Source organism: Diprion similis, chromosome 10, assembly GCF_021155765.1.
Source record: "Diprion similis isolate iyDipSimi1 chromosome 10, iyDipSimi1.1, whole genome shotgun sequence".
Taxonomy (NCBI): Eukaryota; Metazoa; Arthropoda; class Insecta; order Hymenoptera; family Diprionidae; genus Diprion; species Diprion similis.
The window spans coordinates 6,501,540-6,645,718 of NC_060114.1; the positions used below are offsets into that span (position 1 = coordinate 6,501,540).

At 36.8% G+C, this 144,179-nt stretch overlaps 2 protein-coding genes across 6 annotated transcripts in view; both read left to right on the forward strand.

Annotated features, from left to right (window-relative positions):
- The window catches only part of LOC124411082 (gamma-1-syntrophin), a 9,610-nt gene extending 7,259 nt beyond the window's left edge, over nucleotides 1-2,351 (forward strand). For all 3 annotated transcript variants that reach the window (XM_046889953.1, XM_046889954.1, XM_046889955.1), the window contains exons 8-10: nucleotides 277-501; nucleotides 1,839-2,042; nucleotides 2,153-2,351. In XM_046889953.1, the coding sequence (XP_046745909.1) occupies nucleotides 277-501; nucleotides 1,839-2,042; nucleotides 2,153-2,260 (537 nt within the window). In that variant the 3' untranslated portion in view covers nucleotides 2,261-2,351. The remainder of the gene's footprint in view (nucleotides 1-276; nucleotides 502-1,838; nucleotides 2,043-2,152) is intronic.
- A 14,671-nt stretch (nucleotides 2,352-17,022) lies between these two features.
- Nucleotides 17,023-98,606, forward strand: LOC124411081 (atrial natriuretic peptide-converting enzyme-like). 3 transcript variants are annotated; one of them, XM_046889950.1, is made up of 17 exons: nucleotides 17,023-17,094; nucleotides 74,931-74,991; nucleotides 78,002-78,119; nucleotides 83,864-84,608; nucleotides 85,326-85,453; nucleotides 88,651-88,783; nucleotides 89,471-89,625; nucleotides 90,309-90,507; nucleotides 90,584-90,736; nucleotides 93,873-94,127; nucleotides 94,816-94,960; nucleotides 95,064-95,245; nucleotides 95,547-95,736; nucleotides 96,506-96,680; nucleotides 96,924-97,047; nucleotides 97,173-97,321; nucleotides 98,291-98,606. In XM_046889950.1, the coding sequence occupies exons 2-17, from the start codon at nucleotides 74,939-74,941 to the stop codon at nucleotides 98,477-98,479; spliced, it is 3,093 nt and encodes a 1,030-aa protein (XP_046745906.1). In that variant the 5' UTR covers nucleotides 17,023-17,094; nucleotides 74,931-74,938; the 3' UTR covers nucleotides 98,480-98,606. The 3 variants fall into 3 exon arrangements, with proteins under 3 accessions (XP_046745906.1, XP_046745908.1, XP_046745907.1); XM_046889952.1 differs by having other exon boundaries at nucleotides 96,521-96,680; XM_046889951.1 differs by lacking the exon at nucleotides 17,023-17,094 and adding an exon at nucleotides 53,852-54,058.
- Nucleotides 98,607-144,179: the final 45,573 nt, after the last annotated feature.

Genomic DNA, 144,179 nt, shown 5'->3' on the forward strand with positions numbered 1-144,179 from the left:
ACAATTAGTATTATCCAAAATGTCATCTGGATCTTGTTGTACAGCCAGGAATGAAAATAACTTTAAAACAGTTGAAAATAAATTTCGCATCTCTGCACCTGGAGAAAAAATGTAATTCTGAAAATCCGATTATCTCTCGATCAAAACTCTGCAGAGAAAATTATTGTTAGCAAGAGATTTGCACAGAGTATAACAGAAAAATATGAATAAACCGAATTTCTTTGATGACCTAATAATTAGCGATTTTCTTCTTTTCTTTATAATTTTTCTATTCAGTGCAATATCGGCGACTGGTCTCGCTGCGCGTTGACGTTCAAAGTTTATCAGACGATGTTCAGGGTGATGAAAGAGTCCGAAAACGTCGACGAGAGACAGCATTGCTTCCTGGCTCAGAGTCCTGGAAAATCGCCGCGTTATCTGAGCGTTGAAACAAGGCAGGAACTCCTGAGGGTCGAAGCGGCTTGGCACACGGCAGTTTGCTCGGCCGTGACGCATCTCAAAGTGAGTAAAAGACAAAAAATAATTTCAAATTTTTATGAACGCCGTTTTAAAAAAAATTTGCGAAATCCCTTCAAGTTCGATTCTATTAAAAAAGTACGTACGGTGTCGGTGTCGGTGTCGGTGTCGTTGATGTCGGTGTCGTCGGTGTTGGTGTCGTCGGTGTCGTTGATGTTGGTGTCGTCGGTGTCGTCGGTTTGGTGTCGTCGGTGTCGGTGTCGTCGGTGTTGGTGTCGTCGGTGTCGTTGATGTTGGTGTTGGTGTCGGTTTTGGTGTCGGTGTCGTTGATGTCGGTGTTGGTGTCGGTGTTGGTGTTGGTGTTGTTGCTTCGAATGATGAAAGAATCGAGACATTTTCAGATCAACAGTAACCGTGGATAATGAAAAATGAGATTTTTTTAAAGTGTGAAAAGAGCACAGAAATTTCACTTCGTGGGAATACTTAATAGATAAAATGAAACATCTGACAATTTGATGTTATTGAAGAACTACTCGTTCTTTTTTTTTTTTTTTTTTTTTTTTTTGGATTGCTGGAAACTCAAAAAATGAAAACATTTTATTGATGAATATTTTTTTTATGAGAATATGGTAAGATTCGTTTACATTTGACCGTGGTATATAAATATATATTTTGTTTTCAAGCTTGTATAAAACTTGAAAAAATTTCAAGGCAATAATTGCATCAAATGACGAAAAAATGAGAGGTTTCGAATCTTGGAATGTACAGAAAGTGCAAAGTGATGAAGAGTAAAATATTTTTACACGAACGGGTATGTCGCGTGAATGAAATGAAAATATTTAGGAATTAATTCGAATTAGGTTCTATAGTGGAATAAACTTATTTTGTGAATTGTTGAGCGAATCACGGTGAATGAAATGATGCAATTACTTGAAATATATCGCAAAATACCACACCATGAAAAATAATAATTGCTTTAAACAAACACGTTTAGTCACGGAAATATCGATATGCTGTGAGTCCGTAAAAAAACCTTGAAATGAATAAATAAAGAATCATATCAACTGAAATTTAGGTGTTGATTTTCAATTCTTTGAAAACATAACGACATGAAAAATACAATTTCAAAATCGGTTCAAGGAACTCCGAATAAAAAGTAAAGTCTGAATCCTTGATTGTCGATTTTTCAGTCGCACAAAAATCAGATAACTTGTATTCTAACATTAAATAACTGCTGATAAAAAACAGTGACAAAAAGAAAAGAAAATCTCTGACGACGAATATTAGAAATTTGAAATTTTTGAATTTCAGCACTGAACAGAAAACAGAGAAAAAAAAACAACTCTGGACGTTTCATGTTTCATTCGACCCTTATTTTTCAGAGTCAGACTTTCCCGGTGACATTTAGCGGCAGAAGTTCAACCCTAACTTTAGAATGGACTCAGGGTTTCACCCTTGCCTACGAAAACGGAGGTGAAATTATATGGAAGTATAAATTCTCCCAGCTTCGAGGCTCCAGTGACGACGGCAAAAGTCGCCTGAAGCTCCACTTTCAGGAGCCAGAAACGATCGCGATCGAGACTAAGGTGATTATTAAACGCTGATTGGGTAGTTTGTTTGTTCAAAAATGTATAATTTTTTACTTTAACTACATTCTCACCTACTTATTTCTGAATTTCATTTTCATCAAACGCAGGAATTGGAATGCACTCAGCTGCAGAATCTCCTTTTCTGCATGCACGCGTTTTTGACAGCAAAAGTGGCAGCCGTAGATCCGACATTCCTAACATCCACGACTCCGTAACGCATCGAGAAACGTTAAAAACGGCGTCAGTAGCAGGAAAATCGGGCAAAGAAGATCGAAAACAAGGAGTCTTGACAGAGAAAATTAAGTTGGGGGAAAAAAAAATGCACGTGGAGAAATGAATATGCAACAAAGAGCATGAACTGACAAAATGTGAACAATTACCAAATATTAGATCGTAATTATTGATAACCGCGATAACGTATAATAAATTACAGGATGTAAGAGAAAAAAAAGTAAGACAGAGGAAAAAGAAGAAGAAACAGAGTTAAAAAAAGAATAAAGAAGAAAATTTACAATTATTATCCGTTGAATTGTAGTATATTTTATCAGGCTGATTATTCACGCTATTACTTGTATATCGTTAGAAACCTACTCGACAATTTTTGCTTTCGTGCCAAAAAATTGGCTTCTTTTATCACATTTTGTGTATCCAAGTTTTCGCTTAAAAATTTCAGAGTCTAAAACAGAAAATCCGAAATTCCGATAAAAGAATAAACAATCATTGATTATAATTTTGGCCCGAGAGCGAAAATTCTCATTAATTATTATTGATACCGGACCTGAGGAAATAAATAATAGAAACCTGCTGACTATTAGTATTAGAAAATAGATATCAGATTTAATTGAGAGTCGTTAAAGTTATTCTGTATGAATTATTATAATTATTATAGAATATATCTAAATGTATAAATATATGTGACGTCGTCGAAATATCTTGTTAAAGAAAAAGAAAAGAAAAAGAAACAAAAAAAAAACAACAACAACAACAACAGGGACAAAATAATTTTGTCGTTGACTGATTGTGTGCAATATTACGACATATTTTTAAAATAATTTAATCTCGTCTTGGTATAATATTAATTAATATTATTATGAGGAAGGAATTGCAGCTTCTTGTATTGCAAACAGTTAATTTGACGATGACGTTTTGACGCAGCTATTTGCAGAGAAACGATGAAATACAAACAGGGCGTCACATTTTTATTCTGACGACGTCATTTGATCTAAGAAACCGAAGAAAATTTTTCGTCAACCATCATTTCAGAAATTTTTTTACGAACAAGTTTTACGAAAATTGAAAAACCCTTTCAATTTTCTGTTAATTTTCATTCCAGCTGTATCTCAGGTGTGCTGTTTTTCAATTTAGGATTGAAATTTTGAAATTCAAAACATCAGATTCAACCGGAATTCATAAGTTATTATAGTCGAGGAAATTAATGAAAATTCCTGATTGAACGTTTCAATATTGGGTAAAACTTGTCTTACATTAAACGTTCAGTTGATAGATTATTCAAATTGAAGGAAAGCCTAGAAAATATCTGATACAAGAAAATGAAAAAAAAAAAAAAACCGATTTGCGAACATTTTTTTACCGCAATTCCCTCAGTTTCTCAAATAAAAATTGCTGAATAATGATAGACATTCCAGGTAAATACGAAAAAAAAATTTCTGGAATAACTTGTTTCGAAAATATTTTGCGATTTCTTGATACTTTCATTAATAATTATCATTGCTATTGGGATACCCTGCATTTTATGTCTTAATACATGGGTTTTCGAAAAGGCAAGGCTGCTTCTAATGTATGAAATCTCGCTTTTTACAAGCTCGGATTACTTTCAATTATTACCGATAGTTCATTACAATGTTATTATTATTATTATTATTATTATTATTATCTACATCAATAGATCATTATTTTATATTATCAATATACATCATTATATTTTATCATGATACAAATAAATCACGTACATCAGTTTCTCTGTACAGAAATGAAAAACAAAGAAGGAGAACAAAAAAAAACCTACTTTTTTTTTGACACTCTTCATTTCACTCTAAATAATAATTCGCAACTTTTGTCATCGTAATTTTCGCCTCTCTTAAGTCGACTCAGCATAAGATGTCAAGTTTTAAGTATGGTTAGAGAAACATACATCAATCGCTGATTTTTGCAATTTTGAAATAAATCAAATCGCAAATAATTATTGCTAATAATTTCGTGTATATGATACTCGCATACAATTTCGGTGATCGTAAGCAATGCAATTGTGAAGCTGACGAAGCAATCCATAATATCAATTGTTAGAGATTTAGAGAAATGCTCGATACATGTGGCATCACAATTTATTAAAAAAAAAAAAAAAAAAAAAAAAAGAAGAAGAATTAATTTTCTTTCTACAGCTTGTGTTTTTTTTTCGTCAGCTCGATCCTAACTGAAAATTACGAAGATTTTCAGTTTTGACGATTGAAAATAAGTAGTTTGATCAGTATATTCTTCGATAAATAATCTTTGCCATTTTTAAAATTACTAGAGTTTTGATGATAAACGGTAAAAGTAATAAAATTTCCCGCGTTTATTGTCCAAATTTCTGAGATTTCGGAATTGTTTGCAACGTTTAAAGTGAAATTACGTAGAGATTGAATTGAAAATCGTAAACGATTTTTAATTTTTCACTTACATACGTAGTCATAATTTCAGGGCAAAAATTTTGATGAGATATTTAATCCATGTCAGTGAAATTATTGAGCTCTTTAACAGAAAACAAAAAATTTGCCGAGTTTCGCATTTTAAATGTTAACAGAATTCTTAACTCGACACAATCACAAACGGCGAAGAAGTCACGAATAACAATTAGTAATCATAGGTATGTGATAGATATATATATATATATATTATATATTACAATATACATATATATATGTACGATAATACACAGTTCTATCAAATTCATGTCAATATATTATAACAATAATAATTTGTCTTTTAACTAACTTGTAGTAAAGTGCCTGTAATACGATTTAATTATAGAATACTAATATATTAATTATATAGTGTCTGTATAGAAATGAAAATTATCGACTTTCGAGTTGAGAAAAACAGGGAATTACATCAAGGCGAATGAAGAAATTGAAATAAGAGGAAAAAAAAAAAAAAATTGTTTATTAATCGATAATTTAAAAATCAAGATTTTCTAGTCCATGATGTAATTATTATTACGGTCAAGAGAAGGATAAACGTTTGGGAAAAATTAAACTATTATTTTCTTTCTATTTCCTCTTTAAAAATTTTTCACAATCCTATTCAACAATTATTATCGATGTCGATGTCAAGTCTAATCGTAACGCAAATGAAAAGGAAATATTGAAAAGAGCGACGGAAACAAAAAGAAATAAATTTAAATATTTGTAATCAGTTTTCGATACTTACGTAATGATTTGTTTAAATCAAATACTTGTGTCGGTAACACGATGGATGGATAATATTCTAACAATAATCATTCCATCATCATTACAGACTGCATAATTAACACTTGAAGAAATTAATAATATTAATTTTAACGTCAATAATAATAACAATATTGTATCAAGCATCATATGTCTATCAACATTGTATAGAATAATACACGTATTACATAATTATGAGAAAACCATGTAGTTAGGAGAATGGAATGAAGATAAACACGTTGAAAACGTGACGTGTCATAAGATTATGCTTTTAATAATATACATGAGTAATTAAACGTATGAGGCAGTCCACCCAAATCGACCAACTTCCGGTCAGTCACGATTTTTTCTGTTGTTGTCCTTGCTCTGAAATATTTTTCTGAATTTTTTCACATTTTTTAGAATAACTTTTTCTGCGTTACAATTTTTCAAATCCAAAAAAACTGAAAAATCGACCAATTTTAAAAAGCTGAAAAAATTCTGAAAAATCCTGCTTTATTTACAAAAATTTTCAAGCCCTGACCCAAAGTGAGCAGACGTTTGCTTCTAGTTTTATTCGATTTTTTTTTTTTTTTTTTTTTTTTTTTTTTTTTTGAAACAACGTTCAATAATAAAGAAGCAAACGTCCGCCGACTTTGGCTAAGAGCTTAAAAATCTTGACAAACGAAGCAGAATTTTTCAGAAATTATTCAAATTTTTCAATTGCGGCTATCGATTTGCTCATTTTTAAAAATCATAAGTAAATGAGATGATTTTGAAAAAATCTGAAAAAAATCCAGAATGTTTTTTTTAAGGTGAAATAGCATAAAAAATCATGACTCTAATCGGAACGGGTCAGGGTCAGACTTTGGTCGGTTTGGGGTGGATCGCCTCATACGTAAGTCATATAGTCAAAGGATGAAAGAAATTTGGAGAGATAAGAAACCAGAGAAATTAAATGCCTCATTAAAGTGATAAAATATGTAGTATAATACCTAGAGTAATACGTTATAATATTTATAATTATGAATTTAAAGATGATAATTCATGCTTAATGAAAGTGATTTGATTATCAATTTTTCCTTCTTTCGAAGTATCTTAAATACTATGAAAATCCGTCAAAATATGTTGTGTCACGTTTCATGTGATTTTAATCCATGCCTGCAACGCAATTATTATTTGACGTAGATATTTCATCACGCATTATAATATCGTCGATGTCCATATTACAATAATATAATGATTTAAAGGATTCATCGTCATGAGTACAATATAATTAAAAATATCATTATTATATATAAAAGAAACACATAGAGATGTACATAGTTTATCATCACCTGTAGTATATAACGGTAATAATAATAATGATAACAACAACAACAATGATGATTTCATACTAAAAAAAAGTTGTATTTACACGTGTTATGCATAATTTAATCGAGTTACAATTCTTGAAAATTTCTATATATTGTTATATTCATTAGTATCTTCATTGTTATTCTTATTGCTATTATCGTTACGGGCAGCATGCATTGCAGTTGTACGCATGAATAAATAATTGTCATTATGCAATAAGCGCGCAGTGCACCGACAGAAATAATGGTCAAATCAAATATATGAATTTCGAGGTGAAGATAGAGAGTAAAATGAATAAATTAATACATTATAGGTCGATGAACAATTGAAATTGAGCATCGCACACGCCTGCGTTACACGTGTACAAGAAGATCACTAATTGCTCCGTCAGCGCGTACGATTAATTCCAATTGTTGTAAAAATACGTTGCTTATTCAAAATTCCGGGCCAATCAGATCGATCATTGAACTCTGGAAATACACCAAACGAAAGTAGAAAATAGAAAATGAAAATCGCAGTAGCTCGGAACTGTGCCAGTGATGCAAAAAATGTTTGAACATAACCTGTGAAATTTGGGTTAAAATTGGCATGGAATGCTCCATATGTACACGTGAGAATGATTGAAGAATATACATAGTATATAAATACGCGAATAAGTACAGTTAATTATTTATTATAAATATCACGTTGTACATACACGGTGAAAAAGAGTTTTCGATCCAGCGGAAAGAAGTATGATCGATTAAAAAACGTGACGTTGGTTTTGAAATTTTTTTTTGACTCTCACAGATATAGAAATTTGGTTATTATCGTTTGTTTTATCGATGAAAATCAATTTCTCTTTACGAATCGGAGGCTCTTTTTTTCTGTGTAACGCGACTATACATATATAAGTATTATTGTCAAAATTCTTACATTTCAAAATATAGTTTATCTGTACAATGTCTATCCATCTCACCTCACCAACTTCCTTTTCCCAAATCCAAAAACTCTTTCAATCCTCCACTGACAATATGGTTCGAAATATATTATATCATTGTTAGAAGTTAACAATCTTGTCCGTCGTCATTTCGTGTTACTTGCCGTGAATTTTTAACCCAACCCGAGAGTGAATTCATCTTTTTTTTTATGTTTTGCTCTCTGATCATATTTTAATGATGAATTTTCAAGACTCGATCAACTTTATTTCGGCACTTCTCTGTCGGTTCGTGTAATAAAGAAATGAAAGTGTTCATTCAATACTTAAACGTGATTATCTTTCGACAAATATTCGGTTCGTGGCTGCATTTTAGTTTGCAGGGGTTTCTGGTCCTCTGAGAACTCAAATCTGAAGTGATTTTTGAGCTGCACAGCTGTGGTTTCAAGAAGACAGCCAAAATTAACGTTCTTCGTATTTTTCTTCAAAACTGCTGTTGGTAGATGAAAAGTGACTTGACCATCGTGTAGAGCGGAAAATTCTATATCGAATTATGTCCTCACAAGTTGAGAACGAGTGGGATTTACACAATAAGAAAACAGAAATTATATAGCAGATACCATCAATAGTTTTTGAGTCAAATACAAAAAACTTCTCGAATGTCTGTTTTCTCGACACCGCCAGCTGTGCGGCTAAATAATGACTTCAAATTTGAGTCACTCAGGGTTGAAATCCTGTACATTCAGATATCAGTACTGTATTAACTGGGCTACTGGGTTGGTACTAGCGGCGTGTAGTTACTTATTACTAATCCCTAAAGTTACTTTTTCCGCGAGAAAACGGCGGCACTTGGCGGCAAGCAGAGGAATTGAATCGATCACCCGCCATCTAGGGATTCAGCCGTAAAGTCTGTCGCCATTGACTCAGCTAATATAATGCTCACTGCTGTCTCTGAAGTTGCCTGCAACACCTGCAAACCGCGCAAATTACGTAGGTAAATATGCAAATACTAAAATTATTGCAAAACTACAAAACTTATTCCAATTTATTTGAGAAAATGTGCTATTCTCAAATACATCTTAGAATGATTCAAGAATTAGTAAACAAATAATTTACAAACTGACTGTAAACAAGATTTTTTTCGAAAATGTGTACTGAAACGTTAATTTTTTCGGGGAAAAAAAATTATTGTATTATACTTAATTAAAATGTTAATCAATTCAGAGCTGATTTCAATCACGATTTGGGTATGAAGATTGATGGTCAGCTGAATTATTGATGAGTTCATTCTTACGAGATAATTAGAGTGTGGCGTGATATATTTGTTTTGGCAAAATTATACGGATAAAAGGAAATTGGACAAAATCTGTGGGCTTGAGCAAAAGATCGAATATTCGTGTACACGAGATAATTACCAAGATTTTCCATTTCAGATTCTCAATAAGATAAACGGTCAGAAAGATAAACAAACCTGCAAGACGCAAGATTTAGGGGCAGATGAGACAGTCAGCGAGAAAAAGAGGGAGAAAGAGCTGAGCGGATTTCATATCTCATCAAGCCTTTTGTCCACACGGTATGAATGGTCCATTTAGTGTAACGATTGTATCGCTTCTATGGAGTGAAGCTGATATAAACCTCATTTTTCCTCTAAAAACGAAAAAAGCGAGGTAAGCTGCTTTCGAAATCGTTTGAGTAATAATATATGCCGCTCGTTCTGCGAATTTAATTAGTAAGGTGAAAATAAAAGGTTTTCTCATAGAATTATTACCACCAAATACGAAACTCGGTTTCTTTCTAACCTCTAGAAATAAACTTTGATCATGAACGAGCTTTTGTTTCAGTCAATTTCAGAGAAAAGCAAAAAAAGTCTTCCTCGCTACTCGATGTTTTCCGAAAATAAATACAGCTGGCTTCAACTTTTACTTTGTCAAATTTTTTTCACCTTATTAATGCTTTTGTTACTGCAAGGGAATTTTTTCTCACTCGACTTTATTCAGTCGAGACTTATTCCGAGGATTTTAATTAACTTTAGATGCGTTTTTATGCATCTTATACGAATTCCAACTCATGGTCTCTGTTTTCATCGCCAATTTTTTACTCGCAAATGAAAAGAATACTCTAAAAATAACAATATATAGAAAAAACAACCCACTTTAATAACTTTTCATCCTTTGAAAAGACTAAGATTCTCAGAAAAATGTTGACATACAGAAGCAAATTCAGATATAATTTAAGGAAAAACTATTAAACGAATTGTTCACTTTATTTAGTTTGTACGATGCCTAAATTTATAAACATTTTGGTTCATTTGAGTGAGAAATTGTAGAAATAAGTATAGGAATCGACTACTTCTAAATTTCAGTCGTTAATCTGTCTTTTGTTGTAGATTATTTTGTGTCTTATTTTTTTCATTAATTTTTTTCTTTTCTTGTTCTTTTTTGATTGTAGCCTGATGACGATGTGATAAATGTGAATAAGAAAATTGTAGCAGTGATGTGAGTGCCAGAAATTGATAAGTTCGTTGTTCGCAAACAGAAGGCGAAAGGAAAATCAGAAATAGCTACGATAATGTGAGGCAGGCTGATCAGAAAAGATGGAAGACAAATATTTGCCTCTTCTAATTCGTTTTCACATTTTTCCCATCAACGACGGATTTTTCTGCTTCTGCTTCTGCTTCTGAGTGACGCGAAATGGATCTACAGACAACAGCTTTCACTGATAGTGTATACGCGTAAGTATACATACCGTGTGTCCGTGAGAAAAGTGCGCACTTCATGCGCGTGCGTCGAGTCGATCGAATTTCATTGGCTCACAGTTGCCGCCTGATTGCGCAGCCGACGCAATACCAATCGTGAATGTCAGAAAATGTCCCTAGAATCCCGCGGTTTGCTATTAGCTGTGCGCTTCTAGGGACATTTTCTTGACATTGACTTGACGCATGCGCACAAAGTGCGCACTTTCCTCATGGACACCCGGTACAGATTCTGCCCGAGTACATGGAGACACGGAATTTTCTCAAACTCCTTCGCTTCTTGATTGAATAATGATCAAACACCTTCTTTGCTGATCCACGTTTGATTTTATCAATTTACACCATTTTAATGGTAAAAATTAATTTTTGATAAATAGTTACTATAAAAATTCTGGTTAAATCGGTATGTTGGAAGAATTACGGTTTATATGTTGTTCGAATTGCAAGACAAGTTATTCCACAAGTAACTAATGAGTGTAATTATAATTTCCGATGCCACATTTTCTGGTTGATTGCAGTTAGAGATCTGTTTGTTTGCCTGGGGAAAATTGTTTTTCAGTCGTACGAATCTTGGTGAACAATAATTATCGCTGCATCAACATTAAATTATCGCAATAATTGAAAAAAAAAAAAAAAAATTATAGTATGAATAAGCGGAATCAAAAAAAGCAGACAATAATTTGTCACATGTTTTAGTCAATTCTTCATATTAATGTTTATATAACTTCTACACTCCTAACCTTCAAAATAAAATTCATCAGATGTGTATAATCTCATCAATTGGAGTAACAAGACGAGCAAAGATTAGTAAAAGAAGTAAAATGATCTTTATCCAGTAATAATGATAATAAATATCAAGAACGTTGCGTAAAGATAAAAAATGGGTTAAGTGAGAAAAATTTCAAATTCGTAGCTCTTAGCTTTTTTGTAACATCTTATCTTCGTTCGTTTCATCCCTTTTTTTTAAATCGTACCAATTTCGTACACGTATTGCACCCTTAATGTTTTTTCAGTATAACAAAGCTGGAATAAAAGGATTCAGCGAATTTAGGACGGCTGAATCAGTAGAAACAGATAAAAACAATTTTCTGTGTATTACCTCCATTTTTCTCGTTTATTTCTTGGCTCATTTTTTTTCGCTACTCTGCTTTCTTTTTTTCTTCCCATTTTATAACAAGCTGCAAGCATACGCTCTGAATTAAAGTCTCTTGTTGTCTCTTTTCTCTTGCGCGCTCTCTCTCGAGCTGAACAGAGATTAAAACGATCATTTTCCTCGAACAACAACAACAACAACATCTAAGTACAGCTACAAACGAAAGAAAGTTAAGGATAAAAATATACTTAAAAAAATTTAATGTACAGCACTTTTTTGGAGGCAAATATACATCAATTGTGCTAGATTAGCCTAAGCATATTATTAGACTGTTACTATGGGTTTTGTTTCTTTCATTATCGGATTCGCAAATCTTGCCAGAATTGCTGTTGATTTAATTCCACAAACGTGTTGTCCATATATTCACCACAGAAGATGTAAGATGTAGAATCTTTTTCTTTCCGTGCACTTTCGCTAATACTTCTTACTCCAGTATTCTGAAGCGCTTTCTTCAAATCCTGCTCGAATAAGATTACGATACACAGCTCATAATGTGATCAAAGCGTTTTCGTTTCCTCGATATTTTTCCTTCTTTTCCTCATTAAAACAGGCTCATTTTCCTCGGTTCTCAATTTCTTTGAATTTAATTGATACTTGGAGTTATAAATAATCATGAGAGAAAGTTTACAGAAAAAAATAATGTGTCATTGGAGTGGTTCACCAAGAAAAGGAAAATTTTTACACTACGGATTCCTCATAACACTGTTTTTTTGTGATAAAGAAAAATTTCTAAATTTGAGCTCGATCAGATAAGATTTAAAGGACCCACTTTCGAGTTTTCGTTTTAAATACATACACGTAAAAAAATGCTTACTTTAAATCACCATCGATTTCGCGTAAAAATATCGACGAAAACGAAGAGTATCAAGAGACATTTTTTGTAGGTCCCTTCTGTTGCTTTTTTTTTTACGTGTTATTGCACAATGAGGACGAAAATTCGAAAGCGAGTTCAAATTTGCAGGATTTTTTTTACATCATAAACAACAGTTTTATAAGGAATCTGCGGTGAAAAAAAATTATTTTTTTTTGTGGTGAACCACTCTAGTATGTATATTATATATGCCTATGTACGTGAGGTGCAGGTTTTATGTAGTCGGTTTGAGTTAACTTGAGCCAAACGTTGCATGTCGTTTGCAGAATATAAACGAGGGGACATCTGAGATATGTATCGTGTGTGTATACATATACAATACATATACAGACTCAATTTCAAGCGACTAAAGACTTCGTCGTCTGCTAGAGTTTAATGTGCGAGAGCTAGAATCCGAGAGCAGCTGTCTAAGCTGTCAGAGCGATGTATATAACCTATAAAAACTTTGTAATCAATTAAGATTGAATAGTGAATTGAGTCTCAACATTTCGGCTGTTTAAACTATTCTTTTCTTTCAAATATACTGAGCTCAATGCGAATGATTTTATTCGTAAAAGTTTATTACAGAGAATATCAAACGGTCGAGTCGAGCGCAGGTGTAGAAATTTTTGAGGTTAGATACATCGCGACGAGTTTTGACGTACGAGTTTCAAACTTCCGGCAGTTGGTAGCCCTGACAGACGGCCATTCCGTGGTGTGAATATACACGGTGTGTCTAGGAGTGCAGTTTCTTTCTCCAAAACAGTTTCTCTCTCATGCTGGACTGGACTTAAGTAAGACGTGTACCAACGGCGCCAAAATACCCTAGATCGGTGGTAATTAATTGTTCTGACGTTGAATCTGCGTGGGAAAAAAATGAGGGGGACTTTGAATAACTCACACCGCAAATCTACATGATGATATTACCGAGCAGGGTAGCGTTCGTCAGAAAAATAATTCCCTAGCAATATAGGGATTTTTTTAGACGGCTGGTAAACATCGCACTTAAAGGCTTTAACCTCGAAGAAAGGGGCGTGTCGTAGAGGTTCTAGGCACACCATGTATACTCGCACCACGGGCCGTTCTCGGATTCCAGCCCACGCGCATTAAACTCTAGCAGACGACGGATTGCCTAGTCGTTAGGAACTCACTTTGCATACACAGACAAATACACGCATGTTTTCCCCAAAAGCGTACAGCTTCTGAAATAACAAATGATACAGGGTCACGATGATCTATGGAGTAAAGTAAATTGGTTGCTCTTTCTGTCTCCTTTTATTTCTCTCTTCAGTTCTTTCGCTGCACACGTAAAGAATCGTGTCATAGATATATGGTGTAATAATATAAAGGTGAAGGAAAGAACATGAATAATGGAATTTGAATAACTATAAATGTTTCGAAAAGTCTTCTTTTCATTCAAAGATGTCAAAAGTTTCAGGCTTGTTTTATAAAAAAAAATTCGCAAAAAGTATAGTCTCAAAACCAAATACGTAGTCATTTACACAATTTCATTCGTAATCGATGTTGTTTGCTATAAAGTTAGCCAGTAAAGTTAGACTTAATATATACTTTGTATACTTTCTGCTCGAGTGCATCCGGTCTAGTTCTATAATCCATTCCTTTTTTGAGTTTCTCGTTCCTCGAAAAACCTGGAAGTCCTGGAAATCTCAAGGAATTTCTTTCCTCCTGGATTATCCTAGAATTCTCAGAAAACTTTGCGTTTACACTGGGAATTTTTCCAAAAGTGATCGACTAAAAAAATTCATTTTTGCAATTTTAAAACCCGTATTAATTTGAGTAGACACCCTATTTTGCATTTTGGAGTAGACTCATTTTTCTGCTGTTATAATAAAAGTGATCAGCATCCAGAACCGTAGAACATCCTCATTGAAATTACCTCCACGCTCCTTAATTTTGACATTTTTTATCGCGAGCATTTAGCACCACACTTTTTACCACGACACGGTGTTAATTTGACTCCTTGCGGATCCTGGGCTGGCTGCAGAATCGCATCACCGAGTCAGAAACTCCCTTCTCTTTCATCCCTGCAGACGAACCACGCGGCAACGACGAGTGACGCTTTTCGAGGGTCGCCCACGCGCCTCGTTTCCGTTGCCGTTGGTTGTGGTCGACGGGATTTTAACCAGTGTGTCGAGAACCACCAGATAGGTAGTTTCCGTTATTTGAATAGTCCGCCTCTCGCCGCCGGGAAAAGCGCAGGATTTTTCCGAGCTCTCAAAAACAGCGCTTCGATTTCCTTTTGTGCATTTTTTCCTCCCCCCCCCCCCCCCACCGGCCGCCCTCTTTGCTCGATACTCTTCGGTTTTTATCTTCTAGTTCTGTTCTATTACGTCTCATTTTTGTGACTGTGTTGCTTGAAAGTTTTTACTCTAAACATTGTGAGAAAGTTATTTTATGACAAAAACGTTTGAGGGTTGTTTTCGTGAGAAATTTTATACAACCATGTATCCATCAATGAAAAAAAAATAATTAAGGAATTCCAGGAGCTTCGCCGATGATTAAATATCAGCGTGGAAATAACGGGAATATTGAAATCGCGTGTATTCGCTCACTGGATTGAAAGTTTCGTAGAAACTGAACCGGAAATTGTGCCGGAGTTGGGGGTTCGTTTAAATATACCGTCTTGGCTACCCAAACTTCGGGTAATTAACCGATTCAGAGTTTGTGGATATCGTGTGATGCGTGACGTGTGCAATGCGCGATTAGTGTTCGTCGAGTTTCGAGTTGACAAGATCCGTACATCGGTGGCTTTGATTCCGAAATTCAAGCTGGGGGATTAAGTTCGAGGATTACTCATTGGAGACAAGTAATTTATAAAATTATTATCCAATATTCTATACTGAATTACTACAAAGTATCATCATCAACTCTCTAAGAAATTCTTGTGCATGAGAGCATGTAATTCAATAAAACGAGTCATTAGAAATCGATTCGATTCATTTTAAGTTGTACAATTTCAACCATACAATATAGTTCAACAATTTGTAGAAAATTTATTTACGTATGAAATGAGATATTTTTCAATAAAATCAGACCAACTATACGCGTTTTTCGGTGAAAAAATAGTGGAATAAGGTGATTTCTGTAATGAAATTCTAAATTCAAAGTTGAAAAGCTTTAATCTCTATTGCAGAAACTTTTTTGAATCAGATTCGATTTCGTCAAATTTAGTTATGATCAGTTTAACTTTCGTTTTGTTACGTTTTTGATTAGACAAATTTTTTATCTGATTGTACCTGAGATACTGCATCCTTAGTGCGGATCAGGTTCTAAAAACCGAGAAATTTGCGTCACGATGTCTATTCACAATCGTAAGTTCCCTGGAGGACTTGAAAAAACTTAGACTTATAACTTAGTCACAAAGAATTCTTCTGACTTATGTTGTGTGAAAGAAAATCAAAAGGAGAATGAATGAAATATTCAAGCGATTGTTGAGAAAAAAAAAGTGTTTATTGGTTGCATCAGAATTATAGCGTCGTACACTTACAGGAACGAAAAAATTACGTCAAGACGAAAATGAAAATAGCATGCCTCGGTTAATTTTACGTTTGACCGATTTTTGAATCGCGTTGAAGGTCTAAAATTAGCCGTCTAGCGTTGTGGCGAGAAAACGGCCGAGCTTCGCATTAAGAATTCAATGCGCAATATGAAAAAGCTTAGAAATTTTGGAATGGCATTTTGTTCCGGCGAAAAGCTCCGTTCCCAGAGTTTTTGGAGTTTGCATACTAATCCATGGAATGAAATTGAAATAATAATTAATAAAATTGAAATATTACAAAGATAATCGTCAGCAATTCTCACGAGACAGTCTTTCTTGTAAAAAGAATCAATTGGTTTACGCAATACAAATTTAGTAGATTTTTTTTGTCTATGAAAAAAGCAATATTCCTGGTTTTGAAACTCGAAACGACGACAAAGTCAAACGCTTACGTAAAGTCCCCGTATCATCTACGAAATCTCGAATCTGTTACTTTCAGCTCCTTTTATATCTCCTCTTAATCTTCTGAAGTTTTCTTTGAGCAGGCAGTCCGGGTACCGCAAAGAAAAATCTCTCAATTTTTGCACAGAATTATGTACAGACTGTTTTATTCCCTTGATGATATATTTTTGACTGTTTTATTATCTAAATAACTCGAAATATTTTGAAAAAACATTTTAACAGATGATTTGAAATCGGTTTAAAAACATGGTGTTTTTCTTTCTTACGGTTCCGAAATTTTTGGCAAATTGTGCGTGAAAAATTGAATTCCTCAAATTCTTACCAAATCTTCGTAAGTGTTTGAATTTTTTACAAGTAATCGGGATATAATAACATTTTGTAAATATATTAGAGCTTATGAGGTACTGGGATGATAAATTTTGAGATTTTTTAAAAATATGTTTTTACAATAGTCGGAATATTATTTATAATTTTCTGATTAATTAACTGACGACAATTTTAATCAATCCTCCAAATCTCATATTTCTTGCATCGACTTTGTCGTTCAAATTTCTTTTTCTCTTTTCAGCTCACACTCGGATCTCACCGAAGTTTAATGTGCTCAGTCCTGATAACTTCAGCCCTAAAAATGACGCCAAGGTGAGTAACGCATATATAAAAAATCGACTATTTAACATCTAGCAACAAGAGTTTAAACACTGCGTAATGCCGACCAAAGAAATCTGCCCATTGCAAGCGTTTGTGCCACTTGAGTCATTTTTTTTGTAAGCCATGAGCAAAATTCTATCGTCCAAGGCGATTTTTGCTTGGTACAAAATTAGTGTGAGATTCTGGCGATTTTCGTTAGTGCAATTTTTTCACCCTTGTACCATTTTTTCTCCAGCATGATTTCTGCGTGATTGATTATTATGACTGGCATTGAAATTGGTGTCATTTTTTCCGTTAGTGTTATTCCGGGAATCGTTTCAATCTTCATGGTATTAAGTGTAATTTAAACCAGTTGAATCCGGCTTGTTTTCCATACCTGTGACATTTTTTTTTTTTCAGCAAAAGTGCAATTTTGAGCAAATGAGTACAATATTATAGTATAAGTGCAACTTCCTCTATGCTTCGAATTTTTCATCAAAAGTGCAATATTTTGTTATTTTCATAAACAATTTTGTTATTAGTTTGATTTCTTTGTCAATTCTGGCCATGGTTTCTAAATTTATCGTGTTGAATTGCGCATTGGTTTTCATTCGACTCAAAAAACTGATTGAACCAAGCCTCTAGCTAGCACTTACGATACTTTTCGTGATGGGATATATCCGTCCACCGTTTTAGCTCCCGGCTAAAGTATAATAATTTTGTAAATTCTCCCGTCGACAAATATCGCCGCAATATTAGCGAATAACGCATCGGCGGTTTTGAGGGTAAACAGCGATATAATTTAGGTTGATGTACGTTACGCAGATAAACTGAAACGTGAATTGCTTCATGCGAGATACACGGGGTGTGTATAACCTGCTCATAAACCGCCTGGAATGCAGACGCACTTGCGCATACGCATACGAAAACTAAAACACACACACGCATACTCATGTATTTAACAAGAACTATGGAACGAGCTTGTATTTTCGCCTGCATGGTCAGTCAGTATTGGTGATCGATTCAATTTCTCCGCTTGCCGCCAGGTGTCGCCTTTTTCTCGCGACAAAAGTATCTCCGAGGATTAGTAATATCTCACACCACTACTGAATCACTTCATAGTCAAGTCAAAATAAGTCTACATTGAAAATATTCTGCTCGTGGCTGGATTTTGGGACTACAGCAGTTGTCTTCGACCCTCAGGAACTAATATCTGAAGTCATTTTTGAGCTGCATAACCGGGGTTTTGAGAAAACAGCCAAATTTGACGGTCTTTACATTTTCCTCAAAACTGCTGGCGATATGTAGATGCAAAGTGAACTTGACCATCGTGTAAAGCGGAAAACTCTGCATCGAATTGTGTTTTCACATATCGAAAACGGAGTTGGATCGTCAAATTAAGTAAAAAGAAATGATTTCGCTAAAATTCTCCAAGTGCCGATGTTGAGTAGAATTTTCTTTCTCTGAATTTGTTAATCCGACTCCGCTTCCGACATATGAGGACATAATTCGATGCAGAATTTTCCGCTCTACACGATGGTCAAGTCAATATTTCATATTACGATAGCAATTTTTGAGGTAAAACGCAAAAACCGTCAAATTTGGCTGTTTTCTCGAAACCCCGATTAGGCGGCTCAAAAATGACTTCAGATTTGAGTTCCTTAGGGTCGATAATCCCTACAAACCAAAATGCACCCACGAGCCGAATATTCAACTGAATCTCCCTCGATATTTCGTCTTTTAAAATGTATCTCACATGAACATGTCAAGATTAAATTACTCAATCTCTAATCTAAGATTGTCAGGTCAGAGATTTTTTATTCGTATTTTCTCCTTTGAGTCCATGAATTCGTGTCTCTTCCTCAAAAAAATTGATTTACATTGCATCCGGATATTTTTCGCAATTTCACTTTGACGTGTCCATCATAAAAACAAATAAACTTGCAAAACAACGACGAAATTCTCGATTTCACCGAGTCTTCCGAGTATATTAATTTCATTCTTTCTTATTTCTGTTTTTCTAATTAATTTCATATCTTTTCTTTCGGGCTTTCTCCAAGCGTTTTTATCGTCCGCCCTTATTTCGTTTCTATGTCATCTTGTTTTTTTGTTGTTTTATGGGCTTATTTCTCATTCTTCTCTTGTCCCCCGACTCGTATATAAGTGAAGGCATAGAGTGTTGAATAAACAGACGTGAAGTTGCCTGGCATGTGCCGACACTTTTTATATCGAGTGCAATTTTCTCACCCCGTAAAAACCTTTCTCTATCCGCAAATAAATATTTATTTTATTCCAGATTAGACGGTTTATGAAAAAACAAGAAATTCGAGTTGATAACGATAATAACCTCCATGTAACGTCATTATTCAGTCATATTCGAATAATGCATTTAATTGATTTTGAAGTAGTAATAAGTTTTCAATGTTTTAGTTGACGAATAGATGCCCGTCTAAAACCTATTTCAATTCCGGCAGGGATGAAAAATTTTATTATGTTTAGACGGTCGAAGTTTGGAAGACGTGATCCTCTTTTCAAGTTTTCGGCTTTTCACATCTTCCGGTCCAACGATTTCAATTCTACGTGACAAATATTCATCAAAGATAAATTGATTCGGAATCTACGAGTTTCGATTCACTATTTAATTTTTTTATTTGAAATGTATAGGAATTTGTATGAATTGTGTCAAATTTTTAGATCAAAATTTACCCTTTTATAGTAGATATTGAATATATATTCAATATTGTTATTATTTATTATGATAAATAATTTAGTTTTATAATTTTCGAATTTCGTTGAATTTATTTATGAAACTTTGAAAACAAATAATCCACTGTAATTGTAAAATATTATTACAACCAATTAGTAAAAGTTTTCATACGATAAAGAAAAAAAATCGTCAAACGATTACCAATTTTCAAGCAATATAAAAAAAATTCAATCAAATCTTGTTGTTTTTGACGATGAGCAATGATATTAACGAATTTTTTCAAATTTAATTTAACTTTTGCACAGCTTGTTTATTGAAGATCTCGAGATTGACTTTGCTGTCCTGTTTCCGCGCTCTCCATCTCTGGTGTTTTTTCTTTCATTCGTACCTTTTTCTTTACTTTAATTTTTTTTCACCCTTTCCCCTGAGAACTGATAACTATTGGAAAAAAATCTTTTTACCCCACACCTATAACATCTCAATTCTTGGAGGCGTGAAGCGAAGGAAACTTTTTTAAGGCTACAAAAGAAGCGACCGGCTCTGGAATTTTATCCGTTCCTACCCTCACCGATGTCAAGCACCTAAGGGTTAATACTCACGGATCTTCGGGTATCCAGAATTTCAGCGTAGTCTTCGAATTTTGATGAATAGTGATTTTCCAATTTGAGTTTTTGGTTCTGGTCATCTTAATCGATAAAAAACTAAATGGCCTCGACTGAAAATAGTACTTTGATTCTAACCCGAGAAGATAAATGAAAATAGGAAAATGCAGAAACAAAAAAATGATAAATTCAAAATTTTTCATGAATTCGTTGAACAATTCTACGTTTTCCTGCGACTTTTACCCTTCCGGAGTGTTTTTTCCGAAATAATTTTTTGAAAATTTGGTACTGGAATTTTCGCTTATCGACGACAAGATTGGAAACTTTTGATTGTGTCGCCAAATTTTTAAGTCGTAGGTGGCTTAAAGAATTTTGTAAATAAAAAAATTCCGGAAGAGAAAATTTTTCCGGTGTGTTGTTATTAAAAAAACGTCTAATAAATCGGATACAAGATCCTTGAGCGATGATTCGGGTAACGAGGCGCTTAAATATCTCAAGGTTTGGGAATTCTTCCATATAAATTACACTGTAAAGCAAGGCGTGCGATGAACGGAGGGGAGAATTGTTATCCTGGCTGAGGCAAGCGAGCTTACATAAAACGGAGCTTTGCCGTCGTTTCGAGCACTCTGTTTTCGTCTCGTACATCCTTTACCTGTTTCTTCACTTAGTGGAAGTCTGTATACCTATTCTGCGGTTTGGTATACATGCGCAGCTCCAAAAGAGCTTCATGCTTGTATTTCAGTCCAAAGAAGGTGTTTCAATTTTCTCCAAATGATTTTCACAGTCAATTAAGGGCTGGAGATTCGTTGAAATGTTCCGGTATCAATTTAGGTCAGTTGTCACACGAGTTTGGTAGGCTAAAAAAATTCGAAACGAACCAAAGAAAAGAAGAAATAATCTAGAGGAAGAAACGTTTTACATTATCAAAATAATCGCTTACCTTAGTTTCGTGTGAAAAAACATATAAATTTTTGACTTGAAATTTATCCTGCATTCTCATTCTATTCATTTACCGATGAGAATCTTATCTTGCATACTGTTCGCATTGAAATTTTTTTTCACTTTCCGCTCACAAAGTGTATCAATATTTGAGAATTGTCTATGTCGCCAACCAAGCAGAGACCCCGATCAGCTTTCGCTTGATTCTGTCAAGATTTCGATTTTACTTTGTTTTTCTAGCTATAGAATTTTCTATTGCATCCTATCTTTCATCGAATAAAGACGTCTTCTGTTGCCTATTATATGTGCTATTGCATCTAATATGAACAATCTTCCCACAATCATATGACATGTTGAGCGCGGGAAGTCTGCGCGCTGTACATGAGATGGGAAGAAAGTGGGGGGAGTAAGCGAGTAGCGCGCATGCGCAGAAGGAGAAGCGAAAAGCGAGCGAGTATCGCGCGAGGGGGAGGGAGGCGAGAATAGTTCGACTCGAGCGGTCGCGGAGAAAGCGTGGTGTGAGTGCGCATCAAAGCCTTTGAGTAATTTTGTACCAACTGTCTAAAAAAATCCCTATATTTTTAGGGAATTATGCTCGGTAACGCCATCGTGTAGAGTACACAACACAGAACGATCATTACAGTTTGACGGTTATGTATTATGCAACATATAGGTTATTCGTGATGTGAATCGAAAATAGATTATTTCAAACGTTTTTTTGCAGATGAGTATGAAGTTTATGGTAGAAATGGCGCGTTCGTGTAATGTGCAATGTTATGGAAATGATCGTGCACAATGCGTAACATTCAATTTCCGTAATTTAATTTTTGCATTTCGCACTGATGTTCGAATTATTCAATGTATGAAAAAATAAGTACACTCTCCAGTACACGAAACCCCCAAAATTATCGCTACAACTGAGGACGCACTTAAAAGATCCGCTCATCTTTTCCTCGCGCAGATTCAACGTCACAATAATTAATCACCACCGATCTAGAGTATTTCGACGTCGTTGGTACCGAATTTACCTAAGTCCAGTCCAGTGCGAGAGAGAAACTTATTTAGAGAAAGATGCTGCACTTCTAGGAACAATAATATTTTTCATAGAATGTTAAGATCCGACATATTTTCAAATTCTATTTACGAAATACCGATATTCCAAAGATTTGTCAATGGAAACGTGACCTCATTTTCTCCAAATTCCATTAAAAACCTAAAATCTTCAGGTTTTTATGATTAAGGGTTGTAACGTCCTGAATCAGCGTTATCTGCAGACGTTGAGACGCACGTCTTCTGCCGTCTTTTCGTACTAGTTTAAGTGGTCACGTATTAAATGAGAAACGTCTCGACTCTCGAGCATTTTAGTTTTGATTCTTTAGATTCCGAAGATGCATGCAACAATTGATCACGGAGTGCCTCAGGCTGACGGTAGAGATCAGACGCCTGCACCTTGCATCAAGTAAGGGGGTATTCTGGCCTAGAGGCCCAAATTTCAGGCATTTTTCTTAGTGAGATAAATGAAAAATCACAAACATTTCTACCATTCATTTCTTACAAGACCTTTCTTGATGTTTCAATAATACGAAAATATTCAACCGCATCGAAAAAAGTAGTTTCGAGAAAAACACGGTCAAAGTTTCGTTCTGGCTAGACCGGTTTAGTTGGCGTGTCACAAAAATAACTGTAACATCGAAAATAATATGAATTTCCAAAAATCCTCTTGATAGAGGCTTATTTTTGAGGGTCTAAATTTTGAAAATATAGAGAAAATCAATCAATTCTTTAAAATGTCTACACCAGAATACCCCCTCCAGGTCCATTCCAAGTCGATCCTATGTATCTATATATCTAATCGAGAAAAAGCGTTGTGGGCGCCACGTAGCGGCGAAAAGAAGAGCTACTACTTTCTTGAGTTTTGCCACCACGTGTAGCGCCGCGTTGGCCGCCTTCTCTCTATCCTCCGTACCGCGTACCCCAAAAAAGGGGGTCGCGAGGGAGGCAGGCGTCCGAACCACCACGAAGTGCCGAGCCTCTACAGCAGACGACAGAGTCGGTCGAGACGACGCGTTTTGGACGCTAATAAGAGAGTCAAGTGTCACCTTGTGAGTGATAAAGAGTGAAGTGCGAGGTGAAGTGTGTGTGCCTGTGAGCCGGCAAGGATCTAGCAGCGAGCAGATTACAACTTCTAACTGTCAACATTAGAATAAGGTAAAATAAACAATCATTTGTTATAACCATGTAACACTGTGCGTCAAAATTTCTTTGCCAACAACTTAATGCACCCATTTTCTTAAGATTATCACAAAAACCTTGCTGCGGTAGCCGTGCTTAAGTCCGCGGACACACGACCTTCGGGCCGAAAGTCGTCAACGAGTTGACCGATATCTCCTAGTCTAGTTCGGGGCTAGGCGAGTAAAATCGCACCCAACTTGGGGCCTAGAAGAAGGACAGTGAGAGTAGCTTCCTGCCGGCGAGCGGTGCGACATTGGCTAACTATTTCGTAGTTTAGGCCCAATTTGTGCCCCTTTTAGCCCAGTCGAATAAGGATTTGACTCGATAAAAATTGTAAGTAGCGATTTTGTATCGGAAATCGTTCGGTCGGGGGGGGGGGGGGGGGGTTCTGGCAGTCTACATTTCGGTTTCAGGATTCGCACCACATTGGTTTAACCGCCATCTTGGATTTACTCAATAACTCGTTTATTTTCAATTTCACACGAAAAATGGTGATTGCCAAAGTTGTTTGGAATTAAATTTCTTTCAATTTCGGTCCTTATCGATTTTTTCCTAGGGTCGATATTTTTCGATTGAAGTCCGAAAAGAAGGGGTGAAATTGTATTATTGCATTATCACGTTTATTTTCTGTTTTATGTGAAAAATGATTATTACTGAAGTGGTTTGGGAAAAAAAAAAAAATCATTTCTGACGGAAAATCGCTACTTGAAATTTTTTCCGGGTCAGCCCCTTTTTTGGTCTATCGTCTCTCGATTGCGAGGAGGGTATTTTGTCACAATTTATAACAGCGTCCAAATCAACTATTACGACAACAATCTACAAGGGTAATGGGAAGTAAGGAGGAAAAAATATGACAGGAGAGACAAAATTGCGGAAGAAAATGCGCGGAATTTATTATAACACAAATAAGCGTGAAATTCGAAATGGTTGAAATTCTTTCAAAAGTCGAATGACAGCTGGATAGATAATTATGAGACGAGAAGTCGATTAGGTTCGAAAAATTCTTGTTATAAAACGAGAATTAATACCCGAGTCTGCGTCAAGTTTTTTTTCTTCCGCTTGTTTTCCTAACACTTTCGTCCTTTTGTTAATCTGATTGCGAGGGAGACGATCTGACTTCTCAAAAATCTCCGGAATTATCTTCGGATTCGTAATTTATCGCCACGTAGTATAGCTGTAATAATGATAATGATAATAACGCCATTCGGAGATCAAATCGTTGCATTCTTTTTATCTCTTCTATCTTTCGATTTAAGAATTTAATAATTCTCTTCCTTTTTAACATTTTGCTTTTCAAGATAAATGTGACGTGAATCAATTACATAAACTGTTAAAATTAGAGTCTGAAAACGATCAGAAGATGCGAAAAGATTAAAATAGAATTCAGAACGAATCTTTTCAAACATATCTAGTATCTGTTTGAAGCTTCAGTAATATTCTGCCAAATACTCAGCTGTTTTGGGAATTTGCGGTTCAAAGAACAAAAGAGAAAAATGAGTACTGAACCGGTAATGAAACTGATGATAGAAAAAAAATCTGACAGTTTCTTGAAGAGTATCATAATAAAATAATATAACAAAATCATAATTTTTAGATCACTGAAGTTTTTAATATAAGAAGCTCTGAGGCATTCAAAAAATATTGAAGCTAATCATTCGTGGCAAATTGAAAAAACTATCGTGACTTCGAAATATTTCATTTGACACTAGAAATGACTTGGTGGGCTTAGAAGACTCAAAAAGTGATGAAAAATGAAAAAAAAATCTAAAGCCACTCAAAAAATCCTATTGAAGAATTTTAAAAAACGTTTGCGAAGAACTTTAAGTAATTGAATAGCTTGGAAAAAATGAAAAAGGTGTCTGAATGCGAGTTGTTTCGCAGTAATTAAAACAATTAATTCTATCGTTTTGATGTACTTTAAAACACTTCAACACTCTTAACAAGGTTTGAAAGATCATCGAGAAGAGTCTTAAATCATTTGAAATTACGCTTAGAATTTTTTTAAACGAATTTTCTGTAATTTCAAATACTCGACATCACTGGACGGAATGAACTAAAAATACTGAAAATCGACTTGAAATTACTTTGTTGCAAATTCCTATACTGTGGTAATTTTTTAAAACACTTGAATTATGGATATTGTTCGATTTCGCAGTGTCATTGGATGGATTAAAAACCTCATTGAATCCATCTTATCACAGATAAATTCAGAGTGACGGTGAAAATATTACCGGTATTAACGTTGAACGATCCAAAAAGTTCCGAGCTTTTTGCCAGAGAAATGACAAACCGCACATCAAGGGTTCTGAAGGTTATTAATTCTCGAAAGTCTCGCGGGTGGGTTATCTGTCATACACTCTAAACAAACATCCATCAATTCGGATAAAAAAATGAAACCAAAGAGAAGAGAAACGACAATGAAAAACTCGAAACGAAACACTGTTCAGTATTCAATTAAGAATGAAAGAGACTTTGTTTCTTCGAATCGATAATCTCCAACTAACTATTACTATTTTAAAGAAAATTTTGGCCCGACAGTCGTTTTTGAACGCCAATGAAATGAGCTTGTATAAAAAACTGGTCAAAATGGCACTCGGATAACGATTGTTGGAAGGAATGTTAAAGAACCCAACCAGTAAAATGAGTTCAGTAACTTTTTGGGGGTTGTCTTCTGAAGACTAGATTCAATTTAGGATATAATTCATACGCACTTGCCGTTTCGGAACCCAAGATGACTAACCACAAACAACACTCATAATACCATTCCAAATTGAATAAAAATTTGTTGAACTATTCGAATTTGAAGAAAATTTTCGCCGATGACCTAAAAATTAGACTGACGCTTTATTTTTCTACTCGATCGTGGAATGGAAATCTTGAGTCAATATTTCACGCCACGTCAGAATTTCCCGCGCTCATGCTCAAGGCTCTCAAGACATCTTGAATTCGGGTGCTGATATCGATTTCCGATTTGTACAACCGAGGGTGTAATGCCATCGTGCGGTCTCGTTACGGTTTCCGATCCGCAATCCTCTCGACGCCGGCATCTGTGTACTTGTGTACACATGGCAAAGACGCATCGCGACCGCCGACGGATCCGCAATCAGCGTCTTTGAAGGTGACCCTTCAACGCCTGCGAGAACGTGGTTTTCTGTGAAATTGCTCAACAAATGACCGCAGGCATCGGCACGCGAGCCGATCGAGTCGCCTCGCATTCCTCTTTCCCTCCCATTTTCAAATTCCGATGCGTGAATGTTTGGTCTATTCAGAATAGGTCGGAATTCAAAATATTCAGGAACTCAAATCTGAAGCCATTTTTGAGCTGCATAGCCAGGGTCTCGAGAAAACCGTCAAATCTCAGGTTTTTTGCATTTTCCTCAAAAACTACTGTCGGTAGATGAAACATGACTTGAACATCGTGTGGAGCGGAAAATTATACATCGAATTATGGCGGAAACGGAGTCGGATTAGCAAATTAAGAAAGAAGAAATTCTACTTATCGACGGAACCTGGGGAATTTTTGTGAAATAATTTCTTTTTTCTTCATTTCTTAATACGACTCCGTTTCCGACATATGAGAAGATGATTCGATGTAGAATTTTCCGCTCTACACGATGGTCAAGTCATTTTTCATCTGCCGATATCAATTTTTGAAGAAAATGCAAAAAACGTCAAATTTTGCTGTTTTCTCAAAACCCTGGTTATGCAGCTCAAAAATGATTTCAGATTTGAGTTCCTGAAGGTCGAAAACCCCTAAAAACCAAAATGAAGCCACGAGCCGAATATTTTGAATTCAGACCTATTTTGACTAAACTATATTGCCACAATTTTCGTCGCTTCTTAGTGTGTTTCTAATTTCTCGCTCTTTTACATAATCAGCTTTTCAAACCCAAAGATTTACCGAGAAAAAAATATTATTCATGCATGGATGTATAAACACTCGAGTTTGATTGATGGGTTCACTTACCAAAAATATCATACAGTTTACCATTATTATTATGGTCATTGGGACCAGTCGATGGTCTCCACTTTTCAAACTAATCAACAAACATCAAACTTGTATTCTAATAATACCACGCATTTTTTTAACCCTACTCCTCAACTCCTCTGTTGTTATTAATTATATGTGCCCTAGTTGATTTGGACGTGTCGTATATATCTCTGAAAATCGGAGTTCACGTATCTTCAACGCAAAAACGGGTTCAACATCCCCATTCTATACGCAATTCTAAACAAAAACACTCGAATGAATTTTCATTTGATGCAGAAACAAAGAAATGGCATGGATTCTACGTATTGACTCTTGCCATTTTCTAGAATCCGTGACATCTCTTACCTTGTAACTGCCGGTAATTGGAATTTCCGGATTTCGTTTCGTCGACTTTTTGGTCTTTTACATTTTTCTACCCCACCCAAGAAGAAGAGAATTATTAAATTCCTAACTAAAAAGATAAAAGAGTAATAGAGAATGGAACGATTTGATGTCCGAATGGTGTTATTATCATTATCATTATTACAGCTATACTACGTGGCGATAAATTACGAATCCGAAGATAATTCCGGAGATTTTTGAGGAGTCAGATCGTCTCCCTCGCAATCAGATTAACAAAAGGACGAAAGTGTTAGGAAAACAAGCGGAAGAAAAAAAACTTGACGCAGACTCGGGTATTAATTCTCGTTTTATAACAAGAATTTTTCGAACCTAATCGACTTCTCGTCTCATAATTATCTATCCAGCTGTCATTCGACTTTTGAAAGAATTTCAACCATTTCGAATTTCACGCTTATTTGTGTTATAATAAATTCCGCGCATTTTCTTTCGCAATTTTGTCTCTCCCGCCATCTTGTTTCCTCCTTATTTCCCATTATCCTTGTATATAAGCTTGGATACTTATACATATATGTATATATATATATATATATATATATATATATATATATATATATATATATATCTACAAGGGTAATAGGAAATATATACGTATATATGTATATATTACCTTGTTTTTCACCCCTGAAGCTGACTTGCGGCGCCATTATCGAATGACTTCGGAGTTCTTCTCCCCGTATTCGATTCGATTCGATTCCCTTCCCTTCCCTCACCATCGCGCCCCCCTGTGCTTGATACTCGACACCCCTTCACAACCCGAAGCACGGTTACTAGCTCAGAATTTAAACGAACAGGTGGCTGTATAACAGCCCCCATCTCGCAATGTACGGCTCACAAATTCTTCAAATTGGTTTACTCGAGTGGCCTGATTATTTTAGTATCTAAAGAAAGAAGGTAGGAAACGGAAGGTTGGTTGAAAACTGAATCAACTTAATAATTGTAACCAGTAAACAAAAGATAAAAATTCACCTACAAAGTTTACACGTATTTTATTTTTTCGCAGTTTCTCCGACTTTTGAAAATACTGAAACTTTTTTCTAAAAGTCACGAATTTTTTAAAATGAAACTATTTACCTTTGAAAAAATTAAGATGTTATTCTTATTACGACGAGTAAACCTTTCACCACAAGTTTTGGGAATACTCTCCTCAAATTTTGTTAGTGTTTATTTTTACGAAAAAACTGTCGAGTACATCAATGCTGCTTACGATATCGAAGTGAGGTCGTCTCTTAAAAATTAAAAAAAAAAAAAATTATATTATTGCAATAAGAATAATCTTAATATTCATTTACGTTTACTTCATGGCGGACTAAAATTTAGTCCGCTTAAAACAAGGGCTTTGAGCAATAAGTCTTCGGCATGTATTTACTTTGTATGATGTATTTCGGCGAGTACATCGCGTCAACATAATGTGTAGAGTATGCTTGTAAAGTTATTTTACTAGCGTACATGTGTAACATATATGGGGTATTCCGCGTAAAATTTACGGGTTTTAACTCGGTTCCATTTTTTTTTTTTTTTTTTTTTTCACTAATTTTTGTACAATGAAATTGAAAAATACGTGTTTTCTCGTTTTGCTGGTGCTTGGTTTCGTTTTATAGCAGTTTTGTATTTTTTGTCCGGTGATCGGGCTTATGTTACAAACAAATGAAAATGAATTTCTTGCGAATTTTATCTACTTTTATTAACAGAATTGATAGATTCTTTTTTTTTTTTTTTGTACTTCAAAGATTACTAAACAAACATTATTTTAATGGTTGAACGTAGAACCTGAAATTCACGCGAGAATGAATGTTTGAAAAGTTTGTTCAAGCATTTTATGTAGATCGCTGTGACAGAGAATCAAGACAAAAATCGTTATGAAAAAAAAACCTGTTTTCTAATTTTTTATCGTTCCACACAGCATGAAAAGTGGCTGATAAAGTGGAACAATATGGGTTCTGAGAAGGAAAGTGGTCGAGGTATACTTCACTGAAGTATACCTTCTTGGTTATGTAATATGCTGCAGTACATAAAAAAAATATTGAACAAGTATTTACTTTACGCGCCAATTCAGCCGTCTGAAGGGTCAAATACGCGGCAAAATTTTACCCACGCCAAAATGAAAATTGAAATGTAATTCCGGAAGATAAAAATGACACGGATATCGTCGTCTGTGGATAGTAAATTGTGTTTAATTGGTTTCAGGAAAAAGATTTACTTGATTATCGAGAAGTCTTTTAAAGCTAATAGTTTCCGGCTAAATTCATAGGGTGATTCTTACCCTTCGAATGTCGAATTGGCAAGTGAAAAAGATATGTTTCCAATGTTGTTTGACGTACTACGACATATCGCAGAACGAATAAAATCGGTAAGCAACACGTCGGGTGCTTTATAAAATGTGAATTCCATGCGGAATGCCCCATATATGTATATTCGTACGGCGCGGCGGGAGAAGTGGATCAAGTCTTGAAATCCCGGTGTGTACGTAAATAGCGCAGGCGGTGCGGAACCGTCAGCGTCGTTCGAGCGTTACATTTCGTCAAGAGGATTTTAGTTCGCCTGTTTTTGCCTTTTCCTCTTTCGCGTAAGAGCAAAGCTTGTGCGAGAAAGAGAGAGAGAGAGAGAGAGAGAAAGCTGTTACTTCGTATAAGCGAAACTACGTCCAAGGCGGCTCTTTCCTTTCCTTCCCTTCGCCTTTCTTCTTCGTCCCTTCTTTTTCTTCCGCTACTCGTCCTCTTTTTCCTCCTTTCTCTTTTCCTGAAAGATTTACAAAATTGAGATGCGGAAGTTTTCCCGGAAGTTACATATATAATATGTAACATAGCATAACCTCATCTAACCTATTCTTATCTAAACGAGTGTCGAGCGTATGAAGAAAACAGTTCCGGACTGTGAGAGTTTGTTTGCGCGGGAAAATTTCCCGCCAAATGTTGATCGCACGATATTGGAGAAACTTTTTTGGGTTGCACTACGTTTGTCCATTTAGGTACTTTATTCTTTTCGCAGATCGTTTTTTCTTGTCAGGAAAGAAAGCTTTGGTTTTTTTGCTCGAGAGATGCGACCTTTGAATCTCATTCGCTATCCCGAAATCTTTAGAGAAAAATAAACAAGAGAATCCACGTTAGAATTACGTTGCCAAAAGTTACATCGAGGGTTTCGATTTATATCAAATGATGTATACCTGCAATACAGTTGTTTCGAGAAATTTAGAATCGTTTTCATTAGATATATTACACGAACCTTAAAGATTACATTTCTTGGGACCTGGGTCGTTGCTTTCCTTTTTTTTCCATGTACGTCATGTATTATTAGGTTCGGTCGAAATGAGGTATATAGTAATATGCATCGATTACGTCGTTTGTACCAAGGACTTTGATAGGCTTCCGAACACCTACAATATAGAAAAGTGTAAACAAACAAAAGCGAAACGAAACTCCGTTACAAAAATAAACAAAACGTACAACTTCGAGTGAAGAAGAAGAGCCGAAGGACTGCTGAAGAATATATATATATATATATATATATATATATATATATATAATACCTTTGTATATACGCATGTCGAAAAATAAGACGCTGTGAAGAGAAAAAGACAAAAGGTTGAAGCCTTCTATACAGCGAAGGAAACGTAAGTCAGTGGAATTCCTTTCTTTTCAAGTACGAGAGATATTTGCTGCGGTGAAATACTAAGGTGGTTCAGGTGTTGAAAGTGTCTCGAGGTTCTGAATCGAGGTAGTGAATAGAATTTACAATAATTGAGCGGAAGAAAAAGAAAGGAATTTGATGAAAAAAATTTTCACACCGATTCAACCAAAATCCCAGTTTTTATGTAGCACTGAAAATTTTAGAATACACAGCGAAACGTATACTTTTTGACAAAAGAATAACAAAAATTAAAAAACGAAATAAACACAATTTACTTTTTTGTCCTTTGCATTCACAAGGCTGAAAATGTTTGAAAAACATGTCTTCTGGCAGTTGTGTAATATCAACCTTAAAATGGATTTCATATTCGGAACGACAAGACTTTTTTTTTCAAACAGAAAAAATATTCGGTTATATTCTTTTCCTCGACGACAGGAAGTCCTGAAAATTCTAAGGCTAAGTTCAATTCGAGATCGTGATGAAATTGATGGACTGCGTTTCTCGTGAACGGAGAGGCTTGGCAGTCTAGAAATCGGAGGATTCTCACATTCGGTACACGCTAAAACATATCCAAATTGCAACCCGATTGAAATTCCGACCGTTGAACGGTGATTGTAGCCCAACGCCAGCAAATAGGCAACCCGAGATGCATTTTGTGTTCCTACATATTCCGAGCCGTGATTTCGTGGTGAGTTTCATCGAAAACTTTCGTTACATGAAACACTTCGTCAAACCTTTAAGAGGTACATTTTTTCATTGAACAAATTTTCAAAATCATAGGCGATCTAAGCGTTTTCGGGATCGCTGATTACGATTCTGGTGTCAGAATTGAAAAGTTCGATATAGCGGTTCCAATATGGCGACTATTTCAGGTTAAGTTCGCGGTTTTTCTTTGAATCGGCACAAAACTTAGTTCAGGGGGGGGGGGGGGGGGGGGTCGCTGATTACGATGCTGACGTCAGAATTGCACAATTTTTTTTTTTTTGAAAACTCGAACAATTTTTTTTTTTTTTTTTTTTTTTTTTTTTTTGAAATTCCAACCTACCAAAAAATTTTGAAAAAATATATGTATAATATCGCTAGACATAAAGTATATGTAAACAAATTTTCAAAGCAATTGGACACTTCGTTTAAGAACCACGGATGCTATTCTAAAAAAAAACTGAGTTATTTGAGTTTGAATTGTTTATAACTAATTACGAAATAAACAAATATACACTTTCTTCCATAAGTATTTTATAACTCAAACCTTTGAGAATCTAGAAAGCAATTCTAAGTATAAAAGTATTGCAAAATACAACGGAAAAAATGAAAAAACTAGACATACGTGTACCACCGTTCCTCAAAGGGTTAACGAACAGTCGTGCGAAAAAATTGAAAAAAATACCAAATAGTTCAAGATCCCATTTTATCGGCAGAATTGGCTGGCTGCTCTGCGTCGGCAGCTCGAGCCCTTCTTCTTCGTCCTTTTCCCTCGGCCCCTCGGGATCAATAATACCTAGCCACTGCTACACCTTTGGTCGGGACCAGATGGTCCCGCATTCTCTTTCTCCTCCTCTCCTCTTCTTCTCAGCCATGGGGACAGCATGCGATAAATATTTATTAGGAGCGATGCCTGCTACACCAAGTTGCGGCGTCAAATGGCACGTCCTTAAAACAGGAAATCCTGGACCGTAAGATATACCTTGGGAATTGGACTAGGGATGTGAGTTTCCGCTTCTCTATTGCGGGCTTTTTACGCGATCCCCATTCTCGCTTTCCCAGTCCGCTACCTTTCATTATACGTATTGTTTTTATCCCCAAAATGGACCTTTGCTTAGACGCGGATTTTCGTAAATGTCAGAAGCAGAATTCAGATCTAATTTTCAATACGGAATAATTTTTTCCCCTTCGGAACCTGATATTTTTTTCTTCCCCAAGACTGGGAATTAGGATAGTTTTTTCGTCCGCTTATTATCTGGAACACTTGTGATCCTTTCAAATTCGATCGAATCATGGGAAGCGAAGTGACATGAAAAATTGGAAAACACTGTTTTGGAGGAATTTAACTTTCAGGGATTTTGAATAGCGAAAACAGAAATAAAGAGAATCGACAGAATGTAGAAAATTTGAAGCGAGCATAAAATCAAATTATCCATTCGTCCAAAAAAATGTCCTTTGTTAACTAGAAAATAAATTGGAAAAATTGTTCCAAATAATATTTACTGGGCACATGCATGGATCGAGGTATACGGCAGATTGCAATAAAATAAGGTTATGTTGGCCGCCTATACATACGGTGTCGATCATGAATATACATGAGGCAATATTTGTGAAATAATAAAAATGTATATTAACGTTTTCCACAATTTAACCATGCGTAAATTTTCTACTATCAAGCGAAATGAATGATTTGATAAAGAATTCATTAAAGTAAATGTTTTTTGATTTCGAAAAGTCAAATTTAAGAATTAAATCTTTCCACCTCTGTAGAATCAGTAACAATGCTGCCCTCAACTACGCCGTGGTTTCAGTCAATGCGAAGACCCTTATTACAATCGAATCAAGAGAGTTCGCAGAGCTGCCGCTAGATGGCGCTGCTCGCTTCGTCTTCTCGTAGAAGAAACGAGTTTAGCGAAAGCAAGATTAAAGGTTAAGGATGATTTGGAACAGAGTCAATTCCGCATTGAGGCCATTAAAAATTTAATAATTTGAGTATACAGGATTGTAAAATTTGAATTCTGCTTTCACGATTCCAATTTCGACGCGTTTCCCCAGGCAAACAGCCATTACGACGACTCCGTCAACCTACATTATTCCCATGCACGTATATGTGTACATAAAACATATTCTCGTCAAAGCATCAGCGAGCTTTTACACACGATTGGGGGTTGATCGATCATTCAGTTGGGATAATGGGAGTGAGGGTGGCGTCGAAGAGTAAAGAGCAGTCAATAATTCTCCCGGCAATATAAAACTGACGCTGATTTTCTCAGCGGAGACATGTAACGTATTTCCTTCGATGGATCGGGTTCGTGCTTCATTTTAATCTTTGATTTTTCCCTTTTTTTTTTCTTTCACAACGACGAAGACGAAAGTTGCAGGGTTGCTCGCGTTATCAGCTTTACCGTGAGAGCGGGGCACGTGACTCCGCAAGCATTATCCTCTAAGAGTTACGCGGATTATCCACCGGCACACACTTAGCACTTAGGTGAAATCCTCTAAGTCGGTTAAATGTCTGTCTTAAGTTGGATACTCGGGGATTTTGGCAAAATCATAATCTAACCAACACCGTGACGAATTAATTTCCCGCCATTCCCTTCTCCCGTTCAATTTCCCATTTCTATTTCTCATGCATCCCCTTTTCCGTAAGTCATTTTTCATCTCCGTGAAACGTTTTCTCCTAACCTCACTCGCGAAATTTTCATTCCTCGTTGTCAACTCGTCGATTTACTGATTCAATTTTTCGTTCTTTCTCTTCACGTTGTCTGTTTTTCTACTTTTTTCAGAGAAAAAAGAAAATCATTCTAATCATTCGGAAAATGAAAAGTTGACTTTCCACTAGATCTTCACGTTTCGAAGTTCAGGAAAAAAATCTAAAAATATTACGATTTTATAACAAATTGAAACACGAATTCATTTGGATAGTTGCAACTCGTCTCAAGATCGAATAATCACTAGTTCTTTGCTGTTATTTATTTATTCATATTCTTCATTCTCGTTCGTGTTTGTTTTTTCTTCACCATTTCTTTAGCAATTTTTTTATTGTGAATTTACCTTTACCATTATTTTTGCATTTTTCTTTCATTTTCTTTTGTTCTTTCTCAGAATTAAACTTTTTTATGAACGTTACGCAAAATGGAATGCCTCTAGTTTTTTCTGCTTCTAATTTTGTACCTTTACATCAGGACTGAAATTACTATCCTGAGTCCTCCATCTTTGATTGTTAATTCCTCATTATCTACATTCCGAATTTCCAATTTACACTGAACTGCTCACCGTTTTATCCTCAATTTTTTTTCCTCTTCTCATCTCGTGTCATCCAATTTCCCCTCTCTTAAAATTTTTCATTATAACCTATCAAAATTGACGAATTATCCTTTCTTCGTCTTTAATTCTCCATTTTCCACTTTCTGATTTAACGATTAACCATTGAGTATACACGTATATATATAATATATATTACAATATATCTTGAGCTCATCAAATCCATATTTTTTCTCCCCATCCGTTACGTGAACCTACAAATATACTGATATATAATATATAGATGTATAAAATCTTTCCTCGGTTCAATCTTCAGGTTTTTCGACTTAATATCTCTTCCGCTCCAACGATTCCGTATTCATCTCCATCCAGTCTTGTAGCACATCTTCAATCATTGAAAAGTTCACTGCGTTGTCTCTTGTGTGTTGGTTTGTTTATATATTTATTTCTTTTTTTTTTTATTATTATTATTATTATTATTATTCTTGCAATATTTCTTACCGATTTTTTTCTTCAAATCTATCACGCAAAGATTTGAATTAACGTAAAAGTGAGAGGGGAAAAACTGAAACGAAAAATGGAAGAAAAAACAAATAGAGACGTGGAAACAAAAATAACAATCCATGGAATTGAATTAACAACGCGAAGGTGAAGAATAACACCGCAAATGGTCCAAGACTCCAGGGTATAAATGATGTCGTAATCAAGGGTTGTTCTCGTCCGGCGGTCGCCTCAAGGCGTGCCTACATAGAAAATCGGAGCTTGTGTATGTGGGGGTCGGTAAATGGGTTTATGTATATCTATACAAGTATATACAGGAGGCAATGCGGCTCCTGATAGTCCGGAAATTAGAAAAACGAGGGGCGGGGCGGGGGTGGAGGGCGTCGTGGGTCGGTGGAGTGAAATTAAAACCGACTTACACACCGAGAGTTCGAAAGTATCGCAGAAAGTGGGAAAATGGACAGTTTTTAGCTGCTGCTGATTTTGGGAAAAGTTAAACGGCGATGCGAAGATGGTTGCAGGAATAGAAAAATGGCAGAGGATTTGTCAAAGCTGTGGAATTATAGTATCAAGTGTTGAAACTTGATCCGTTTAACCCCTTGAGTATCAGGCGAAAATTAGATTTTCGTGCCAGTTTTGTAATGGAAAAAAAATTTCATAGGTTTATCCGGCGGTTTTTGGGGTTGCTGAATCCAAATCTGAACTCAGATTTTCCAAATTCCAAATTGCGGATCCATAGTATGGCCGACGCGAATTCTAAAAATGGTTTGATTTCGACGAAAGTGAGTACCGACAAAGTTTTCGAGTTCACTGAATGTGAAAATGAATTTAGATTTGTAAAAATTTTGTCGACATTTTTTGACCGAATTTGATCAAATCTGAACTTCTCGTCCGCCATATTGGATCCGCCATTTCAAATTTTACCAATCCGGTTTCAGACTCAGATTTAGCGACCTCAAAAATTTCAAGGTATTTACATTAGTCGGAATAAAACTAGTTTTTGAATTTAAGAAATCAGATTTCAGATTCGACACCTCAAATGAATTACGATCTAAATTAATATAGTGAAATGGATTGGAATAATTATTTTTTGGATTTTTATCAATATTTGAATAATTAATCTGGTTAAAATACTCACGAATTTTGAATTTATACGAGAAGCATAATTTTGCGAAGTAATTTTCAACCCAACGAATTTTACTAAACACATCGAACTTATGAAATATTTTGAAAACTGTTACGTCAAACGAATAAATAACCGTTCGTCGATGATAAGTTACAATGCTAAACGAATCGAACGAAGTAATAAAACCGTATAAATAATGCCGACTGAAATATGTGGGGTAAAAAATCTGTTGAGGGAGAGAAATTCCGAGACAGAGAGAGAGAGAGAGAGAGAGAGAGAGAGAGAGAGAGAGAGAGAGAGAGAGAGAGAGAGGAGAAGATAACGAGTTAAATTTCCTTTTTTCGCTCGTAAGCGTGGAGAGTAGCCTCTCTGATTGTTTTCCGATACTCATGATTGTGGAGGACGCGAACCTGCGCCAGCAACCACCTTATAAATTACATTATTATATACCTTATAAAAGCAACTCAGACGATCTCATCCCCATCTTTTTCACCTTTTTCCCCCCCTTTTGAAGAAAACTGAGGCGAACGATACTTTTGTCACGGTTCTAAGGACTGCGGGATTTCTTAGATGGTTATAAAAAAACTTCTCTTTCGTGTTCCCCGACAATGGATACCATAGATCTACGCTCTAGACATAATGACTTTTTACTTTTTTTCTTCAGTTTCAACACTTCAAAGACGAAAAGTATCGCGTGGAACGATCGTAAAGAAAAACAGATGAATAAAGAAAAAAGGATGAAAATAACATTAATTTTTTTTAACGTGTTGTATAAATAGTCCAGTCAAAATAGGTCTGAATTCGAAATATTCGGCCCGTGGCTGCATTTTGGTTTGTAGGAATTTTTAACCCTCAGAAACTCAAATCTGAAGTCATTTTTGAGCTGCATAGCCAGGGTTTCGAGTAAACAGCCAAGTTTGACGTTTTTTTTTTACATTTTTCTCAAAAACTGCTGTCGATAGAAATGATTCGACCATCGTGTGGAGCGGAAAATTCTACATGGAATTATGTTCTCGTATGTCGAAAATGGAGTTGGATTAACAAATTGAGAAAATAGAAATTCTACTTATCGGGGAATTTTTAAGAAATAATTTCTTTTTTCTTAATTTGTAAATAAAACTTCATTTCTGACAAATAAAAACTTGATTCGATGTAGAATTTTTCACTCTACACGATAGTCTAATCATTTTTCATCTATCGACAACAGTTTTTGAGGAAAATGCATAAAAGAACAAATTTGGCTATTTTCTCGAAACCCTGGCTATGCAGCTCTAAAATAACTTCAGATTTGAGTTCCTGAGGGTTAAAAACTCCTACAAACCAAAATGCAGCCACGGGTCGAATATTTTTAAATCAGACCTATTTTGACTGGACTATAGAGAGCAAACAGTTATTAAGACTATGCAATAATCCTAAGAGAGTCGTTACTCGTGAGAATATTCTCCGTGGGCATACCTCATTTTCTACATAAGCTACATCTCCAGAATGTTCCAGAGTTTAGGAGGATCGTCAAATTCCTTAGTTTCAATTTGCCAACATTCGCATGTCCCTCCGAAAATTCTGCCCTCTGTATTCTCCTCAGTAAAACTGTGGCTATCTTCCTGCACTTGAAGATGTACGAGACGTACAGTCAGGTCAAAAAATTGTCACTACGAGAACGCGATAAGGCAAAGCTTCAAAACTTGTCACTCAAGCTAATTTATCTCACAAAAAACTGAAGGACTTTACGCAATATGGTGTAAAAAAAATTTTAATCAATGAATTTTAAATGTTATCATTTAATTAATTTCAATCAGCATCAGAAAAATCATAACGTTATACCATATTTCGTTTTTTATTTTGAATCGTAAGAAACTAGTGCTTTCAAAAACTACACAATATTCTAGTTTTTGACAGATTTCAGACAGAGTGAATTGGCTGATCTGGAATCAGAATTTGTCCGACTATACCCAAAAAATTTTACGATCGAAAAATAATAAAATAATGTGATTTTTTTGATATTGTGAATAATAACTGCTCACGATTAGGTACAGTCGAAGTGTTGAAAGAAATTTTCGATTGATACAAAAAGTTGGGCATCATTGGCAAAAAAAGCATTAATGACGAGCCAAGTGGGATTTGAAAGTGGAAAGCACTAGATTCGTTTAACATTTTTCAACATTTTTTTACGGAGTTTTTTTGCGCTCGCTAGAATTTTGCGATTTTCATCGCTTATTCAAATGCAACGTGTAATTTTTCGATAAATACGAATACAAGATTTTTTTTCAGAACGACTTGAAACGGCTAATATTGAGCCTTGACACAGTTTTTTGATTTTTGCTTGTAACTTTTTTTAGCGTGGTGGGAAATGCATTTTGACACGAGAAGAAGAAGAATTGTAAAAAAAATTCGGAAAGTAATTAAGGAAGCTGGCTCTTTCTACCTTCAGTTGCCACTTGCACTCTTTCTTCACACCTTCTTGAAAAATATGTCTAACTTCGGGTTTAAATCGAGAATTCATCAAAAATTCATTTTGATTTTTTGAACGGTAAATTTAATTTGAACAACTTTCGCAGATTTTTTTCAAGCTCCATTTTGTTTTTGCTTCGAAATATTTTAGACCTGACTGTAAATTTCTAGTCCTGTAAGTCAAGCAGTTCATCAGTCCAAGAAACGAGACTCAAAAAGTGTTGAGCAGGTTATTCAAAGAGATACTAAAAATTTGTTTTCCACGAATTCAACCCGGCTCTATGTGTCAAAATGCGAAATGACCAGAATTTGGATTACCTAAACGTTATTATCTCGAATCTCGTCCGAAGTTTTTAAATTTCCGGAGGGCCACCAAATTTCGGTTGGGAGTTAATTGCTGCAGACGGGTCAAAATCTCGATCATTTCGAACTTCAATGTAGGATCAGAATTAAACGTAGGGAAGTATGGGGCAAAATGGGCACCTTAAAATTTTTGATATCCCAAAAAATTTGGGGGCAAAGTGGACCCCCTGAAATTTTTTAATTATGAATTATTCGGAAATCATAATTACTCGCAACATTTTATTCCGATTTCAGCCATTATTTTCAAGGGGCCCACTTTGCCCCACCCTCCCCTACCTGGAATTCCTGAAGAAACATCACAAATTTTGACACCTTGAAATTTGTTGCAGAGACTCGAATTTTTCTTTCTTCTTTATTCACATCACCGAAGTTTATGCTCAAAGTTGATTCGAGAATTCAATATGTTTGAATTGTCATTTTGTTTTGTCTTTATCCTCGATCAGCGACAATATAGTATTATTTTATTCTATTCATCGTCAGAAAAAATTAAGTCCATCGCGTTTTTCAGGATAAAAAATACCGCAGCACAGCTGGTTGAGTCTGGATATTTTTTTTTCTCATTGGAAAGTAAGATTTTCGTCAAGTCGGTGATCGGAAAAACAGAAAAAAAAAATTTGTTTCAAAACAAACTTTGACGAGAAAAAAAAAGAATGAAAAAAAAACTAGCTCTGATTTCACACTTTGTTCAGACTTGTACAATCATCGTAAATTCACTCACTTGCAAAACAGTTCAGCATGAAATTCCAAGAATCTGGTAGTATCTGAAATATTCTGTACCTACATATTAGAAAATTCCTGAAATTCGTATCGTATGCAGACAGGCCTTACAAATCCGACGAGTAAACAGCCACACGTGGCGGAAATGCCGCCATGTAAGACGTATACGATAGTATATCGAAGTTCTTCCGATTCTTGCGTCCTTTTCTTCCACTTTCGCAATAAAGCGTAGAGACGACGCCTGAGCCAGGGACGAATCATGTCGGGAGCCCCGGAAGCGAACCTTTCTTATTCCCATTCCCATTTAGAATTATTTTTTGAGTGCTAAAATACACGAACAGAGCTTGTGTTTACGGGTAAAAGATAACATTGCACTTATTCTCATCGTAAAACTATAATCTAACCACAAAATAAATGAAATATAACTTGAATAATTGAGTTTTGACCTTTTTTTGGTCCGGAAACAGTTTTTGGGATAGAATGCACCTAAATTTAAGAAGAGAAAAAAAAGATCCACACACTTTGAATCGACCCTAACCTTAAAAATTTTTTTGGGTCAACATGTCTGGATACATTAAACAATCATAAATTTTATATTCACACAATTTGAACCGGCCCTAACCTTGAAAATTCTTTGAATCAACATATCTGGATCCATTAAACAATTGTATACATAAATATTGTTCGACTTGAGTGTTCCACTCAAGAAGTTGTAAGAAAAAAACTTACAAGATCTACCCCAATGTTTGAGAAACTTGGTGTAGACGATTCCTTCACACCCGAATATACGAGGCATTTTATGAGGTCTAGACCGTCTTTAAATCCCGCCATTTTAGATTCGGTTAAAATTTTTTCAAGCGCCCGTAAATCCTGAAATTTTATGATTTCCATCGCACGATTCTTGCACGATCAATATCGAAACATTTTTCTCGTTACATGTTTGAAAAATTCGTGCAAAACTTGCTAAAATTTCATTTTTTAGAAACATAAAAAATCCTGGCACACAATCAGCTGCATTTCTTTGCTACGCTAAAATATGGTTACTAAATTTTTTCGATACATCAACGAAGCAAAGTAAAAATAAAAATCCCTCGGGGCTCCTGGCTCTGATTCGCCCCTGAAGGACGTCCAGCGTGGGCAACGAGCTTTCGCATAATAGAACTCAGACACACGCGCAGAGTATCGAGCAGCTCGGTATGTATTCTCTGGGACCGATCGAAACGGCCCCCAGACACTCGACGAAGTGCGAGTCACCGCCAGACGCTTGTTTCGATGCTAAGCGACCCGCCAGTCTCGGAATCCTACGGGACTCGGGCATTCGTCTTCCCTCTTGGTGTTACATAACACCAGACACCCTGTAGCCCATCTTTCCTCAGCCTTAGTCCTTGAGGATTTGAAACGGAACTTGCAGAGGAACGAACGCGTGTACAGGATTATCTTTATACAATATAAAAATGTTCGTCCACGCTAATCTCCGAAACCGCTCAACCGATTTTAATGACATTTTGCAAATGTGTATTGCTCGGTCCAACTTGAGAGATAGGATAGTTTTTATCCCGATAAGTGACCCTCGATATTTTTTATTACAAATTTAAGAAGTCGAAATTCGTTCATAAGTTCCAGAAGTTTTTAATAGATGGCGACGCGTGTTAATCGATTGAGTTCCATAAGTTTTCAATAGATGGCGTTGTGAATCAACCTCTTGACATCTGTATTAAGCATTTAGCACCACACTCAAACATCCTTTGTTATCTAGGTTGTGTAAGTATTCAATAAATGGGGCCATTTTTCAATTTCAAACGTTTCCTCGATGCTACAATTTATTCCAAGTCACACGTGCTTCGCAGATATACGACATAAACAAAGTGTCTGTTTAGTTTTTTGCGTATCGTTATTTTGAGCTGAGCCACAGCAACGCGTGTCCGGGATTACTAGTGGAACTAGTCTACAGACTTACAATGACCTCTCGTTAATTACCCGCTCGATAATTTTCCACCCGAAAATCGCCTGATGTATAACTTTCCGGGGGATGATTGTCTTTGTAATTTTTCCGCTGAGGTAGTATTCACCCTATAATTACCTGCTGTGTAACTTCCCACTTGATAATTGTCTGCACGATCATTTTTACACGTAACCTTTTCATATATAAAAACACGTTCGATCATTCTTCACCAAATAATTTCCTGCTCTGTAAGGTCTCGCTTCGTAATTGCCTGCTGCATAATGTCCCGCTCGATAAATGCCCGCCCGATTACTGCTTGCGAAATGCCAGTAACTAAAATCTATCTCGATTTGTCGTAATCGCAAATTGTGAGTAACATTTAACAAATAATATAAGTATTGTTCAAGGTTAATTTTTCATCTCTCGTTAGGCAATCTTCTGCAAAATGGATACGGGTTAGGACGAGAATTTTTATTTTAGGGATATTGACTTCGTTTAAGAAGTAACGCGAGTGCCGTTCTAAGTAATTTTGGATCCTAAGAATTTGAAAGAATTAAGGAATTTGGGGACGACGAAGAAGTTGTAAGAAGATGGGGAAAGGTTTCGGCTATAAATTTACGTCGACTTAGCCGGCGACCCGCTGCCAAACTTGCGCTGCGTCTTCTAGCGCGCAATAAAGACGATATAAGAGAGGTGGAAAAAAGTTTTTTCCTCTTTCTTCCTTTTTTGATATATTCTCCCCTTCCACCCATCCCCTCGTTCTTCAAACCCGGTAATTTAGGGCCTCTACTTATACGCTCGCCGCGCTCTGCTCGGATGTAGATACCAGAAAATGAAGGCGCAAGAGAGGCAAAAAACGAAGAAATCCCGGCAAATTACGACGATTTTGCAGTCATGGTTATTAAAGTATAACTGATCTTAATTTGAGAGTGAATACAAATTCCATGAATATTGTGAAAATTGAAAAAATATATTCTGTCTTCAATTTTTTGTTTGTTTTTTGTTATTCGTAGTTGTTGCGTTAAAATAAACATTGGAATAAGATATTGAGAAGCCTCAGTTTCTCGTACAATTCTTATACTTGAAAAATGTTATTATCGCTGTGAGCTAGGCGCCTCACTTCGAAGCAATTTAAATTCACGACACGAGGGTTGGCGGTACTGGAGTTTATAGGGTTGTTTCGATCTCTATCTCTACTGTCTGTGTATGAGGAATACATGATCCACTACATCGCGGTTCTCCAATTGGATGAAAGTTATATGCGTGCGTGAATGCGTGGCATATATAGATAAAATTGCACACTAGATATAGTAAAAAAAAATGTCGAATTCAATTAATTATGTGCAAGCGTTGATAAATTGAATGACAGAATTTTCTGACTGGCTGAGGCTTCGCGGGTTTTCACTTAACACTTACTTGCAAATTATTGGAATATGTTTTAAAAGAATGTTTAGATACAGGTATCAAATTTCTAACTCGATGAAAACTAGATGGAAATTAATATAACGGGTAAAAGACGAAATCTAGAAAATATTTTGAGTGCCTTTCAAAGTTGGGACTATGCACTGAAAAAGTAGCTAATTTTCACTTGTTGTTAGAAAAGAAAAAAATCGAATCAAACATCCTTTGCATTGATCTGATTGTTAGTAAGTTTAATAAATTTTTTTACGTCTCATTCGAATCCAAAAAATGATTAATCGATGAAAAGAATCAGGGAAATCAAGTAAACACCGTTTACTTATACACCAAAAAGGATTTCTGTTTATAGCGTGAATCATAGAAAAATAGAAAGAAAAAAAAAACGCCATACAGATTGGATATGCTCGAGGCTGAACGTTGGTAGAATTGACATCGAATGCCCTATGCCCATATGACTTATGGAGTATCTACCTAGCCTGAGAAACGTTGGAAGAACTTCACACACGTGCGGAAAATTAATATTCTCGCTCGCCACAACTGCAGCTGTAACACTGGCTCTCGCACATCAATTCTGCATCATGCAACAGATGTGTGTCGTACCACATGCACAGCATCCATATCATTTGCAAACTCTACGCGATAACGACCTTCAATAATTCTGTTTCCGAAAAAAAATTATCTACAATCAATCAATAATCCATCACGATTCTTAAGTTAAAAAATTGAGAATCTGTTGTCATTAGGTTAGACTGTTGAATACTCTCAATACTTTACTGCGGAAGTCTTTTTTTTTGTATTTAAATCAATTTCAGAAATCATTCCAAAAGTCAAAGTCAAGAGAAGAAGAATCTCTGGTCAGGATAGAAAAAAAATATCTCCATGATAGATTAAAGTATGATGAAAGAATGTTGGTGAAAAAAGTCATTTCATTAAAGCTACTGCCACACAGACAGTAAATGGCTAATTGAAAATGGGTTGATTGGTTTTGCGGTATCAGCTCTTCATTTAATTTCCTTCTGTTCCCCTCCACCTAATCCGCTCCGCGTGGTGGTCGAGAATTTCTATGGCTGATCAGCCACCGACTATTTCTACTCTGATCGCGCGCCGCTTTGTCTGTCCGTCGTATTATGCGCTGTTTCCACTGACGACAGTCACTTTTGTCCGTTTGGCGTCGCGTCGCTGGCGGCCGTCTGGCTGACCGAATGAACGCTGATCGTGAGCCGCATTCGTGGCGTGATTATACATGCAGCTGGACTGGACTTAAGTAAGATGTGTACCAACGGCGTCAAAATACCCTAGATCTGCGTGGGGAAAAATGAGTGGGACTTTAAATAACTCACGCTACAAATCTACATGATGGTATTAGCGAGCAGGGTAGCGTTCGTCAGAAAAATAATTCCCTAGCCATATAGGGATTTCTTTAGACAGATGGTGCACATCTCACTTAAAGGTTTTAACCTCGAAGAAAGGGACATATCGTAGGATTTCTAGGCACACCGCGTATTGTCATACCACGCGTAGGAGTGCAGCTTCTTTCTCTAAAAAAGTTTCTCTCTCGTGCTGGACTGGAGTTAAGTAAGACGTGTACCAAAGGCGCCAAAACACCCTAGATCAATGATGATTGATTGTTGTGACGTTGAATCTATGTGGGACAAAAATGAGCGGGACATCGAATAACTCACACCACAAATCTACATGATGGTATTAGCGAGCAGCTTAGCGTTCGTCAGAAAAATAATTCCCTGGTAATATACGGATTTCTTTAGACAGTTGATGCACGTCTCACTTAAAGGTTTTGACTTCGAAGAAAGGGGCGTGTCGTAGGAATTCTAGGTACACCATGTATACTCACACCACGACCTCATCGCTGCTGCGTTCAAAACGCCCCGCGAACATACGAAGTTTTAAGAGCCATTCCGAAATTAGTTGGCAGCACTAAAATTCCCTAGGACAGTGACCGAGACTAGTTGCAAACTCGGCAGCGCAAAAGAGATAAGATATTGTTGACAGTACTGGGAAATATTTTGGTTTCGGATTTTGACCCTTTGAGGGGCACATTTTTCTATTGTACAAATTTTCAAAATCACAAGTGATCTAGTGGTTTTTTGGACCGCCGTTTACGATTCTGATGCCAGAATTGAAAAATTTAAAATGGTGGATCCGATATGGCGACTATTTTAGGTTAAGTTCGCGGTTTTTCATTGAATCGGCACAAAACTCGGATCGGGGGAGGGGGGGGGGGGGGTCGCGCTCGCTGATTACGATCCTGACGTTAGAATTGCTAAATTTTCATTAATCATAATTGCAACATTTTGCGATGTTCATCAAACCGAGGCAAACAAAGCTCCGAAAAAAATTCTACAAGTTATGGTTAACGGACAAAATTAAAAACGCAGATTATCTTTTTCTATCGTGACGTTTTGCTCCGCTTTTCAAAGTTTTGGTCAGTGTATTCCCGCGATTGGCATCTAGTGACTTAAAAAATCCTACCACAATTGCAAGTTCTTTCTACCATTTTACCAGAAATCATATTCAACTTACAAAGACTGTTTGGGTAAAAGCTAATCGGACAAGATTATCTTTCACCTAGCTAAACCAATATTTTATCATACGAGGCATCTTGAATGCCATAAATGCAAGACTGCAGTATCTGTATAATAGCCATCCTCTTTAAATTCAAGCAAGTAAACTTTTAATACATCTGAACTGTTGAAGTCGACCCCCGCCAAATTCTCTCAGTCCTGTCTAAGCAAAGTTCCTCATCTCCACCGAGTTATCCTTCTACAAATTGAATTTTTTTCACCCTCCTTTTACTTCTGTTTGTTTCTCTTTTTTAATCTCACGAGGGACGACGACGATAAACACCGAAAAGTTTAATAATCATTTCGCAACAAGGTTTGTAAGATTGGTTTATCGTTCTGTCTTTGCGTAAGATTCTGTCAACTTTGTTAAACAAATAACGACAAAGAATAAGTGGAAGAAAATTAGCCAGGAAAAAACGAAAAACTGTGAAACATGCAACAATTTTGATACAGAAAAATGTAAGCCAGGGGGAAAGAAATAAATCAATGTGAAAATCGACGAGTTATAGGAAATTCCGCGAAAAAACCGATGAAACAAATTCATTTCATACAGATATTTTCACTCACGCGGAGTCTGCGAAGCCGGGTGTCAGTGTGGCGTCGGTGTTGGGGCAGGAGTTGGAATTAGGATTTCGGTTTTGGAAGGACCGATCGATATTATCCTCCCAGCCGGGAGTTTCGGCTGCAGACTGCCGGGAAGCTTTAGCGTCGCCAGCTAGTCTAGTCGAATAAAATTTCTCCAGCCTGTCTGGCGCCGCCAGCATTCTAACATTGGTTCGAGAGGCGTGCGAAAATTCGGCATAAATAGCCCTAGAATACCCAGAATTCTGTTCATGAATTTTCCAATTATTCAAACGGAAGATTGTAATCGAATTGTTTTTTTCATCATTCATCGTGCAGCGCTTAAAGAAATCGGGAAAACCGCAGAACGCTGGAGCAATTTTTTTCGGACTTGCGGAATCGTTTTGAGGATGGATTTTTCCTGAAAATCTGAGACGAAGATCCCTTCGCGTGATATTCGAGTAATTCACAGTTTCATTGGTGAACCGTATCAACGTTTTACGGATTTTGGATTTTGGAACGGTTGTCAGATATCGTTACTAAAATTTCGATATTACGTCGAATTATTTTTATTCGGCAATTCAACACTTTTATCATTTTCCAACTGCCGTTATCTGGTCGGGAAAATATGAACACGAGTGAAAACCTAGAATCCAGGGATGAGAAGGTGGCAGTGACGACTAATTCGGCATGTGTAAAGCAGAAAAGGTCGCCTCATGTAGCACGAAAAGTATCCATCTTGGGCTTAGGGCACGTCAAAAATAAAGACAGGTAGGGATGAGGAACGACGAACAAGGAGCAAAGGACGAAAGGTATCAAACGAGTCTGCAAGAGAGAAAGGAAGAGAGAGAGGAAAGAAGCTGGCAGCTTAAACCGATTATTACGTGATAAAAGTAAAGCCTTTATTATATTATCATAATCCCTATTATGGTAATTCCTGGTGGTAATTCAACTGGGAGGTATCTGTGCAGCTAACGATCCCGACGCTACTTATATTCCAGAAAAATCTTATGCAACTTTATTCCACTCTCTCATCGCGGTCGGTAAAGAGAGAGGGAAGTAATTAACTAATCGAGCCATAAAAAAAAAAAAAAAAAAAATTACCTGTCTATTGTATACACTTGAGAGTATTTTCTGGAATTTTTTTCGACAGATCAAAACTGACACACCGAGCGAAAAAAATTGTTTTCGTTTATTTTTTATGAAAATGGCTATTTTTTCAACTCGAAAAATTAGAAAAGAGAAAATTTTTCACAGAGTTTATGTAAAATTGCAGCTTTTTTTGTCTAGAAACATTTTTCTGTTTAATCGTATGCTTTCAAGATAAAAAGGTACTTTAAAAATTTTGAAAATATTCGCGCTACTCTTTTTTATGTAATTAAATAATTTGACAAAATTTCTAACTTTTTGACCGTTCGAGAACTGCGTGGAATGCCTTATATACACTTTTATTAATTTCTCTTGTGCATACATTTTCCACCGTGAACGATCGGTTGGAATCTATATCCTGTTGAATTTTGTATACCGGATAGTTTTTGCAAACGTGATTAATTGCGGGACGGAGACTAATAGAGTAAAAGAGAGGAAAGCATGACTTCATCCCACATTTCTATTCAACATGTGGTAAACAGTATTAGGTACAAAATTAATTCTGCCAATGGTGTCGAATGAAACAAAAGCTCTGACGTCTAATTGGTTTAGCATAAATTGGTTACGTGACTGGACTTTCGTTTGCTCATTTATCAATACGTCAATACATAAACGGACTGCATGTGACACGTGATACAAAATATGTGTCGACGTACATTCGCGTCGAGACCATCGTGTCCTTTGATTCGATTGCAACTTCTTTCTTTTTTTGTTCTCTTCTTTTTTTCCACGTCCGTGGAATGTTTTTTGGGGTAAATATATTATACATGTGAATAGAATAATTCTATCAATAAATTAGATTTAAGACGAGTGAATGAGATTAATAAGAAAGCCTGAAAAAACCGATATATTTTGGATTTCAAGGAAAACGGTATTTTATACTCTATCGACACAAGTGACGTAAAGACGTAAAGAAAAAACAAATAAAAAACCGTCCGAAAGAATGCAAAAAAACTACATTGCAATAAAGCATAAGATGATGAATCAATCGAAGAAAATGGCTGGGAAAATTTGATCGATTTTTCGATACAGCTGAGAGTTTGTGTTAAGAAAAAACCTGATGAAAAAAAAAAAATTTAATTGGCTTACTGAGTCATACGGTTCTGTTTTTATTTTTACATTTCGTTTATATACACTTTCTTTTATTTGGTACAGACAAAATAAAACTCTACTACGTATAAATATATAATAAAGCTGTAAAATGAAATGCTACCCCCCCCCCCCCCCCCCCCCCGACGCCTTTCTCTCTCGCCCTCTCTTTCTCTTTCCACGCAGACTTGGGTTTACTTATCTTTTGAAAACATTGGCTCGCGCAGTCCTGTGTCAAGTCTTGTTCACCGAATTCTCTGCTCTCTGAGGGTTAAAGAGAGAATGAGAGAAAAAAGAGAGAAAGAATAGCGGAAAGAGAAATGGGTTGGAGTAGGATTTTAGGAAAGGGGCGCTTGGCGCATAATTTATTGCCTAGTTTTCTCTAAGTGGTACCATTATTCGTTTTTCTCTCCCTCCAAGATTTTATCCTTGAAAAGTATAAGCTAGGGTATATAATCATTATACAGAAACGTCAGCAGATCTGGACTTCAGAAGTAAGCTCAAAATAAGAGCAAAAAGTGGAAGAAAGAGATTTAGAATCACATTTGGAGAGATTAATTTAGCTAAAAACATCTTAATATTTTATTTTTTAAATCACAACTTTTTAGTATTGGCTCAACCTTGTTTATGCAAAAAATTTCATATCAATTTTTTTTTTCTATAGTTACTTTTATTTATTACTTTTGCACAACTTCGCTTGATGCACATTTTTCTTTTGTAGAATCAAAGAAAGATCAAACTCACTCACAAAAATGGAATAAAACTTTGAGAAATACTTAAATCGGGTATTTTTCGAAACCGTTCTACGATTTGCAATTATTTTTCATCTGCGAAATCAGAGGAGGAAAAAAAATCTAAGAAATTTTCAAAAATTGAATCTGACATATAAAAATGTTTCAGCAACCATCCATAGTAAACGACTTTGGCTTCTAATTTTTTTTACCGTTTTTTTTTTTCGGAAAAAGCTTGAAAACAGTAAGAAGTGAAAATTGGTCCACTCAAGGTCGCAGGATTTTTCAAAATTTTTTCAAATTTTTAATTTTGTTCGGTCGATAAAATCGTTTGTAAAAATTGTAAAAAATTCAAATTGGGTTGAAAAAAAAACTGAGTACCTTTCAACATGGGAACAATCATGGAAAAAATCGCGCACCAAATCTAAAAGGTCAAGGGTGAAACCCAGGTCGAATTGGCGTGGAATGCCCCATATAGAGACATGTATATTGAACGAACGGTGACATCTGGCCTTGTAACCTCGCGTGGTTCATATGCAGTATGTATATGTACATCCATAATGTATGTACGCGATGATCGGCGGTTCCAATACCCTCAGCTTCTGAATTAAGTCGATACAAGAACGGCGGCGGGAATCTAATCATAAAAGTTTGATGTACCTATTCTTCAGATCCTGTGTGAGAGAGGCCAAATTCAAAGTAGTGCGATGGATGTTAGTGACAAGTCCGAATGACGAGAAATCATTCTAAGAATCTGTTGAATCGCGTTTTGTATATAAATGTTTCCGACATTCCGCGCCAAATCGATCAAATTCTAATTTGATTAAAATATTTTAAAACGAAGCATTTCTGAAAAATGTTTTCATCCGTTTCTAATGCATGCATTTTTTCGATTTTCAAATATGATCGGTGATGGCAAGATTCTGTTTTGAAAATGATAGTCACTTGAGATTCCAATTTTTTTCCCTACCTTCAAAAAGTATGTCTTCCATCGTATCTTGCGAAATGGAAAAATTTGCCGTGAACAGGGTTTGAGAAACGTGATTCTTTCAGAAAATTGAAAATTTATTAATTACAGATTAGTAAACATTTTAAATCTCGTTAAACTCGAAGCTAATTTAGTGAAAATTAGTGAAAGGCAAAAGTTCACTAAGGAAACAGCAGCCTTAGCGACAGCATCGGCAATGCCTAGAATACACTCAAATGTCATGATGAAGGTTTTAGCACGAGTTGAAATCAGTTCTACGAACAATTATAAATAACCAAAACCAGTATTAAAATCTGAATAATTATAACCCTAAGAATCTCAGATACAGAAATAGTTATGGCTTTGAAAAAAAATGAGCAACTCTTATTCACTATTTTGATCAACAATTATATTAATAAAACTAAAATAGGAAAAGTAGAAGCACTTTAGTGCTTGTGAGCTCGTGCCAAGTTCATTTTTACGGCTGCCATTCGAAGATCGAAGGAAACATCAGGCAGTGGATTCCGAGAAAAAAAGCCCTCGATATTTCTCTGAGATGTATAAGCTGTGCTGGTGGAGCTTACAACTCGTCGTGAATTCTGACGCGCATCATTTCCTGCGATGGGAATAAATCCGCGAGCTGTACAGTCTCTTGAACGCAGGGTAGAGGGTGAAAAGAAGCGGCTACGAAAGGGGGAAAAAGGGGCGGGGGGAGAGAGATAAACCAGCGAAAAGTCACGCGTCATTGTCAACGTCGATCCTAGTTCCGTATCTTCTATAGAACGTATTTACTGTATCCGACCTCTCCAGGATATCGAATCGATTTCAAGGACTATACATTAAATCAGCCACTCTTTATGCTTTTCTATGTGTAGGTATCTCCGCAGTATTTCGAAACCCTGTTCTGTCTGACTGTTGACATTTTTTGACACAAAATAACATAGGATACCAGGCTACTCCCTGTTTAAACTTTGGTTGCAAACTAACGCAACCGCTAACCTAACCTAACATTAAAAAGTAATAGTATTGTCGATACGAAGACGAATCTGTACCTCTATTATCCGCTAGAGTACCCATTTCTGCTGGAACCTGAAAGCTTGAAATAATGTGAATCCTAACTGCATTCATCATGAATACTGAATATCGGTAGAGAAATTTTTTCCATAATTTTCGCAGTGCCGATGCTCGACGTTTGAGGCTTATTTAACGGTGAAACCGAAGCCAAATTATTTTTGCTGTCGTATTGTTGACACTGAGAATAAGATCGGTGCGTTTCAAGAAGTGGCAACAATTCTACAGCAAAAATACTTTTCCAAGCGTGTCAAGGCGGCGGCCATTTTGATTCCCATACCAACGTCAATATTGATATGCAGACTCTTCTCCTCAATCTTGTGTCCCAAGTATTTATATCCATAAGCTTATCTAGATTCAGAAAAACGTATATCATCATTTCTTCAAAAGAAAATTCGAAACGATTGTTTCTTCACGAATTTAAACCGAATAAATACCATACAATGATATCACAAAAATTATTTTCGAGTGGTCATAACAAATTTAGACCAATACTCGAAGCAATCGTGGGGAAAAAAAAATTTAAAATACTCTGAGAAGATAGGAATATTCTACGTCCCAGGGGATTACGAGTATGATACAGGCTGGCTTACACTGATACGCATCTACGAGAATCGTGGACAGAGGTTTGGGTATAAATCCGGTTTGCTAGTCCGGGACGGGACGCGGCTCCGTCTGGGAGGGCCGAAGGAGGCGAAAATATCCGCGTACAGGAGTCGTGGACGGGGACGTGAGGCAGGCGACCCTGCGGAGATAGAGTTGGGGTTGCGGTTCTTAAGGCGCAAACTCGCGTCCCGTCGAGCGCAGCGGCGTGGCGACGAGGGCTCGTCGGGTTCTCCGTGGGGCGGCGGTGGGGGGGAGGGGGGGGGGGAGGTAGCATCGAGGCCGAGAATTTCAGTTGTACGCTAACACCCACGCTCATAGTACGCACGTCGTCCGGACCCACCACGTGTGTTCCTGCGGAGCAACGAAACCGCGACACGATCCTCCACCCCCTCCCACCCCCCCTTGACGTCCCCCTGAAAACCACCCTCTCTTCGGACTTGTCCTAAAGAAATAAGAAATTTTTGTTCCGAACACCCCAAAAGCCCGTTTTTTTCCTCCCCGGGGAATCTCAGGAAGTCTAACTATATATTATAGACGTGTCTAACTGCATAGATAGACATGTCTAAGTAAATAGATAGACTCATAGTTAGACAGATTTTTCGATTTGTCTAAACGTTCGATTTCTGCACTCCGGTTATCGCAGCGTGATCCGTGATCTCGTTTCTTACTTTCGTGTACATAACTTGCTCGGGGAAGGTGAAAAGAAATTTTACTCGGCACTTCAGACGGGATTTGATACCGCGATGGTCGATTCTTCACGAGTTTTCGGATCGAGGTGTCAGTCAGATGGCAACAATGGTGGCGAACGGAAGTGCTGCAACGCTCAAGTGTGATGATGATAACAATAATAATAATGATAACAGAAGTAAAAGCGGGAAGGACGATTTTAATGTGAGACAAGACGAATCATAATTATTACGTATAGTTATGGTCAAATTTAAAATGAAATGCAATAAAACTGATGACAATAATAATAACAACATAAATTTATCCGCTGCGCGAAGGGACGATAATAATAATGAATTCTTGAGATTTAAACTAATGTATCACTTACAATTAAATTATTGCCCAATTATTCATATTCTGAGTAATCGGTATTGATTTGAGAAAAGCGCGCCTTAGATTCATGATGATTTTCTGATTCTTATTTTTGTGGTAGGAATGAAGGGATTTTGTTAAATTGTAATGTAAAGATACCTCCGCTCCGAGGGAAACGCCAAACGACACCTTGGCTTCAGACTGTAAGTATTTTTATTGCTGTTTAGACGATGAGGCTTAATTCTCATTTTTTATTCCTGAGAAAACGGAAAATAACAAAAATGAATAAGAAGAAAATCTAGTTTGAAAGGATTTTATTTGTACAGGTTTTGAATCGTACTGGAATAAAATGATATACGAGTTTGAATGTAAAAAATATGATATTTCGATTTTTTGGAATCTGAGTAATTCATTCGTTTTATAACAAGTAATGAGACATGTTAGAAAATTTTGGGTCCGAGCATTAAGACACGTGCCGAAATGTACCTTAAAGAGGACGATACGTCTTTCCGACAAAATTTGAAATCCGTTGATTTTCCTTCTCTGAATGTCTAAGGAACTTCCTCGTAACCAACGAAAGACGTTTTGCAACTTTTTGTTACCTACAGTGTTGAATGTTGTGCTAAAAAGTTGAAAGTTTGGTCAGGAATGATGAAAATGCCGGCTTCAACCGTCTTGCAATAGCACGGTTCAAATTCTGCTATTTCTTCCATTATCCAAAATTTTTTCAAACTCACCGACATGTTGAAACATCACAAAAACTCTGACAGATCTGCGAGATCCGGAATTGTTTTGTCTGACATTTGTGTTTGGGCTCGGTGTCGTCTGCTTTACTGAGTCTTAAAGCGGATCGCGTGTCTGTTTTGTTTTGCCCGGGTTACCAACCCTAAGGCGACGGAATTGATGAAGTAGACAGAGCATAGCAAAGGTCATGTTGTTTATTTCTTCAAAAAATACGTCAGAAAAGCTTCGGAAGTACGCCTATCCGCTGCTTCGTTTTTCCTTCTCGTCGTGTTTGCTTCCAGTCACCCATTTTGATTTATTACGTATTCGGTGTTCCCAGACACCACCGACAATCTCAGCGTTTATCTCTGACATTGCTCGAGTCATCGACGCGCTTTCTAGTCATTTTTCCAGTTTACCTAACCTCAAGAGTAACCTGACAAGTACTCAACGTTTCAATTGAAAAAATATTAGCTATTCTCACCTAACCTCAAAAGTACTCTAACAAGTACTCATCGTCTCAATGGACAGACGATTAGCTGTTCTTACCTAACCTCACTTTTTGGTAACATTTTAACTCAACGGTAAAATTAGGAAAGAAATTCACTTTAGATATTATAAACGCCTGAAAGACGTCCAGAAGTTTTCAGATTTTATTGAAACAGTTTTAAGTTTTTGTTGCCATTTTTGGTTCAATACGATAATTAAAATGATAAACTCGTATTTAACACTAAAGAGGTCTATTCGTAGTCCGACGATGGTTTTTTTTTTATTTTTCCATACACTAAATGTATTCAGAAAATGTATCAAAATGAGTTTACAGTTTTTATACAAAACCTTTGACCGATCGAAACATGAAACATTCTTCAAGTCACGAAGCCTAGGCAAAAAAGATATTCCGAGTATTATACACGTTTGAAAAATTTTCGAAAGAACTAGTGCCGTTACTCCTCGACTGATAAGAATTTTTCATAACGTCGAAAATAAAAAAAAAATTCGTAGACGTCTCAAGCACGTATTTCTATCCCAATTTCGTCTGAGTCGTTTCGGTGGATGGCGACGAGCTTCTCTGTAAGACGAAGGTATTAAAGCGATGACACGATAACCTCGCGCGTCTGAAGGATGAATTCGTGAAAGCTGTTACAGATGAAATGTTGTATACAGAATCGTTTGAGGTGCCAAAAAATATCCGACCCACTAATATTGAATATTATCTGATGACTTTCAACGAATATCTGACAAACTCTTGATTTTTCATTATTATAGTCTGAAAGCTTAGCAGAATTTATTGTGAACCATCAAATTTTTTTGAAAATAAATCACCATCAAAGGTTATTGATGATGATCGAGTTATTGCAAAGATCTTGCAAAAAACTTTGAAGACACGTTTTGGCAAAAGTATTAGTTTTTTTGCTTCTTTCCGAATTGCGATTTATCTGAAATTTTTTTCAATATCAGTGTTCTTCGTCTAAACACTTTTCAAAGAACTTTACTAAAATATCTGAAATTGTTTGTAAGTTATGCAAAAATGACCAGAATACAATGAGAAATCAGATTTGATAAGTACAGAAATTTTTCACAGTTCATCACATCATTTTCAGAATCTTTGGTAATCTGTCGATGTATAATAATAGTCAAATTGATATGACAATGAAAATGAACAAAATCTATATATATATAACATATTATCGTGAAAAGAACCAAATGCCACGGATTTCTACCCGAATTATTGTCTCGCCGAAATTATTTCCTGCAATCAGGCGTAAAACGGGAATCGAATGAGATATCTTCATCCCTCCTCCTCCCGCCCCTTTTCTCGCTAACATATTCGATTATCCCTCCAGTCCTGACGTGCGTATATAAATGTATATGTATATATACTTATACATAATCCGAGGGTGAAATTGTGAAGAAGTGAAATGTATCGACAGGGTATCACAACCCAGGGTATTATCCCTGTAGATATTTTTCGATTAGAAAGACAATAAATATGACGAAACATACTTCGCATATAAATAAGAAACTGCAAATTTAATCTAGACGAAATAACAAAACGTATCAAATTGATAAGGAAATGATGAGGAAACTTGATTAAAAAATTTTTAAATTTGAAACTCCCGGTTGGTTTTTACAAATTTTATACTCATCACAATATGAATTTCGAGACACGTACTATTATTTTTCTTTTAAGAAATATACCATATGCAGATACTTTTGTTGCTTCTCTTTCTACTGCCATTAAATACAAATATATTTCAGTTTATGAAGTATGAACATCGATTTATACGAATTGAAACACTAAAAAAAATAAAAATAAAAATAAAAACAAAAAAACAGTCGGGAAAAAGACGCGTTTTTTTTTTCCAATCTTAACCAAGGAAAATATAAATGATTTTCAAATGTCAGGGAAAAGAAAGGTTTTTGAAAATTTTAAATATTCCTCGATAATGTTTGTAGAAGTCATTTTTGACTGTTTAAATCGATTTTGAAAAACAATAAAAAAAATTTTAATTGCACCCCATTTCACCCCCCCCCCCCCCCCCCCCCCCCCCCCCCGTCTTGCCCGACCCTCCCCTATATACAATAAGTTATATAGCTACATGTATTAGATAGTTGAACACGTACAGTATGATACAAAATGTGATCTTGTGTGGTTCACAAAATACTCAGTACACAATAAGACAGGTAGGTATATAAAGCGTGTGTATTGTGTATATACATGTGTATGTGAAAAATAATATATACGTATTATACACACAAATTCACGCGTCGGCGATACACCGAGAGCTTACCTTTACGTTGTCGCAATCTGACAAAGCATTGCAGCCACCCTTCTTTTCTCCCTTCTTCGGTCCTTTCATTTTCTCTTTTTTTTTTTTCTCTTCTCGTCTCTCCGCCCGTCGACAACTCCCACCGAAAAAAAAAACGAAACTGATTTCTATAGAAGATTAGATATATAAAAACGCTCAGGTCCCGTTATCGCAAATAAAGTTTGTGAAATCTGTCGGCGCGTCTTCCCTCTCCCCCCAGCCCTCTCGCGATCTATCTCTCTCTCTCTCTTTTTCTCTCTATCTCTTTGAAAACTGGAAAACCGGTGCTAAAGCGACTCATGATCAGACGTATTTTTCGTATTTCACTTCAGCCCTTGATTGTTTGTTCGTTTTTCTTTTCAATTCACTCTCAACTTTTTCCTCAAGCCAATTACCAAGGAAGAATGAAAATTTATTATAAAAACATACGTTTCGCTTTCATTCGTATTTATGTTTAGCGAAATATGTTTTTCTACAAATTCGGTACTCAGTTTGAAAAACGATGAACTTACAGACGAGAATCTGAAACTCTGCGATAAAAATTTGCGACATTTTTCAAGTAATAAAATATCTTTATTCCCGCTCGACCGTAATGTTGACTTTTTTTTACCTGAAATGCGGGACAAAAGTGGCACATTATTCCCTCTTAACTTTTTTTGCCGCATATTGATGTCGAAAATCTTGACTCGCGGTATGTGACATTTAGTAGATCTAATTCCTTGAATGTGACTGGAATGTGTAACCGGAAGTAGGGAAAAGCGAGCGTTATTCAATTTATTCAATTTATTATAACATGATTCCTAATTCTGGCGCTTGTGCTGCTGCAGCGTGTTAGCGAGTAGTATAATAATGTTTGAAAAAAAAAGAGTGAGAGAGAAAGGGAGAAAGTGAAAGAAGACACAGCTCTCAATCTTTCGTTCGCTAACCTTAATCTCGAACAGCACGACTCGCTCGATTTTTCTAGTTTTCTCTCTTTCTTTTCCATTTTGAATTACTTCTCTCTGTATTGTAATTGATTGTCATGTGAATTGTTGATGTTCCTAGTATAAAATAATTCAAAACAATTATTTTTACTTTATTTCCAAGTTTTTTTCAAGTTTAATTTTATTTTTAAAAAGTATTTTTCAAGTTTCTCCTCCTACACAACTAACACGGCCTTCGATTTTCTCTTTTTTTATTTTCAAGTCAATAATGTGGCCGGATCTAAAGTCGAAAATAAAGTCCTACATGAAACATGGGAATAAACGTCGATTATTCCCTTGTTACATAATGTACTCTTCTTTCACTGTTTCTGGGGATCCAGCCTAAAATAGAATCCGTGTATGGAAAAATCAGACCTTTCTACATCAAAAAACACTTTGAGTCACGTTATTTTTCCCACCATAAAGATACGGTAAAAATTAGATTCTGAAAATTACTCTATTCAAAGTTCGAAAATCAATCAACTCATTCTTTCAAAAACTAAATTTATCTACTATTTGAATGATGAATACTTGCCGGATTTTCGCATCTCAATACAAACAACGATTTATCGATCTTGCAGAAGAATATAAACTTTTGGACAGGATCGTTTACCGGATGAATCAATGGATCAACCCAATTTTTCTTTCTCACTCTAATTTAAAATTATGTTCATCAATTCCGGTTTTTTTCTCTGAATTTCCTTTTTCAGCGCGAAGTAAAAATTTCATCAACCTTCGTCAAATTGGTGGTGTGTTAAATCTGTATGCACTGGATTTTACCGGAATAAGTACCGCATGACGGTTCGTGGATGGAAACTGCCACTGCAGCCTCTGTAGCGAGCGGAAAATTGGATTACAGGCAGTAAATGTACGCGGCGTTTCCGTCGTGTAATTGAATTCACCTGTTTTATAACCTGCCCAACTGAAAACGGTGTGAATTACTACTACATATTTCCATACCGACTCTTATTTTCCATTACGAAATTGAAAGCTTTCAGGATTTATCCTAAGAGGAGAAAAAGTGTTAAAATTGGAAACAGAGCGGAAAAACAAAGGTCCAATTTTCAAGCAGTCAATTTTTGGAAAGAATAAGAGGATTTTTCGCATGTATTATTGTCCTGGTAAAAAAATATTTCTTACTATTTTCTCAGATGTTTCTTAAAAATTTTGAAAACCGAAAAACTTTAATTTACTGTCTAACTCTCTGAAGGTTGTTAATTTTTTGAAAAACTCATTGGACAAATGTGATTCTCAATTTTCGTGCAAAATTTACCTTGGAATTTCAATCCCTTGATTGAAACTCTGAAAATATCTAGAAACTTTTAGTAAAATCTCGATCTAATCTGTAAAAAAAGTGTTTAGAATATATGATATTAGGTACAATCTTTAGGGTTCATGTAGAATTTTTCAGAAATGTATTTGTTGAAAAATAGTTTTCAAATCTCTTTTCACCGCGTGCAAAAATAATTTTTTCTTCTACTAAAAATATTATAATTTAGCAATGAAGAACGCTACGTAAAAGCGTATAAAAAAATAAAAAGCCGAGGAACTTGAGGTAAATTTGATATAAGCACAGCAATACGGCGGTAAATCCTGAAAGGGTCTGAAATCGCACGCATCATTTATAATCCACGCTATATGAAATATTTTCATTCCATTTTATTTCATCCCTTTTATTTTCTTTCTCTGCTGTTGAAGGTTAGTTGCATATTTTATAATAAATTTGATTCATCACTTTCTGATTTTCTTCAAATTTTCATGTGTTTCAAATTCGATTTTCCCATACATGTGACGTTAAGAAAGTTCCACATCTACGCTAAAGACGATTAGTTTTGATAAGAACAATCTTGCTTAAGTTTCATTAATTTGAGAGAATTTTTTTGTGAGTAAATCCAATTTCAAAATCATCATGCCGTATTCAGTCCAAAAAGTTTCTCCTCCTTAAGGGGGTATTCTGGTCCAGAGGCCTAAATTTTAAGCAGTTATTCTAAGTGAGATAAAAAAAAAAAAAAAATAGAAAACATTTTGACCGTCAATCGAAAACCAGATCAGCTGCCATTTCGTCATTTCACCATGAAATCTCATGGGACTGGGCTTAAAATGTGTGTTTCATCACCGCCGAGTGGCATCATACCGGATAGGTCGATCCATTCAGTGCAACTGTGAAAATTTGGCCAATTTCTGTGAGTGGTAACCAATCTGTAAAATTTTTTTCCAAATTTTGAAAAAGTAAAAAGACGCTTCACTTTTTGCCAAAATAAGGCATTAATTGTCCAAGTTTCACTCTGATCGCTTGAGCGGTATAGGAGTTTTGCATCTTCGCGTTTTCGAGGTGTGCAACGCGTCTTTATAAGCACCTTAATGACTGGAACTTCGAGTCTCGTGTAACGGCCAAGTAATCCTTAGAGTGAACGGCGTTATCCCTCGGGACAATAATACGGCACGTGCCGTTTTCAGGGTGTCCTTTTCGACCGCAGGATTCACGCCCTCAGCATCTCCGGGGCCTGAAACATGGGTATGAAGAAGCCGTCGAGCGAACCGATTCAGCTGTAACCCCTCGTTAGGCGTCATAGTCGGGGTATCATCGGCGGGATTGACGTGATCAACTCAAGGGATGTAATGATGCGGGGATATGTGATCCCGGTTAACCCCTTGACTGGCAAGGACGTCTGTAGACGTCCAAAAAAGACGCGCCACTTCTGGCGTGGACGTCTATAGACGTCCTCTGAATATTTCATCAATATCTTTGAAACGACTTGACCAATCGTCTTGAAATTTATAATTCAGGGGTTTTTTGGGTCGCTGGATTCAAATTTGAGGTAAAATTTTCAAAATTCAAGATGACGGATCCAATATGGTGGATGAAAAGTTCAAGTTTGATTAAATCTGTTCGAAAAATACTACTCAGGGGTTTGCAAGGTCGCTGATTACGAATCTAAAATCAGACTTGGAAAATTCAAGTTTGCGGGACGAAAACTGTTTCAACTAGATCCGATCAGATTTGAACTTCTTTGTCCCTATATTAGATCCACTATCTTGAATTTTCAAAATTTGATTTCAAATTCGTAATCAGCGGCCCTGAAAACTCCTGGGTAGAGTTTTTTCACCGAATTTGGTCAAATTTGAAGTTTTTGTCCGCCACATTCGATCCGCCATTTTGAATTTTGAGATTCTAATATCAAATTTGAAGTCAGTGACCCTAAAAATAATTGTTCGTCCAGTTTCATAAAGATTGGTTAATATTTTGACTCTGCCAGCAATGGCACGCTAATTGAGTTTCGCCGTTCCAGTGAAGGGATTAAATAGATCTTATGTGGAGCTCAATCGAAGCAAAATATCACGTTTGGAGTGAATTTCACCCCGTATGTCAGTTATACGATTCTATGAAAGTTTGACTAATTAGAGTTAAAGTAAAACTACTAACTAACACAACTCTTCAACTTTTGGTAACTCAGAAGAATTCCCAACGTTTTTAGCCGATGGTTATGCGTTCTCTTAATTTCAAACACCATAACGGTTCGCTTTTTGGTCTGGAATTGTAATCCTAAATAAGATTGGATATCAATTCTCATCCAAAACAATGCACAAAAAAAAAAATCAACAGCTCTTTAGCTTATATGTATCGTATGGTTAGAATTTCGCTTGCGGACCCCCTTAAAGGAATTAGTTATTCAGATGCTTGAATTATCTTCAATTCATTCGTGGTCCCATAAAGATCACAAATTCCAAGCAAATTTGATTCGACGAAAGTCTTTAGAATGTTCAATTCGCTTGAACTCATTAACAGCTGTTATTCACTTGATTGCACTGGAAGTCTCCTTAATGTGTAAAATAAGGAAGAGTCAATCGAATTTATGATTCGAAGATCATTTTATTCAATTTACATTCATTGTACTGGGAATCTAAATTTTGTGAAGGTTTTTTGATGATGATAACCATTTGAAGAGACGTAAAGTGGTTTGAATTTACTGGAAGTTTCTTCCAGAATGAGGAACATCAGTTCAATGTCCCGCTCAGATTTCGTTGCAACTCATGTAAGTTGCAGAACAGTGAAAACTAAAGAACACGTTTTTTTTTATCCGCGGAAAAACCGTTTAGAGAGGTGAAAACGACCCCAACGAGACGATTTCTTGATGTGTCCGATGTATTTGACTGAAACCAGCGCTGAAATGTTCCATTTATCAACCGAAACATTCCAGCGTTGGTTCCATTCAAATACATCAAGCGCCTCAAGAAACCAACCCATTGAGTGCCCACCTTTGGGGATCGTTTTCACCCCTTTAAAAAATTATTCCACCGATGAAAAAATACGTGTCTTTTAGTTTCAAATTTTCAACAACATACATGAGTTGCAACGAATTTGCAGAGGGACATCAAACTGGTGTTCCTTGTAAGAGTTCTTTGAATCTGTGAAGTGACTTGAATTCATCAGCATTCACTTCCAGGTATTTCAACTTGCTGGAAGTTTTTTGAGTCCATAAAGTAACTTGAATTCATTAGAATCGTTTACTTGAAGGTACTTAAAGTCACTGAAAGTCTTTACTCATGAAGTAACTTCAACTCGTTTGTAGAATTGTACTTCCAGGTGTTTAAACTTGCTAAAAGTCTTGTCCACAAAGTACCTTGACTTAGTTAAAACTCACTTTCAGCCGTTTGAACTCCCTGGATTTGTTTTGAATTGTCCGAAATTATTTTCAATTCATGGGCTGATTGACTCAAGCTGATTAAAATCGTTGGTAAGTTCTTGGACGTATGGAAAGTCTGTCAAGTTCTCGAAGTAACTTAGATCCGTTCGATCTCGCTTCTAGTCATTTCAATTCACACAATGGAAGTATTTCAACCTTCCGGCGTGACTTGAATCGATTCGAACTCTCAACCCCCTCAAGGTTTTCCAGTATCATAACCTCTCGCGTTCTTGTGAGACCACCGTTCAAAGAAGCAGATCGTTGGGAGAGTCTGAATGCGACTGGTTCGCGTATGAAAGATACACTCGAGATTTGCGAAGCGTTGAATAGCTGCAGGCAGCCTCTTTCAGCGGGGAGGTGAGCAATTCTCGTCTATTATAACAGACGAGGCGGTATAATTGCTTCGCTCAAGTCGTTTCTCTGTTTCCACTCTGATAACTGAAGACAACTAAACCCTGCACTATGCACGCTGCAAAGCTCTACTGTACCTCATACTGCTGGATTCACTCGAAGCGACGACGCAATGAATTTCCAATTATATTCACACGTGCCTCGGTAGCTTCGAGCGGCTATCCATCTTCCCTGGAATCGAGCTTGTTTGGAGATCGAGCCCAATTGTTTAGTGTGTGTGTATGTGTCTATCTATTCGTTACCTTCTCCTCGTAAATTGTGGTTATACGCCCCGGTGAGATTTCCCATCTTTTGAATTCTCTCGGCAGTGGTTAGCAAAATTTTTATGAATAATTATTGCCATCCCGGTATCAGCATAGTTTTTTTTTTTTTTTTTTTTGGAATTGTGGGAATTTCTGGAAAAACATTGAAATCTGTCGACTTCTTTGGTATCGTGCTGGATTTGTTAAAATTTGGCTTAAATATTTTGAAATTCTTTCCGTTATAATCTCTTGGAATTCATACATATTGTCGAATGATTTCGAAACCTGAAATATTTTGAGAAGAATTTTAAATACTGTTGAAATCTTGTGGTCCCAGTATTTTAATATCCTTGAAAACCATTCGTTCGATAAAATGATACTTGTAATTGGAAGTCAAAACTGCGATGTTGCATTTTTTTCAATATCTCCGAATATCGTGGAATTATTTTGATTCTTATTTCTTGAAGCACGTGTTCTAAAATTTTAGAAATTTCTAAATATCTTCGGAAGTAATTAAAATATTTTTGAAATCTTAAGCTCGCAATATTTTGATGTTGTTGAAAAACTTTAGTATGACAAAATTATTTTTAAAACAAGAAATTAAATTTTACGCAATTTTACGAAGGTTGAAAAATTATTTTAAAAACACTGTAAGCTCTTAACCAAATTACGAGAATTAATTTTTGATATCTCAGACGCGCACCGATATGAAAGTACAGAGATTCGTTTCTCATTATCTCTGGCTAATTGATTTTTTCTTGTTCTTGGTTTTTGTGTAGAAGTTGTGCGAAAACTTTGCAGCTGGTAATCTGTGTGTGAAAAAATTAATTAGGCGCAAAACTAATCTTTCAATGTCAGTCTTCAGTTTTTTGTACGACATTACTTTGAATACTCGTCGTTCTACAAATTGTGAACATACTTCGATCCGCTTTTTGCGAAAAGGAACTCTTCGCGTTTTACTAATTACTCGACTTCCAAAACAAAGACAAAAAATGAAGAAGTGACGTGATTATCAGTACGGTAAGAATATGTACGAAAAATTTTAACATTTTCGCTCCAATTATCCTCTCAAAGTTTCGTGTAAACCGCTTAGGCAGTAATTCGGAATACTTCACAAGTATTCTTATAATTATAATTAACTTCGCGCGCCGTGTGCTCGGTGAAATTTTTCAAAGGCTTTTGCTAATTAATCTCGAAGCACTGGTAGCGACCGAAAAATCAGTACAAAGAGACAGAGGAAATGAAATTGCAAAATGATGTTAAATACGCAGCGGAGATAATTTATTCGAAATCAGAGCCGTCAAAAATTCCTCCGGAAATTAATTTTTTTTCTAGAAAATTAGACAACTATAGAGATCCGAAATTTTTTATCTGATAATTCTGATGCGGTATAGAAATTTCGTGATCTATAATCTTCTCAATTATCCGGATCCAGGATAATAAACCCGCAATTTCGAACAATAAAAAAATGTTCTCACTTTTTTCTCTTCTCGTGTTTCAGCTGTTTTTATTACCTATTCAAAAAATGCAATGATGACGATATTTTTGTAGAGATAATCCTGATGTTGTACAGAAATTTGGTGATCTGAAATCTTCTCAATGATCCAACAATAAAAAATTATTTTCACTTTTTTTCCTCTTTTTTTCCTCTTTTTTTCCTCTTTTCCTGTTTCAGCTGCATTTTATTATTCAAAAAATGCAATGATGACGAAATTCTTGCAGTACAAAACCGGTACATCGGCTTGACATAAGTTTTTCGAAAATATGTGAATCTTACTCGACGTCTTCGCATAAAATTGCGAAAAATTTTGATACAATTAAAATGAATAAAAATGTGCAAAAAAATTCTTGGACACTGCGCAAAAAATTCGAACAGCACACAACTTATTTCCGATATCCGTCGCGACTTTGAGGCTTATATTATATTATGCGTAATACGGTATGCCAATGGAACATCCATCATTGTGGCCTTCCACCATAATATCTCACATCTAGAATTCATTTTCCCTTATACCCAACAGAAAACGTCGCTCCTCTATTGATACCACGGGTTAACGTATCGGTCGGGCTTTCGGCCGTTTTATCGCAAGGCACGGATATTAAAGAGCCGACCTTCCAACGAGCCAAAAAAGATTGAATAAAAGGGATTTTGACCGTCATTTTCTCGTTTTATATATATATATATTTTTTTTTCACCCTTCCTTCCTGCTTTTCTCACGTCAAAGTGAATAGGCTGCATGTATTATATCACAGACACCATAAAAATCCCTTAAAATTTTCGAGAACAACCCTTATGTGTGTACTTAAGTTTTTTTACTCTCTACTTGTGTGAACATAAAAAAAAAAAAGAAAACTTTGAAGGATCATTGAGTGATGATTAAATAAAACGAAAAGAAATTGGGAAATAAATTTGGTATTCGATGCAATTTCTCGAATGAGTGGGAAAAAGATGGAAGTTCATGTTTATAATTTTTGCAAATACGTACTGATATAGATTTTGGAATTGATGCAATTTTCTAAATCTCTCGACGACCAATTTTATTCGCGAATACAATAATATCAAATTAAATTCACAATAAATTATCATAATAGAGTTTATTAATGATCGTGTCTTTTTTTTTTTCATTCAAACTAATTGGCACCGAGTTCAGAAAATATCGTAACTTCAATCGATTTCAATCATAGCTTTTGAATTTCTTCGCAATTTTTTCTGAAGAATGTTTACCCAATATTCAGATCTTTACCTAAATCTTGATCGAGAAATTGCTCGCCGCCTTAATTCTTCAAACTTGCGTACTTTGGCAAATGCGTTTTTTGCGTTTAATTAACTTGCAGGCAAATTTCCTTTGCAGAAAAAAAATTAAGCTAAATTAGGGTTGAAAAACGTCCCTTTTTACCATTTTTTTTGCTTCTCTAGTCTCCTCGCCTGCGGTAAAGAAGCGGAAACCGCTGAAAGTTTGGCGGGTTGATCCGGTCGTGTTATTTCAAATAAATCAACATCCAAGTCGAATAAGTCGGCCTGAAAGAGCGCAGAAAAAAGACGACGAACAGCGTAAATAAATAAAAAGAGAATCGAAAGAAACTCAGTCCTCTCTGATTGTGAGGCCAGGACATTTAATAGCTGAGACCAGCGGGAACTGAAAGAGAAAACAGCGCGTCTTGGAGGAATGAGGTCCGAAACTATATTCAGTGCGTCACTCAAGGCTCTGAACCTTTTTTTTTCTTATACTTCTTCAGCCCGCGTGGCTTCGAAATGAGAAAAAAAAATGAAGAATCGAATTTGTCTAACCTTCGTGTCTTTCCTCTCCTTATTTCGAAGTTCTTTTATTTTTATAGTATATCAGTTTTTTCCGTATGAAAGTGTAAAATCGTGCTGATCACCTTTTTAAAAAATTATTTTATTTCCAAGAAACGATCTTAAAAATATCAGATGACTATGAATTAGATGTTTTTATTTTATATGAAACGTTCTGGTTTGAGCAGGAAATTAGACAGCCTTAAACGATTCGTTTTAATTAAAAAAAAAAAAAAAAACCTCTTCGAAATCACTCGAATTTCGTGGAAATAATAATTACTATGTGATTATTCATTGTTTTTAGTAGAATTACAATTTTCACTTTGTAATTATTGATTATTTCGAGTATAATTAGAATTTATTTTTGTAATTATTAATCATCACGAGTATAATTACAATTTTTACTATATATGTAATAATTATTACTAGTACAATTACAATTTTCTTTTGTATTCCTTACTAATTATTTCGATTATGATTACAATATTCCGTTGTAATTATTAATCAATTTCAATGTAACTACAATTTTTCTATATAATCATTAATCACTCTAGTAATTTAATTACGAATATAATTAATTAGTTGCAATGCTGCTCAAAATATTCAACTTCTTTGCACATGATTTCAATGATTTTCACAGGTTGGTTAGTGTTTCAAACAATCAAACGGATATTTCATGTAAATTGAAATAATTTTTTGAAAATTAGGAAAAAACGAAAGAAAAACTAAAATGGAGCAAAAATGATCGAATGATTATTTTACCCGGCAATTTGACAATTGGTGATAGAAAAATATGAGCTTTATTCGGTATGCTATTATTATTATTATTATTATTATTATTATTTTTTTTTTCTATCTCTTCACGAAATCTTTCACACAATCTGCGTGATTTTCTCTTAGTATTTTAGGCCCCATGAAATTTCCAGCCGACTTCACTCAATTTCGGGTAATGCAAAGTGTTTTGACGGCATAGGAAGCGTGTAATAATGCGTCTGCGGTGATGAAGACAAGGGTCTCGTTTCGTTTCCTGCAGCCAACAAACAACCCTGCAGACACTCAATTATTACGATCTGTTTTAATCACGGATGCTAAATTGCGCCCGGAGAGAAATTGGGGCGCCGCCTTACGATCTTCGTTCACCGCCTGTCGTCATCGATCGCAAACCCGAGTGCTAAGGCAACTCGCTTCGACTCTCAACTTGGCATGTGATTGACGCGAGAAACTCGATCATCACTTCAAGACCGCAAGTTATTCCCTCTCGCTCTGGGGGTTGAGGAAAGAAAGAAAAAAAAAACAGAAAAAAACAGAGATAAGACTTACGTGGTGCGTAGTTTTTTTTTTTTTTTTTTCTTCAATCACCTTTCGTGCCATTTTTTCATGCACAGATCGAAATATTAATTCGAACACCTGACGTTACATTGAAAATAGCAAAGTGAGGAGTAAAAAAAAAGGGGTTTTTTTTTTTCAAGAAATTTTTTTAATAAGTTTTAATTGTAAAAATATCGAAAGGCTTTGTTAGGCTTAATGAATATACTCTCGAATTACACTAGGGACATTTTCTTTATTGACTTTGATCACTTTTTGTACACGAAAATCGTAGTTGAAAATCAGTCTGAAAAAAAGGTTGGTCTACGGTGTTGATGATTTCTTGGAGATGGTTAACCTGTAATCAAAAAATCGAACGGTTTTTGATTCAGCATGGTAATGGCCTTGGAATGAATCATACGATTTTTGACATTTGCAAAATTAACAAAACTGCGGCCATTTTCTGAAAAAAAAAAAAAAGAAAAAGACCGGTTTTTTTTTTTACCGATTTTGAAAAAAAATATAATTAACATCAGAATTTTAAGTAGTTCCAATTATTACGCAATAGTTTTCACAAGTCTTGTGCACTACAATTGTCATAAATTTTTATGAACTATTTTAAAAGGTTTTAAACTTGCTATAATATACAAATATGTTGGTGGGTTCAAAAGTGCGAATACTTTTATACGCAAATTCCAAAATCCGAACGAATTTTGTTGTCGAGCTTTAAACGACAACCGATAATATGTGAAAAATACTCTCATTATTTTCAAACAAGGTTATAATTATCCAGATGGTTTTCAGTAAAATTATTATAATTTTAACTATCATTATCATTATACCGTCATGCTTTATTATTCAAATGTACACTTTTTGTGCAGTATTTTCCTCGTTTGTCTCGTTATCCTGGTATTATTTCTTTTGATTCATTTATTTGTTTATCCGTCCTTACAATAGCGTATTATTCCAGGTGACTGCGTTTTACTCATTGTAAGAATCCTTACATAATAACGTCTCAGACGAGTCAATGCAGTCTCGTGTATCGCATTATGTAACGCAATTATTTCCTCTTTTTATTCAAAATGTTCATTACATACATGCTTATATGTATATACATATATACGCGTATACAGAAGTTATACGACATTGTTCGAGGTAAAGAGAGAAAAACAAGAGAAAAGAAACGAAAATAACAATGGTAGGAACAGGAATAAAAAAAAATAACGGGGGAAAAATCGAGGTAAGAAATGCCAGAGAGGGAAAGAAAATGTAAGAGAAAAAGGAAGCTGAACAAAAAGTATCGCTTTTATGGATTCGTTACCTGAAAACTTTGAAATCAGAGCACAGCTGTGATGTGAAATATCTATATATGTATATATATATATGTGTGTATTTTATATATGTGTATATATATATACATGTTTGTGCATTTGTGTGTGTTTATATCAGATAAAGTGAAACACGTGACGATCAGTATTTTATACACGTAACTTATTGTGTGATGTGCAGAATTACGGGTGTGTATTAATATAATTGTAAAAAACAAACGATTTTCCATTTAAAATAAAAAAAAAAAAAAAAACTTTTCCTCTTATCGGCATTTCTGGTCTTTCTTGTATAATATTTTCAACAAAACACGGTAAAGTAGACATTCTGTTAATTTAGATAAAAACGCTAACTTCACTCGTCTTAATTTTTTAATCTTGAAACCGCTGACTTCAGGCTATCGAGAACTTTTTATTAGGTAGAGAGATTTAAATTCATTGAATAATCTGTAATATTTCGCTCGTTAAATTTTTCTTTTCAATGAATTGACTTTTCTCTGAATGAAAAAGTATTTTTCCCGATATAATTGACCACGATAACTGCTAAATTTTTTGTAATTTTATCTTGCGTCTATCTAATAAGCGTTTAACAGACAAATTGAAACTGCACTGATGCGTATAACAGTATTAGCAACTAGCAGTAAGTATACATCCGTAATAATCGTATAACGTTAGGAGCGATGATGATAATGGAGTGAATGCGTGGCGATAAAAGTCGCTTCTATCGACCGGGCGTAATAACAAGCAACACGAGATTGATAAACAGTAACAGGACACCGTTTGGGTTCTCATGCTCTATATTTGACGCGATGTAGCAGTCCTACCTTTACCGACCGAGCGCACTCATCTGTTTTCTTCCTATATTAAATGAACAAACGAACGGAATGGGTTGAAATTTCGATGGTGCATAGCTCTTTTGTAGCGGAATCCAGGGAGGTTACTCATATTCCGAAAATCGCCAAAAAATGTGTGGTTTCTTGACACGTGTCACTATTCACACATTTCCCGCATTTGAGGGGCAAATGAGTGCATATTTTAGGGACTTTCCACCAGAGCGAAAAGAATGAGGAGTAAAACGAGACATCGTGAGACTGTTTTCATGCAATATTGAGGCCTCTAGATGAAAACTAGTGATTTGGGGTATGAGCAACCTTCCTCGATTCTGCTAAAAAAAAAGCTGTGCACCGTCAAAATTTCAACCCATTCCGTTTGTTTGTTTATTTCTTAGAGAAAGAAAGCGATGAGTTCGCTCGGTCGGTAAGGGTAAGACTGCTACATCGCGTTAAACCAGTTATCAAGCCTCACGTGACTCCACACTCTACAGCTAGCACTACTCTACAGTTTGGATTTGACTATGCGTGTAATTAATTAAACTTCTTCTAAGAAAATAGTGTCATTCAATTTTTTCTGAACATTACACTACAGCTAGGTACGAAAACTACCCAAGCTTCAAATACCTTGATGACTTTTTTATGGGTCTGAGAGTGAAAAAATATTAAAATTGCATTATTGTAAATTCTGTTACTGAAAAGCATTACCTCTTCGAGACAAAACACTTCATTATTCTTGAGAAAAGCTAATCACTAAGTCTGCTTTTGACGATAGACAAATGTTGGCGCAGTACCCGAAGTCAAGATAGTGAAAACTTCACCAGGATCAAGTTTCTTGGAAATTGCATGTGATATGATGAAGTCGTTCGCAATCTGGATTCGATTATCCCGATATTCTGACGTCGGATTAAGCGGTTGAAGAGGTGCGAGTCTCTCACTGTCTGGAAAAGTTAATTAGGTACGAATCCGACGACTTTTCAGTGTTGAGATCATCAGAGGATTAGCCGTAAGATTTTATCCAGAGGTGAAATCTCAGTGCACGTTTCACAGAGTTCTGCTGCAGTAGCCAGTTTTCTTCATTACAGGAAGACGTCGATTTGCGAACATTCGACATCTCGTCAGCGACGTAGAAAATGATTCATCGAACCTTCTCCCAATTTTCGTAACCGGGTTTTCCAATTTTCTCGAAGGAATGTAGACAGGGATTGAGCTGCAAATTATGTAATTAAAGTTTGATTTATACAGATCCTTGATTATCATGGATTAGTTCCAACTTCCCTTTAGCAGCTGGCGCAAATCCCTAATTGATAAGAGATGACTGATGCATCCCTCGCAAAAAGGACTTCTAACGAAGTGATCCGTCGAAGTCGAATCTTGTCACGAATGTGTGGGAATTCTCGGTGTCGAAGGTCGATAGAAATGAGTCAAATGTTTTGACGTTTCGGCCCTGAGATGGGTCCTCCTCAGAAAACTAAGAATTTATTAACAATGTTAACCAAAAAAGTTTAGCGAAGAAATATAAAGAGAAAATCATGAAGACTTCCGTTAAATTACAAAAATAGAATAGAAGAATACAAAAAACTTGGCGCCGGTATCCAAAAAAGACCAAAAAAACTAGGTCGTTGTCCGTGACGGGTAGCCGATTCGTCGCCTATATCTGACGAACGGCAAAGGTTAGGTTGTTTTCCAACACATCGTAGTCCAATTAATCTGTCATTCCGAAAAACAATCATCGAGCTTACCATGTCATAAAGCCGATTCACAGGCCTAGTCCGGTTCTTTCAAAAACGTATTTATCGTAGTGATGTGAAGTTAAATGCAAACAAAAGAATCCACTAAATTCAATTTAACTCTAGGACCCTACACATGGGTACGCCTAACTCCAAATAATTCTTACGGCCTTCTAAATTCATTTTTCTTACTTTGTCAATCAAATTTCTTACAGTGAAATATTCATGTTAGTTTTGTCTCGTATATACTATTCTATACTATTATGTACTATTCTATGCACCGACCGTAGTAGCTCAGGTGTTAGGACTCGAGTCTACGGAACGGGAGGACTCGGGTTCAAGACCCAGGCCTGACAATAAGGCTCTGAACGGCAACTTGCAAAAAATGTGAGACGGGTCACGTCGTTCAGGCGTCGAGTTGCTGGTCGGTGGCTTGGACTCGGGACCTGCTACAATCAGACACGGATTTCGGCAGTTTCCCTTGTCCCTCGTGCGAATGCGAGTGTTTCTATCTGCGACTGCGCTAACCTTGCTTACTCTCAATTTTCAAATATTGTGATTGAAAATAAAGAAATTATTATTATTCTTATTATTAATATTCAGTCTTGCAGATTTCTGATGAAAACAAAACCCTTCTACGATAAAGTTCGTTAGCAGCGTTGATTTGAAGTTCTGGGTTCGCGTAACCTCTGTTACAGGTTATTTGTTTCGTACAGATGGTGTAGGGTCTCAGGGTTAAAGCGTGTCTAAGCTCGAAAGGACGGGAGGAATGAGAGACAGATCGAACCAACAACCATCGATTACGATGTGTTAGAAAACCCACCGAGAGCTAAATTTAGGGACAAACATGGAGTCAAACTTGTCGCGAACCCTGTAGTCTAGTGGTTGGAATCCTCGTAACGATCGGCTGAGCTTTATTAGCTAATCGCAAGTTCCTGGCGCAGCATTTTGAGAGCCAAAGACGAGATTCCCCTGCGACCCAAGAATTGATCGAGAAATCATTCGCCAAAGAAGGTTAGGTCTTGCGTCGACTGGCATAAAGTTGCTGGTTCCAGTGTCGTAGAATCGCATGAGTTCGATACAGATTTCTCTGATTTTCGAATTTCCAACTGTGAACGATGAGAGGAGAACATTCTTGGGAGTCTGGTCTCTGATTGGTCTCGTAAAGTCTTTCAGTGGGATATCGATTCGGAAAGTTATTAACAATTTTCGACTCATACTGCGGTAGGTTGGATTCTAAGCGCCGGCAATTTGCGTCCCACATAACACGCCAAATCAATACCGGGTCCGAGAAACTCTCGTCGCTATTCATCTTGGCGCGAAGTTTCATTCGGTGCGACAGATTTCAGGAGTTTCGAGGTAAATTGGGAAAATTGCAGCCTCATGCTGATTGGTAATTTGCATAGCTGCTGGTGGTTGGAATGTAGAAGAATAGCAGGATTGAGGGGACGATAATCCGAATTTAAGAGTTGCATAATTTTTCAAAATCGTATTTCAACAATAGTTCACGGCATGAAATTTTCGACAATTTTGAGGTTAAAGCTACATCAGCATTGTGTTTTCCCCCCAAGAGAGAGAGGGTTTAAATCGTTTCACACAAAGTTGTAAAAATTAAAATAAAAAGGTAGGGAGTATGGAGAAAATTGAATTCACCAAACCTTGCAAAAGTCAAGATTGAGGTTTTTCAATCAAATGCGTTTCAGCGAATTTTGGAAAATTGAGAACTTTGAAATGAACACCCACAGTAATATGATGCAGAGACTAGTAATTTATTATCAAATACATCAAATATAGAATCGTCTGATTACTTGGAAGGAGTACAACGTAGAGTTCTGGAAGATCATAACATAGAAACATCAACAGCAAAATAAAAGGAACTACAAAAAAGAGTCGACATATAGATAAAATTATAACTTTCGTAACGGGTTCAACAACGATTTACTATTTGCTACATTTCGACTGTTCTATACGTATTATCTTTACTGAGCATTCTCGACCCCTTTTTTTCATCATTTCTTGCGTTTTTACACTCTTGAGTCCGTATTTGAAGCCTGATATTTTTTCAAGTGTCTCCATTTCGCTCAACCGGAATTCTCAGTTTTGGAATTCTGATTTCAGAGTTGTCAGAGCTTTGACCAGATAATTAGACTTTCTTCAAGTACCAAACAGACACCGTCAACATCATCAACCCTCTTTGATTCTACCCTTCTACTTTTCTATTTCCACGTGTTAATTAGATCGAAAATGGAAATCTGCGTGGTACAGCTAAAAGTACACGCAAAACTGGGGGTTCATAATGGCATTGTATATTCAGATTACGCAGAAAGCACTCGAAACACAATGATGTGAAATACCGGAATGAAAATTGGCCGCGGAAAACTGGAAAAGATGTGGGTGTAATATAACCTGAAGTGAAAACGACCGCCGAGATAAAAACTGCTAGCGTCAGACCATCTTTTTTTCTTTTCTCTTTAAACTTCTCGTTTTCACTTTCGTTCCCTTTTTACAAATTTTACTCCTTCGTGCAGGATAATTTTCCTTTTGTCAGCAAAATTATTCTCATGCGAATTATAGTACACGTTTTTTTGCTCCATTTTGTCCTGTCAAATTTTCCTTTTCTCCGTTTTCGTACCGCTTTACTAAAAGATAAGAGAGCGTGGAACCCACTTATTTACGGTTCATTTTTCTCGCTTTTTGCTAGACAATTATTTAACTCGAATCTCTTCATTTTTAAAACGTCTTCTCTCTTTGTTGCAGGGTTCAAAATGTCCGGAATGGCACCCCCCGGCGGTGACACCAGCCCCACTCGTCAGCCAAGGTAAGAAAACATGATCAGATGGTCATCATTTTAACATTATAACTAAGGGGATTGAACTTCTATCTTGCATTTTAAAGTGTCTAGGGTTGTCAGTGAGATTTAATATAATTGATTCCCCATTGTAATGTGCTTTCTGGATCAGGTTTTGTGTTCTATCATGAATTGGTTAGTTGTTATCTTGTTATTTATTGCGTTCACCGTACTTGGGCACTTGATAAGAATTTTCCATTCTTGAATCAAGTACGTTTCGTTGTTCTTAGGATTGGTGGTCATATTGAGTATCCACGTGGTTTTCTTTCCCTAATTTGGGGTTATTCAATTTCGAATCACCAAGGTACCTGTTTATTCTTTTGCCGAAGGTAAGGGTAGACGGGATGCTTCCGATGTTTTCGCCTTGAGTATTAAAGCTAGTGTGTTGTCAAGTGCTGGGTCTTCATTGGACAACATTCACTATTTTCATCGATTTCACAAAGTATTACTTCAAGATTGAGGTCAACAATAAAATAGTATCGCCAACCCACAGTTCAGCGACCTGTTGCTATGGCAATTATGTCATAACGATTGTTATTACTTATGGAGCTCCCTGTCAGGGAAACCGTCGGGGGGGGCCATACATGCACACCGAGGGATAAGCCAGGCGTCGGGTGGCATGGTCTCGGTATCTTCCTGTGGAAGAGATGGTCGGAGGACCGTACACGCACCCAAAAGGTCGAGCCAAGCGTCGGGCATCTTAGTTCGACGCCTTCACGAGCGGAGCGCTGCGGCGCCAAATTCGCGCCTGAGGTCAGCCGGCTGCGAACGCCCGCACTGCGCATGCGCTGCGGCGAGTGAGCACACGGCACGAGGCGAGCAGCGCTCAGTCGGCAACTAAGCTCGAACAGGGCAAGAGCCACAACCGCTTCTCCTCCATACGTCACACGTAGAATTATCATTTTTATTACCACCACTATTATAGATAACACCACTATATCCACTATTACTACTATCACCAGTATCACCACTTTTCTACCATGACTACTATAAGTACTATAAACACTATAACCAACGTAACCACTACAGCCGATATTCCCTCAACTGGCACTATCATTACTAATATTACAACTATTTTACTTTTATCATCATCATCATTATTATCACCAATTCACTATTATCGCTAGCATTACTATTCCATTATTATCACTATTGTCTCTATTGCAACTATTATCTCTGTTACTAGTATTTAACTATTGTGATTATTACCACTATTATGACAACTACTAATCAGACTTCCATTAAAAATTTTCCACTTAAAATTCACATATCATTCCGGTAACACACAGCCTGAAAATTCCGGATCAATGTGGAATTTCGCTTTTCTCGTCCTTGGGAATTCGCCTTAAAATTAGTTGCAAGCCGTCGATTATAACAAACCTCACAGACTATATACCTATATACCGTCACGAATGAATTCTAGCAGATGATAATTCGGCGATAATGAACGAGCTAACTCGTTCCCAATGCGCTATAATCGCATTAATTTTCATAAACTGGGAGAAATTCCTCGTGGCTTATTGTTGGGCACGCAACATCCAGTCTGACGGCAGCTGAGCAGTCGGGTCGATTTCTGTCCTCCACGTTCTATCGAATTCCTCCCCTTTTCACCGGAATTCGGAGTTTACATACAACATTCTTACCAAAATAATTTTAATTTTGAAAATTCATAACACAGGTCGACAAAAAAACTTTTTTGTCTGGATTTCTATTTTAATGCGAAAATTTTGTGGATAAGCATCGAAAAACACCAGAATATCCGTTCTTAACCTCTAAAGTTTACTTTTGTCTGTTTTACATCGATAAGTAAGTTTTGAAGATTTTAATTGATTTTACTAGCAGTAGGTGGTAATACTTTGATCAAAATAGTGAGTGTTTGCTTGTCTATCTACTGAGTTAGAAAATGGCGTCACGATGGTGTAAACAAAATGTTGATTCATTCTGTTTTATTTTCGGTGAATCTATTAAAGTAAGAAGCAAAAAATTTTCTCTACCAACAAATTCAAAGCATTTTGAAGCTTATTAAGCCTACTTTAACCTGCGAAAACGGAATCAAGTTAAAAAATGGATGCCTCACTTTGCCTGTGTTAATTTAAAATTACATCTAAAATTAATATCTAAAAAAGTTTCGAAAATATTTATATTTTTCTTACTTGAATACTCAACAACTGTTTTTATTATACGGAAAAATCATCAGAATTAACCCTAATTGATCTCAATTCTCATTCGAGAATCTGATGGTAGATTACATTTGGGGTTTAATACGAAAAAATTGATACAAACTAAAGAAAGTCACTAAAAATATTAATTTTAACTTGATTTTTTATTATTTCACATTTGTATGCTATTACTATTCATTGTTCTTGAATTAAAAGGACTCCGATTTCCGGCAAAAATTTTTCTGATTGTAATTTAAAACAAAATTATGAAAAATTCAGTCATTTTTCTTAAAATTGGAAAAATTGATCTAATTTCTACAAAAGCAGACTTTGATAAAGAAAAAATTATTTTTTTCTCTATTAGTAATGTAGAAGAAACCAAAATTCGGCATTCATAAGTCAGACCCAAAAATTGTGTCGACCGGTGTAATGGATTGAATAGTTTTTAACACCTTATGCCTTATTATCACACGAAATTCTCGAATCATTCATCGTCAATTATTCACCTAAACGCGAAACCTTCGAAATCCCTTGAATGAATTAAATTTTAAGGGTGAAAAATGTCGATGCGCTCAAAATGAAAAAGACTAGAGGTAAGAGAAGAAAGCAACTAAAGTAGATTCCAACCAAATAACAGTATGAAAGTACAAGATATTTTATACACATGCACACACAGAAATATATAAATATTATATAATAATACTAATAATTAAGGTCTTTGTGATTTGTTTTTGGTTTTTGGGGTTTTTATTTTTTTAATCTGCTTCGAAATTCTTCGACCAGCGAAATACGTTGCATTTATTTTTTCGTCTATTTTTCAGGCAGAGCAGGACACACAGCGTCGGCTTTCCGACGCGTACGTCGCTTTTACCGGAACCACCGCCGACCGGAAACGTTGGAGCACCGCCGATACCGCGTCGCCATTCCGCAACCCCTGCGGTAAGTGATGAAAATTTATACGTTCAGTTAAGAGCGAATATCAGCCGTCTGTATAACAATTCGCAGCACAAACAGACGTGACGGAACAAAAAAGTAACAAATGTAATGAAAAAAGACGTGCATTACAATTGTTTAAAAAAATACTGCTTAAAAGTGACTCGAAAAAGAGTTTGATGTACAATTTAGGGTAGTTCTCATTTGGGGGTCAAAAAAATTTTCATTTGGACGCCTCCAAATTTGCTCCAAATCATAAAAAAAAAACCTGGAACACTTGCTTCCAAACTCCGAAAGGCTTGAATATAAAATACACGTAGTTTTTATAAACAGTTATTGTGTTTTTTATGACTTTGGCATAAATTAAGGGGCGGATTTGGAGCTTGGAAGAGTTATTGCTTATAATGATAAGAACAAATCCTGAAAATATTAAAATTTTATAATTATTGTTCGCTTATATATAAAAATAAATGAATTATAAAATTATGACAAAATTTTTATCTTTTCACGGTTTGTTCACATCATTATAAGCAACAATTTTACCAAATTTCAAATCGGTCCCTTAATTTATATCAAAGTCTAAAAAAATTATATGACTGGTTATAAAAACTACATATATTTTACATTCAAAATTTTCGGAGCTTGAAGGCATGTGTTCCAGTTGACGTGGAGGCTTAAAAATATGCACAAATTTTTCAACAATAATTTATCACAGAGCTGAGGGGCGTCCCAATGAAAATTTTTCCGACTTTTAAACGAGGACCACCCTAACGTGCATAGTATCGCTAAGTCGATGAAATTTTCGAAAAAATTCAGTCAAGTGGAATGAGTGATAAAAAAGTCACCGTAGTGATTTTTTGAAAAATTCCGGATGCTTGTTTCAGTGTTATGATACTTTTGAAATATGTGCTCCGTCGTTTCTGTTACAAATAAAAATTAGGCTTATTAAACTATGACGTAACGAATTTTGAAATTTGTTTACTTAAACCCAAGTTTTTTTTTTGTTTTTGTTTTTCAGTTTATTGTCTTTTAACAATTTTAATATTCATACTGACGAGGAAAAGTTTTCTTTCGGAACTTTGATACACTTTCTTTTTTCTTTCTTTCGCTCATTTCTGATTTTCTTGCTTTCGGGAATCATTTGCAAAAATGTCTCTGAAGTAACTTCAGCAACGCATCGCGAAACTCCGTTTCCACTTTCCCTGTGCAGTTTGTTTGTTTCTCCGTTTGCTTGTTTATTGGTTTGTTTGCTGTCAGACTCCTTGTTCATTAATTTACCGTAGAAGCCGCAACAGACGGATATTCTTGGTGAGATCGGTTGATGAGAGACGGACTTGTGTGGTTCTTGGTCGCGTTTCGAGTCTCGTTAGCTTCAATGCGAGGCTTTTAGTGGTTGCCAATTTCCGTATTGGCCGCGACAAAGAAGCCGGCAATAATCTTATGGAAATTGGGTTTCAGTGAAATCATCTGGGTATTTATTTTTACAAGATTATTTGCAGGCTCTTTTCTAGTTCTCTTTTGAAGACTAATTTGGTCAGTCTTCAACATGAACCGTCATCTTGGAATCGTTGAAACATAATGAAAATTATCGTACAAGTTTTTTTTTTTTTTTTTAATAGTAAGCTAAGTATAAAAACAAAAGAGTGATAAAATAAAACATAAAAAATCAATCAGAGACCCAAAAATTTTCGGTTAAGATGAAAAAAAAAAAGAAATTTTAGGGATTTTCTCTTACAATTAGATGCTTCGGAGAAAGTAGTTCGTCTCGATTCAATTTTAAGGTTTCTAAATGTTTTATCAAAACGTCCCATCCAGTAGCTACTACGATTCGGATTATTAATTATTTTGTGATTTGAGTTCAACTGTTGTCACGAGGCGGAAGTTAAATCTTATGCACTCATCTCAGCATCCGCAGAACTTTATACGAAAGCTTCAATTCCGATTCGATTATAAAAAATTTTTAAACGTAACAATCAAAAAGTTGCATTTGGTATTTTTTTACTTTCCTTTTTTTACGACAAGAAATCTACACACACTCGAATAATTTTGTATCAGGATAACATAAGATAACATGTTTCATCACAATGCAACAACGAGATTATTATGCTTTACGTTCAGAAGCGGCAGGAATTGAGAAATTCGTCTCGTTTCAAAAATTTCTGTAGTTTGAATCGAAATTTTGTATACATTAGTAAATTTTCGTGAGAAGGAATTTCACGCATAGAAAGCGAATTATTGGGTAGTTTTAGTCAATCTGTTGTCATAATGCAAAAATAAAACTTACGAATGCACTAATGTGAAAAAAAAAATTTCCAAAAAAATGTAAATTTTGTTTCGTTTGAAAAGCTTTTCGAGACTTTTCTTTCAAGCTTCTTTGTATACACAATAAAATATCAACTCAATTCAAGTCCAGATGCTGTAAGAATTCGTAACTTTAGGGAAAGTTACGTTTTCGTAATTTAGGGCACACAATTGAAGCTTGGTTAATTCGATTGGCCGCGCGAAAATTTTCTGCTTTCTTCGAAGGGCTGAAATTCGGGTTTCCAAAAAAACCGAGGCTTTATTCAGCCCGGTATTTCGGGAGTGATCGAGCTGCTCGTCAAGCTCTACACGGAAGTAAAACCCTTCTGATCGTGACCAGAACGGACTAACACCGAGTAAAATTGTGTCAACCGTGAGGCGGAACACGACCGCCATTCCAAGAACAAGAGCGATTTTAAATAATTTTGCTGACAAGTAAATTCTCACCCTTCGGTCTCCAGAGGGTGGAATGGGGGCGGAAAAGACGGAAGGATAACTTGAAACTTAGTCGAGTTAAGTGCTTTGCCCAAAAGTTTTCGTCAACGGGAAGCTTCAGCAAGTTTCTACGTACTTAACGGGGCTGCTTTGCCAAGAATCGACCCTTTTCGTCAATCTTATTACTAGATGGTCACACGTCGAGTATTTCTTGATCGGCTGCAGGTCCTCGGAAAGCCAGTATCTGAACAAACAAGTCTTGACATTAAACTAGATGAGATTCTTCGTACCATAAAGTAGCATGTTTTTGTTATTTGAAAAAAATGAAAATTTCCCGAGCAAAAAACGAGCGTTTTTTTTATGCAAAATTGGAATTTTCTTTCAAACCGCTAGCATTCTGTTAATTTTTATTATTTTAAGAAGATCCTAGTTCATAGTACGGAGAATCTCGTCTGGTTTAATGTCAAAAAATTTTTTTCAGATACTAGCATTCCAAGAACCTCTACAACTGCAGTCGATTTACAATTTCATTTTTTGAGAACTTCACGGCGTCGCGCTTAACTCGGATTAGACTCGATATTTTTTCATGAAAATTTTTGTATTAACTTGTGAAAAGTATCTGTATATATCCTAAAGATTTGAAAATATTATTTCACTTGGTTTTTCTTTTTCGAGTTCTGAAAAATCAGCTCCATTTCACACCCGAGAAACTGAATTAGCTCCGTAAGTCACCTGAAATTCGCCTTGAAGTCGGTGAATCGGATTTGCGCAAATTTGATTTTACTTCTATTTCTACTTCGTTTCTTATTTCCGTTTCAGGCTTTTTGTCCGACCCACCAGCAGCCCGGGTGTCAGCCAACGAGAAACACTCAGCCACAACAATCAGACACTAAGAATTCCACTTTACACCGGCACTACAACCACTTTAACACAAGGTCACTTAATTTATACTCACATTTATACTCACAACAAATTTCAGCCAGTTTCTGTCATTCTTCCTGAACCGAAAAACCCGCTTAGGAAGAAAGCTGCATTATTTATCTTTGTGTGAAACTTTTTTAACACTTGGGAAGTAAATAATTGCAAATCTCTTCAAGTGCAGCTAATAAATTTTTTTTTACGGTATGGGCATTGAAAAATCCACTTTTTGTGGCAGTTTTCGTTCCGTAAAGTGACGCTTTATACGGCAGCGAACAAAGTTACGGAATAAAGTCTTTATTCTGCAGTTTTGATGCGCAGTTCGAAGTGCGCATCCCAAACTGCCGAATAAGGTAGCTTCGTCGAACAGATCGCGACATAACCTCACTCTTCGTTTTGCTTTTCAACGCCCATATCGTAAAAAATATTGTACGTGGCATGCCCGTAAACCGTTTTTTGGCTCGGATAATTTCAGTACTCGCTTCCGGCTCGCCTTCAGCTCGTCCTGAAATCTTTATCCTTGCCAAAAAAAACAGGCGGTTTACGGGTATGCCACATAAATAGCTATTGAAACAAATTATCACTCGATTGACAGGCACCAGCATGTATAGTGTTTCGAAAAATCTAAAAGAGTCGAAGTGGGAGAAAGAAAGAATAGTTGAAAAATTCGTACATTGATCTGCTATCAACTGGAGATGATAGGTAGATGAACCCCTAACGCCTTTGAATTAAGCCATTTGTGAAATGCCTGTGATCTGAAAATTTGAGAATCGAGGAGGAAATTTCTTGCCTGATTGTGTTTATTGAGTTGACAAAGAATGAAGATCGTTCCAGTCATTCGAGGATTAAGTCTGGTGAAATTACAAATTCCTGCAAGTTTTGTCTCCATACAAGCATCGCTTGAGGTAACCCGCGATGACAAAACTTTGCAGCTAAATTCTTTCTCAACTTTCCTTGAGCAATATTCGACAACGATACCTCACAAAGGCAAATAAGCTAAGAATTATCGGGTCCTTGAAGGACGGTGAAATTTCACTGATTATTTCGTCCACTGGATTAAAAATCGGATAATCAAATACTTTCGTAAAGTACGTAGGATCACAAACACGACGAGGATCAATAGATCCTCAATTATTTAGATATCAAGAAGACAAGTAATTGAAATTCTGATTTTGACTATACCAAAATAATTTCATTGAATAAGCCTAAATCTGTTTCGATCCATTTTAGTCATTATGTTGTTGAACATTGGGTTAAACAACGTGAAAAATTTGTCATCTTTTTCGAAAAGTCCTTATCGTCACAATTTTTTATCAAAATGTTTCAAACAATCACAGAGTCATTCGGGTTGCATAAAAAACAAAAGCTGTTACCGGATTTGCTGTCTCACGATCAACTGTCATGTTATGTCACTCAGTTGCAAAAAACAAAGTTAAAATAAAATGAAGTTCTAAGATATCAAAATTATCTCTGTAATCAAACTTTTCTGCGTTGTCAACTTTTTTTCATTTAAAATTTATGCGGATATTGCAAGCTGCAAATCACTGGCATAATTTAATAGTTCTTTACTATTTGATAGGATATTTGGATAGCAATTCCTTTGGTTTTCTATGTTACTAGGATCGTAATTATAGCTATGGAGGAAGTTTGATTTTTTATATAAGAAAAGTCGAGTTACAATAAGAAGTTTGTTGTTTGGAAAACATGAATAAAAATTTGACTTTCGTACGTAGATTTTGTTAAAATTTAGACGCACAATTTTTTCATTTTTAAAATTAGAAAAGTCGGAAATTTTTGGTCAGCACACGCAAGGTTCCGTCATGAAAATCATGAAGAGAATTCAGCCTTGATAGGAATAAGATCGTTTCTCACTTTTTTTAATTTCACATTTTGAAGGGTCGCCTTCAAGTTCAGCTGTGAACTGTTTCCAAATTCTCGAAATATCGAGAATCGCTAGAGTTACTCTCAATCCTATTATCCGACTCCCGAAAGATAACGTCACAATAACACTGAAGCACCTGTAAATTTGATATTTTGAAAACATGATAAAATTTAAAAAAAAATAAACCCTGTTCGACGGTTTGTTTACCGCGCAGGTAGCGCCACCGCCGATCCCACTCCGAGCTCCGGCGATTCCAAAGCGATGCAAAAACGAGCGTCCAATACCGTTGCAAGTCCAGCTCCCGGCAGTCCCGCGTCGTTCAAATCCTGACCGTAAACCGGCTGCGCAATTCGAGCAGCCAAAAGCGGATCCAGTGGCGCCAAAACCCGAACCAAGACCGACGACAGCGAAGAGCAGTGGCGCCGTGAGTCCGTGGCAGCAGCGTCAGGAGGAACGGAAACCGACGGAGCTTGACAAGGCGTCACGTGACCTTGACAAGCGGCTGCAGGAGCGAAGCGGTGAGCTTGGAAGGCCCGCTGGCATCGAGCGCTCAAAGTTCGAGGAGCTTCAGCGAGCGGCGCGTGATCTAGAGCGCAGGCTGCCGCTTACGGTTCTGGCCGAGCCACCGGAGGTGCCGGAGCGCGCCAAATTTGAAGACCAGCTAAAGTCCCGTTACGATTTGGACATGGAGAAGGCGAGGAACATGCTGCAGAACAGCTTCGGCAAGCGGGAAAAGACCACTGGCGAGAAACTGGAGAAGCTTCCGAAGGCCACGCAGACCAACATGCCTCCACCGCTCAGCGCCATCGTTCAGAGTCCCGTTCCGAAGCCCATAAGCGTTCGCCAGGACAGCAACGTGTCCTCGGACAGCTTCAGTCAGACCAGCTCGCCTAGCTACACCAGCAAGACCATGGAGGCACCGCTTTTGCCCCATAAACACGCCAACGGGAAAGTTCCAGGTGTGTTGGAAAGGGTTCTGGAGTTGAGGAGGTGTCCGTTTTTCGGATGTTTACTCGCTTTGCGTTTTATGCAGTTTTTTTTTTCTCTTCGTCTCTTCGTCTCTTCGCTGTTTTTAACTCGTGAAATCTCATTCAAGACATAAAATTTGAAAATAGACGAGATTTTTAACGGTTCAAAGAGTTTTGAAGTGATTTGACGGGACTTCATAGGGTCAAAACAAGATTTCACGTGATTAAGAAATATTTGAAAAGATTCCTTGTTGTTTAGTAATGATTCATGGGGGTTGACAACACATTTAAATGATTTCGAATGTTTCAAAAAGTTATGAGGAGTTTGGAAGAGAATTCACGGGGTTACAAAGTTATTAGGTGGTTTTAAATGTACTGATGGTGTTCGAATGAGTTATTACGGATATTCGAAAGGTTTTAAAAAATTTCATAATGTTCGTTAGAGAATTTATCGAGTTTGAGCGAGATTTTCCATGATTTTGAAACGTTACAAAAGCATAAAAGTGTTTTGAGAAGAAATCATGGTGTATAAATAAGATTTTATGTGACTTCAAAACGTTCTCGAGGGTTCGTAATAATTTTTTGAAAATTCATGGATTTGTATTCAATAATTAATAACTTTTTTGTTCAAACATATTGAAAACAATTCGTTTTTCTCTTACATACTTTTTTCCGCTCTATAAGTCACTTGCTGTTAACTGTTTTTAGGAAGAGCACTTGTACCAGAGCCAGAGAATCCGCCAGGAAGTCCGATCACAAAGTCGATAAGCACACCGGCCAGTCTGCAAACAATCGTGCGATTTCACAACGGAAGTAACATGTCGCTTCATCACAGAGTGAGTAAATTCCAATAATAAAATCTGCTCCTCTCACAGACAGAATTAGAAACATTCTCCTGTCATCTTGTTCCCTGGTATTTTCTAATCCAGCGACAATTATCGTGGACTGTTTTTCACGGTAGGTTCGACTATAGTATCGATTTTCAACCGCTGTACCTACTTGTCAGTCGGTGGCAACTTCAGTTTTGCATTCGGAAAGCCTCGTATATTGTTTCCATAAGAGAGATTAATCGTTGTGAACGTTGGGTGAATTGTGCAAGCCAATTATGGAGGCACGCAGAATAACAAAGTATATGAAACTCCATGATATTATTTATGTACATACTATAAAAAAAAGCTGTACGATTAACCTTTTTAACCGACCGAAACTGTTGACTTTGTTAATTTGGAGATGCTTTAATTGGTTTCCTGATTCGTTTTGACCGGTTAGGCCATTTAATCGTGTAGCCTTAGTCAGATATCGCATAGAATCGTTAAAATTCGTTTGAAATCACTCAGAAATCGCTGCAAATCAGTGAAGAACCGCTTAAAATTTTTTCAAACTCGGTGAAACTAGTTTTAAATCGTTTGTAATCAGTCTCAAATTGCTTTGGAATCATTATGAAATCATTTAGAATCTTTAAAAGTAGTTTGAAAACACTTTAAAACCGTTTGAAACTTCGTTTGATTAGTTTGAAACCATGTTGTCGTTCCAAAATTGCTAAAAAAATACTAAGATATCGCTTAAAACTCTGTGTGATTAGTTTAAAACCATTTGTAATAATTCCGAAATCGCTGAAAACCGTTTGCAAAACGCTTGAAACTCTTTAGAATTAGTTTGAAACCGTTTTTTCGAACCGGCTGAAGATCGTTGAAACCTTGCTGGAATTAGTTAAAAGTAGCTTATGATCATTACTAAACCATATCGTAGAATTCTTGGTATTGCGTCGCTTATGGAAAAGCACCGCAGACTGGTGCAGGTAACTAAGCTGGCACCCGACGGTATGCTGCAAATATTCTAGGAAGAGAAATCAATTCCAAGAGACATGTGTTTTTGAAACCTTACCTTGTAAAGGGGAAGCATGAAAAGAGGAGTCGAGAGATGAACAGATGAATAAACGTTATATACGGTTTGTGGAAACGTGAATAACTCGCCTGCGGAGCTGAAAGAGAAAAAGAAAAGAAGAAGAACGTTTTCTGGATAAATGTGTTTCAATATCAACCAAGCTTCTGTCGCTTGATGGTCGAATGAAAAAATTTTTTGTCATAGCTACTGCAGAACTTACATTCAGCTTAAAGATTCTCTTCTCCTGAAAAGATTTAGTCGACCTAACAATATCTGAATTAAATCGTCGTATCTGCTTCTACTTCTTCTTTTGTGTTGATTCACTTGAAACTTGGGGATGGGGTTGGAAGTCATGAATTATGTGAGTGACTCTCTTTTTCAATAACGATCGTTGGCGCATTAATCTATTTTAAGATTCCCTGAGAAGTAAACAATTTAGCCAAACGTATTGATAGTGTTACATTGGGTTTAAGTAGTGTGGTATTGACCTAAAGTAGCGTTGAACTAACATCGAATGTGTCAGATTGACATCTGATAGTGTTGCAAGGGTATCACGTAGGTGTTCCATGCTACTTGTGTACGATGTAGTAAAAATCTACAGGCACTTGGAATTCCTTAACATTAAATTCGTGGTTAATTTGAACATTTAAACCTTTTGCTGTTCAGAGTTCTTCGATATTTTTCAGCTTAAATTTTCCAGCTCATTCATTATCCTGGCTTCATTACATTTCGATATGTGAAAGAGAGAGAGAGAAATTGAGGGAGTTTTAAACCTTTTCGAATTTCATCTCTGTATTGCATTGGCGGTTTTTCCAGCGTGATACTTTCCCTTCGTTAAATCCTACCGAGTGTGATGAATGCAAATCAGAGTTATATGTGTGAAAATAAAAATAAAAAATTTTTCCGGCTTGCCGAGTCAATACAAGAGTAATGGAAATATTTATGAACGCGTTCGCGTCTACGCGTGTGTGTGTGTGATCCTATGTAAATGAAAAAACGCGATAGAAACGTGTAAAAACGGACCAATAAATTCTTATTCACAAAGTGCAATGAAAGCGAAAGCAAGAGGAATGAAAAGTTCTTTGGTCGATTGAATGAAACTCTTTATAGGATCTTTTGATTCACTCGGCTGACGCACTTTTCATCAGCGTAAAAAATTCAAGGCTTGCTTTGCATCCGGGCAAAACACATAAGTTGAAAGGCTAGCACATAACTTTCTTGTTTAACGTTGGGGTGAGCAGAGAGTGGAATTGCCTCTTACTACTCGCGGCTCAAGTGACTCTCAATTCCATCTCGCTTTAAGTAAATTTCAGCTTTTAATCGCCGACGGGTTCTGCACGACCCTCCAATTAACTTCCGATAAAAACACTCTCGTCACTTCATCGCTGCAGAGTTTTACATCTGCTAATTCAGCACCAATTAACCGGGGTGATTTTCCTATCACCGATTAACCGCTTCACACAACCCCTGAAAAATTTTACAAAGAATCAGCGTTTTGTTTTAAATGTTTTTTTCCAACAATCGACCGTAATCGAAAGCAAAGTTCAGAAATCATGGTCCAGTTTGTAAATTTTTCCTCGTCGAGTTCTGCGAAAAATTACTGTCCCCGATTATCCTCGATGACGAACGTTCGAGGTGTAAAAATGCAGCATGGTGGTTCAAATGGGTGTTGAATAGCTATTTATGTGGCATACCCGTAAACCGCCTGTTTTTTCTGCAAGGATAAAGTTTTCAGGACGAGCTGAAAGCGAGCCGGAAGCGAGTACTGAAATTATTCGAGCCAAAAAACGGTTTACGGGCATGCCACATACAATATTTTTCACGGTATGGGCATTGAAAAGCAAAACGAAGAGTGAGGTTATGTTGCGATCTGTTCGACGAAGCTACTTTATTCGGCAGTTTGGGATGCGCACTTCGAACTGCGCATCAAAACTGCGGAATAAAGACTTTATTCCGCAACTTTGTTCGCTGCCGTATAAAGCGTCACTTTACGGAACGAAAACGCCACAAAAAGTGGACTTTTCAATGCCCATACCGTAAAAACATCTCTAAAGCGTCTTCATACTCTTTCCATCAAGCTAGAATCTTTGCCTTCCCATGAACTGCGTTTTGAGAAATTTTTTTCCTAACTTATATTGCCTTTATTCAGATCATCAGAGACATTAGAAGACCGAGCAGTCATTACGTGACGACAGGAAGACTGCGTTTTAGATTCGCTCAAGTGCTGGTCAACGCAGTGGCTCTTTTCGCGATAGCAGGTGGCTTGGCAGCATACTTCAAATGTGAGTAAAACTGATCGATTCCATAACTGAATTTTCCTGAAAGCCTGCAATCAAGCTTAAGAGAATTGCAGAATCGATGACTTTAAACCAACTACGTGGAAGTTAATATATTCTCCAAGCCATAATAATTCGCCCTTTGAATGTTACGGTGTGCAATTTTGCCCGTTCAGTAGCGTTAATAACTTGTCACAAAGCCAGATTCCGGCTACAATATCGATCCAATTAACGACCACTTCCACTTGCAAAACTTTCCACACTGCACCGGTCTCTCAACGATATACATATGTAACGTGTGGTACTAATATTCGGAAAATTGAATTTCAATTTAATTCGTTTAATTGCATAGAACTCATTTTGTCGAGGGACCATACAGAGCTGCATTGCGCTGTATCAATTTCACTGACTTATTTCACGGATTAAACTACATTTCACGACCAGTGCACATGTGCCGGACATCGAGGCACTTGAGGCTTCAAGTCATTTAAAATCAGTAGTACATACATATCTACACATTCTTACATAAAAACAAAGTGAATCAGATGTTGTTCTTCAGTCAGTTAATTGTTAGAACAGTCCAATAGTCATCACTGGTTAACTACTGGCTCGTTCAAAAAACTACCCTAATACCATCGAAGGATCCAAGTGGTGAGCCGAATAATCGAGTGGCGTTTGTTTTTCCTCTTGCAGCTTATCCAGCGTACACTGTGAGGTTCGAAAACAATACTGTACATTCGACGGAAATGGTGACAGCTCCAGGACCTCCGAAAGTCGAACCACCACCGAAAAATCCAGCACCTGGAATATGCCTGCCAGTGATCGTCAGCTTCTGTCAGTACCACAAGGTGAGGGCAGTGAAGTGAACCACGTTCCATTCGCGAAAATATATTTGGTGCACTGAAACTCTGGCGTTCGCCTAGTTTAGATGAAAACAGACACCATTGACCCGCATGCACACGTCTATCCGTTTGAGTGTGGATCGCGAGCACTTGACTGGATCCGGCAGTTCAAGTTTGAGTTTCATTCTCTGCAGCTCGTGAACTCTTCCGCTCGAACTGAGGGCTTCATCCAAGTCCAAATAGTCGAGCAATTTGGTAAATCGTACGGAGCGTATTGCTCAAGGTCTATATACCTGGTCCATTTCATTCAGGGTCAATATTCATTACTCATATATCATTCATCCTACGAAATGCGTCATTCCGAGTAGAAGCGTGAAACTAAGGAACTCATGTTTGTCGAGGAGCAGGAAAAATTGGATGCATCATTTGTGGCACTGCCACTGCATCGATTTTAGCCAGTTTTACGAACTTCTGTAGTCACTGGTGTAACCTTTGATCTCATCAGTTTACTCAATTCAATACTGTCATCCAACTATGAGGTGGTGTATCAAAGCTTCATTGTATGATCGGTAACCATAATGTTCGGTAACATGCAATAAATGTGGTCACAACTGATCCTGAGTTGACCTAAGCTGGTACATCTATCGGATACGTAGGCATCGCTCATCCTTGACACGTGGCTGTTACAGATCCCGTACAATTTCACCGTATTTCCGAACTACATGGGCAACTTTGGACAGAGAGACGCTCAGCACGAGCTTGAACTTTACGACGCAGTTGTCGATGTGCGGTGCTACGAATTGGCAGCCCTGTTTCTCTGCAGCGTGTTTGTGCCAAAGTGTGGTCCACGAGGCCAGGTGGTCAGGCCATGTCGCAGTCTCTGCTACCGTAAGAACCTTCGACTGATTGATGTTTCCTTCGATTGCATGCTCGGCCGATGTTGTAAATTTGTTCTTTTTTGAAGAGACCAAACGTCGCTGCGGGTTCTTTCTCGAAGTGTTCGGTCTCACCCTGCCCGAGTATCTTGAGTGCGACCTTTTTCCCGAGAATGCTGACCCCGAGGCTTGCGTTGGACACCGCGAAGTCATCGAAGCGGCAAAAAGGGCGGAGAAACCCGGTGAGTAATACCTTTGAAGTGGAATGATGATTGTGCTCCTCTGTGAAAAAGATTTAATGGGGTGTGTACGAGTAGATCGTTGAAAAATCACGTGAATTTATATCCCGACAACCAATCGCTGCATTCGATTGAGGCTGACATGATTCAAAAGTATGTAGGGAAGAGTGGGGTCCCCTGTGACACGTTTTTCTTATCTAGAATTTACCATTTTTCTCGGCAATATGTGTTGTGCTACTCACGATATCTCAAAATCGGCTCGAAGTGATTAATTTCGGATTGAGAGACAATATTTGTGGATTCGTCACGCGCTTTGCAACGATCCAAATTTGCTTTCGTTTTTTTTTTTTTTTTCATCAACCTTTGGACATCGTGGCTAAACGAATTCACTATTGAAGAAAACTGAATTAGTTGGATCATTTTTTTGAGACATCGTTATTTTTTTCAAATATCTCCTTCTTCCAATTCGGTTATTTGTTTTTTTCTAAGCAAAATGCATTTTGCATGGGGTATGTGGTGCGGCAACGCCAAAAACGAACGGGGAAAACAAAAGACGGGTTTAACGACCGTTATAAATATCTCACCAAAATCTATTGTCCACGATAACAATGATCCAAACACTGCGGAATACCTCTTGAACGTTATCCCACCGCTGCCACCAATTTTCCGTGCTCCACTTTCAAATGGCATTCGTTTTCTTCCCACGAGAATTGGCGTGATCACGAAGTTCGGATTTGAGTGATTTAGAACAGCAATTACTCAAATCAAACTTGCTTCCACAATTGTTTGGACGGTTGTCATTAAAAAAAAATGGTGCATCGTGTAAAAAATTTTCATCATACGATTGCGGTATGACACACATTTTTACCACATTTTTGGGGCAGAATTAATTCTGACGATTTGTCCCTATGACCGCACAACTTGTCATATCCAAGTAAATTCGATTATTCATATTTCGTTTTTTATTACCGCTTGAGTTACCTCATGATGATATATAATGCTGCAATATGGTTGTTACCGATGAAACGGGCTTCCAAGTATATGGTCTCCAGTCAAGTATAAAGAGCAATAAGAAAGGAAAGAAAAAAGCAGAAATATGGCAGTTTTAGACAATAAGACTTGGAGTCCGAAGATAATTTCAATGGAAATGAGAAAAAAATAGCAATGTTTAGCGGATCAGTTTAGTGAAATAGGTCGTGTAACGATCGAAGGCTGCTGCGGATACCTAAACAGGTAAATGAATCGCAGTACCAAAAAATTTTTAAATTGCTATGGGTCTAAATCGGGGAAAAGAGTTTATTGTGAAAAATCTCGGAAAACTGAAAAAATATAATTCCATGTTGTTTCTGCAACGGTATTGAACCAAACTTAGTGTTCAAATCGAAACAATATTCTGAGCGATTTACCATTGGTCCAGGATAATTGATCCGCAATTTGTAATTCCGACTCCGGAATTCAGTCCGCGAATAAGATTTCTAGATGATTAAACAACTATCGATCCGAAATTATCACCGAAGCGTGATCCCCTAGGAAAATTACGAGAACCCCTTTCAACGTTTTCGGACAAACTTTCTACCCCGGAATATTTTCTTTATCGTTTCGGACTGTTTCACAGCGATCACGTGACTCATCGCATTCTCGAGGGTTAAATCCTCACCCTGAATCAATTTTCAGTCTTACGTTGCGGTTTATATTTCCCAAGAAAAAACGTTCGGAATATTCCGGTTCATCAAAACTTGGAATCGCTTCTCGTTTTTGGGAACAGAAAACGAGGTTTGACTTTCGTCTTGCGTCGATCCTCGCCGATCTGTCTCTTGATTACTGTTCGAGACAATCGCGGAGGATCGAGATTCTTTCTCAATTTATCAGGTGTGCGAAGTGCTTGGAGGATGTTTCGTACAAATTACCGGCATGACAAAAGCAGCCGAAAAGTTAAGAAGAATTGCAAATGGCCCATTCGGCTACCTTTTCTGCTTTTTCTTGCTCTTTCCACGGACCATTCGCTGATCAATAAATTGCGACACAGCCGTTGCGTCATCTTTTTCTTCAACTTCTTCACCCTCTTTGCAAGATCCGTCTGTACTTTATTGGGTAGGGGGTGAAAGTAATGTCAAAGTAATAGAAAATAGAAATGTCCGAATACCTAACCTTCAAAATTTCGGAAATCTATTTGATGAAATTATAAAACATAGATATAGCCAAAGTGTAAAAGGGTGAAGTTTATAAATACCAAACAGCCAGAAGTCGAACGATTTCATGTTTTAACGCCCAATTCAAAATGGATTTTGAAATGTCGATATAGTTGTCACCCTTCTACTTCCTGACCTTCCCTTACTCTGACCTCGACCCGTGCCATGTGTTGCTGAAAAAATATTCACGTCGCTGCTTTTTCGATAATTTTTAAACCTTCTACCCTCACTCTCCAGTAATTTGATGTAATATCATATATTCCGCTATACAAGATGTTCACTGTCACGAGGGTATGAGATAAAAAAAAAAAACACGAAGCACACGTCGCGTCCTATCGCAAATTCTTTTCATTTGCCACACACTGTCACCGTCGTACAAAAGTTCACCGAAACCCCCGACCTACCGCTAATGGAAATCTAATTGTAAAATCCATATATTGAACGATAACGCTGTCAAGCTAACCGGTGGATGCGGCTGTTATCTAACTTCAAAATTCTCACTTTTCTACCGGCGATTGTTCCGCTCCCTCGCTGAAAGCCACACTTTTTGTGTTCAAAGACGAGAGTTCTTCTTCCTCATCTCAGTTTTTATCCCACTAATTTATAATTGATCCCTTCGGAATTCTAATATATTCGAAATATTTTTTCTCCCCTGTTTGTGGGGTAAGTTTTAATGTTTTTAGTATAATAATTATGAACCACTACTATCAGATCCTGAATAATACGCACTCTGTGCAGGTAAATAACTAGGTTACAAAAACAGTAATGTCAAATCAATAAAATTTTCCTTCGTGTGAATTTGAATTTGAATTTGAATATCGATTACTGGACGTATCAGAATTGTTTTTTCAAAGTTTAAAGTGATTAAATTATTATATCTTTTTTGATTTTTCGTTTTACTTGGCGCATTTGAAGATGAATTGATTGAAATCTTTCTTTCGTACTTCCAGTCTGTACCAGTGGCTTTCAATGCGACGGTACCCGCTGTATTCCGGTTGATTGGCGTTGCGACGGCCACGTCGATTGCGCTGACCAATCGGACGAAATCGGGTGTGGCGAATGCGGAGCCACGGCACCCTCGAACAGCGACGAAAAATCCCTCACTGACCCCGTTCTTCACTGTGGAGAGAGACGATGCATGTCCAGTTTGCACGTCTGCGACGGAACCATGAACTGTCCTTGGGGGCAGGACGAAAGGAATTGCTGTAAGTGAAGCTTTAGTAACTCTGAAATTTGCCGATTGTTGCAATCGCTGAGAAATCGCTTCGATTCGTTCGTAATGGTTTAGAAATCGGTTCAAACCACTTCGACATCATTTGAGACTAAGAGGTTATTTTGAAATTGTTTACTATTATCTTGGAACCACTCCAAAAGCACTTAGAAGTGTGAAAACACTTTTAAGAACATTTAAAATTATTTAGGAATTCTTCAAACCTGTTCGATATTATTTTTAAACTATTTGTAACTATTTGAAACCCGTTTGTAACCACTTGTAAGGCTTTGAAACTGCTTGTAACTACTTTGAAACAGCTTAGTTCCTTGTTGTTTTCAAAGAAGTTACTAAACAAAGTTCAAACGTGTCGAAATCAGGAATCATCGGATAAAGTTATTGAACAAAATGTTTGCTACTAGGTACCAATTTGTCAAAAAATCTTTAGAGAAAAGGCCCAACGAGTTTGCATATGAAGTATGCCCCTCAACCGAATTGGAATTGCTTTACGTCAGACTTTTCCTTTTCGGAAGAAATCAAGTCCGGCCAAAGGACAAGCTTGGTTTCTTTCGAAAAGCAAAAGTTTGAAATTGAAATCCAATTTTGGAAAATTTTAAGCAGAAATAAAAAATCCAAGAAATCAAAAAACATTGAGAAATCACGTATTGAACTTGTGTTTTCAGTAAGACTGAGCGAGCGAAACGGTGACATTGGTAAAGGACGGTTGGAGATCTACCACGCTGAAAACGGGAACTTTTCACCAGTCTGTGTGATGAATTGGGACGCAGAAACCTCACCTCATCAGATATGCTCATATCTTGGATATAAGTGAGTTTTTATCACACTGTAGCACACACTCAATTGTGGAATGATCTGAAAGACTTCTTGACGATGTATTAATCGTGCGAAAAATCTCAATCTGATCCAACAGAGTCGCAAACTCGTCGGTACTGTCCAGAAATGGCACCAACGTCTCGATGCCACCGCAGAAAATCGAGACCTCGGTTCAGTGGCGGCTTGCTCAAAAAACCAACACCAACATCCTCGAAGAACTCCGGCGCTGCACCAAATACGAAAATTATCCTACCGTTGAGCTGGCCTGTTCGGAATACGGTAAGAGTAGTTAGGAAGCGAATAAATGTTGATTCAAATACTTCAGCGAAGTCAAAAGCAGTCCTCAAAAATTCGAGATTATTTTTCAGTCTCAAATTTCAATTCACTTGTTGATGAAAAAAAATGTTGCAAACGTACTGGAGGACTACACAATATCGTTTTACCATATTCAAAAAAAAAAAAAAAAAAAATTAGTTCGAAACTCTTGCAATATACTCAAATATCCCTTGACGGGGTTTTTAATTTTTTGAGCACTGTTCGACAATCCCCATATTCTCTAAATTCGAAATCACCATCACAGGATGCGGAAAGCGGAAGCATTCCTATGGTAATTCGAGGCCTCGGGCGAGAATCGTCGGTGGAGTTGAAGCAGCTCCTGGTGATTGGCCATTCCTTGCGGCGCTTCTCGGTGGACCTGAACAGGTTTTTTACTGCGCTGGAGTCCTAATTGCCGATCAGTGGGTCCTGACCGCGTCACATTGCGTTGGAAAGTGAGTCTTCAATCATCTCAGTTGAAATCATGATAAATGTGTCGCCAACAACCCGCCAATTAGGGAGAAAAAATGGCTGTTTATGTGGCATGCCCGTAAACCACCTGTTTTTTTTGCCAAGGATACAGATTTCAGGACGAGCTGAAGGCGAGCCGGAAGCGAGTACTGAAATTATCCGAGCCAAAAAACGGTTTACGGGCATGCCACATACAATATTTTTCACGGTATGGGCATTGAAAAGCAAAACGAAGAGTGAGGTTATGTCGCGATCTGTTCGACGAAGCTACTTTATTCGTCAGTTTGGGATGCACACTTCGAACTGAGCATCAAAACTGCGGAATAAAGACTTTATTCCGCAACTTTGTTCGCTGCCGTATAAAGCGTCACTTTACGGAACGAAAACTGCCACAAAAAGTGGACTTTTCAATGCCCATGCCGTAAAAAATAAATTTTGTGCAAAGTGAATTCAATTAGTCACCGAAAAGTTCAGGCAATCTCAAGATTGACAGTTATTTTGCTCAAAAGTATGAAGAATTTTTCAGGTTCTTAGACAAATAGATATCGTCACCTCAAAACATAAAAATTCGAATCCCACTGTTGACACCAATTTTTTCTCTTACATTGCACCGAAAAAACTTCATATTCAAGTTCATTATCCAAACTCCTTCAACTTTTTGGACCACATTTACAATTCATATCAACTTTATTGCCTCATTTTTCACACATGCATCATCACACTTATCATTTCTTCGACCTATCCGGTGTGAAGGAAGAAATCTGGCAGTTTCAGCCACTCCGAGGTATCCGGATGGACAATTCAGCTCGGTATAACTAGACGCCATGCTCATACCTACCTTGGTCAGAAAGTCAAGGTAAAGCGAGTCGTTCCTCACCCAAATTATAACCTGGGAATCGCTCACGACAACGACGTCGCTCTTTTCCAGGTAATTCCAACGCTTATGGTTTAGTATTTATGGATATGACTGCATCATCCATTTACCACTAACAAATCCAATTCAATTTAAATTTTCATCAGCATTAGGACGTTAATTTGAAAACTCATTTTCAAAATTGTTTGGTCGACTCGGTTCCTTAATCACTGTCTTGAGAAACCGTGTTCAAAGACTGTTGCTTTTTTTCTAGTATATCAAATCATGTGATGGATAAAGTTTGCACCATTTTTTCAGCTTGAGAGTCGCGTGCAGTTTCACGACCATCTAAGACCTGTTTGCTTGCCAACTGCGGACACGGAGCTGACGCCAGGAACACTTTGCACAGTAATCGGTTGGGGAAAGAAAGAAGACACGGATGGTGAGCCATAAGATTAGATTAGACCGTTTTTAACAATTTTGCAAAATTTTTGCCGCATCATTCGTCACTTCAGATCAAGTCCGAAGAAAAACTAGGACGTTACACATCGTATCTCTCTGTTACAGTTTCAGAATACGAGCCGGCCGTCAACGAAGTAAACGTCCCAGTATTGAACAGAGAGCTCTGCAACCTTTGGCTGGAACATAAAGAGCTTAACGTAACCGAAGGCATGATTTGCGCCGGTTATCCAGAGGGAGGAAAAGACGCCTGTCAGGTGAATAATTTTCAATAACCTCAAATTGTTAAACATTGATGCGCGAGGGAAAAAATGAATTTCTAAAGTTGACAAGAATCCTGACTTCAACTTCTCACCTTTCTCTCCAGAGAAAACAATAAAACTTACAATTAGCAAATTAATTGTGAGTGATTGACTGCGCATGCGCAAAATAATTGAAGACCATTGGTCTGTGAGATCGTATCGCGGTGATATTTTCGTCAGCCAGGCAGGGGAGCCAACCTACGTGAAACTAGTCACAGAATATGAAACTCCTCAAGTCGAGTGGCAAAATGAAATCACGTTGTTATGATGACTCGTAGCAATCATTAGGCCTCAGTCAGTCAACAATGACAGTTTCCTTTTCAATTTTTTCGGAAATGTTTGAACAACGATTTGAAATCCGCTTAACCCAAAAAAAATCCGCACCATCTACATAACCTTTATAAGACGTATCTGGCAGTTAAAGCTTCACGTGTCCAACCAGCATGAAGTGACTAATAAGTTCGCGCATGCGCAGTCAGCTGTTATATCTGTCATGTTTGACTACATTATTTCAGTTCAAGATAAACACGGGTTTCGATTTAAGAAATTTTCTACCACTTCATAAAAGATAAATTGGAAAAAATTCCTTAAAATGGAATGGGGAATTGAAATATCAGCTGGGTGTTCTACTGCATACATTCAGATTTAATTGGAGAAAATTTTTAACGAATTATATGAATCGTTACGTAAACTAAGATTATTGAAAAAATTCAACGAACGAGTAGAAAAATTGCTAAACGGCTAGTAAAAATTTTAAAATATCAAATGTCTTGTGAAGAGTGTGAAGAAATTGGATGAAAATCGTAAAAACGAAAAACTAATATTCACGAAAATTATAAAAATTGTGATATAGCTTGTGCTGACTCCGCAAAATGAAAATGTAAAACTTGACGAAAATTTTGATGAGTCTTATTGAATTCGCAGGGTGATTCAGGGGGGCCACTTTTGTGTCGAGACAAAAGGGACCCGGAGAGATGGTTCGTTGGCGGAATAGTGAGTTGGGGTATAAAATGTGCTCATCCAAAGCTACCGGGTGTTTACGCATACGTGCCAAGGTACGTGACGTGGATCCACAAGCAGATCGCGAAATACTCCGACAAAGACAAGGGGTAACGAGAGTTTTGCCAAGACACGGGATATAATGGAAAAATTGCATGTGCACGATATATGCAGGCATACTACGTCTACGCGACGACACGATTACGCTAAACAAAAACGAGATTAGAAATAGAGAAGAGAAATTGATAAACCGAGGAAATGAATTATGTGCATGAATTTGAACAAGAGACGAGGAAAAAATTGAAAACTAATGGAATTCGATCGGATTGAAAACATACATATATATATATATATATATAATAGCTTTTCTACTGTGCTGAATAGAATATGAAGAAAAAGAATACAATAATATAGAATTAGAAGAATTAAAACACAGAAAAAATTTATTGAAAAGTGACAAAAAAAAAAAAAAAACGGAAGTAAAAAAATACATTCCTTGGTTTTTAGATCTGATTAACAGCGGCGAAAATGTTGACTATAGCTGCAGTATTTTTGAAGCCCGGAGAATCTGATGGGTAATGATAAAACAGGTTACTTGATAAAATCTAAACCACGCAAAAATACAATCAGAGCGGAATTTGAAGAAAATTTAAATGCGACCTAAAAAAAAAATATATAAAGCAAGATGGAGACAATAATTAAACTTCTGCTATATATGTCTTAGCCTGAGAGCCACAAGCACTCAAAAGTGAGAAGAAAAAAAAACAGTATTACATCTAAGCATCTGGAAACGCGACAATAAGAAAATATTTTTTGTTTATGAAAAATAGAAATGACAATAATTATAATAATAATATAAATAATTGTAATATTAATGATAATATCAGTAACAATAATGAGGATGACGATAATAGTACATAAATTATATCAGGCGATAGACAATAAGAAGAAAATTAGATTGAAACGGAAAGGAAAAACTGAAAACACGAAGAAAAAAAAACGTTTTGACCTGGAGCTGAAAAGGAAAAATTAAATGGAATGAAACGAAAAGTAAAACGTAAAAAAGTGTGCATAGTGCGAATAAGCTATATATAACTTCGTAAATTTATGCGAGGTAAATCTTTGATTAAGGGGCCGTGAAAATGGGTCGAATCACGTATCCATACATCTTTCTGAGGACGGGTACTTTATATGTTTAAGTATTAGGCCGAGGTGAAGCTTCTGATCCGTATATTACCGTCGTAATTTGAAGAAAATTTTGTCGATAAATTATGCCGCTTATAAATTTTCTTATCCCAAAAGAGGGTAAAATTACTTCATCTCATTGTAATATTATTATTTTTATAAATGCTTCCATTTTTTCCATCCTTGTGTGTGTTTTTTTTTTCTTCTTGTATACATAAATTTTATTCAAACTTTCTGTATCTTATTTTAATTATGTCAACTTTGATCACTTTTTCGAACTACAAAAATTATTCAACACACTCAAAATTCAAAATTGACGTGTGTAATTCTTGACGAAAAAAAAAACGCAATAAAAGAAATGAAATTAAAATGAAAGTCAAAGTATCGATTAATACAGTTTATAACTTCAACGTAAGAGATTGATCGCAAAATTTTGTTGGCTGACTTTCGCGATGATGAAGAATAGTAACGACGCACAAAAAAGTGGAATCATAAAATGTTTGATTCACCTGCGTACAGATAACCGCGTGACGTACAATTTTTATCAACCATGAATGATGATTTATGAAGATGAATATTGGAAAAAGAAGCAGAATTGACAAAATAGAAACACTGAAGGCGAGATAGGTTCGTAATTCATTAACGAAGCTTGATTAGCACTTCGCGATGTATTCTTATGACGTGTCGCAAATTGATTTGGTCTTTCAGAGAATGTAAGAAAAAAATATTCCAACTCGATTGGAAAGAAAAAACATACTAGCGAAAAAATTCTTTTCCAAGGACCCCGCCGAATCCTTACGGGAATTCGCTCTCGGTCGAATTGTTTAAAATTTTAATATGTGTAGTGCATACTCTCTCAATCCAAAATTCTAACGTGCACAAGTGTTGACAATCAACAGTTTCAGAGATGCAGGCCTCGGAAGAGCGCGAGAATTTTTTGGTATCTCAGGATTACGCGATTTAGACGAACTATCAAGCTTCAAGAGGACTCGAAATCAAAAAAATCACTTAAAAAACTAAATGGTCGATTCCCAAAGATGGGTAGGAAGCTGCGATTGATTCCATCAATGCAATAGTTCCATCCATGAAAAAAATGGTTTACTGGAAAGGGGTGCAACGTCAGATTTCGCGTGAAGATGAGACCTTTCAACTCTTGCAGTAATCGACTTGTTCTGTTTTTGACGCGTGTGCAGAGTATCTGCGAATCGACTGTGCAGTTTTTCGGTGACAAATTTAATATCAAGTCCCCTTGGAGCTTTGCAATTCGTCAGAATCGCGCCCCCCTTCCGATACCTCTATCTCGGAAAGGATTGATTTTTCACAGGTGTGTCCCTAAAAAGTTTTGATCGCGAGGCTACTTACTGCATCATATTAAAAGTTCAATTCAATTCAACCGAGAGCCAATTCCCATAAGGATTCTGCACGGCCTTTTGCAAATATTGCACCTTGTATCATGGAATACGTAAAAACAAAACAAACAATTACATTCCATGAAACAAAACTCACATTAACACAAAAATGAAAACAATGAATAAATGAAACACCATGGGTCAAATTTTTTTATTCAATTCTCTTTTTTTTTAATTCTAATTGAAGGGATGTAAATATATCGACAAAATTTTCTCAAAAGCAACGGTGCGATAAATCAAATTCTATATAGAACCCGCGGTAAATTAGCTTTACATATATTTAGATATGAATATACACAGCGTGAATTCGTAACGACTGCATATTCCGTCGTCTTATAAAATTTAACGTGCACACGCTACAATCCAAGAGCGGCTGTTTTCCAGGGCAACCAACCGCAACAATTTTAGACGACAGTTCACCCCGATGTTTGTAACCTCAAAAATTTTGCCAGTTGCCTGTGGCGCTCAACTCACAGTGTCAAATTTTTGAGGTTATGTAAACACACCGCGGTGAACTGTCGTCTGTGATGCGGTGCTGCTTTCGGGTTTTAGTGTGTGCGTACTAAAATTTAGCAGACTACGGAACGTCCCAATCGTTAGGAATTCACTCTGTATACCTGTTATACATGTAATACAGTGTGAAAATTTAGAAATAAGTACACATTCGTAGTATGTAACTCGTGACCGAATTGTTTCCTGACTCTGCAAATCATTGCGATAATTTTTGACTTCTGATTTATTTTTTAAAATGAGGTAAAATTTCGTTACGAATGAAAGAGAAAAAACTTCCAAATGGAAGCCATTCGTGCAAACAATATTTACAACATATTTATCATACCGTATTATTTCTATAAAGCGCTCCGTAGCGACGCCTAGTTATAGGCAATTCAGGGTACACAATTTCACATTTTCCACCATCCAAGTATTCTAATCGGTCGACTCATCCTTGCAAATCAATCAGAATGCTTGGATGGTTGGAAATGTAAAACGTGAAATTACATTATCGAGCCCCAGCAGAAAACCGGCGATCTGTGAAACTCGTGAGCTCTGATAGTGAACGTGTACCCCGAGTTGCCTATAATTAGGCAGTTCTATGAGGCGTGTAGAGGAAATAATCCAGCATACGTAGAAACGTCGAATTGTATAGCTGCGAGTTACATAAGTAGTAACAACAATAATAATCGCATAAATATATACATATAGATGGAATTAGGATATGAAATAAATGGAAACATAAACATGAGATTTGAAAACGAAAAATGTGAAAAAATACACTAATTATATGTATAGAAATAAACGTTATATACTACAGGTGTTTAGACGATAATGATATGAAAATAAATTATAGGAAACTCATCGTAAACGTTCGACTAATCTATAATCGTATATATATTATGATATGTATTATTATATACATATATATGTATACAGTATACACATACTTATGATAACATAATAAATCTATATTATATATTATACCAAGAGCCAAGTTCAGATAAACAAGCTGCAGCAACGGCACTATTTTCTAAGAAAGAAAGAAAGAAAGGCGAATACCTAGTTGTATAATACAATGCTAATCATTCAATAACATATTATCATTTTAAAAGGTATGAAATGACGGTAATAAAAACACTGAATATATCAAATAAGTAGAAGAAGAAAATAAGGCAGAAAATATTTCGGAAATACTTTATATTGGCTAAAGATGAAAAAGAAAAAGCTAAAAAAATATGGAGAAAAATGAAAGCTGAAAATAGATGAAAAAAAAAATACTAAGTGCTATATATATAAGATTATGTTACCAGACGCATGTAATGCGGGGTAAAAATATTTTTTATGTGTTGATGATTATAATTATTATGGATACATTATATAGTAATCATAATACGATTGATTTATAACTGAAAATACACGCGTATAAAGGTTGAGAGGATATAATAACGGGACAATATTAATTGCGAACCACCAAGTGGTAAATGTAATTATATACATATATGATAATGCTAAATGCTAATACGCCATGTTATATGATAAATGCTATATATAATACGTATATCTATACATTAGATAATGATTGCCATGAAATGTTGCTGAAATATGACATATATATATATATATATGTATTTTGTATCACGTAATGTAGGTTATGTACTGTGAGTTTCTCTGGATGCGGAACGATGCGTGCGCCTTATTCAAGCAACCGGAGTTACATCTCTCATTTCAAGTTGCGTTTCCTATCCAACCATGTTCATCCGATAAGTTTTAAAACAAATGATATTCGACATTGTCAAACAAATGAGTTCAATCTAAAATGAAAGCAGTAACTCCGGTTGTTTCAACAAGGGGCACGTATCTTTCTGCTTATAGAGAAACGCACGGTATAATAACCGATACCAATGTACGGTGCGTTCCGTCCAATTCGTCTGATGTTTAAAATTGCTTGATCCACATTTTTTAACACCATTATTCTTAACTGTTCGAACTATTTCGCAAATTTGCTTATCTCCAGTAAGCGTATTTACGTGTAAACTAAAAATCCAATGAAACCTATTGATATGTACTTCCTTCACTGGATGGAATAAATTCTTTCTAAAATTATCATCAAATTTTCAAACTCAAAAAATAATAAAACGAAGAAATATTTGGGGAATAAATCTGTGAAAAAAACAAACGTTCATGTACATATTTTACGTTGGAAGACAAAAATCCGAAACATAATTTATTCGAGTCAGCATGGAATGCACCATGCATTATATAGATATATTAATGAGGATAAATAATTGTTAGCGTGTTTTTGATAGTTGAATGTAATATCATGTATACATAAAATGAGCGTTTACTGTTGATTGGGCAAACTTTTTCATTCATCACAGTAACGATGAAATCTATTTACATTCTACTAAATTTTCCGAAGTGAGCGTGTGAGGATTTCTAAGAGAATCCCTTACAACCCAGAAAAAATTTTCAAGTACAATCTCATTTATGTAAAAAAAATTTCACTGAAATTTCTCAGTTTCTTGACCTCTTTCCTTCAATGTTTTACCATGTAATTACAATTAGATTTAAAAAGAAAAAATTTCACAAGTAAATACAAAAAATTAATAGATTGTCTTCTCAATTATCTAAGAACAATGCGACAAATTATAAGGGGTATCAAATCGACGAATGCAAAAAGTGGCCCAATTGACTAATTGTAAGACGATCCCTTGTACATACATGTGTACCATATACATATGTATTAGGGTGGTCGTTAAATGGTTTTTTTCTTTTATTGTAATGTTGGATGGTCGTAGATCGACTCTGAGTATTAAAAAAAACAAATCTCTAATTTTTTCAGATTTTTATGTACAGCATTGAGTCTCCCTGCTGGCCTTTTTTTTGTACATACTTAATTCTTGAGCACTAGAATGGAATTCCCCACACACGCTTCCTATACAATCAAATACAACGACAATTCAAAAGTCAAGGAAGATTTAAGAAAAAAAAAAAAAAAAAAAGTATGAGTTTATATAGCTTGAAAAATGATATACTAAATTAAAACACGTTGAAAATCTGAAAAAATTAGAAAGTATTTTTTTCTACATTTAGAGCCAATTTATGACCATCGAACGTGATCTTCCATTTAATAACCACCCTAATATGTATTTATAAAATAAATTTCATTCTGTAACGTGATTCTAATGTAGAAACGAACGAGCTGGAAAAAAATAATAATACGAAACAGTATCGTATACATACTATACTATATACTACATATACTATACATATACTGATGGTACAAATTACGATAATGATAAGAATCAGCCGCGATCACGTCAGTAAATTGAGATATTGCATTAAAAAGTAGCATGTAGTGAGAGTATCGGAAAAAAGGAATATATTAAACTAGAATAATGATGCTTGATCGTAAATATGATATGAGAACGTCGAACGAATACACCGTCAGTGAGCTTGTATTTTTGTTTTAACAATTATTAAAACTGATTACTAGCTTTTATCAATCCACTGTTAAACTTATTTGAAGAAGAGGCCGGTTTGAAGCCACTTAAAAAGTAGAAGACAACTATTAACGAAGTTGAATGATAAAGAATCGAAGTAAATAAAATTGAAAAAAAAACACTTTTTCCACATTCAGAGAGTAAGTGAAAAAAAATTAAGAGAGATGATGATAATTACGATAGTAATAATGACGATAATAATAATGAAAATGTCAACTATAAATAAACCTGCGAGGCAGATAGTATTTAATTATAATATATCATATACACATAGACATAAACATAGGACATACACACTATAACAATGTTGCATAAAATGCGTATAAAATAGTTTATTCATAAAGATGTTGCTTAAGTCATTGTTAATCGTAGAACATAAAAGTTGGAAAAAAGCAAACAAAAAAAAACTGAATAAGGAGATTGTATCATGTAACTTGGTAACTTGTAATGTTGTAGGGATTGCTTAGGGATAGATTTAAACACATACGTTGGCATATGATTACGCGAATTTTATGATTCCACGTATCGTTGTTTCGTTAAAAAAAAAAACTACATTCAATTCATGCACCAAGACACGAAGTGTAAACCGAAGCAAGGAAAAGAAAAAATGTTGTTTTTGCAATTAGTATTTTTTTTGTTTGCATATAGAGATTTATTTTTTTTCTCAAGTAACATTATTCATATTGGACAGCCATATTCATGTACTACGATGAAACGTAATTGATTATAATATAGACACACGTCACACATAACATATAATGATTTATAAAACGAATTGTAATACACGACAAAATTATTCTAAGTTTTTAGCTACAAGAAAAAATTTCCACCATCTGCAACTATTATTGTAACGTATTTTTTAATTTCATCAATCACACTAACCAAAACTTGTACAAATTTTTTAAAGAAAGAAGTTGTGATGACAAATTTCGTTACTGAAGAGCCAACAATTCTGGTGTAATTATCAACCCAATTGACGCGTATGGTGAATATATAAAATGTGTTTGTAAACAGTCAATGTACCATCGCATACAGATACCAGGCTATTTCGGGGAAATATCACACAGGCTAGATACACCTGCATTTCGACAACAGGTCATACATTTTTGTGAAATGAATTCTGAATTGCATAAATACAAGCGGACAGTAGGCTAAATCCGCCTGCATTTATGCAATTTAAGATACACATTTATCGTAATTCGCCTGCACTTTGACAACTGATATTACATTTTTGTGAAATGAATTCTGAATTGCATAAATACAAGCGGACAGTAGGCTAAATCCGCCTGCATTTATGCAATTTAAGATACACATTTATCGTAATTCGCCTGCACTTTGACAACTGATATTACATGTTTGTGAAATGAACCCTGAATTGCATAAATACAGACTGACGGTAGGCTAAATTCGCCTGCATTTATGCAATTTAAGATACACCTTTATCGACATTCGCCTGCACTTTGACAACTGTTATTACATGTTTGTGAAATAAACTCTGAATTGCATAAATACAGGCTGACGGTAGGCTAAATTCGCCTGCATTTATGCAATTCAAGATACACATTTATCGTAATTCGCCTGCACTTTGACAACTGATATTACATGCTTGTAAATGAACTCTGAGTTGCATAAGTACAGGCAGACAGTAGGCTAAATCCGCCTGCATTTATGCAATTCAAGATGCACTTTTATTGCAATTCGAAATTCCCGTGTGACATGTACATGAAATAACCTGATATATAAATACATAGCATATGAGCTTTCTTACTTTCTTAGGAACATGTTTAGACAGTTTTCACCGTTTAGTCGTAAGATTATGTCATGTAAGTGTTCTAGAATAATATTTTTTTAAAGATAAAAGTAAAGAGGAAAAGGGCAGATATAATAGTGAAAAATGTTGACTGAATCCTAGGGATAATAACATGTTGCGTACATCAGCACTTCTTTGAACAGCACAAATATTGCACCCTAATTATTACGCTAAATTATTATCGATACATTCATAACAATAGTATATAACGAAGAACATATTTATATTATGATTGTTGTCTTTATGATATTTTATCGATATACCAAATCGTGTATATCGTAAATATTTATGTGATGATTTATTCACATCAACTGCGGAGCCTTGCATTGTTACATGACTATAATTAATTCCTACTAATATAAATTATTTATTATCGATTATAATTCAGATTTTTCCTTTTTTTTTCAATTTCCCGTTGCTCTTTTTTTAGCAAAAAAGAATAACGGAATTTTTTATTTTGTTTTATTTTTCTTACTGTTTTTTCTTTCAAGGTGTATTATTTAAGGATAACTGGTTATTGAATTTCGTATCAATTTCTATTTCTGTTTTCACTTTATTCTCTTAGAATTGATATCGTTTACACAGTACGTTGCCTTTGAGGGATGATGAAGAAAAAACAACAAAAGTAAATGGTAGTTAGAAAATTTTAGGCTGATTGAAATGAGAAGAAGGATAAGAAATAGAACGTCAACTGTCTTCCTTAGTATCCAGACAACAATGAAATATGTATAGTAATAATTATTATAGGTATTTCAAATAATATAAGGCAAGGTAACTTAATAATAACCGACAATACTGTGTGAGCAGACAATAAATAGTTCTTAGTGAATGTTCCAAGATGGACAATAAATTCTTATGAATATTTAACTGTACGATATATAAGGTTAAATAATTATCAACTATGCAAATTAAGGTGAATATATATATATATAGGACACATGTTAGTGTATAAGTATAAAATAATATATACCATTTAATAAAAGCTGTGAATGATTAAGACACGTATTATCTTATATGAATACGTATAACCATTATAAATGCATAAAGTTATTGGTAAATCTAAAAACGAAATACTTATAAACTGTATAATGAAAGAAAATTTTTACTTTTCTGTTACTACTGTCAGAAGTAAAACGACGATATTGTTTCGGTCGATTTCTCTGTAAAACATGATTAATTTATCTTTCATTTGTTGAAACACAACAACAAACGAAAAGAAAAATCTATCGTATTGGCCAGAAACGATAATTAAAAGTCAATATTCGTAGTCAATTGAGGAGTAGGTAGTATGCTCTTACAGAACTATTAATTTATTTGTTTATTAAAATATAATTCAGACGGCGCACGATTGGAGAATATTCAACGTTGAATTTTCAACGATGTTGGTCAATTGTTCGATATACAATATATAATAATTGTTAACTAGTCTAGCCAATTTTATATAGCCTTTTTTCTGTCAATGACTATTAACACGCTATCGAAAAGGAATCAAAACTTTTAAATCACTTTCGATTAATTCTTGATAGTTTTTGCATACTTGCGTCAGTTTTCTACTGTATAAGAACAACAAAAAAAAAAAAAATTTGCGCACGATACGAACACTGAAAAAAAAATGAAAAACATTTAGTTGAAACAAGTGTATTAAGTGCTTCGATTCGAGTGAATAAAAATTTAATGAAAAAATGATAAAAACGAAAAAAAAAATCACGATAATAATCACTGAAAAACTGGCGCGAATGTTTTTTTTTTTCTTTTCATTTACCGTAATAAATTATTAATATTGTTATTATTTTTTAAAATTTTATTTCAATTAAAGAACTGTTTGAATTCCAAGGAATCCGAATGAAAAACTATTTCAAAATATAAATACTTTTGAATTGAACAACTATTCTTATCTGAATAGTTATCAATTGCAAAAGAAAACTATGCAAACTCGATGTTTAGTTGTATATAACTGTTATTTCGTTTTGGCGAAGTATCAGAAAATAACTTCGATCTTCGTGAATAAAGTTAGTTTCTTTTTTCGATGGGAATAAATTTTTTTTCACAGTACGCGTTATATTGGATATTATTTTTATCAAGTGCATACATTTAACGCTATGCAATACTCACTGCGCACAAATAAAAGGAGGAAATACGTATGATTTAAAATATTCTAACCGCATCGATCATTTGCATAATACGTCTCGAATATAGTTTAAGAATTATGATGAATTTGTATAAATAGTAATAATAAAATCGCATATAACTACTCCTGTCAAGTCAATGTTAAATAGCAAAATATATTAGAAGTTTATATAATATACACAGTAAGATAGGCGTGTTTAGTTGTTGATATACATAATCAAATTGATATTGTAATAATATTGAGATTTAGATAAGCTATAATATAAATTGACGTAAATTATTATACAAAAATTTATATATACTGTAATACAATCCATTATGGTGAATTGAGGAAACTGAAATTTTCAATTGAAAAATTATTAACAATGTCGGTGTATCGTTGTTCATTTTCTTTCATCGCAACGACAAGTAAACCGCCGTTTATTTAATTTAAGTTAACAATTCAATTTGTGTATTCCCGCTTTATTTTTCTCAATCAAATTCGTCCATTTTTCAAAATCTTTCATTTTTACTCTTCCTATTTCACTGATTGCAAACAGGCTTGCAAGTTCCATCGATAAAAATATACATCAAGTGAGAAGTGACAGACAATCGCAAATTGCCGTCGTACGATATTTTCACGTTTTCGATCCTCGACATTCTATTTGACGGAAAACTTGCGGCGATACTCAAATCAGTTATAAATAAATAATCCTCATCAACGAGTATAACTTCGAATTGTATTGTCAAGAATAATCGAATTAAATTTGACCTTCAAACTGCATACATACATACGAATAGAGAAAAAAAAAATAATAAACTACAGATTGAAAAAATGAGGAAAAATTGTAAAAAAAAAAAAAAAAAAATATATTCCTGGGAGGAAGAAAAAGTTATACAAAAACTGCACGCACAGCCGGAATATACGCTTAGGATAAATAGAAGTGAAAGGATAATTAGAAAAAAAATTAGAGAAAAAAAAAGAATTTATAGTAAAATGTTCAGTCTTCAGTCCACGTATATATATATATACATATATAATAACATTATAAAATGTATAAATGAATGTAAATGATATTCTTGTATATACGTATGTAAAGGTGAACGGTTTACCAATGTAATACTGTACATTACTAATGATAATGATAACTATACTTGACTATACACTGAATACTGATGATCTTTGTCTAGGACTGAACTTGGTACAGCTTTAGCGGTGATCCTTCCCATAATATACATATATATACACATATATATAAAGGATTTATGGAGGTGGTCTAAAAAAGTGACTATTTTTTTTTCTTTTTTTTTCGTTAGTCATTATGAAAATATCGTTTAAGATGACTAAAAGAAAATTCTGTCAAAGTTGGAGCTCCTAATTTTTTTTTGGTTTTTTTTTGGGGAATTTTATTATTCAACAACAGATTGGCGCATCGTAAGGATCAATAAATATTTTTGTAGGAAATCGAAAGATTCACAAAAAAAAATTCTTGGGTGATTTTTTGGTAATTCTACTGGTTCAAAAGTTGATAAGAAAATTAATTTTGTACAATAGTTTGTGTTAAAAACTTATCTCTTGTTAAGTAATCGGAAATTTCGGTAAAATATTGATGTTTTAGTAAAGAATATAACATGAACTTAAAGAAATATTATATTTCTTTCATTTTTCAACCATTGTTTCAAGGTGGAAATGAAAAAAATCGTGATAATTGACACGACTAATTTTTAACCTTAAATAACTTTTGAACCGGTAGATTTACGAAAAAATCGCAAGAGACCTTTTTTTTAGATCGTTCAATTTCCTACAAAAATATTTATCGCTCTTTGGGATACGCCAATCTGTTGTTGAGTAGGTAATAAAATTTTTAAATCAAATAAAAGTTTTCCTGCGTTACTTAAACGGGAAATGAAAACTCACAAAAATAGACAGTCTTTAATATTAATATTTAAAAAAAATGGTCATTTTTTTTCGGCCCACCCTAATATACATATATATGTATATAGGTATGATCGTGTGAAACTTTTAGTAATAATGAAATAGGATGACGAAAAAATATGTCTAATTACATAAATTTAATGCGACAAAAAATATCGAATTGCATATGCATATTATTATTATTATTAATAATATTATTATTATACCGGTGAAGTGCTCTAAGAAATAATAATAATAATGTTAAAAATAATAATTGATTTGAAAAAATGAAAAACAATATCTCTGACCGCACAAGAAGACAGTAATAATTAGAAATGAAAATGATGTTGAAAATAACTGCATCGGTTAAATAATCACATGTTATTGTCGAAATTCGTAGATAATAAGTTCAGTTTATGAATTATCGATGATTGTGGAAATTGTTGTGAAAAGGAGAAAGAGGAGAAAAAAAAAAAAAAAAAAAAAAACATTGACGGCACAAAAATTCCGGGGTAAAAAATTGACAACTACGTTACAATAATATATTATTAATATATAAAATAGGATGTTATAAATACAGCAACATACCGCGATAAAAGTGTCGAGACAATTTATTATACACACAGACGTGACGACGATAATTACGAGATAAATGCTTATTGTTAGAAATAAAAAAGAAGTAGATAATTTCTACGGATGCTTTGATATATTGGATGATACATGAAAAACGAAAATCCTATCAAACTGATGAAATTTTTGGTGGGAAGAAAAAAAAAAAATTCATACATTATCTACGCACTTTTATTTCCAAAAATATTCTCCACATTATTATCCAATTAACAGTTATTTTGATATTTGATGTAATTATGTTTGTTTTTGCGTTGCACAGGAAAAATCCTGATCGTACAATCAATGATGTTCGTGAATATCTAGAGAAGGGTAAAAGTAAATATATTCACATTATTGCTGTTACTGTTGTTGTTATTATTATCATTATTACCACTGTGACTACCATTATAATTATTGTAATAACTGAGCCTTTATAAAAAATGACGAGAAAAAAAAAAATTGATAATAATTACCGACACTCTTGAGATTTATAAAAAAAAGTTTTATGATTTGTGAAACAAAATAGTTTATATATATACACATGAATATATATATATATATATATAGTATAAGTAAAATAAAATTTGTACACTGCATGTCGAATTGTGCGTGTCACTGTGATGGGTATATAGATATATATTATATATACATATAATGAATCGATATATTTATACATCGTATATATACATATTATATATTATATAACTATATCTATACACTGTAATACACCAATAACTAATTACTATACGCATCAATATACATGCATATGTATAATATATGCTTTGTTACGTAATTGATATACCTATAGCTGATTGAATTATACGATATGTAATAGATTGTTGTATCGTGATAAAAAAGAAAGAAAGAAAGGGGAAAAAAAAAAAAAAACACTCACCGTCATCCGCATCTATGTATAATATATGAATCTCGTTCTTACTGAAATAATTTCTTTATCTGAATTTTTGAGAGAAAAATGCTAATACTGCGTTACAATAATAATCAACTTGTGTTGAAAATTTATAATTCATTCATTATTTTTTTCTATTGTTAATCAGAATTTTCAATTATTGCAGACTTTAGTATTCAATTGTATTACAATTACGAGAATAAAATTTTTAAACGAGATTCCTCAAATCGAGCTAAATACATTATATGCATACATATTTACACGCGTATAGACAATAATGCTACATTATATGTAGAAATTAGTTAGGTAATAACGAAGAGAAGAATGATGTTTCGAAATATGTCCAGACAGATGATTACGTGATTATTTGACAAAGCCGTAACATTCGAACGATATATATTTTTTTTTATTTGTGTTTTTTTTTTTATTACAGCTTGGCAAAAAAAATGTGTAAAACAGTGACGCAATATTTCTTGAAGTCAGATTTCGTCACCGCAGCATTTGAAAATACGACTATTCTCCAAACCTAATCATTAATCATTGATCTTGGAATAGTTCCACAATTTTTTTGTTACAAATTTACTAGCTTGCAAAAATCCACTAAAAACTTTTCGACCTATTGACAACGCGTTGTTTTCCATTTACATCAGACTTCTCGCTCTAGTGTTTAACGTATCGTAACGTAAATTCTCTTGTGCTGCCTTTTCTTGTAGAGGAAGAAAAAAAGAAAAGAAAAGAAGAAAAAATTTGAACAAAAAAAAAAAAAGACAGAAACTAGAAAAAAAAAAAAAAATAGAGACTCTCGGAATAGATAAGACATTCTGAGAAAAAATTGTTCACAACTGCTACGACAATAATAATTATATCGTGCGATTAAATATTAGAGATGTATGATTGTAATGATAATCGCGTCTATGCCTCTGACATTGTTGCTTTATATAGCCGCTTGTGTTAAATATATATACATTATATACATATACATATATGACATAATATATTGATATTGTATACAATTAATATGTAAATTGTACTGAATATGAGGCGTTCTCCACCAATTCATTCGCTTTTTTTTATCTTCTCGGATCTGTTTCGTAATTTGTTATATATAACAACAACTTGAAGGTACTCTCTGTGGATTTTTTCAAATTTTTTAATTTACTTGTTTGAGATATAGTCTTTTTTTTTTTGAGCCCGTACATCACGGAAGATTGAAGTCGGGTAAAAAAACATTTTGACTTAAAAAAAAATTTATGCTTCATCCATGAAATATTTTATGCAATATATGTTATATTTTTGATGGCTATCTTCAGCGAACAGAAAAATGGAATTTTTTTTTTCTTCTTCTTCTTATTCCAATGCATCGCCTTTTATTTTTCTGTTAATTTTACAGGGTATTTGGCAAAGTATTGGGAATGTATGAAAAAATTGGGCACCTTGGAACTCGACATTTTTGCCGAGTAGAAAAAATATTATATCGAGAAAGGTGAGTTAAGGTCGGTACATCTGAGTTCCTCCTTAACGTAAAATATTATGCAATCGAAATATAACGTGCACGAAAAAATTCACAGAAAGTACCTTTCAAGAAGTACTATCTCATATATAACCAATTATGGAACAGATCCGAGGGTATAAAGAAAAAGTGGTTGGTGAAGATCGCCTCATGTATAAATTCAGTTGTGGATATTGTGACGTGAGCATGACGTTATACGTCTGTTATATATAAAGTGAATAAATGAAATATTGAAAACATTAAGAGCACTAAGTTGTAAAGAAATGGACATGTAGAAATGAATTTAAAAAAAAATATCCACCAACATGGAACTGCTTAACTCTTGCTGGGTAGGGGAAGCTATTTGTGGCCTGAAAATCAGGGAAGGAAATTTAAAATTGGAGAACCGAATGAAAAAAAAGATCGAAAATAGGTGTGACGTTTGGAAAAATTGAATAAACAAAGAATTAGCTACACATTATACATGTATGTATGAGTGAATATAAATGAGAAAATTTAGTATAATTTTCATGTTCTTATGAGACAATAATTAGAAATGTATATTACAGTAAACAATGTAAGCATATGTGGTATGTATAGTATATGCATAATCCATGTGTACATCGTTCATCTGTATTATTAATTTTTAGTTATCGTCTTACGTCGACATGAGAATATTTCTAATCTTGCTTAATTGCATTCATGTATGTATGTAACAAATGCAAGTTATATATATAAGTTATACACTTGCATGTGTTATATTGAACCTAGGTTATACACATGCTTGGAATAGTTTATTGTGGGTGAAGTGAAGTGTTAAAAAAAGGAGGACAATAACCAAGAAACAGAGGGATGGTGAAATTTTGGAGGACATAATTTTTTTGAAAAACCACATCAACAAAATCTTACATCCCTATTTTTTCTATGCATTTTATTATTGATAATTGCGTTTGTCTGATTTGTTGTAATTGATTCGATTGATTATGGCAGAAAAATTCTGCTCTGAGTATCTGCCGAAATAAAATTATTTTTCAATTTCCATAAAGAAAAAATAGAAATTTGGAAAATGTCGTGCATCGTTTCGTGCATATGCTTAATATGTGTGTAGTTAACTGTGGTTACAAGTAAATTGAATGTTACAGAGCCTCGTTAGGTATTTGTTTTAATACCTGAATAATATTAATAACAATGATGACTGAATAATGAAAATCTCAAGTTATTATTGTATTATAATTTCAGTAAATCATTGAGGAAATGAAATATATACACAACTATAGATCTTACACATATATAATGAATACGAAATGATATATCACATTGTTTTACTGCGTTGAATGTATTGAGAAGAAGAATTTAAGTAAGAGATAGAAAATGAGAAAGAATCAATTACGTGATTGGATAATTATTCGCAAATGCATGTATACAAATGTATACATAATGGATTATATATATTTGTGAAGAATGTGTGTTGACAAATAAATTATGAAATTATCAGCCTAAGAATGAATATGATAAAAAATTCTTGACCCAGGCCTCATTCATAGCATATGCTACGATTTTTGTGCAATTGTATTCGGATTTGTAAGGAGGGTTTGAGTGAAGTAAGAGTCCTGCAAAACGATGCTGCAAGGGCGAGGTCAACCCCTTTGGATTTGGACACATGGGATGATTCTGATTTGAAATGATAGCAGGATTAAATCTGAAATGCACTTGATCGACGTGAATTTAGCAGAAGGATGAATTAGGCGCAGTCCCAATATGCTGAAAGAAACGCATAAAGAAATGCAAACATGAAACAAAGAATCCTTTTTGTAATATCAATGCTGCTAATCTTTCCTTCGGCTTTCGTCCGCTGTTGATCCTACGCTTTTTTTGTTGTGTTTTCTGAGCTCCTGGGCGGCCAATTATTCCAGAAAAGGTCGTACAAATCGATTCCGAGTCGAAAAATTTTCGGCTCCGAAAATTACCAAAAAAGGAAGGCTAACCCCTTTGGATTTTTGACGAAAATTTCGAAGACTTTGAAAAGTGCTGCAATCAATTCGATGAGGAACTATTCCGACGTAATTTTGCGAGAGGAATCGATTAGGCGCAGTTCCAATACGCTGCGAGTGATAGCTGAAAAGTTACGGCCGGAAAACTCATGATTTTCATCGTCGTTTCTCTGCTGCTGGTCCTACGCTCTTTTTGATGTACTTTCTAAGTTCCTGGTGGTCGAATTACCCTAAAAATGGTCGTACAAATCGATTCCGAGACCAGCGATTTTCGGCTCCGAAAGTGACCAAAAAAGTCAGGGTAACCCCTTTGGATTTTGAACGAAAATTTCGAAGACTTTGAAAAGTGTTGCAATCGATTCGAAAAGGCACTATTCCGCGTGATTTTGCGAGAGGAATCGATTAGGCGCAGTCTCAAATCGCTGCGAGCGATAGCTTGAAAGTTACGGCCGGAAAACTGACGATTCTCATTGTCGTTTCTCTGCTGCTGGTCCTACGCTCTTTTTGACGTGTATTCTGAGTTCCTGGTGGTTGAATTACCCTAGAGATGGTCATACAAATCGATTCTGAGGCGAAAAATTTTCGGCTCCAAAAATGACCAAAAAAGTAAGGTTTCCTTTGGATTTTTACCGAAAATTTCGACGACTTTGGAAAGTGCTGCAATCAATTTAATGAGGCACTATTCCGACGTAATTTTGCGAGAGGAATCGATTAAGCGCAGTACCTAAGCGCTGCGAGTAATAGCTGAAAAGTTACGGCCGAAAAACTCATAATTTTCATCATCGTTTCTCTGCTGCTGGTCCTACGCACTTTTTGATGTGTTTTCTGAGTTCCTGGTGGTCAAATTACCCTAGGAATGGTCATACAAATCGATTCTGAGGCGAAAAGTTTTCGGCTCCAAAAATGACCAAAAAAGTAAGGTTCTTCCCTTTGGATTTTTAGCGAAAATTTCGACGACTTTGAAAAGTGCTGCAATCAATTTGATGAGGCACTATTCCGACGTAATTTTGCGAGAGGAATCGATTAAGCGCAGTCCCTAAGCGCTGCGAGTGATAGCTGAAAAGTTACGGCCGAAAAACTCATGATTTTCATCGTCGTTTCTCTGCTGCTGGTCCTACGCTCTTTTTGATGTGTTTTCTGAGTTCCTGGTGGTCGAATTACCCTAGGAATGGTCATACAAATCGATTCTGAGTGGGAAAAATTTCGGCTCCAAAAATGACCAAAAAAGTAAGGTTAACCCCTTTGGATTTTTACCGAAAATTTCGACGACTTTGGAAAGTGCTGCAATCAATTTAATGAGGCACTATTCCGACGTAATTTTGCAAGAGGAATCGATTAAGCGCAGTCCCTCAGCGCTGCGAGTCATAGCTGAAAAGTTACGGCCGAAAAACTCATAATTTTCATCGTCGTTTCTCTGCTGCTGGTCCTACGCACTTTTTGATGTGTTTTCTGAGTTCCTGGTGGTCAAATTACCCTAGGAATGGTCATACAAATCGATTCTGAGGCGAAAAGTTTCCGGCTCCAAAAATGACCAAAAAAGTAAGGTTAACCCCTTTGGATTTTTACCGAAAATTTCGACGACTTTGAAAAGTGCTGCAATCAATTTGATAAGGCACTATTCCGACGTAATTTTGCAAGAGGAATCGATTGAGCGCAGTCCCTGAGCGCTGCGAGTGATAGCTGAAAAGTTACGGCCGAAAAACTCATGATTTTCATCGTCGTTTCTCTGCTGCTGGTCCTACGCTCTTTTTGATGTGTTTTCTGAGTTCCTGGTGGTCGAATTACCCTAGGAATGGTCATACAAATCGATTCTGAGGCGAAAAGTTTCCGGCTCCAAAAATGACCAAAAAAGTAAGGTTAACCCCTTTGGATTTTTACCGAAAATTTCGACGACTTTGAAAAGTGCTGCAATCAATTTGATAAGGCACTATTCCGACGTAATTTTGCAAGAGGAATCGATTGAGCGCAGTCCCTGAGCGCTGCGAGTGATAGCTGAAAAGTTACGGCCGGAAAACTCATGATTTTCATCGTCGTTTCTCTGCTGCTGGTCCTACGCTCTTTTTGATGTGTTTTCTGAGTTCCTGGTGGTCGAATTACCCTAGGAATGGTCATACAAATCGATTCTGAGGCGAAAAGTTTTCGGCTCCAAAAATGACCAAAAAAGTAAGGTTAACCCCTTTGGATTTTTACCGAAAATTTCGACGACTTTGAAAAGTGCTGCGATCAATTTGATAAGGCACTATTCCGACGTAATTTTGCAAGAGGAATCGATTGAGCGCAGTCCCTGAGCGCTGCGAGTGATAGCTGAAAAGTTACGGCCGAAAAACTCATGATTTTCATCGTCGTTTCTCTGCTGCTGGTCCTACGCTCTTTTTGATGTGTTTTCTGAGTTCGTGGTGGTCGAATTACCCTAGGAATGGTCATACAAATCGATTCTGAGGCGAAAAAATTTCGGCTCCAAAAATGACCAAAAAAGTAAGGTTAACCCCTTTGGATTTTTACCGAAAATTTAGACGACTTTGGAAAGTGCTGCAATCAATTTAATGAGGCACTATTCCGACGTAATTTTGCGAGAGGAATCGATTAAGCGCAGTCCCTAAGCGCTGCGAGTAATAGCTGAAAAGTTACGGCCGAAAAACTCATAATTTTCATCGTCGTTTCTCTGCTGCTGGTCCTACGCACTTTTTGATGTGTTTTCTGAGTTCCTGGTGGTCAAATTACCCTAGGAATGGTCATACAAATCGATTCTGAGGCGAAAAGTTTTCGGCTCCAAAAATGACCAAAAAAGTAAGGTTAACCCCTTTGGATTTTTACCGAAAATTTCGACGACTTTGAAAAGTGCTGCAATCAATTTGATGAGGCACTATTCCGACGTAATTTTGCAAGAGGAATCGATTAAGCGCAGTCCCTGAGCGCTGCGAGTGATAGCTGAAAAGTTACGGCCGAAAAACTCATAATTTTCATCGTCGTTTCTCTGCTGCTGGTCCTACGCACTTTTTGATGTGTTTTCTGAGTTCCTGGTGGTCAAATTACCCTAGGAATGGTCATACGAATCGATTCTGAGGCGAAAAGTTTTCGGCTCCAAAAATGACCAAAAAAGTAAGGTTAACCCCTATGGATTTTTACCGAAAATTTCGACGACTTTGGAAAGTGCTGCAATCAATTTAATGAGGCATTATTCCGACGTAATTTTGCGAGAGGAATCGATTAAGCGCAGTCCCTGAGCGCTGCGAGTGATAGCTGAAAAGTTACGGCCGAAAAACTCATGATTTTCATCGTCGTTTCTCTGCTGCTGGTCCTACGCTCTTTTTGATGTGTTTTCTGAGTTCGTGGTGGTCGAATTACCCTAGGAATGGTCATACAAATCGATTCTAAGGCGAAAAAATTTCGGCTCCAAAAATGACCAAAAAAGTAAGGTTAACCCCTTTGGATTTTTACCGAAAATTTCGACGACTTTGGAAAGTGCTGCAATCAATTTAATGAGGCACTATTCCGACGTAATTTTGCGAGAGGAATCGATTAAGCGCAGTCCCTAAGCGCTGCGAGTAATAGCTGGAAAGTTACGGCCGAAAAACTCATAATTTTCATCGTCGTTTCTCTGCTGCTGGTCCTACGCACTTTTTGATGTGTTTTCTGAGTTCCTGGTGGTCAAATTACCCTAGGAATAGTCATACAAATCGATTCTGAGGCGAAAAGTTTTCGGCTCCAAAAATGACCAAAAAAGTAAGGTTAACCCCTTTGGATTTTTACCGAAAATTTCGACGACTTTGAAAAGTGCTGCAATCAATTTGATGAGGCACTATTCCGACGTAATTTTGCAAGAGGAATCGATTAAGCGCAGTCCCTGAGCGCTGCGAGTGATAGCTGAAAAGTTACGGCCAAAAACTCATGATTTTCATCGTCGTTTCTCTGCTGCTGGTCCTACGCTCTTTTTGATGTGTTTTCTGAGTTCCTGGTGGTCAAATTACCCTAGGAATAGTCATACAAATCGATTCTGAGGCGAAAAGTTTTCGGCTCCAAAAATGACCAAAAAAGTAAGGTTAACCCCTTTGGATTTTTACCGAAAATTTCGACGACTTTGAAAAGTGCTGCAATCAATTTGATGAGGCACTATTCCGACGTAATTTTGCAAGAGGAATCGATTAAGCGCAGTCCCTGAGCGCTGCGTGTGATAGCTGAAAAGTTACGGCCGAGAAACTCATGATTTTCATCGTCGTTTCTCTCCTGCTGGTCCTACGCTCTTTTTGATGTGTTTTCTGAGTTCCTGGTGGTCAAATTACCCTAGGAATGGTCATACAAATCGATTCTGAGGCGAAAAGTTTCCGGCTCCAAAAATGACCAAAAAAGTAAGGTTAACCCCTTTGGATTTTTACCGAAAATTTCGACGACTTTGAAAAGTGCTGCAATCAATTTGATAAGGCACTATTCCGACGTAATTTTGCAAGAGGAATCGATTGAGCGCAGTCCCTGAGCGCTGCGAGTGATAGCTGAAAAGTTACGGCCGAAAAACTCATGATTTTCATCGTCGTTTCTCTGCTGCTGGTCCTACGCTCTTTTTGATGTGTTTTCTGAGTTCCTGGTGGTCGGATTACCCTAGGAATGGTCATACAAATCGATTCTGAGGCGGAAAAATTTCGGCTCCAAAAATGACCAAAAAAGTAAGGTTAACCCCTTTGGATTTTTACCGAAAATTTCGACGACTTTGAAAAGTGCTGCAATCAATTTGATGAGGCACTATTCCGACGTAATTTTGCAAGAGGAATCGATTAAGCGCAGTCCCTGAGCGCTGCGTGTGATAGCTGAAAAGTTACGGCCGAGAAACTCATGATTTTCATCGTCGTTTCTCTGCTGCTGGTCCTACGCTCTTTTTGATGTGTTTTCTGAGTTCCTGGTGGTCAAATTACCCTAGGAATGGTCATACAAATCGATTCTGAGGCGAAAAGTTTCCGGCTCCAAAAATGACCAAAAAAGTAAGGTTAACCCCTTTGGATTTTTACCGAAAATTTCGACGACTTTGAAAAGTGCTGCAATCAATTTGATAAGGCACTATTCCGACGTAATTTTGCAAGAGGAATCGATTGAGCGCAGTCCCTGAGCGCTGCGAGTGATAGCTGAAAAGTTACGGCCGAAAAACTCATGATTTTCATCGTCGTTTCTCTGCTGCTGGTCCTACGCTCTTTTTGATGTGTTTTCTGAGTTCCTGGTGGTCGGATTACCCTAGGAATGGTCATACAAATCGATTCTGAGGCGGAAAAATTTCGGCTCCAAAAATGACCAAAAAAGTAAGGTTAACCCCTTTGGATTTTTACCGAAAATTTCGACGACTTTGGAAAGTGCTGCAATCAATTTAATGAGGCACTATTCCGACGTAATTTTGCAAGAGGAATCGATTAAGCGCAGTCCCTCGGCGCTGCGAGTCATAGCTGAAAAGTTACGGCCGAAAAACTCATAATTTTCATCGTCGTTTCTCTGCTGCTGGTCCTACGCACTTTTTGATGTGTTTTCTGAGTTCCTGGTGGTCAAATTACCCTAGGAATGGTCATACAAATCGATTCTGAGGCGAAAAGTTTCCGGCTCCAAAAATGACCAAAAAAGTAAGGTTAACCCCTTTGGATTTTTACCGAAAATTTCGACGACTTTGAAAAGTGCTGCAATCAATTTGATAAGGCACTATTCCGACGTAATTTTGCAAGAGGAATCGATTGAGCGCAGTCCCTGAGCGCTGCGAGTGATAGCTGAAAAGTTACGGCCGAAAAACTCATGATTTTCATCGTCGTTTCTCTGCTGCTGGTCCTACGCTCTTTTTGATGTGTTTTCTGAGTTCCTGGTGGTCGAATTACCCTAGGAATGGTCATACAAATCGATTCTGAGGCGAAAAGTTTTCGGCTCCAAAAATGACCAAAAAAGTAAGGTTAACCCCTTTGGATTTTTACCGAAAATTTCGACGACTTTGAAAAGTGCTGCGATCAATTTGATAAGGCACTATTCCGACGTAATTTTGCAAGAGGAATCGATTGAGCGCAGTCCCTGAGCGCTGCGAGTGATAGCTGAAAAGTTACGGCCGAAAAACTCATGATTTTCATCGTCGTTTCTCTGCTGCTGGTCCTACGCTCTTTTTGATGTGTTTTCTGAGTTCCTGGTGGTCGAATTACCCTAGGAATGGTCATACAAATCGATTCTGAGGCGAAAAAATTTCGGCTCCAAAAATGACCAAAAAAGTAAGGTTAACCCCTTTGGATTTTTACCGAAAATTTAGACGACTTTGGAAAGTGCTGCAATCAATTTAATGAGGCACTATTCCGACGTAATTTTGCGAGAGGAATCGATTAAGCGCAGTCCCTAAGCGCTGCGAGTAATAGCTGAAAAGTTACGGCCGAAAAACTCATAGTTTTCATCGTCGTTTCTCTGCTGCTGGTCCTACGCACTTTTTGATGTGTTTTCTGAGTTCCTGGTGGTCAAATTACCCTAGGAATGGTCATACAAATCGATTCTGAGGCGAAAAGTTTTCGGCTCCAAAAATGACCAAAAAAGTAAGGTTAACCCCTTTGGATTTTTACCGAAAATTTCGACGACTTTGAAAAGTGCTGCAATCAATTTGATGAGGCACTATTCCGACGTAATTTTGCAAGAGGAATCGATTAAGCGCAGTCCCTGAGCGCTGCGAGTGATAGCTGAAAAGTTACGGCCGAAAAACTCATAATTTTCATCGTCGTTTCTCTGCTGCTGGTCCTACGCACTTTTTGATGTGTTTTCTGAGTTCCTGGTGGTCAAATTACCCTAGGAATGGTCATACAAATCGATTCTGAGGCGAAAAGTTTTCGGCTCCAAAAATGACCAAAAAAGTAAGGTTAACCCCTATCGATTTTTACCGAAAATTTCGACGACTTTGGAAAGTGCTGCAATCAATTTAATGAGGCATTATTCCGACGTAATTTTGCGAGAGGAATCGATTAAGCGCAGTCCCTGAGCGCTGCGAGTGATAGCTGAAAAGTTACGGCCGAAAAACTCATGATTTTCATCGTCGTTTCTCTGCTGCTGGTCCTACGCTCTTTTTGATGTGTTTTCTGAGTTCCTGGTGGTCGAATTACCCTAGGAATGGTCATACAAATCGATTCTGAGGCGAAAAAATTTCGGCTCCAAAAATGACCAAAAAAGTAAGGTTAACCCCTTTGGATTTTTACCGAAAATTTCGACGACTCTGGAAAGTGCTGCGATCAATTTAATGAGGCACTATTCCGACGTAATTTTGCGAGAGGAATCGATTAAGCGCAGTCCCTAAGCGCTGCGAGTAATAGCTGAAAAGTTACGGCCGAAAAACTCATGATTTTTATCGTCGTTTCTCCGCTGCTGGTCCTACGCTCTTTTTGATGTGTTTTCTGAGTTCCTGGTGGTCGAATTACCCTAGGAATGGTCATTTAAATCGATTCTGAGGCGAAAAAATTTCGGCTCCAAAAATGACCAAAAAAGTAAGGTTAACCCCTTTGGATTTTTACCGAAAATTTAGACGACTTTGGAAAGTGCTGCAATCAATTTAATGAGGCACTATTCCGACGTAATTTTGCGAGAGGAATCGATTAAGCGCAGTCCCTAAGCGCTGCGAGTTATAGCTGAAAAGTTACGGCCGAAAAACTCATAATTTCCATCGTCGTTTCTCTGCTGCTGGTCCTACGCACTTTTTGATGTGTTTTCTGAGTTCCTGGTGGTCAAATTACCCTAGGAATGGTCATACAAATCGATTCTGAGGCGCAAAGTTTTCGGCTTCAAAAATGACCAAAAAAGTAAGGTTAACCCCTTTGGATTTTTACCGAAAATTTCGACGACTTTGAAAAGTGCTGCAATCAATTTGATGAGGCACTATTCCGACGTAATTTTGCTAGAGGAATCGATTAAGCGCAGTCCCTGAGCGCTGCGAGTGATAGCTGAAAAGTTACGGCCGAAAAACTCATGATTTTCATCGTCGTTTCTCTGCTGCTGGTCCTACGCTCTTTTTGATGTGTTTTCTGAGTTCCTGGTGGTCCAATTACCCTAGGAATGGTCATACAAATCGATTCTGAGGCGAAAAGTTTTCGGCTCCAAAAATGACCAGAAAAGTAAGGTTAACCCCTTTGGATTTTTACCGAAAATTTCGACGACTTTGAAAAGTGCTGCAATCAATTTGATGAGGCACTATTCCGACGTAATTTTGCTAGAGGAATCGATTAAGCGCAGTCCCTGAGCGCTGCGTGTGATAGCTGAAAAGTTACGGCCGAGAAACTCATGATTTTCATCGTCGTTTCTCTGCTGCTGGTCCTACGCTCTTTTTGATGTGTTTTCTGAGTTCCTGGTGGTCAAATTACCCTAGGAATGGTCATACAAATCGATTCTGAGGCGAAAAGTTTCCGGCTCCAAAAATGACCAAAAAAGTAAGGTTAACCCCTTTGGATTTTTACCGAAAATTTCGACGACTTTGAAAAGTGCTGCAATCAATTTGATAAGGCACTATTCCGACGTAATTTTGCAAGAGGAATCGATTGAGCGCAGTCCCTGAGCGCTGCGAGTGATAGCTGAAAAGTTACGGCCGAAAAACTCATGATTTTCATCGTCGTTTCTCTGCTGCTGGTCCTACGCTCTTTTTGATGTGTTTTCTGAGTTCCTGGTGGTCGAATTACCCTAGGAATGGTCATTTAAATCGATTCTGAGGCGAAAAAATTTCGGCTCCAAAAATGACCAAAAAAGTAAGGTTAACCCCTTTGGATTTTTACCGAAAATTTAGACGACTTTGGAAAGTGCTGCAATCAATTTAATGAGGCACTATTCCGACGTAATTTTGCGAGAGGAATCGATTAAGCGCAGTCCCTAAGCGCTGCGAGTTATAGCTGAAAAGTTACGGCCGAAAAACTCATAATTTCCATCGTCGTTTCTCTGCTGCTGGTCCTACGCACTTTTTGATGTGTTTTCTGAGTTCCTGGTGGTCAAATTACCCTAGGAATGGTCATACAAATCGATTCTGAGGCGCAAAGTTTTCGGCTTCAAAAATGACCAAAAAAGTAAGGTTAACCCCTTTGGATTTTTACCGAAAATTTCGACGACTTTGAAAAGTGCTGCAATCAATTTGATGAGGCACTATTCCGACGTAATTTTGCTAGAGGAATCGATTAAGCGCAGTCCCTGAGCGCTGCGAGTGATAGCTGAAAAGTTACGGCCGAAAAACTCATGATTTTCATCGTCGTTTCTCTGCTGCTGGTCCTACGCTCTTTTTGATGTGTTTTCTGAGTTCCTGGTGGTCCAATTACCCTAGGAATGGTCATACAAATCGATTCTGAGGCGAAAAGTTTTCGGCTCCAAAAATGACCAGAAAAGTAAGGTTAACCCCTTTGGATTTTTACCGAAAATTTCGACGACTTTGAAAAGTGCTGCAATCAATTTGATGAGGCACTATTCCGACGTAATTTTGCTAGAGGAATCGATTAAGCGCAGTCCCTGAGCGCTGCGTGTGATAGCTGAAAAGTTACGGCCGAGAAACTCATGATTTTCATCGTCGTTTCTCTGCTGCTGGTCCTACGCTCTTTTTGATGTGTTTTCTGAGTTCCTGGTGGTCAAATTACCCTAGGAATGGTCATACAAATCGATTCTGAGGCGAAAAGTTTCCGGCTCCAAAAATGACCAAAAAAGTAAGGTTAACCCCTTTGGATTTTTACCGAAAATTTCGACGACTTTGAAAAGTGCTGCAATCAATTTGATAAGGCACTATTCCGACGTAATTTTGCAAGAGGAATCGATTGAGCGCAGTCCCTGAGCGCTGCGAGTGATAGCTGAAAAGTTACGGCCGAAAAACTCATGATTTTCATCGTCGTTTCTCTGCTGCTGGTCCTACGCTCTTTTTGATGTGTTTTCTGAGTTCCTGGTGGTCGAATTACCCTAGGAATGGTCATACAAATCGATTCTGAGGCGGAAAAATTTCGGCTCCAAAAATGACCAAAAAAGTAAGGTTAACCCCTTTGGATTTTTACCGAAAATTTCGACGACTTTGGAAAGTGCTGCAATCAATTTAATGAGGCACTATTCCGACGTAATTTTGCAAGAGGAATCGATTAAGCGCAGTCCCTCGGCGCTGCGAGTCATAGCTGAAAAGTTACGGCCGAAAAACTCATAATTTTCATCGTCGTTTCTCTGCTGCTGGTCCTACGCACTTTTTGATGTGTTTTCTGAGTTCCTGGTGGTCAAATCACCCTAGGAATGGTCATACAAATCGATTCTGAGGCGAAAAGTTTCCGGCTCCAAAAATGACCAAAAAAGTAAGGTTAACCCCTTTGGATTTTTACCGAAAATTTCGACGACTTTGAAAAGTGCTGCAATCAATTTGATAAGGCACTATTCCGACGTAATTTTGCAAGAGGAATCGATTGAGCGCAGTCCCTGAGCGCTGCGAGTGATAGCTGAAAAGTTACGGCCGAAAAACTCATGATTTTCATCGTCGTTTCTCTGCTGCTGGTCCTACGCTCTTTTTGATGTGTTTTCTGAGTTCCTGGTGGTCGAATTACCCTAGGAATGGTCATACAAATCGATTCTGAGGCGAAAAGTTTTCGGCTCCAAAAATGACCAAAAAAGTAAGGTTAACCCCTTTGGATTTTTACCGAAAATTTCGACGACTTTGAAAAGTGCTGCGATCAATTTGATAAGGCACTATTCCGACGTAATTTTGCAAGAGGAATCGATTGAGCGCAGTCCCTGAGCGCTGCGAGTGATAGCTGAAAAGTTACGGCCGAAAAACTCATGATTTTCATCGTCGTTTCTCTGCTGCTGGTCCTACGCTCTTTTTGATGTGTTTTCTGAGTTCCTGGTGGTCGAATTACCCTAGGAATGGTCATACAAATCGATTCTGAGGCGAAAAAATTTCGGCTCCAAAAATGACCAAAAAAGTAAGGTTAACCCCTTTGGATTTTTACCGAAAATTTAGACGACTTTGGAAAGTGCTGCAATCAATTTAATGAGGCACTATTCCGACGTAATTTTGCGAGAGGAATCGATTAAGCGCAGTCCCTAAGCGCTGCGAGTAATAGCTGAAAAGTTACGGCCGAAAAACTCATAGTTTTCATCGTCGTTTCTCTGCTGCTGGTCCTACGCACTTTTTGATGTGTTTTCTGAGTTCCTGGTGGTCAAATTACCCTAGGAATGGTCATACAAATCGATTCTGAGGCGAAAAGTTTTCGGCTCCAAAAATGACCAAAAAAGTAAGGTTAACCCCTTTGGATTTTTACCGAAAATTTCGACGACTTTGAAAAGTGCTGCAATCAATTTGATGAGGCACTATTCCGACGTAATTTTGCAAGAGGAATCGATTAAGCGCAGTCCCTGAGCGCTGCGAGTGATAGCTGAAAAGTTACGGCCGAAAAACTCATAATTTTCATCGTCGTTTCTCTGCTGCTGGTCCTACGCACTTTTTGATGTGTTTTCTGAGTTCCTGGTGGTCAAATTACCCTAGGAATGGTCATACAAATCGATTCTGAGGCGAAAAGTTTTCGGCTCCAAAAATGACCAAAAAAGTAAGGTTAACCCCTATCGATTTTTACCGAAAATTTCGACGACTTTGGAAAGTGCTGCAATCAATTTAATGAGGCATTATTCCGACGTAATTTTGCGAGAGGAATCGATTAAGCGCAGTCCCTGAGCGCTGCGAGTGATAGCTGAAAAGTTACGGCCGAAAAACTCATGATTTTCATCGTCGTTTCTCTGCTGCTGGTCCTACGCTCTTTTTGATGTGTTTTCTGAGTTCCTGGTGGTCGAATTACCCTAGGAATGGTCATACAAATCGATTCTGAGGCGAAAAAATTTCGGCTCCAAAAATGACCAAAAAAGTAAGGTTAACCCCTTTGGATTTTTACCGAAAATTTCGACGACTCTGGAAAGTGCTGCGATCAATTTAATGAGGCACTATTCCGACGTAATTTTGCGAGAGGAATCGATTAAGCGCAGTCCCTAAGCGCTGCGAGTAATAGCTGAAAAGTTACGGCCGAAAAACTCATGATTTTTATCGTCGTTTCTCCGCTGCTGGTCCTACGCTCTTTTTGATGTGTTTTCTGAGTTCCTGGTGGTCGAATTACCCTAGGAATGGTCATTTAAATCGATTCTGAGGCGAAAAAATTTCGGCTCCAAAAATGACCAAAAAAGTAAGGTTAACCCCTTTGGATTTTTACCGAAAATTTAGACGACTTTGGAAAGTGCTGCAATCAATTTAATGAGGCACTATTCCGACGTAATTTTGCGAGAGGAATCGATTAAGCGCAGTCCCTAAGCGCTGCGAGTTATAGCTGAAAAGTTACGGCCGGAAAACTCATAATTTCCATCGTCGTTTCTCTGCTGCTGGTCCTACGCACTTTTTGATGTGTTTTCTGAGTTCCTGGTGGTCAAATTACCCTAGGAATGGTCATACAAATCGATTCTGAGGCGAAAAGTTTCCGGCTCCAAAAATGACCAAAAAAGTAAGGTTAACCCCTTTGGATTTTTACCGAAAATTTCGACGACTTTGAAAAGTGCTGCAATCAATTTGATGAGGCACTATTCCGACGTAATTTTGCTAGAGGAATCGATTAAGCGCAGTCCCTGAGCGCTGCGAGTGATAGCTGAAAAGTTACGGCCGAAAAACTCATGATTTTCATCGTCGTTTCTCTGCTGCTGGTCCTACGCTCTTTTTGATGTGTTTTCTGAGTTCCTGGTGGTCCAATTACCCTAGGAATGGTCATACAAATCGATTCTGAGGCGAAAAGTTTTCGGCTCCAAAAATGACCAGAAAAGTAAGGTTAACCCCTTTGGATTTTTACCGAAAATTTCGACGACTTTGAAAAGTGCTGCAATCAATTTGATGAGGCACTATTCCGACGTAATTTTGCAAGAGGAATCGATTCAGCGCAGTCCCTAAGCGCTGCGAGTAATAGCTGAAAAGTTACGGCCAAAAAACTCATAATTTTCATCGTCGTTTCTCTGCTGCTGGTCCTACGCACTTTTTGATGTGTTTTCTGAGTTCCTGGTGGTCAAATTACCCTAGGAATGGTCATACAAATCGATTCTGAGGCGAAAAGTTTTCAGCTCCAAAAATGACCAAAAAAGTAAGGTTAACCCCTTTGGATTTTTACCGAAAATTTCGACGACTTTGAAAAGTGCTGCAATCAATTTGATGAGGCACTATTCCGACGTAATTTTGCAAGAGAAATCGATTAAGCGCAGTCCCTGAGCGCTGCGAGTGATAGCTGAAAAGTTACGGCCGAAAAACTCATGATTTTCATCGTCGTTTCTCTGCTGCTGGTCCTACGCTCTTTTTGATGTGTTTTCTGAGTTCCTGGTGGTCGAATTACCCTAGGAATGGTCATACAAATCGATTCTAAGGCGAAAAAATTTCGGCTCCAAAAATGACCAAAAAAGTAAGGTTAACCCCTTTGGATTTTTACCGAAAATTTCGACAACTTTGGAAAGTGCTGCAATCAATTTAATGAGGCACTATTCCGACGTAATTTTGCGAGAGGAATCGATTAAGCGCAGTCCCTAAGCGCTGCGAGTAATAGCTGAAAAGTTACGGCCGAAAAACTCATAATTTTCATCGTCGTTTCTCTGCTGCTGGTCCTACGCACTTTTTGATGTGTTTTCTGAGTTCCTGGTGGTCAAATTACCCTAGCAATGGTCATACGAATCGATTCTGAGGCGGAAAGTTTTCGGCTCCAAAAATGACCAAAAAAGTAAGGTTAACCCCTTTGGATTTTTACCGAAAATTTCGACGACTTTGAAAAGTGCTGCAATCAATTTGATGAGGCGCTATTCCGACGTAATTTTGCAAGAGGAATCGACTAAGCGCAGTCCCTGAGCGCTGCGAGTGATACCTGAAAAGTTACGGCCAAAAACTCATGATTTTCATCGTCGTTTCTCTGCTGCTGGTCCTACGCTCTTTTTGATGTGTTTTCTGAGTTCCTGGTGGTCGAATTACCCTAGGAATGGTCATACAAATCGATTCTGAGGCGAAGAAATTTCGGCTCCAAAAATGACCAAAAAAGTAAGGTTAACCCCTTTGGATTTTTACCGAAAATTTCGACGACTTTGGAAAGTGCTGCAATCAAATTAATGAGGCACTATTTCGACGTAATTTTGCGAGAGGAATCGATTAAGCGCAGTCCCTAAGCGCTGCGAGTAATAGCTGAGAAGTTACGGCCGAAAAACTCATAATTTTCATCGTCGTTTCTCTGCTGCTGGTCCTACGCACTTTTTGATGTGTTTTCTGAGTTCCTGGTGGTCAAATCACCCTAGGAATGGTCATACAAATCGATTCTGAGGCGAAAAGTTTCCGGCTCCAAAAATGACCAAAAAAGTAAGGTTAACCCCTTTGGATTTTTACCGAAAATTTCGACGACTTTGAAAAGTGCTGCAATCAATTTGATAAGGCACTATTCCGACGTAATTTTGCAAGAGAAATCGATTGAGCGCAGTCCCTGAGCGCTGCGAGTGATAGCTGAAAAGTTACGGCCGAAAAACTCATGATTTTCATCGTCGTTTCTCTGCTGCTGGTCCTACGCTCTTTTTGATGTGTTTTCTGAGTTCCTGGTGGTCGAATTACCCTAGGAATGGTCATACAAATCGATTCTGAGGCGAAAAGTTTTCGGCTCCAAAAATGACCAAAAAAGTAAGGTTAACCCCTTTGGATTTTTACCGAAAATTTCGACGACTTTGAAAAGTGCTGCAATTAATTTGATGAGGCACTATTCCGAAGTAATTTTGCAAGAGGAATCGATTAAGCGCAGTCCCTGAGCGCTGCGAGTGATAGCTGAAAAGTTACGGCCGAAAAACTCATGATTTTCATCGTCGTTTCTCTGCTGCTGGTCCTACGCTCTTTTTGATGTGTTTTCTGAGTTCCTGGTGGTCGAATTACCCTAGGAATGGTCATACAAATCGATTCTGAGGCGAGAAGTTTTCGGCTCCAAAAATGACCAAAAAAGTAAGGCTAACCCCTTTGGATTTTTACTGAAAATTTCGACGACTCTGAAAAGTGCTGCAATCAATTTGATAAGGCACTATTCCGACGTAATTTTGCAAGAGAAATCGATTGAGCGCAGTCCCTGAGCGCTGCGAGTGATAGCTGAAAAGTTACGGCCGAAAAACTCATGATTTTCATCGTCGTTTCTCTGCTGCTGGTCCTACGCTCTTTTTGATGTGTTTTCTTAGTTCCTGGTGGTCGAATTACCCTAGGAATGGTCATACAAATCGATTCTGAGGCGAAAAAATTTCGGCTCCAAAAATGACCAAAAAAGTAAGGTTAACCCCTTTGGATTTTTACCGAAAATTTCGACGACTTTGGAAAGTGCTGCAATCAATTTAATGAGGCACTATTCCGACGTAATTTTGCGAGAGGAATCGATTCAGCGCAGTCTCTAAGCGCTGCGAGTAATAGCTGAAAAGTTACGGCCGAAAAACTCATAATTTTCATCGTCGTTTCTCTGCTGCTGGTCCTACGCACTTTTTGATGTGTTTTCTGAGTTCCTGGTGGTCAAATTACCCTAGGAATGGTCATACAAATCGATTCTGAGGCGAAAAAATTTCGGCTCCAAAAATGACCAAAAAAGTAAGGTTAACCCCTTTGGATTTTTACCGAAAATTTCGACGACTTTGGAAAGTGCTGCAATCAATTCAATGAGGCACTATTCCGACGTAATTTTGCGAGAGGAATCGATTAAGCGGAGTCCCTAAGCGCTGCGAGTAATAGCTGAAAAGTTACGGCCGAAAAACTCATAATTTTCATCGTCGTTTCTCTGCTGCTGGTCCTACGCACTTTTTGATGTGTTTTCTGAGTTCCTGGTGGTCAAATCACCCTAGGAATGGTCATACAAATCGATTCTGAGGCGAAAAGTTTCCGGCTCCAAAAATGACCAAAAAAGTAAGGTTAACCCCTTTGGATTTTTACCGAAAATTTCGACGACTTTGAAAAGTGCTGCAATCGATTTGATAAGGCACTATTCCGACGTAATTTTGCAAGAGAAATCGATTGAGCGCAGTCCCTGAGCGCTGCGAGTGATAGCTGAAAAGTTACGGCCGAAAAACTCATGATTTTCATCGTCGTTTCTCTGCTGCTGGTCCTACGCTCTTTTTGATGTGTTTTCTTAGTTCCTGGTGGTCGAATTACCCTAGGAATGGTCATACAAATCGATTCTGAGGCGAAAAAATTTCGGCTACAAAAATGACCAAAAAAGTAAGGTTAACCCCTTTGGATTTTTACCGAAAATTTCGACGACTTTGGAAAGTGCTGCAATCAATTTAATGAGGCACTATTCCGACGTAATTTTGCGAGAGGAATCGATTAAGCGCAGTCCCTAAGCGCTGCGAGTAATTGCTAAAAAGTTACGGCCGAAAAACTCATAATTGTCATCGTCGTTTCTCTGCTGCTGGTCCTACGCACTTTTTGATGTGTTTTCTGAGTTCCTGGTGGTCGAATTACCCTAGGAATGGTCATACAAATCGATTTTGAGGCGAAAAGTTTTCGGCTCCAAAAATGACCAAAAAAGTAAGGTTAACCCCTTTGGATTTTTACCGAAAATTTCGACGACTTTGAAAAGTGCTGCAATCAATTTGATGAGGCACTATTTCGACGTAATTTTGCGAGAGGAATCGATTAAGCGCAGTCCCTGAGCGCTGCGAGTAATAGCTGAAAAGTTACGGCCGAAAAACTCATAATTTTCATCGTCGTTTCTCTGCTGCTGGTCCTACGCACTTTTTGATGTGTTTTCTCAGTGCCTGGTGGTCAAATTACCTAGGAATGGTCATACAAATCGATTCTGAGGCGAAAAGTTTTCGGCTCCAAAAATGACCAAAAAAGTAAGGTTAACCCCTTTGGATTTTTACCGAAAATTTCGACGACTTTGAAAAGTGCTGCAATCAATTTGATAAGGCACTATTCCGACGTAATTTTGCAAGAGGAATCGATTAAGCGCAGTCCCTGAGCGCTGCGAGTGATAGCTGAAAAGTTACGGCCGAAAAACTCATGATTTTCATCGTCGTTTCTCTGCTGCTGGTCCTACGCTCTTTTTGATGTGTTTTCTGAGTTCCTGGTGGTCGAATTACCCTAGGAATGGTCATACAAATCGATTCTGAGGCGAAAAGTTTTCGGCTCCAAAAATGACCAAAAAAGTAAGGTTAACCCCTTTGGATTTTTACCGAAAATTTCGACGACTTTGAAAAGTGCTGCAATTAATTTGATGAGGCACTATTCCGAAGTAATTTTGCAAGAGGAATCGATTAAGCGCAGTCCCTGAGCGCTGCGAGTGATAGCTGAAAAGTTACGGCCGAAAAACTCATGATTTTCATCGTCGTTTCTCTGCTGCTGGTCCTACGCTCTTTTTGATGTGTTTTCTGAGTTCCTGGTGGTCGAATTACCCTAGGAATGGTCATACAAATCGATTCTGAGGCGAAAAGTTTTCGGCTCCAAAAATGACCAAAAAAGTAAGGTTAACCCCTTTGGATTTTTACCGAAAATTTCGACGACTCTGGAAAGTGCTGCAATCAATTTGATAAGGCACTATTCCGACGTAATTTTGCAAGAGAAATCGATTGAGCGCAGTCCCTGAGCGCTGCGAGTGATAGCTGAAAAGTTACGGCCGAAAAACTCATGATTTTCATCGTCGTTTCTCTGCTGCTGGTCCTACGCTCTTTTTGATGTGTTTTCTTAGTTCCTGGTGGTCGAATTACCCTAGGAATGGTCATACAAATCGATTCTGAGGCGAAAAAATTTCGGCTCCAAAAATGACCAAAAAAGTGAGGTTAACCCCTTTGGATTTTTACCGAAAATTTCGACGACTTTGGAAAGTGCTGCAATCAATTTAATGAGGCACTATTCCGACGTAATTTTGCGAGAGGAATCGATTAAGCGCAGTCTCTAAGCGCTGCGAGTAATAGCTGAAAAGTTACGGCCGAAAAACTCATAATTTTCATCGTCGTTTCTCTGCTGCTGGTCCTACGCACTTTTTGATGTGTTTTCTGAGATCCTGGTGGTCAAATTACCCTAGGAATGGTCATACAAATCGATTCTGAGGCGGAAAGTTTTCGGCTCCAAAAATGACCAAAAAAGTAAGGTTAACCCCTTTGGATTTTTACCGAAAATTTCGACGACTTTGAAAAGTGCTGCAATCAATTTGATGAGGCACTATTCCGACGTAATTTTGCAAGAGAAATCGATTGAGCGCAGTCCCTGAGCGCTGCGAGTGATAGCTGAAAAGTTACGGCCGAAAAACTCATAATTTTCATCGTCGTTTCTCTGCTGCTGGTCCTACGCACTTTTGGATGTGTTTTCTGAGTTCCTGGTGGTCAAATTACCCTAGGAATGGTCATACAAATCGATTCTGAGGCGAAAAGTTTTCGGCTCCAAAAATGACCAAAAAAGTAAGGTTAACCCCTTTGGATTTTTACCGAAAATTTCGACGACTTTGAAAAGTGCTGCAATCAATTTGATGAGGCACTATTCCGACGTAATTTTGCAAGAGGAATCGATTAAGCGCAGTCCCTGAGCGCTGCGAGTGATAGCTGAAAAGTTACGGCCGAAAAACTCATGATTTTCATCGTCGTTTCTCTGCTGCTGGTCCTACGCTCTTTTTGATGTGTTTTCTGAGTTCCTGGTGGTCGAATGACCCTAGGAATGGTCATACAAATCGATTCTGAGGCGAAAAGTTTTTGGCTCCAAAAATGACCAAAAAAGTAAGGTTAACCCCTTTGGATTTTTACCGAAAATTTCGACGACTCTGGAAAGTGCTGCAATCAATTTGATAAGGCACTATTCCGACGTAATTTTGCAAGAGAAATCGATTGAGCGCAGTCCCTGAGCGCTGCGAGTGATAGCTGAAAAGTTACGGCCGAAAAACTCATGATTTTCATCGTCGTTTCTCTGCTGCTGGTCCTACGCTCTTTTTGATGTGTTTTCTTAGTTCCTGGTGGTCGAATTACCCTAGGAATGGTCATACAAATCGATTCTGAGGCGAAAAAATTTCGGCTCCAAAAATGACCAAAAAAGTAAGGTTAACCCCTTTGGATTTTTACCGAAAATTTCGACGACTTTGAAAAGTGCTGCAATTAATTTGATAAGGCACTATTCCGACGTAATCTTGCGAGAGGAATCGATTAAGCGCAGTACCTAAGCGCTGCGAGTAATAGCTGAAAAGTTACGGCCAAAAAACTCATAATTTTCATCGTCGTTTCTCTGCTGCTGGTCCTACGCACTTTTTGATGTGTTTTCTGAGTTCCTGGTGGTCAAATCACCCTAGGAATGGTCATACAAATCGATTCTGAGGCGAAAAGTTTTCGGCTCCAAAAATGACCAAAAAAGTAAGGTTAACCCCTTTGGATTTTTACCGAAAATTTCGACGACTTTGAAAAGTGCTGCAATCAATTTGATGAGGCACTATTCCGACGTAATTTTGCAAGAGGAATCGATTAAGCGCAGTCCCTCAGCGCTGCGAGTCATAGCTGAAAAGTTACGGCCGAAAAACTCATAATTTTCATCGTCGTTTCTCTGCTGCTGGTCCTACGCACTTTTTGATGTGTTTTCTGAGTTCCTGGTGGTCAAATTACCCTAGGAATGGTCATACAAATCGATTCTGAGGCGAAAAGTTTCCGGCTCCAAAAATGACCAAAAAAGTAAGGTTAACCCCTTTGGATTTTTACCGAAAATTTCGACGACTCTGAAAAGTGCTGCGATCAATTTGATAAGGCACTATTCCGACGTAATTTCTCAAGAGGAATCGATTGAGCGCAGTCCCTGAGCGCTGCGAGTGATAGCTGAAAAGTTACGGCCGAAAAACTCATGATTTTCATCGTCGTTTCTCTGCTGCTGGTCCTACGCTCTTTTTGATGTGTTTTCTGAGTTTCTGGTGGTCGAATTACCCCAGGAATGGTCATACAAATCGATTCTGAGGCGAAAAGTTTTCGGCTCCAAAAATGACCAAAAAAGTGAGGTTAACCCCTTTGGATTTTTACCGAAAATTTCGACGACTTTGAAAAGTGCTGCAATCAATTTGATAAGGCACTATTCCGACGTAATTTTGCAAGAAGTATCGATTGAGCGCAGTCCCTGAGCGCTGCGAGTGATAGCTGAAAAGTTACGGCCGAAAAACTCATGATTTTCATCGTCGTTTCTCTGCTGCTGGTCCTACGCTCTTTTTGATGTGTTTTCTGAGTTCCTGGTGGTCAAATTACCCTAGGAATGGTCATACAAATCGATTCTGAGGCGAAAAGTTTTCGGCTCCAAAAATGACCAAAAAAGTAAGGTTAACCCCTATGGATTTTTACCGAAAATTTCGACGACTTTGGAAAGTGCTGCAATCAATTTAATGAGGCATTATTCCGACGTAATTTTGCAAGAGGAATCGATTAAGCGCAGTCCCTGAGCGCTGCGAGTGATAGCTGAAAAGTTACGGCCGAAAAACTCATAATTTTCATCGTCGTTTCTCTGCTGCTGGTCCTACGCTCTTTTTGATGTGTTTTCTGAGTTCCTGGTGGTCAAATTACCCTAGGAATGGTCATACAAATCGATTCTGAGGCGACAAGTTTCCGGCTCCAAAAATGACCAAAAAAGTAAGGTTAACCCCTTTGGATTTTTACCGAAAATTTCGACGACTTTGAAAAGTGCTGCAATCAATTTGATGAGGCACTATTCCGACGTAATTTTGCAAGAGGAATCGATTAAGCGCAGTCCCTGAGCGCTGCGAGTGATAGCTGAAAAGTTACGGCCGAAAAACTCATGATTTTCATCGTCGTTTCTCTGCTGCTGGTCCTACGCTCTTTTTGATGTGTTTTCTGAGTTCCTGGTGGTCGAATTACCCTAGGAATGGTCATACAAATCGATTCTGAGGCGAAAAGTTTTTGGCTCCAAAAATGACCAAAAAAGTAAGGTTAACCCCTTTGGATTTTTACCGAAAATTTCGACGACTCTGGAAAGTGCTGCAATCAATTTGATAAGGCACTATTCCGACGTAATTTTGCAAGAGAAATCGATTGAGCGCAGTCCCTGAGCGCTGCGAGTGATAGCTGAAAAGTTACGGCCGAAAAACTCATGATTTTCATCGTCGTTTCTCTGCTGCTGGTCCTACGCTCTTTTTGATGTGTTTTCTTAGTTCCTGGTGGTCGAATTACCCTAGGAATGGTCATACAAATCGATTCTGAGGCGAAAAAATTTCGGCTCCAAAAATGACCAAAAAAGTAAGGTTAACCCCTTTGGATTTTTACCGAAAATTTCGACGACTCTGAAAAGTGCTGCGATCAATTTGATAAGGCACTATTCCGACGTAATTTTGCAAGAGGAATCGATTGAGCGCAGTCCCTGAGCGCTGCGAGTGATAGCTGAAAAGTTACGGCCGAAAAACTCATGATTTTCATCGTCGTTTCTCTGCTGCTGGTCCTACGCTCTTTTTGATGTGTTTTCTGAGTTCCTGGTGGTCGAATTACCCTAGGAATGGTCATACAAATCGATTCTGAGGCGAAAAGTTTTTGGCTCCAAAAATGACCAAAAAAGTAAGGTTAACCCCTTTGGATTTTTACCGAAAATTTCGACGACTCTGGAAAGTGCTGCAATCAATTTGATAAGGCACTATTCCGACGTAATTTTGCAAGAGAAATCGATTGAGCGCAGTCCCTGAGCGCTGCGAGTGATAGCTGAAAAGTTACGGCCGAAAAACTCATGATTTTCATCGTCGTTTCTCTGCTGCTGGTCCTACGCTCTTTTTGATGTGTTTTCTTAGTTCCTGGTGGTCGAATTACCCTAGGAATGGTCATACAAATCGATTCTGAGGCGAAAAAATTTCGGCTCCAAAAATGACCAAAAAAGTAAGGTTAACCCCTTTGGATTTTTACCGAAAATTTCGACGACTTTGAAAAGTGCTGCAATTAATTTGATAAGGCACTATTCCGACGTAATCTTGCGAGAGGAATCGATTAAGCGCAGTCCCTAAGCGCTGCGAGTAATAGCTGAAAAGTTACGGCCAAAAAACTCATAATTTTCATCGTCGTTTCTCTGCTGCTGGTCCTACGCACTTTTTGATGTGTTTTCTGAGTTCCTGGTGGTCAAATTACCCTAGGAATGGTCATACAAATCGATTCTGAGGCGAAAAGTTTTCGGCTCCAAAAATGACCAAAAAAGTAAGGTTAACCCCTTTGGATTTTTACCGAAAATTTCGACGACTTTGAAAAGTGCTGCAATCAATTTGATGAGGCACTATTCCGACGTAATTTTGCAAGAGGAATCGATTAAGCGCAGTCCCTCAGCGCTGCGAGTCATAGCTGAAAAGTTACGGCCGAAAAACTCATAATTTTCATCGTCGTTTCTCTGCTGCTGGTCCTACGCACTTTTTGATGTGTTTTCTGAGTTCCTGGTGGTCAAATTACCCTAGGAATGGTCATACAAATCGATTCTGAGGCGAAAAGTTTCCGGCTCCAAAAATGACCAAAAAAGTAAGGTTAACCCCTTTGGATTTTTACCGAAAATTTCGACGACTCTGAAAAGTGCTGCGATCAATTTGATAAGGCACTATTCCGACGTAATTTTGCAAGAGGAATCGATTGAGCGCAGTCCCTGAGCGCTGCGAGTGATAGCTGAAAAGTTACGGCCGAAAAACTCATGATTTTCATCGTCGTTTCTCTGCTGCTGGTCCTACGCTCTTTTTGATGTGTTTTCTGAGTTCCTGGTGGTCGAATTACCCTAGGAATGGTCATACAAATCGATTCTGAGGCGAAAAGTTTTCGGCTCCAAAAATGACCAAAAAAGTAAGGTTAACCCCTTTGGATTTTTACCGAAAATTTCGACGACTTTGAAAAGTGCTGCAATGAATTCGATGAGGCACTATTCCGACGTAATTTTGCAAGAGGAATCGATTAAGCGCAGTCCCTGAGCGCTGCGAGTGATAGCTGAAAAGTTACGGCCGAAAAACTCATGATTTTCATCGTCGTTTCTCTGCTGCTGGTCCTACGCTCTTTTTGATGTGTTTTCTGAGTTCCTGGTGGTCGAATTACCCTAGGAATGGTCATACAAATCGATTCTGAGGCGAAAAGTTTTCGGCTCCAAAAATGACCAAAAAAGTAAGGTTAACCCCTTTGGATTTTTACCGAAAATTTCGACGACTTTGAAAAGTGCTGCAATCAATTTGATAAGGCACTATTCCGACGTAATTTTGCAAGAGAAATCGATTAGGCGCAGTCCCTAAGCGCTGCGAGTGATAGCTGAAAAGTTACGGCCGAAAAACTCATGATTTTCATCGTCGTATCTCTGCCGCTGGTCCTACGCTCTTTTTGATGTGTTTTCTGAGTTCCTGGTGGTCAAATTACCCTAGGAATGGTCATACAAATCGATTCTGAGGCGAAAAGTTTTCGGCTCCAAAAATGACCAAAAAAGTAAGGTTAACCCCTTCGGATTTTTACCGAAAATTTCGACGACTTCGAAAAGTGCTGCAATCAATTTGATAAGGCACTATTCCGACGTAATTTTGCAAGAGGAATCGATTAAGCGCAGTCCCTCAGCGCTGCGAGTGATAGCTGAAAAGTTACGGCCGAGAAACTCATAATTTTCATCGTCGTTTCTCTGCTGCTGGTCCTACGCACTTTTTGATGTGTTTGCTGAGTTCCTGGTGGTCAAATTACCCTAGGAATGGTCATACAAATCGATTCTGAGGCGAAAAGTTTTCGGCTCCAAAAATGACCAAAAAAGTAAGGTTAACCCCTTTGGATTTTTACCGAAAATTTCGACGACTTCGAAAGTTGCTGCAATCAATTTGATAAGGCACTATTCCGACGTAATTTTGCAAGAGGAATCGAATAAGCGCAGTCCCTGAGCGCTGCGAGTGATAGCTGAAAAGTTACGGCCGAAAAACTCATGATTTTCATCGTCGTTTCTCTGCTGCTGGTCCTACGCTTTTTTTGATGTGTTTTCTGAGTTCCTGGTGGTCGAATTACCCTAGGAATGGTCATACAAATCGATTCTGAGGCGAAAAGTTTTCGGCTCCAAAAATGACCAAAAAAGTAAGGTTAACCCCTTTGGATTTTTACCGAAAATTCCGACGACTTTGAAAAGTGCGTCAATCAATTTGATGAGGCACTATTCCGACGTAATTTTGCAAGAGGAATCGATTAGGCGCAGTTCCTCAGCGCTGCGAGTGATAGCTGAAAAGTTACGGCCGAAAAACTCATGATTTTCATCGTCGTATCTCTGCCGCTGGTCCTACGCTCTTTTTGATGTGTTTTCTGAGTTCCTGGTGGTCAAATTACCCTAGGAATGGTCATACAAATCGATTCTGAGGCGAAAAGTTTTCGGCTCCAAAAATGACCAAAAAAGTAAGGTTAACCCCTTTGGATTTTTACCGAAAATTCCGACGACTTTGAAAAGTGCGTCAATCAATTTGATGAGGCACTATTCCGACGTAATTTTGCAAGAGGAATCGATTAGGCGCAGTCCCTCAGCGCTGCGAGTGATAGCTGAAAAGTTACGGCCGAAAAACTCATGATTTTCATCGTCGTTTCTTTGCTGCTGGTCCTACGCTGTTTTTGATGTGTTTTCTGAGTTCCTGGTGATCAAATTACCCTAGGAATGGTCATACAAATCGATTCTGAGGCGAAAAGTTTTCGGCTCCAAAAATGACCAAAAAAGTAAGGCTTACCCCTTTGGGTTTTTGACGAAAATTTTGACGAATTTGAAAAGTGCTGCAATCAATTCGATGAGGCACTATGCCGACGTAATTTTGCGAGAGGAATCGATTAAGCGCAGTTCCAATACGCTGCGAGTGATAGCTGAAAAGTTACGGCCAGAAAACTCATGATTTCCATCTTCGTTTCTCTGTTGCTGGTCCCACGCTCTTTTTGATGTGTTTTCTGAGTTCCTGGTGGTTAAATCACCCTAGGAATGGTCATACAAATTGATTCTGAGCCGAAAAGTTTTCGGCTCCAAAAATGTCCAAAAAAGTAAAGCAACCCCTTCGTATTTTTGCTGAAAAGTTTGAAGACTTCAAAAAGTGCTGCGATTAATCCGATAAGGCACTATTTCGACGTAGTTTTGCGAGAGGAATCGATTAAGCGCTGTCCGAATACGCTGCCAGCAACGGAACAAAAGTTACAGCCAAAAATCGAAAGACGCCTCGTCTCTATTTCTCTGCTGCTGGTCTCTTTATCGTCGCTTTAGTACCGTTGGTCCTACGCACCTTCCGCTGCGATTTCTGAGTGCCTGAGGGTTCAGTCAGTTAAGAAATGATTATACAAATCGATATATCAAAAGTTACTCCCAAGACACATCGTATTTCTACTAGGTTTATAGAACGGTTGGGAAGGAAAATGACAAATTGATAGCCATCAAGTTCTCATATCAATTTATTGATAGTTTATTGAAAGTTCTCATTTTATTACAAGTGTTCGGGCGTCACTGAACAGTATTTCATCAAGTTACCATGTAACAGCATATGTCGAAATACAGTAAAATGTGCAACACTACATAATTTTATATCACCATGCTCATTGCGACTGTCCATATCGGCAGATCAGTGACTTTGGTAACCAAAAGTTAAGTGAATAAAAGTTTAAGAGAGACTGCTTCAAAATCAACAAACAAAGAACAAACAGTTAATTTGATGGGATTAGGACCGTTTACAATTACATTTGTTAACACTTTACACTATTCTGATCAGCATTTTATGTACTATATGAGTGAATGCGGCTCAATGAATAAACGATTCATCTATCATGATTGTTCTCCAGTATTCATACAAATTGCTGAATCCAAATATGAAAGCGATGTACACTTCTTATATCTGAGTGTGTGTCTTATTCTATCTAATCACATGATTCTTATATTTATTATTCTAACTCTTGTCGTGTGTTGTTTGTAGGTTTATTATCTGATCCGGATTAATTTTTTTCACGCTCATTCCAGTGTTTTTTGCACACACTTCAAAATCGAACGCTCTTTTTCGAGTATTGTAGGCCTACGGATCCGCTTTGATCGTTAGTCCTTACTATATTCTGAATAGATACATCGTCACAAGTATAAGGTCTGGCCTGCATATAGGTTCATTGTACTTCTGCAGGATACGATTTGTATGACGATGTATTGTTACTATTTCATGTAACTTGTATTGAAGTCAATGATTAAATGAATTTCTCTTTATATTCTTCGTATTTTCTTACACGATTTTAAATGCTTTTCTTGCAACCGTTGGTAATTTCTCTGCTGTTGGTCCTTTGTCTTCCTTGATGTTTTTTTTGCGTCTCTGAGGATTTCATTAGTTTAGAAACGGTCGATCAATTCAATTTTGAGACAAAAAAATGTCTGTCTCGAAATCACGAAAAAAGTAAGGCTAACCACTTTGCATTTTTGGCGAAAAATTCTTTGATTTTGAAAAATACTGTAATCAATTACCTCGCTTACTATTTAGACGTAATTTTGCGAGAGGAATCGATTGCCCGCAGTTCCAATGTGCAGCGAATAACGTATTAAGAGCTACAGTCGAAAAATGAAATATTACCTTTGTAATTCATATCATATTGGGTCTAGATCCGCTTTGTTTGACGTTCCTGGACGAAATACTTGCATTCGGAAAATATTCTACCAAAGTGAAAGAATTTCCCACGTTTTATCGATATGACAGCTTACCATCCATCAGCTTATCATTACGAGCATGCATACCCTTAGGTCTAAGATGCCGATTGAGTTACCGGGATGCGGGTAATTTTTAAGACAGACAGTCGTCACATAGACAGTCCTTGATATTTAATTCTACCATTTTCTCGCTGATGCATTGTGATTTCTACAACAGGTCATCATTGCATTTAACGTAAGAATCCGCTAAGTTGTTCTGTCAATAATTCAATCTCGATTGATCAACTTACCTACAGTCACGTCTTCAATATTTTCATTCTGTAACCGACCGATGAATCGATTTTCAGTATAGGTAACGCAGAGCGCTTCACTGTAGTTTTACCATCTACCGGTATTTCTGGTTTGTTACCAATTTTGTTTTCCCAGCCTGAAGCAACTATTACGATCTGTTGAGCGATAACGGAATACTCGTTGATAAGAGAAATGAAATACTACGGACAACCATGATTTTGAATCACGAGTAATTCGGAAATTCACTTTTATCTATTCGGATGATTCGAAGATTTTAAGAACAGATAGAAAACTAAAGGCAGGATTATCCTTTCGATTTTTTTTTTCACATGACCTTATATCAGTGCAGCAAAGCTGCGCAAACTTAAGACGCGTGAAATCCTTGTAAACAAAAGTATAGAGAGAACTATATAACCCAATTCAACTTGACCTAACCTAACCTGACACTGCATCGGTCTAACGAGGATTTTTTTGTAACCAATTCGTTCAGAAAAAATAAGAAGATAGAGACGAAAGAATGCGAGGATGACCGAGAATGCTGCAAGACATGAAAGAGTATCGTTTTAATCCTACGGTGATTTTACACCATCTTGCCTGCTATCTGATGTGACATTAAATACCAACATAGGGTTCGCGGACAATGGGGATTAGGGGACAGAAGAGTTTTGATAATACGCAGGCTCAGGCCTAACGGTCCAGACAAATACGATTTTCCGCTTTGAAATATATCCGCGTAAAATCTCGCCGCGTTCCTGGATCCCATGATCCCTCGAGCAACATCACAACAGCTATTATCTCGAGGCACAGAAACATGCGAGCGTGAATTATCGGGGTGTCAAGAATTACTTATGGATGGGATAAACAGCGGAGAAAAAATTGAAAAATAACTATCTGGATAAAAATGACTCGTGTTGAAATAAATACGCCTAACTTTTGTATCATGGTAACGGACGAAAACCAATCAGACGAAAGACTTTCTTGAAAAGGAAAATGGCGGCAGATTTATCCGCTTTGAATTATGTTTTGGTATAGTAAAATTTTTCTGAGAGTTCAACGAGTGCCTGATATAACTGAATGTTGAATGGAATAATTTCAGAAGTAGTTCAAGCGCATCCGAAATCATACAGTAAGCCGAAGATTGAAAATTTCAACGGTAATGTGAGAGTTATGAGCTGATAAAATACAGAATGAATACTAGGGATTTCTACGGTTTTAGTCACATTTTTTGATTCGTTGGTCACAGTGACCTTAATTACGTGGATATAGCACCGAATGTACTAATATTACAGCATTTTTTGAACACCGCTAGAAATGGACTCGATAAATAGTAAGGGGTTTACCTACCTTTTTTCGAGTTAAAAATAGTATTTCGTAAAATAAATTTGGATGACCCCTTCTAGACCCTAAATTGCCCCAAGGAATTCCGAAAAAGCAGCTTAATCTTTGTACCACAAACAGCCGAGGAAACATGATGAAAATACGGAGAAATATTATGTGCTTTGGCTGTAATTTTTATGCACTTTTTACAGTGAGTTCAGACT

Coding starts and splice junctions, on each gene's coding strand:
- LOC124411081 (XM_046889950.1), top strand. CDS start 74,939: ATGTCCGGAATGGCACCCCCCGGCGGTGACACCAGCCCCACTCGTCAG. Junction 74,992..78,001: donor AGCCCCACTCGTCAGCCAAG/GTAAGAAAACAT, acceptor TCTATTTTTCAG/GCAGAGCAGGACACACAGCG. Junction 95,737..96,505: donor GCGTCACATTGCGTTGGAAA/GTGAGTCTTCAA, acceptor TCCGGTGTGAAG/GAAGAAATCTGGCAGTTTCA.